This window comes from Zingiber officinale, chromosome 5B (genome assembly GCF_018446385.1).
Source record: "Zingiber officinale cultivar Zhangliang chromosome 5B, Zo_v1.1, whole genome shotgun sequence".
Taxonomy (NCBI): domain Eukaryota; kingdom Viridiplantae; phylum Streptophyta; class Magnoliopsida; order Zingiberales; family Zingiberaceae; genus Zingiber; species Zingiber officinale.
The window spans coordinates 125,770,209-125,914,387 of record NC_055995.1 but is presented as its reverse complement, the minus strand read 5'-3'; the positions used below and the strand labels follow the sequence as shown (position 1 = coordinate 125,914,387).

General features: G+C 39.0%; 10 protein-coding genes and 1 long non-coding RNA gene across 15 annotated transcripts in view; 3 read left to right on the top strand and 8 right to left on the bottom strand.

The window, feature by feature from the left end:
* LOC121985847 (probable protein S-acyltransferase 7) overlaps positions 1-3,307 on the bottom strand; it is a 9,127-nt gene extending 5,820 nt beyond the window's left edge. The window contains exons 1-2 of one of the 2 annotated variants that reach the window (XM_042539528.1): positions 2,900-3,307; positions 1,813-1,995 (exon numbers count right to left, since the gene is read on the bottom strand). In XM_042539528.1, the coding sequence (XP_042395462.1) occupies positions 1,813-1,995; positions 2,900-2,953 (237 nt within the window). In that variant the 5' untranslated portion in view covers positions 2,954-3,307. Of the gene's footprint in view, positions 1-1,812; positions 1,996-2,808 lie in introns of both variants that reach the window. The other variant, XM_042539529.1, reaches the window with a different exon arrangement.
* Positions 3,308-44,074: 40,767 nt separating this feature from the next.
* LOC121985846 (glycerophosphodiester phosphodiesterase GDPD2-like) lies at positions 44,075-46,815 on the top strand. The gene is made up of 7 exons (XM_042539527.1): positions 44,075-44,398; positions 44,893-44,952; positions 45,034-45,114; positions 45,195-45,395; positions 45,527-45,622; positions 45,858-46,054; positions 46,330-46,815. Exons 1-7 carry the CDS (start codon positions 44,150-44,152, stop codon positions 46,559-46,561), a joined length of 1,116 nt encoding a protein of 371 aa, XP_042395461.1. The 5' UTR covers positions 44,075-44,149; the 3' UTR covers positions 46,562-46,815.
* Positions 46,816-47,414: 599 nt separating this feature from the next.
* On the bottom strand, positions 47,415-52,015 carry LOC121985845 (ubiquitin-conjugating enzyme E2 27-like). Its single transcript, XM_042539526.1, has 5 exons — positions 51,700-52,015; positions 49,711-49,759; positions 48,743-48,902; positions 48,567-48,656; positions 47,415-47,771 (listed from the first exon to the last, which is right to left on the bottom strand). The coding sequence occupies exons 1-5, from the start codon at positions 51,881-51,883 to the stop codon at positions 47,667-47,669; spliced, it is 588 nt and encodes a 195-aa protein (XP_042395460.1). The 5' UTR covers positions 51,884-52,015; the 3' UTR covers positions 47,415-47,666.
* Positions 52,016-71,740: 19,725 nt separating this feature from the next.
* Positions 71,741-74,608, bottom strand: LOC121987023. Its single transcript, XM_042540936.1, has 3 exons — positions 74,543-74,608; positions 72,181-73,025; positions 71,741-71,937 (listed from the first exon to the last, which is right to left on the bottom strand). Exons 1-2 carry the CDS (start codon positions 74,606-74,608, stop codon positions 72,249-72,251), a joined length of 843 nt encoding a protein of 280 aa, XP_042396870.1. The 3' UTR covers positions 71,741-71,937; positions 72,181-72,248.
* A 1,239-nt stretch (positions 74,609-75,847) lies between these two features.
* LOC121985844 lies at positions 75,848-77,752 on the bottom strand. 2 transcript variants are annotated; one of them, XR_006113274.1, is made up of 3 exons: positions 77,332-77,752; positions 77,185-77,245; positions 75,848-77,059 (listed from the first exon to the last, which is right to left on the bottom strand). It is a non-coding gene; the product is annotated as an uncharacterized LOC121985844 (long non-coding RNA). The 2 variants fall into 2 exon arrangements; XR_006113275.1 differs by having other exon boundaries at positions 75,848-77,040.
* Positions 77,753-90,198: 12,446 nt separating this feature from the next.
* Positions 90,199-91,077, top strand: LOC121987022 (adenylate isopentenyltransferase 5, chloroplastic-like). Its single transcript, XM_042540935.1, has one exon. It carries the CDS (start codon positions 90,199-90,201, stop codon positions 91,075-91,077), a length of 879 nt encoding a protein of 292 aa, XP_042396869.1.
* A 265-nt stretch (positions 91,078-91,342) lies between these two features.
* On the bottom strand, positions 91,343-93,820 carry LOC121987020 (OVARIAN TUMOR DOMAIN-containing deubiquitinating enzyme 1-like). Its single transcript, XM_042540934.1, has 10 exons — positions 93,664-93,820; positions 93,538-93,593; positions 93,393-93,461; positions 92,836-92,886; positions 92,661-92,744; positions 92,432-92,551; positions 92,008-92,051; positions 91,851-91,900; positions 91,659-91,762; positions 91,343-91,588 (listed from the first exon to the last, which is right to left on the bottom strand). The coding sequence occupies exons 1-10, from the start codon at positions 93,818-93,820 to the stop codon at positions 91,343-91,345; spliced, it is 981 nt and encodes a 326-aa protein (XP_042396868.1).
* A 1,135-nt stretch (positions 93,821-94,955) lies between these two features.
* On the bottom strand, positions 94,956-103,082 carry LOC121985843 (putative serine/threonine-protein kinase). Of its 3 annotated transcripts, XM_042539524.1 has the most exons (9): positions 102,001-103,082; positions 101,501-101,925; positions 100,648-100,801; positions 100,329-100,534; positions 99,953-100,079; positions 99,807-99,878; positions 99,378-99,564; positions 99,078-99,192; positions 94,956-95,461 (listed from the first exon to the last, which is right to left on the bottom strand). In XM_042539524.1, exons 2-9 carry the CDS (start codon positions 101,549-101,551, stop codon positions 95,204-95,206), a joined length of 1,170 nt encoding a protein of 389 aa, XP_042395458.1. In that variant the 5' UTR covers positions 101,552-101,925; positions 102,001-103,082; the 3' UTR covers positions 94,956-95,203. The 3 variants fall into 3 exon arrangements, with proteins under 3 accessions (XP_042395458.1, XP_042395457.1, XP_042395459.1); XM_042539523.1 differs by having other exon boundaries at positions 101,501-103,082; XM_042539525.1 differs by having other exon boundaries at positions 100,648-100,869; positions 101,501-103,079.
* A 325-nt stretch (positions 103,083-103,407) lies between these two features.
* LOC121985842 (mitochondrial Rho GTPase 1-like) lies at positions 103,408-117,446 on the bottom strand. The gene is made up of 14 exons (XM_042539521.1): positions 117,129-117,446; positions 116,918-117,050; positions 116,680-116,829; positions 115,303-115,479; positions 114,922-115,173; positions 114,489-114,557; positions 113,350-113,405; positions 111,436-111,517; positions 109,723-109,934; positions 109,500-109,569; positions 108,199-108,311; positions 106,919-107,069; positions 106,467-106,650; positions 103,408-104,367 (listed from the first exon to the last, which is right to left on the bottom strand). Exons 1-14 carry the CDS (start codon positions 117,347-117,349, stop codon positions 104,294-104,296), a joined length of 1,944 nt encoding a protein of 647 aa, XP_042395455.1. The 5' UTR covers positions 117,350-117,446; the 3' UTR covers positions 103,408-104,293.
* Positions 117,447-120,167: 2,721 nt separating this feature from the next.
* Positions 120,168-121,431, bottom strand: LOC121985840 (adenylate isopentenyltransferase 5, chloroplastic-like). Its single transcript, XM_042539519.1, has one exon. The coding sequence runs from the start codon at positions 121,361-121,363 to the stop codon at positions 120,437-120,439; it is 927 nt and encodes a 308-aa protein (XP_042395453.1). The 5' UTR covers positions 121,364-121,431; the 3' UTR covers positions 120,168-120,436.
* Positions 121,432-130,903: 9,472 nt separating this feature from the next.
* Positions 130,904-133,703, top strand: LOC121985841 (calcium uniporter protein 5, mitochondrial-like). Its single transcript, XM_042539520.1, has 2 exons — positions 130,904-131,421; positions 133,107-133,703. Exons 1-2 carry the CDS (start codon positions 131,026-131,028, stop codon positions 133,563-133,565), a joined length of 855 nt encoding a protein of 284 aa, XP_042395454.1. The 5' UTR covers positions 130,904-131,025; the 3' UTR covers positions 133,566-133,703.
* Positions 133,704-144,179: the final 10,476 nt, after the last annotated feature.

Here is a 144,179-nt window from a genome sequence, read left to right as displayed (position 1 = left end):
TGCTTACAATTTATACTCAAATTTTCAATTTCTTATATTGCAACTTAATACTTAAAATGTTTTGCATACTTAAAAAGTTTTGCAAATTTATTTTTTCTGTTTGTTTTACCCTAACTTGAACTTGGGTTGATGCACATCAAAAGGGGGAGATTGTTGGATCCCGTGATTGTTTTGGTGTGATCAACAAAGTTAAAGTTAAGTTCTGTTTTGTTTTGATCCTGTGTGTAAGTGTGCAGGAGCTTAGGAGTACAGGAAGTCGAGCGGAAGACGCAGCTAGCGAGAAGGATGACACGGGAAGGGAGCCGACGGGCTCGGTGCATTCGAGGGACGAAGTGCTGTGGAAGAGTACACTGGTGGACGAGAAAAACGTATGCGACGTTCGAGCGACGAGAAGCCAGAGCGGAAGCCTGCTCAAGGAGAAGGCCGGAAATTGGGTTCAGGTGAGCCCTATTTCGGTTGGCCGCAATCACCTAGGCGATCGGAGCAGCAGCGGAGCAGAGAGAGGCTGTAAAGACTGCTGGAGGCGCCCTCATCAAGGGTTGAAGGCGCCTCCGAGGCGCGCCCGCGCCTCCGCCACCTTCAGGCGGAAGGCGCCCTCCATAAGCATGGAAGGCGCCCTCCATGCTTATGGGAGGCGCCCTCGACCAGATTTCTAGTCGTGTTTTATCCTTTGGCGCCTCGCTGGAGGCGCCCTCCAAGTCCTTGGGAGGCGCCCCCAAGCTACGAATAGGATTTCCAGGAGCTATAAAAAGACCCCTGGAGCTAGGAAATAATACAACAACTGCTGTAATCAATTTCCTAGTCTTTTCTGAGCTTTTCATAGATTGTAAGAGGCTTCTCTGCCTACACGAAAGAGATATTTCTAGTGGAGCTTTGCAACCGCCTTGGATTAACAACCACTTAGGTTGTAACTAAGTTAAACCTGTTAGCCTCTTTTAATTGTATTAGTTGTTCATTTGAGTTTATAATTATTGTGATAATGCTACTAATCTTAATTGGAAAAACAGAGAAAGGTGTTAGTTTGCTTTATTTTTTAACAGACGTTGCGCCCTCTTACCGGCCCCGCTGCACCAACAAAATCATCCCATGAAAAGTAAGAATAAATAATTTCCTCTGTTTTGAACCTTGACTTATAGAATTTTTAACTCAAAAGAATGAAACGAAGGGATGGCTTTTGTTCATTGTAAGCTATAATATACTTAATTGCATAATTATATCTAGGCTTCAAGGGTATTGGACATATGATTATATGAGATAGAGGTTTGCATATTAAAGACCAACGCATTTAACCAAATTTATAGTAAAAAATTTAATACTAAAAAGATAAATAAAAGTATGACACTGACGAACCATTTCAGAGTTACTTGTTTCTTATTACATGCAGTACCTAGAAGAAGGAAACTAAACCAGAAGCTTCCTTGCTAAGTTCTTTATCTATGGTAGTTATTTTCCCAGTACTTTGAACAAAAGAAACCTGCAAGCTTATATCTCAGAAAGCACCTAGAAGAAGGAAACTAAACCAGAAGCTTCTTGCTAAGTTCTTTATCTATTGTAGTTATTTTCCCAGTACGTTGAACAATAGAAACCTTTAAGCTTATATCTCAGATAAGGACTTCAAGACAAGGATAAAACCAGTGTCTAGTGCCTTATAGAACAATGATCAACCACCTATTTTGCCCAAGATACTATATAAAACAGTAGAGCAACATCTTTATAGCAGACAATTTTTTTAATATCTCATTAAAGCAGGAACGTTAGATACATGTTTTTTGAAAAACAGCAACTAGACTATATGGATGAAGAAATACTCACATATAGAGTGAAGACAATAGCTATTACCATTACAGGTATACCCAGAGAATTAGAAAAATCATCCGATAGTTTTTCAGCAACAAATGCACAGAAGATTGAAATAGGAGCAACAATCAGGAATATGGTGAGAAACAATGATCTCACATCAGGGCCAAATATAAACCTCCCTTGAAGAAAAAATATCTGCAGAAGATAAGCAAACATGTATAGGGGATTAACAAAATTATAGCAAAGTAGTGATACTTGAGCAAAATGGTTATACATGATAAAGTCAATGCAAAATGGTAGCTAATAGATATTAGGGTTTGCTTAGTTCCTTGATTGCTACAGTAGAGCTAAATAAGCTAGCACAATAGCTACAAGCTATGCAAAAATTGTCATATAATGTGACATATGAAGAACTTTTCTAATTAATTATGTTTCCGTCTGATAGCCTTGTACAAATCTAGAATAGTGGAATATTATATAAACAAAAGGTAATCTGTAATAATTTTCAATCATAAAATTAACAGCAACATTTCCACTCTATCAATCATTAATGACCTATATCAAGTATAGATGCCTTTTGCAGGTTAAATGAACTAGAAACTCTAAATATCACAGGAGTCATGTATGCAGATGACAAATACGCCATAGGTAGAGTGTGTTTTCCACTAGAGCTATAATATCTAAAGTAATATAAATATCTTAAATAGTTTTCTTGGTACTCTTAACTTTATTAGTCAGGCAGAATAAGGACCAAACCACTGAAATAAGAAGACTACAAAAATCCAATTTTGATTGAATAAAAAGGAAATCCAGTTGAAAATCAACTTATTCAGAGAACCGTGTACTCCAACATCCTAGTTTGGATTTGATTCTACATGGCAATCAAAAAAGGACCATTTGAGAGTGCAAACTATAATCAAAACAGCTTCCTGTTAACAAGAGTTCAAATATTAGAAGAGAAAGGCTATACTCTCATATTTGCAAGCCTCCTAAGCAACCAAAAAATACCTATTTTCCCACAGGCAGCAAGTGTAAAGATTCAGCTGATTTAGCTGGACATAAGGGTTGGTGAAGCTGGAATAAACAGATCAAAACTTACGTTGCTTCCCTTCCAAACCTGGTACACCCTCTGAGCATCCCCGTCCACCTCCATGCTCGAAGCAGCTAGATCCGGCCCGGAGGAAACGGGACAACACACATTTACGCTACACCAGCGCTTCTAAGACAGACAGACTCTCCGGAGAAATCCCGAGCCCTCACGAATCGACGACCGCGGATGCAGGATGGCAAAGATGGGGTCTTTCCTAGGTTCCGATCTGCTCACGGGAACGACACCTACAGAACAACGGGCCTCCCGGATTCCGGATGTCCCGTCGACGCCTCGACCGGTTGATTCCACGCCGCCGCCGCCTCTTGTGATTTGCCTTTAACCAGTCCGACGATGGAGATTGGTGTTCGAGGAAATTGAGAGAGAGCGAGAGATAGAGAGAGGGGGCCTTCGTCCTTCATTTTCGTAACCATTTATTCCTCAATTCATACTCTTCAGATCACCCGTCAAAGCAGCGACACGAAACACGTAGGGGTGCCACGTGTTGAATACCTGGTGGGTTCACGAGAAGAAATTTTGGATCCAATTGATCTTATATCACTAAGTTTGATTTAGTTTTTTAAGCTTAATTTAAACTCTTAATTTAAACTTATTTAATTTGATATTTAATTTTTTATATTTTTTAATTTATTTTTTTCTTTAATATTTTATTTTATCATCCAATATATGTGGCGAATAAAAACTAATGATCAAGTCGTTAACAGTCACAGATAAGAAAATAAATTTTCAAAAAAACTAACTTTTTTTTTTCTAGAACAGTATCCACCCATGCCGAAGAATCCTATTCGGATCAACATCTGATCGTTTGTTTGCTTTGACTTTAATTTGTCTAAGTCAGCCATCAATTTTAAAAGTCAAGATAATTAAAATTTATACTGTTTAATCAAAATCTTACGACTGTTTCTAGAGTATCTAGATTATTTTCTTTTATCCCATGTAGATAGATTTATTATAATAGAGTAATAATTAAATTTTGATGGAATGCATATGCTCAGGAAAAAAATTCGTATTAATTTTTTCCCTGAGTTATTTGATCCGGCTGGATCGAATAAAGTATTGAGCCGAGCAGACTGTTATAACTTTGTATAATTAAGTCAACGTTGACCTGCAACTGCCTTTGACTTGGCTTCTCCGGATCTGTACCTGGGAGTGGTTGGAAAAGTCAAAGAAATCCAACGCCGGTTATTTGTGCGTTGAATTATCATGCTAATACTTGTCCGTTTTATATTTCAGTAATTGGAACATTTTAAATTTTATTTTAAAAAATAATTTACTTCTATTTTTTCTCTTTGAAGAATTTTGCATTAAAATGTTACCAAATTTCTAATTAACAAAATTCCTGTGAGCCTTTTTAAAGAGAAATCCGCAAAATGCAAGGTCAATCGTGTAATTTTAATAATAATAATAACAAGAAATTAACATAAAATTTTTTTATTAAACCAGAAATGGGCCAGGCTAATTGGACCGAAAAGAAGGCTCAACATGCCCCCCTCCAAAAAAAAAATAATAAAATAAAAAATAAAAAAAAACCCCCGAATAATTATCTTTATTGATTTCCATATACCGTGAATAAAAATGGTCTTCGTTAGATGAAACAAATCTCATTTAAAAATACTATTTTTCTAAAAGAAAAATATATTTCTATTCATCAGGTCTAAAACAAGTGAAAGTTGGACCATTGACGAGATGACTTTAAAGTTGATCATAAGAAAATTTTTATGATGTGTTTAGTTGAGGATTATCCTTAATAATCTTGGTTATCTATCTAAGGTTATCAACGAAAATCCTGTTTAATTTAGGTAATCGATGATTCCCAAGTAATGTTCCATGTCTGACACGTCAGTAAAAGGGTCATACAACCTGAAATAAAAATATCTCGGAAAATTGAGATTTTTCTTGATTTCGGGATTAATGAAATTTTTTAACTTAAAATATTTTTGAATAAGAGAAAAATATGATAAAAAAGAGAAAGGTAAAGAAAAAAATAAAAATATAAAAAATAAAATTAAAAACATAAAAAAATTTAATAAAAAAGGAAAAACATAAAAAAAAATTTAATAAAAAAAGAAAAAACATAAAAAAATCTAAAAATAATTTTAAAAAATGGGAAAAAAGCATAAAAATAGAAAAAATTGTAAAAAAATTTAAAAAATGTGAAAAATATATATAAAAATAGAAAAAAAGAAAAACATAAAAAAATTAAAATAGAAAAAAAATATAAAAAACGTAAAAAAATAAAAAAAAACTTTAAAAAAACATATAAAAAATTAAAAAAATATAGAGTTTAAAAATAATAATAATAATAATAATAATAATAATAATAATAATAATAATATATTGTTGATTTTGTAACTAAGGATAATATAGCAAAATATTAAATTAGATTATTCATTAAAATCTTCAAACAAACAAACTTTTGTTACATTACCTTGGTTGAACGAAACAACATTTGGTTATGTTTTATTCCCCATAACCTTGGTTATATGATTACTTGATAATCACATAACCAAAGTTATATATGATAACTTGAACCAAACACACCCTTAAGGAGAAGAAAAAAGGGGGTCACCGACGAGAGATCTTGAGTTTGATCGCAAAAGGAACTGTAAGATCACAAGGTGAAAGGGGAAGAAGGAGTGTTAGCGATACGGTGCATAATGGTAGGGCTCGGTCGACGGAAGTTAAGGAGACGTGACAGTCAGAAGTCAAGGAGATGTGACAGTCAGAAGTCAAGGGGACATGACAGTCAACAGTCAGGAGGGCGTAGCAGTCAGCAGTCAGGAAAAGAAAAGGTAGGACCACCTGGTGTCATCATCCGCATGATGCCCGGTCGGGTGCTTACAGATCAGAATCCCATATCTGAATCAGGATGTACAATCGGGGTGATGCCTGACCCGCTCCTATTGGTCGGGTTTTCACAGTTCGGTTATATCCAGGCATGATTCTCTCAGTAGGCCAACTCTCGGTCAACCCTTGAGCGATCTCACCGCAGCTCTCCCTGCCCCTCAAGACTCAAGCTAAGCGTCATGCCTGACAGATCATCCCGAGTTGCCCCTCCCTAATCATACCCGGGTTGGACAGAAGGCGCTAGGCGACAACAAGGTCAGGGAATTGTAACTGCCTGACAGAGAATAACTACTGTATGTCAGGGAATATTCCAAGGGTCGACTATCATCTACGAGTGAAACCTTCTTCCGTCCCATAGAAGGGTGTCACGCATCTTCCATCACCCTACAAGGTTTGACACCCGACATTCTCTAACATCGGTCAAGCTCCAAAGGTACGCACAGTCATATAAAAAGGGAGGACTCCTTGGGCAGGTACGCGTACTTCTGCTTTCGTCCTCTACTATTCGTTTTCCTTCATGCACCTTTTCTTCTAAAGAAAAAGTACCTAACTTGAGCGTCGGATGGCCTGCTTCGGGGACTTTTTTCTTGGTTTCTGGCCTCTAACGTTCTATGTGCTTGTTTGAGTGCGCGTAGAGTTCAAGTACCGCCCGCTTAGTTACCGCTGTCCGTCAGCGCCACGTGGGGGTCCGTTCTCGGGGGCACATACGATAAGGGTGTTGGACCCCGCGGGTGTTTTGATGTGATCAACCAAGTTGGTTAGGTCCTACTTTGTGTTTGACCCCTATGTCTGAGTGTGCAGGAGCTTAGGAGCGCAGGAAGTCGAGCGGAAGACGCAGCTAGCTAGAAGGACGGCACGAAAAGGGAGCCGACGAGCTCGGTGCGTCCGAAAGACGAGAGAGCTGCGGAAGAGTATACCGGTGGGCGAGAAGAACGTGCGCAGCGTTCGAGGGACGTTAAGCCAGGAGGAAGGTTGCTCGAGGAGAAGGCCGAAAATTGGGTTCGGGTGAGCCCTATTTCGGTTGGCCGGAATCACCCAAAAGAACGGGACTTCGGAAGACGAAGCAAAGAAGCAAGCAAGTTGGAAAAAGCTGCTAGCCAGCTTGGAGGCGCCTCCATCAGGCTTGGAGGCGTCTCCAGCTTGAAGGCGCCTTCTGTTGGACCGTTGGGCCGGCTAGAAGGGTTGGTAAATAACCTGTCAATTAAGAACAAACAACCCTTCCTCGAACGATTAAGCTAACACTTGTAAAATGAATTAAGCAGATAAATAAAAGCATAAAAGTAAAGACGAGGCACCAGATGTTTACTTGGTTACAACCAAGGAGGTTGTTAATCCAAGGAAGATTAAGCTCAAAAACTCCTTCAGGCGGAGAAGCCTCTTACAGCGTTTAGGCACAGAAAACAGAAGCTTAACTACAACTAAAGCATACAAGTGTTTGGAAATAGAATGATCGTGATTGTTGAAAAGCTTCTGGACCAAGGCTATATTTATAGCCTTGGTCGGGGCGCCTGGATGGGGGGGGATAAAATTTATCCCCCAACGGTTGGATCGAGTCAAAGCTCGATCCTGTGAAAAAGTCCCTTCCGAGCGCCCCGGATGGTTCCGGGCGCCCCGGACAGTTCCGGGCGCCCCGGAGCCAAAAGTCAACCCAGTTGACTTTTGGTCCATGCTCTCTTCTCTGGTTCAGCTCGTCCGAGTCTTCCGCTCCGCTTGCTTGGGTGATCTCGACATCCGAATAGGGCTCACCCAACCCATCTTCCGGTCTTCTCGAGCGTGCTTCCTCCGGCTTCGTCCCTCGAATTACAGCGTGTCCTTCTCGTCCACCACAGGTACTCATCCGCAGACTTAGTCCCTCGGTCGCACCCCGCTAGCTGCGTCTCTTGCTCCCGAGCAATCTTCCGCTCCGGCCTTCGTGCCTCGGAACCACCGCGCGCACTTCTCAGCCGGTGTACTCTTCCGCACCTCGTCCCTCGGACCCCGTGTCATCCTTCTCACTAGCGTCTTCCGCTCGAGTACTGTGCTCCTAAGCTCCTGCACACTTAGACACAAGGTTAGAAACAAGACCTATCTTAACTTGTTGATCACACCAAAACAACCTTGGGGTTCCAACAATCTCCCCTTTTGGTGTGATCAACCCAAGTTAAGCTAGGTCAACAATAGATATGAAATTAAGCAGTTTATTGCAATAACATGCAACATGATAGAAAAATTAAATTTCAAACATTCCAAATTTTAATTTTCAATTTTTCTACCTCCCTAGACTTATACTTTCCTTCTCCCCTTTGATCACAAAAATGGGGTACAAACGAAATCTAAGGGTTGACATTAAAAAAATTTTGAAACTATATTTCAATAATTTTCAGGGAAATATTTCTAAGTCAAGACAAATTTCTAAGTCATTCGACATCAAAATTAAGAAGTTTCTAAACAGAAAGCTTTATGCAAGAAAATTTCAGAGAATTAATAACATAAAGAGAAATTTTCTATGCATTTATTTATTTATATATTTTATGCTTTAATCAGAAGGTTTAAATTTCCATTTTAATTTATCAGAAATTCTTAAGTCACACTTTTTCAGATTTAAAGCAAAAAATATTAAACATGCAACAATTTGTATCATGTTAATTTCTATTATTTTTTGAATTTCAAGTTCACAAAAATATTTCGATAGCATAGATTCTAACTTGATAAAAATTTTCGACGCTATAAAAAATTCTTTCGACAATGTGCAAAATTCGTTTGAAAGAATATTTTGTAATTTGCAAGAATTTTTTAATAAAAATTCTAATTTGCAGAAATTTATTAATAATAGATTTCTTAATCCGAAACACTTTTTAGATGACTCATTTTCTGAATTGCAAAACTCTTTCGAGAAAGTAATTTGTAATTCGAAAAAATATTCGAAGAAAGTTTTTGACATCATTTCTAATTTGCATAATTCTTTCGAAAAAATATTTTGCAATTTACAAAAGTTTTTCGACAAAATTTCTAACCTACAAAATTCTTTTAATAATAATTTGCAAGGCAAGTTTGACAATTGATTTTCTAATTCGAAAAATTCTTTCGATGATTCAATTTCTGATTCGAAAGACTCTTCAGGCAATTTTTCGATTGAATCATTTAATTGATCAGAGGTTCGAGTCCATACCTGACTTACCTTTTCGGTAGTTGATTCTACCCCTGTCGAGTTGCTTTTATCTGAAGATTCTCCCCCTTCATCACTCTCGGGATGTACTTCGGCTGTTGGGGCTGTCTCGGTAATTTCTTCCATCTCAGACTGTGCTTCAGTTGGTTCTTCATAGAGTTTTAAGAACTTTTCCCAAAGTTCTTTTGCGCTGTTGTATTCGCCAACTCTATCGAAATCTTCATTTGGTATTGCGGTTAGAATGTGAAACTCTGCCCGACCGTTTGCCATTGACTCGTCACGTTGCTTCTTGTTCCAGAGGCGTAGATCGAGTCTTTCTCCGTTCGTGTTCTTCGGTGCTTCATAACCTGTTTTCATTATTAGAGAAATACCAATATCAGAGTTAAGAAATACCGTCATTTGTTGCTTCCAAGAAGCAAGCTCCCCCTCGAATGCTGGTGGGTAGTCGCTAGCTCCGGCCATTGTTTTGTTGCTTCAGACGACGGTTAGTCCTTCTGAGGCGTACTCGGCTCTGATACCACTTGTTGGACCGTTGGGTCGGCTAGAAGGGTTGGTAAATAACCTGTCAATTAAGAACAAACAACCCTTCCTCGAACGATTAAGCTAACACTTGTAAAATGAATTAAGCAGATAAATAAAAGCATAAAAGTAAAGACGAGGCACCAGATGTTTACTTGGTTACAACCAAGGAGGTTGTTAATCCAAGGAAGATTAAGCTCAAAAACTCCTTCAGGCGGAGAAGCCTCTTACAGCGTTTAGGCACAGAAAACAGAAGCTTAACTACAACTAAAGCATACAAGTGTTTGGAAATAGAATGATCGTGATTGTTGAAAAGCTTCTGGACCAAGGCTATATTTATAGCCTTGGTCGGGGCGCCTGGATGAGTTCCGGGCGCCCTAGGGGGAATAAAATTTATCCCCCAACGGTTGGATCGAATCAAAGCTCGATCCTGTGAAAAAGTCCCTTCCGGGCGCCCCGGAGCTAAAAGTCAACCCAGTTGACTTTTGGTCCGTGCTCTCTTCTCTGGTTCAGCTCGCCTCTGGTCCGGGTCTTTCTGCTCCGGCTCCGCTTGCTTGGGTGATCTCTGACATCCGGAATAGGGCTCACCCGAACCCATCTTCCGGTCTTCTCGAGCGTGCTTCCCTCCGGCTTCTCGTCCCTCGGAATTACCGCGTGTCCCTTCTCGTCCACCAACGTACTCATCCGCAGACTTCGTCCCTCGGTCGTACCCCGTGCCGACCTTCGCGCTAGCTGCGTCTCTTGCTCCCCGAGCAATCTTCCGCTCCGGCTTTCGTACCTCAGAACCATCGCGCGCACTTCCTTCTCGTCCGCCGGTGTACTCTTCCGCAGCACCTCGTCCCTCGGACGCACAGCGTGCCGTCCTTCTCGCTAGCTGCGTCTTCCGCTCGAGTACCTGTGCTCCTAAGCTCCTGCACACTTAGACACAAGGTTAGAAACAACGCAGGACCTAACTTAACTTGTTGATCACACCAAAACAACCTTGGGGTTCCAACACCTTCAATGCCTGTTGGAGGCGCCTCGGACCTGGCAGAAGTGAACGTTGGCTTTTGGATAAAGTTTTATCCACTCTCTCGATGGAGGCACCTTGGACCTGTTGGTTGCTACTCGGAAAGCCTAGAGGTTCCACTGTACAAAAATTTTGTACAAAGGTCTGAACCTTTTCCTAGCTACCATGTGTTCTTTTAAATTAAATTTTGGATCGCCTGCGGAACTTAACACGTTTGATCCAAAACTTAATCTATTTGTTCTTTTATGTTTTGACTTGGATCTCCTGTGGAACTTAACACGTTCGACCCAAATCACCTTAAGTTATTAATTCCATTAAATATTAATTTCCATAATTGGTTTCCAGTACTGACGTGGCGAGGCACATGGCCTTCTTGGATATGGGAGCAACCACCACCGACTAGACAAAACCTTTTATGGAAATCTAATATTTAATTTCCTAAAATAACTTTAGGTTAACCGAAAAGAACAATCAAATCACAAGGAAAAATAAAAACAAAAGAACACAACTTCGAAAAACATATTCGAAATACTAGAATCGTAAGTCTCTTGTATTTGGTATTATTTCCATAAATAACTAGCATGATGCGGAAAGAAAAAATTACTAGTTATACCTTTTAGAAAGACCTCTTGATCTTCTACCGTATTCCTCTTCTAACCTCGGACGTTGTGTGGGCAACGATCTTCCGAGATGAGAAACCACCAAGCACCTTCTTCTCCTCCTAGCTAGGTTCGGCCAACACAAAGAAGCTTCACCAAGGACGAAGAACAAAATACCAACCAAGCTCCAAGGGATATAAGCTTTCTCTCCTTCTTCTTCTTCTTCTTCTCCAAGTAGTATCCGGCCACCACAAGAGCTCCAAGCCAATAGAGAAGGTTCGGCCACCACCAAGAGGAAGAGAGGAAGAGAGGTTGGCCGGCCACAACACCAAGGAAAAGAGGGAGAGAAATAATAGAGGTTGTTCACATGAAGCCTTCTCTACCCCCTCTTTTATAATCCTTGGTCTTGGCAAATAAGGAAATTTAATTAAAACTTCCTTAATTCTTTTGCCATGAAAAGGAAAAATTTATTTAATTAAAAACAATTTTCCTTTTCTCAATTTACATGGCCCACACTAAAGCTACAAACAAGGAGAGTTTTAATTAATTAAAACTTCCTAATTTGTCTCCAGAAATTTATAAAATTTCTTCAATAATTTAATCCCTTCATGATTGGTTTATAAAAGGAAATTTAATAAATTAAAATCTTTCTTTTAAACATGTGGATAAAAGAAAGTTATCTCTAAAATTAAAATCTCTTTTAATCTACAAATAAGGAAAGATATCAAATCTTTTCTCAATCTTTTGTAGAAACTAATAAAAGAGAATTATTAATTTTTAAACTTTCTTTTAAATCATGAACATGGTTAAAAAGGAAAGTTTTCTTAAAATTTAAAATCCTCCTTTAATCAACAAATAAGGAAAGATTTCAAATTTTAAACTCTCTTTTAAACATGTAGATGATTTACAAATAAGGAAAGTTTTTACCAAAAATTAAAACCATCCTTTTAATCTACAAATAAGGAAAGAGATTAATCTTTTCTCTTAATCTTTTGTAGAAAGTTATAAAAGGAAATTTTTAATTTTTAAACTCTCTTTTAAAATCATGATATCCACATAAGAAATAATTTTAATAAAAATCCTTTTAATATTCTAGTGGTCGGCCACCTAAGCTTGGGACCCAAGCTTTGGCCGGCCACCTACTCATCCACTTGGTCTTGGCCCTAGCTTGGGTTCCAAGCTAGCTTGGCCGGCCCCATTGGATGGGTAAGAAGGTGGGTATGTGGTGGGTATAAATCTCTATATACTAGAGGCTACGATAGGGACCGAGAGGAGGAATTGGTTTTGGTCTCCCGATGAAATTAAGCATCCCGTGTTCGCCCCGAACACACAACTTAATTTCATCAATAATAATTCATTCCACTAAAGAACTATTATTGAACTACCGCACCAATCCCAAATTACATTTTGGGCTCCTTCTTATTATGAGTGTGTTAGTCTCCCTGTGTTTAAGATAACAAATGTCCACTAATTAAGTAAGTTACTGACAACTCACTTAATTAATATCTAGCTCCAAGAGTAGTACCACTCAACTTCATCGTCATGTCGGACTAAGTCCACCTGCAGGGTTTAACATGACAATTCTTATGAGCTCCTCTTGAGGACATTCTCAACCTAGATCACTAGGACACAGTTTCCTTCTATAATCAACAACACACACTATAAGTGATATCATTTCCCAATTTATCGGGCTTATTGATTCATTGAACTAAATCTCACCCATTGATAAATTAAAGAAATAAATATCAAATATATGTGCTTGTTATTATATTAGGATTAAGAGCACACACTTCCATAACAACTGATGTCTTTGTTTCTTTATAAAATCAGTATAAAAGAAACGACCTCTAATGGTCCTACTCAATACACTCTAAGTGTACTAGTGTAATTATATAGTTAAGATAAACTAATACCTAATTACACTACGACCTTCCAATGGTTTGTTCCTTTCCATTATGGTCGTGAGCTACTGTTTATAATTTATAAGGTACTGATAACATGATCCTCTGTGTGTGACACCACACACCATGTTATCTATAATATAAATTAATTGAACAACTTCATTTATCATAAATGTAGACATTTGACCAATGTGATTCTTATTTCTAGATAAATGTTTATACCAAAAGCTAGGCTTTTAGTATACACTCTAACAATCTCCCACTTATACTAAAAGACTAAGTTGCCATATCTGCTGCCATACATCTGATTCCCAACCCTTCAACATGTCCATCAAAAGCTCTCGCCTTAAGGACCTTAGTGAAAAGATATATAGGTCATCATCTGATGCATTCTAGGCAGCAACAACTTCTCCTCGTTTATACGATTTCTCGTATTGGGTGGTACTTGCGCTCTATTGTGTTTACTTGCCTTTATAGACTTATGGTTTCTTCGAGTTTGCTACTGCACCAATATTATTACAATAAATTGTAATAATCTTTGGACAAACCAGAAATCATATCTAAGTCTATCTTGAGGTTATTGAGTCATACAGCTTTTAATGGCTACCTCAGAGGCTTGCCATATACTAAGCTTCTATGGTGGAGTCCAGAAAAACACCTATGCTTATCACTCTTCCATAGTTATGACTTTACCTCCTAAAATAAACACAAAACCTCGAGGTTGACTTATTATTGTCCCTATCCGATTGGAGGTCAAAATCCATGCAACCCACAAGGACCAAATTAACTGCCTTGTAAGCTAGCATATAATCTCTAGTGCCATTATGGTACTCCAATATATGCTTTACTGCAATCCACTGTCCTTGTCCAGGGTTACTTTGATATCTGCTAACTATGCCCTTGGCAAAAACAGATTTCTGATCTCGTGCATAGCATACATTAGGCTTCCGACAGCCGAAGCATAAAGAACTGCCTTTATTTCCTTTATCTCCTTTGATGTCTACAGAGACATATCTTTAGATAAAGTTACTCCATCTTGAAAAGGTAAGAAACCTTTCTTGGAGTTTTGCATGCTTAAAATGAGCAAGGATTTTTCTGATATATGAAGCTTGGGATAAGTAAAATATTCTTTTCTTGCGATCACTTATTACTTTGATCTTAAGAATATATACATTCTCCCAAGTCCTTTATATCGAATTGTTTGAACAACCATACCCTTACTTCTGACAACATTTTGATATTGTTTCCAACTACCAAAAATGTTATCTACGTATAGAACAAGAAATAACACCACGCTTCCATCACACCTTTTGTATACACAAGACTTATCCGGTTACTAAATCCATAGATCTGGATTACTTTGATAAACCGGATGTTCCAAAACCTTGAAGCTTTGCCTCAGTCCATAGACTGATTGAGCTTGCACACAAGATGCTCTTAGCCCTTTGTAATGAACCCTTCTGGTTGCTTTATATGGATGCTTTCTTTAAGACTTCCATTAAGGAATGCTGTCTTGACATCCACTTGCCAAATAGATAAAAGAATCCGGATAGACTTAAGCATGACTACCAGTGAAAAAGTTTCCTTTTTCATCAAGTCTTGCTTTGAAAGTTACTACCTTCCTGTCTGTCCCTCTTTTCCTATTATAGACCTTTTTACACCCAACGGCTTTTACACCATTTGGTGATTCTACAAGCTTCTAGATTTTATTAGAATACATATATTCTAATTCTATTATTCATTATTCTTTGCCAAGATGGTGCATCTTTATCTTGGAGTGCTTCATCATATGACCGGAGATCAGGTTCATGTCCTCCAGGGATCGAGTCCAAAAACTCTCCCAAAACATGAATCTTTTTAGGTTGCCTAACAACCCTCCCACTACGACAAGGCACTTACTGCAATTGTGTATCATTTGTGATACGTGTTGCAGTTTTCTTGTGGTATCTCATCTTGTACAGTTGGTACTAGGTTAGACATGTCCTTTATTATTTCCTTAAGAACAAATTTAGTTATGAGCACATGGTTCATTATATAGTCCTTTTCTAAAAAATCAGTCATTGATGCTAACAATGACCTTCTGATTTTTAAGACTATAAACCTACTTTTGTTTATCTAGGATAACTTACAAACAAGTGAACTCCTATCCAACTTATCATTGTCTCTCTTTAACATATGTGTTGGATTACCCGAATCCGAATATGCTTCAAAATAGGTTTTCACCTATTCAGCAATTCTATATTTGGAAGGTACTATGTTCACTTTCATTTTCAGAGTTTATCCTTAAAACAAATTTGGTAATTTTCTGAATAACTCATCATCTATCTAATTATTCCATAAGAGTTCTTTACCTTCTTTCTACTACACCATTCTGTTGGGGTGTACCAGATGCAGTTAGTTGGGATTGAAATCCAACTTCTGATAAGTGACTCCTAAAATCTCTCAAGAGGTACTTGCCACTACGATCTTCCATAGTGACTTTTTACTTTATTCCTCCGCATCAACCTTGTACTCTTTGAACTAATCAAAGTACTTAGTCTTACGGTACATTAAGTAAATTTATTTGTATCTTGAATAGTTGTCTATAAATTAGACAAAATATTCAATACTACCTCTTGTCTGGATAGTCATAGGATCACACAAATCAGAATGAACCGATTTCAACATATCTTTGACTCCATACCCCTTGGACTTAAAAGCTTCTTGGTTATTTTTCTTCCAAGTAAGACTCGCAGGTTGGAAAGATTTCCACTACCAATGAACCCAAAAGTTCATCAGCTACCAATGAAACCTACTCAAGTATAACCTAGCTTTAGATGCCAAAGATATAATTGGTTCATTTCCGAAGGTTGCTTTCTCTTAAAATTAGAAGATGTGTTACTAATTTCCATTTGTTGCATCGTGGGAGTTATTGGATTATAAATTGTCAACCATCATACCAGAATAGATAACTTTCCTATTTTTCTTGATAACAACTTTGTTATCAAAATAGACACAATATCTATAATAGTTTAGAAACTGAAATCAGGTTCTTTCTAAACTTGGTACGTAAAGACAATTACTTAAAATCCATATTTTATCAAAGGATAAACATCTCCCACTGCAACAGCTACCACTTTTACAGTAGTGCCCATGTGGACGGTGATTTATCTTTCATTTAGTTGTTGGGTTTCCTGGAACCCTGCAATGAATTGCAGACATGATTAATGGCATCTTGTATCTACACTCCAGGTTCTGGTAGATAACACCACTAGACATGTTTCAACTAATGAATTAAATACACCTAAATTGTTCTTAGTTCTTAGAAGACAGTCTACCTTAATGTCCAAGTCCTATTTACAATTGGGACTACTAAGTCTTTTCTATAGTATGACTACTAGGGAATTGACAAATATTTAAATCCTAAGAATCACAAAAATATTTGGTCAAGATCAACTCCTTAAAAATCCCCATGAATTTTGTATGCCACGTTAGTGTGGACGTATACAAAATCAAAGAGGAGATTTTATCCATTAATTTTATTATCTTGTCAACTTTACTTTATGACGAATAAAATTAATAGTTGATCTGTCTTTGATCAAATATTTGGTCAAAAACTTTTGAATTTTTTTTAAAATATTGATTCCTCAAACAATATTATTTAAATTCACCAACACCTCAAACACCGTGAATTTTGCATGCCACGTTAGTGTGGACGTATACAAATTCAACATTTGTAAAAGGAGGGTTTTAACCCATTAATTTTATTATCTTGTCATCCTAACTTTTGACAAATAAAATTAATAGTTGGTATTATTTGGTCACACAAATAATAGCAGTGACTCCGATGGGGAGGATACTATTAGATGTGTCTAAGTGTATACCATTACTTGACACTAAGTCCATTAATAAGATTATGCCCCTTCCGTTGGGGAAGATCACATGCTCTTAATTAACTTCCTATAGTCATCCAAAAATGGAAGTCTGTTCTAGTGATCCGCAAACAAGCTCATCCGTTATGGAGGAAGGCACTCAGAGCCAACGCGCAAGCTTGTTTGCATCACTTACAAACCAGTAATGGAGACCATGGGATTTATTTAAAAATCCCTCTCCCACTTAGTTATTTATAAATGAGGAATTTTAACTATGCTAGCCTACTAAATATGTAAACTAACATGCACACACAGCATAATATAAAAGCAATAAATAGAAAATCTAATTTTTAACTATTATGGCTTTTATCTCTAGTTGTCCTCCGTGTGTTGTCATCCCAAACTACTGTCATATTTGGCCACCGCCACCGGGTCTAGCTGTCGCATCCATCTTGCTCCTAGTTCCGTTGCGCCTCTGGTCCTTAGAAGGTTCCACGCTTTGCAAGATTCGATCCGCGACATAAATAGAATTTTATATTTTAATCCTATATTCCATAAAAGGAATGTACATGTATCTAGATCAAAAATAAAATCCTAATAAAACTAAATACAGCTCCTGCTGTATTTTATAATACAATCATGCACATACAATAAAATGCCCTTGACATGTCCAAGGGTCCAATCACACACATAATAACTATAAGCCAAAATAGTTGGATCCTGCATCCACAAAGTTAGCACATCCTACTATTATCCTGCCTAAATTATGTATGACATGTGCATGATTAAACTAATACCAAATACACAGAGGCAAAACCCTAGCTCTGATACCAATTGTTGATTGCTACTCGGAAAGCCTAGAGGTTCCACTGTACAAAAATTTTGTACAAAGGTCTGAACCTTTTCCTAGCTACCATGTGTTCTTTTAAATTAAATTTTGGATCGCCTGCGGAACTTAACACGTTTGATCCAAAACTTAATCTATTTGTTCTTTTAGGTTTTGACTTGGATCTCCTGTGGAACTTAACACGTTCGACCCAAATCACCTTAAGTTATTAATTCCATTAAATATTAATTTCCATAATTGGTTTCCAGTACTGACGTGGCGAGGCACATGGCCTTCTTGGATATGGGAGCAACCACCACCGACTAGACAAAACCTTTTATGGAAATCTAATATTTAATTTCCTAAAATAACTTTAGGTTAACCGAAAAGAACAATTAAATCACAAGGAAAAATAAAAACAAAAGAACACAACTTGAAAACATATTTGAAATACTAGAATCGTAAGCCTCTTGTATTTGGTATTATTTCCATAAATAACTAGCATGATGTGGAAAGAAAAATTACTAGTTATACCTTCTAGAAAGACCTCTTGATCTTCTACCGTATTCCTCTTCTAACCTCGGACGTTGTGTGGGCAACGATCTTCCGAGATGAGAAACCACGAACAACCTTCTTCTCCTCCTAGCTAGGTTCGGCCACAAAGAAAGAAGCTTCACCAAGGACGAAGAACAAAACACCAACCAAGCTCCAAGGGATATAAGCTTTCTCTCCTTCTTCTTCTTCTTCTCCAAGTAGTATCCGGCCACCACAAGAGCTCCAAGCCAATAGAGAAGGTTCAGCCACCACCAAGAGGAAGAGAGGAAGAGAGGTTGGCCGACCACAACACCAAGGAAAAGAGGGAGAGAAATAATAGAGGTTGTTCACATGAAGCCTTCTCTACCCCCTCTTTTATAATCCTTGGTCTTGGCAAATAAGGAAATTTAATTAAAAACTTCCTTAATTCTTTTGCCATGAAAAGGAAAAATTTATTTAATTAAAAACAATTTTCCTTTTCTCAATTTACATGGCCGGCCACACCAAAGCTACAAACAAGGAGAGTTTTAATTAATTAAAACTTCCTAATTTGTCTCCAGAAATTTATAAAATTTCTTCAATAATTTAATCCCTTCATGATTGGTTTATAAAAAGGAAATTTAATAAATTAAAATCTTTCTTTTAAACATGTGGATAAAAAGAAAGTTATCTCTAAAAATTAAAATCTCTTTTAATCTACAAATAAGGAAAGATATCAAATATTTTCTCAATCTTTTGTAGAAACTAATAAAAGAGAATTATTAATTTTTAAACTTTCTTTTAAATCATGAACATGGTTAAAAAGGAAAGTTTTCTTAAAATTTAAAATCCTCCTTTAATCAAAAAATAAGGAAAGATTTCAAATTTTAAACTCTCTTTTAAACATGTAGATGATTTACAAATAAGGAAAGTTTTTACCAAAAATTAAAACCATCCTTTTAATCTACAAATAAGGAAAGAGATTAATCTCTTCTCTTAATCTTTTATAGAAAGTTATAAAATGAAATTTTTAATTTTTAAACTCTCTTTTAAAATCATGATATCCACATAAGAAATAATTTTAATAAAAATCCTTTTAATATTCTAGTGGTCGGCCACCTAAGCTTGGGACCCAAGCTTTGGCCGGCCACCTACTTGACTCATCCACTTGGTCTTGGCCGGCCCTAGCTTGGGTTCCAAGCTAGCTTGGCCGGCCCCATTGGATGGGTAAGAAGGTGGGTATGCGGTGGGTCTAAATCTCTATATACTAGAGGCTACGATAGGGACCGAGAGGAGGAATTGGTTTTTGGTCTCCCGATGAAATTAAACATCCCGTGTTCGCCCCGAACACACAACTTAATTTCATGAATAATAATTCATTCCACTAAAGAACTATTATTGAACTACCGCACCAATCCCAAATTACATTTTGGGCTCCTTTTTATTATGAGTGTGTTAGTCTCCCTGTGTTTAAGATAACAAATGTCCACTAATTAAGTAAGTTACTGACAACTCACTTAATTAATATCTAGCTCCAAGAGTAGTACCACTCAACTTCATCGTCATGTCGGACTAAGTCCACCTGCAGGGTTTAACATGACAATTCTTATGAGCTCCTCTTGAGGACATTCTCAACCTAGATCACTAGGACACAGTTTCCTTCTATAATCAACAACACACACTATAAGTGATATCATTTTCCAATTTATCGAGCTTATTGATTCATTGAACTAAATCTCACCCATTGATAAATTAAAGAAATAAATATCAAATATATGTGCTTGTTATTATATTAGGATTAAGAGCACACACTTCCATAACAACTGAGGTCTTTGTTTCTTTATAAAGTCAGTATAAAAGAAACGACCTCTAATGGTCCTACTCAATACACTCTAAGTGTACTAGTGTAATTATATAGTTAAGATAAACTAATACCTAATTACACTACGACCTTCCAATGGTTTGTTCCTTTCCATTATGGTCGTGAGCTACTGTTTATAATTTATAAGGTACTGATAACATGATCCTCTGTGTGTGACACCACACACCATGTTATCTACAATATAAATTAATTGAACAACTTCATTTATCATAAATGTAGACATTTGACCAATGTGATTCTTATTTCTAGATAAATGTTTATACCAAAAGCTAGGCTTTTAGTATACACTCTAACAGGACCCCTATTGGAGGCGCCTCGGACATCCGAGATAGGATTTCCAGAGGCTATATAAAGGTCTCTGGAACTAGAAATTAGACATTCCATCAACTCTGTAATCAATTCCTAGCAATAGTTCTGAGCTGTAAGAGTGTAAAAGGCTTCTCCATCTTCAGAGAAGGAGATTTTTCTACTGCACGTTTTTTATCGCCCTGGATTAACAACCTTCTTGGCTGTAACCAGATTAACTCCCGAGTCTCTAGCTTTATTGTTTTAATTTTATTATTATTGCTATTACACTGTCGAGTTGAAAAATCCGAGGAGGGTAGTTTTAATTCGTGCAGGCAATTCACCCCCCTCTTGCCGGCCTCTGCTACACCAACAAGTGGTATCAGAGCCAGACCGCCTCAGAAGGACTAATCGCCGACTGAAGCACAACGATCAAGACGATGGTCGGAGCGAATATTCATCCCCTGAAGTTCGACGGAGACTTCGCGACGTGGAAACGCCGGATGGAGGTATTTTTCAAGACAGAATTTGACATTTGCTTAATTATGAAATATGGCTATGCAGTTCCAAAAGATAAAGAAGAAAGCACGTGGAGCAAGAAGGAGCAAGCCGACTTCGTCGCCAATGGAAAGGCTGAGTTTCACCTGCTCAGCGTGCTGCCACCACAAGAGGTAAGTCGAATCGGAAGATACGACTCCGTGAAAGATCTTTGGGAAAAATTCCTGGAGCTTCACGAAGGTACCTCGGAAGCAAAGCTAGCAAGGCGCGACATCCTCCGAACTCAACTTACGAACCTCCGGATGAACCAAGGCGAGAAGGTAGCGCAACTCCAAGCAAGGATCAAAGAGCTTATCATGCAACTAACCAATCTTGGAGAAGAATAAGTAACGAACCGGGACTCGATCCGGTACGTGCTCAACGCCTTCCACAGAACTCCAGAATGAGCGTCCTTAGTAGAGGCATATTACATCTCTAAGGACTTCAAGGTAATTACTTTAGAAAATCTGTTTTCTACATTTGAACTTCACGAATCTCGAGTTGCAGAGCCCAATGGAGTAGAGAAGACTAGTCAGAACATTGCCTTAAAGGAAAAAACAAACGCTGCTTACTCTTTCGCATCGATTGACGAAAACGAAGCTGCATTAATGGTAAGACGTTTTAATAAGTTTTTCAAATCTAACAAATTTATATCGCAGTCGAGTAAACGTCATCAAAAGACAAGGACAGTCCGTTGCTACAATTGCAACGAAGAAGAGCACATCAAGGATGACTGCCCAAAGTTAAAGAAAAAGGAGAAAGAGAAGGTAAAGACAAAGTACAAGAAACCAGAATCCTCTAAGCACAAGAACCTGAAGGTCACTTGGTCAGATTCGTCATCCTCCGAGTCCGACCTAGAAGAATTCTCGGGATTAGCGCTAATGGCAAGCTATCAGCTGGAAGAAGAGTCAACCTCAGAAATGAGCATAGATGAAGGGGGAGGAACATCAGAAGAGGAAAGCTACAATGAAAGGGGAGCATCACCAAATCAGGTAAGTAAGGTACGTGCTCTAACTCCTACTCAGTCGTTTAAATCTCTTTCTAAAGATTTGTTTAAATTAGAAAAAAAAAATACTGAATTGAAAATGAAATTAGCAAAAGCATGTCTACTTGAGATGTACGATAATCTAAAATCAGAAAATTAAAAATTAAAGTTGAAAAATTAAAAAATAATGCATGTTTAAATAAATTTCTAAAATCAAAAATTAGAATTTATGGAAAATTGAATTGGTACATTAGAAACCATTAGGGTCAATTTAGAAGAGTGCCCAAGAACTATGTACCCCCTAAATTCTTGAATAATCCTGTAGGAAGGAACCTTTAGTGGGTTCCGAAATCTGTGCTAAATTAATTTATTTAATTAAGGCTTTCAAGAGAGAAAATTAAGCAAAGAATTTCTTTATGAAGCTTTGTCTAAGGAAGTGGTTGTTGCTCCAAAAACCAAGAAGGCCTAGTGCCTCGCCACGACCTGGAAGCTGAAATATTGAAATAAAATGTTTAATTAACTTTCTGAAAAAGCATTAAACTAGAATTAAATAATGCTTTGAAAGTTTTTTTTAACATTTTTGAAAAAATTCTAAAAATTAAGTTTACTTAAATTTTTTTTAAAATTAATTTTGACTTAGAAATTATTTTAAAAAATTCCATTCTGTTTAGAAAATTTTGGAAAATTCATCTTACTCAAAATTCTTCTAAGTTAAAAATCTGCTAAACATTTTTAATATCAAACTCTTATCCCGTTTTGCTATGATCAAAGGGGGAGAGATTAGTACAAGTACAAGTCTAGGGGGAGATAATTTTTTCAAAAAAAAAATTTTCTTCTTAAACTTTTATTTAGTTACAATTTTACTTATTGCAAATTTATGCTTAAAATGTTAGTTTAGTAATTCTCTTTAAAATTACTATGTGTCTATTTTTTACCCTAACTTGAACTTGGATTGATGCACATCAAAAAGGGAGAGATTGTTGGACCCCGCGGGTGTTTTGATGTGATCAACCAAGTTGGTTAGGTTCTGCTTTGTGTTTGACCCCTGTGTCTGAGTGTGTAGGAGCTTAGGAGCGCAGGAAGTCTAGCGGAAGACGCAGCTAGCGAGAAGGACGACACGGGAAGGGAGCCGACGGGCTCGGTGCGTCCGAAGGACGAGAGAGCTGCGGAAGAGTACACCGGTGGGCGAGAAGAACGTGCGCGGCGTTCGATGAACGTTAAGCCGGGAGGAAGGCTGCTCGAGGAGAAGGCCGAAAATTGAGTTCGGGTGAGCCCTATTTCGGTTGGCTAGAATCACCCAAAAGAGCGGGACTTCGGAAGACGAAGCAAAGAAGCAAGCAAGTTGGAAAAAGCTGTCAGTCAGCTTGGAGGCGCCTCCATCAGGCTTGGAGGCGCCTCCATCAGGCTTGGAGGAGCTGTTGGAACCCCAAGGTTGTTTTGGTGTGATCAACAAGTTAAGTTAGGCCATGTTTGTCTCTAACCTAGTGTCTAAGTGTGCAGGAGCTTAGGAGCATAGGTAGTCGAGCGGAAGACGCAGCCAGCGAGAAGGACGGCACGCGATGCGTCCGAGGGACGAGGCGCTGCGGAAGAGTACACCGGCGGACAAGAAGGAAGCGTGCAGTGGTTCCAAGGGACGAAAGCCGGAGCGGAAGATTGCTCGGGGAGCAAGAGACGCAGCTAGCGAGAAGGACGGCACGCGGTGCATCCGAGGGACGAAGACTGCAGATGAGTACGCCGGCGGACGAGAAGGGAACACACGGCTATTTCGAGGGACGAGAAGCCGGAGGGAAGCCCGCTCGATAAGACCGGAAGTTGGGTTCGGGTGAGCCCTTTTCCGGATGGCAGAGATCACCAAAGCGAACATATCTGGAGTAGAAGACCCGGACCGAGGCGAACTGAACCGGAGCAGTGGTCCCCGGGTGAAAAAGTCAACATCGGTTGACTTTAGGCTCCGAGGCGCTCGGAGCAGCCCGGGGCGCTCGGAGCAGCTCGGGGCGCCCGGAGCAGCCCGGGGCGCCCGGACCTGGTTTGTTGACCAGATCACGTCAAACGTGATCTAAACGTTGGGGATAAAGTTTTATCCCCCCAGGGCGCCCGGAACCCCTTCCAGGTGCCCTAACCAAGGCTATAAATATAGTCTTGGTCCAGAAGCTTTTCATAAACTCAGTGCATTCCATTTCCAACACTTGTACGCTACTGTTCTAGATTAGCTTATCTATTTTACGCTTTCACTGCTGTAAAAGGTTTCTCCTCCTGAAGGAGATACTAGTGCTACTTTCCTTGGATTAACAACCTCCTTGGTTGTAACCAAGTAAAAACCTTCTGCCTCTTTCTTTCTGCTTTTTATTTACTACTTTAATTTTATACAAGTGTACTGTTGAGAGTTCGAGAAAGGGTTGTCTTATTTTTGCAGGCTATCCAACCCCTCCTTCTAGCCGGCCGCAACGATCCTACCAGTGGTATCAGAGCCGAGACGCTTCAGGAGGACTAACCGCCGAACAAAGCAACGAGATGGCCGGATCTAACATCCACCCGCCAAAATTCGAGGGGGACTTTGCAAGCTGGAAGAAGCACATGGAGGTATTTTTCGGTATCGATTTAGATTTATTACTAACAATGGAACTCGGTTTTGAAGCTCCCGAGGGCAAAGCGAAAAATCAATGGACAAAGAAAGAGCAGGCCGAGTACGTGGCAAACAAGAAAGCAGAATTCTATCTGCTAAGCGTACTTCCGCCACAAGAAGTCAACCGTGTCAGCACCTACAACTCGGCAAAGGAGCTTTGGGAGAAGTTCCTTGAACTACACGAAGGAACATCCGAAGTCAAGCTTGCGAGACGGGACTTACTTCGCAACCAGCTCACCAACCTCCATCTTGAAGAAGGTGAAACAATTGCACATCTACACTCGAGGATACAGGAGCTCATCACCGAACTTTCGAATCTCGGAGAAGAGGTAAGTAACCGAGATTCGCTCAGGTACGCTTTAAATTCCTTTCCTAGAAACTCAAAATGGGCATCACTAGTAGATGGCTTTTACATTTCGAAAGATCTAGAAAAAATTTCATTAGACGAATTCTTTTCAACATTTGAAGTGCATGAGTCAAGATGTGCAGGAATGAAGGAGCCTAAGAATAACGTCGCCCTCAAAGCTTTGAGAGACGAACCTGAGTCAGAATCTTCTCTCGACGATGAGGAAATGGTAATGATGATAAGACGATTTAAGAAGTTATACAATTCTAGAAAAACTAACTATCCACAGGGTAGAAAGAAAAGAACGATCCGCTGCTACCATTGTGATGAAGAAGGACACGTCAAGGACAACTGCCCCAAGCTAAAGAACAAGGATAAAGATAATGGTAAAAAGCCTGTTCAAAAGCGCAAGGCCCTAAAAGCGACGTGGGACGATACATCTTCCGAATCAGAAGTCGAAGCATTCTCCGGACTCGCACTGATGGCGAGTCATCAAGACAACGACTGCGATTCAAGTTCCTCCGAGATGAGCATCGATGAAAGGGGAGCTTCGTCGAAAGAAAGCAGCAGTTCAAGGGGAGACACAGACAACGAAATCAAGGTAAGTCAGGTACGTTCACTTCCTCCCGATAAACTTTTTAAATTTATTAAATTACTAACTAAAGACTGCTGCAAGTTAGAAAAAGAAATTAAAATTTTAAAAGGAATATTAGCTGAATCTTGCCCGTTAGAAATGTTAGACAAATCAAAACTAGAAAATGAAAATTTGAAGTTAGAAATTCAAAATTTGAAAATTCAAGTAGAAAACTTAAAAGACCATACATGTCAATCTAAAACCAATTTTAGAAGATCTAATAATTTAAATTGGCACTTTAAATATAACCTTGGACAAATTAGGAGCATTTCAAGAAAATATGTCCCTAAAAATTTTTAAATTAATTTAGTGGGTTGGAACCTATATTGGGTTCCTAAATCATGCTTAAACTAATTTTAAAATTAAAATTAGCGCTTTATCTGAGAAAATTAAACAAAGAATTTCTTTATGAGGCTTTGTCAAGGAAGTGATTGTTGCTCCAATAACCAAGAAGGCCTAGTGTCTCGCCATGACTTGGAAGCCAAAATATTGGAATAAATATTTAATTAACTTACTAATGAAGCATTAATACAAGAATTAATTAGTGCTCTAAAAAGGTTATTCAAAACATTTTATTTCAATTTAGAAATTTACTTACTTAGAAATTTTTTTTCCTAAGTCTTTTTTTAAAAATGTGCTTAAAAATTCTCAAAGATTTAAGTTAGAATTTAATTTCAAAATTTTGTTATTTAGTTTTTGTACTTAAAAAAAATTCTCAAAAATCATTTTCTCCTAAAAGTTAAAAACTTTTTTCTAAAACTAGAAATCTCAGCTTAAATTACTTAGAAAAATTTTCTAAATTTCTTAAAAACTTAGAACTTTTTTTAGAAATATTTTTTCTAAGTCTTTAACCCTTAGATTGTTTTTCTTGAAACCCCATTTTTTTATGATCAAATGGGGAGAAGGGAAACTATAAGTCTAGGGGGAGGTAGACAGATTTAAATTTTTTGTCTATCTTTTTGCACTTAAAGTGCAAATTAAGTTAATTTAATTAATTTTATTTAATGTCTATTTTAACCCTAGCTTAACTTGGGTTGATCACACCAAAAAGGGGAAGATTGTTGGAACCCCAAGGTTATTTTGGGGTGATCAACAAGTTAAGTTAGGTCCTGTTTGTCTCTAACCTAGTGCCTAAGTGTGCAGGAGCTTAGGAGCACAGGTAGTCGAGCGGAAGATGCAACCAGCGAGAAGGATGGTACGCGGTACGTCTGAGGAACGAGGCGCTGCGGAAGAGTACACTAGCGGACGAGAAGGAAGCGCGCAGTGGTTCCGAGGGACGAAAGCCGGAGCGGAAGATTGCTCGGCGAGCAAGAGACGCAGCTAGCGAGAAGGACGGCACGCGGTGCGTCCGAGGGACGAAGGCTACGGATGAGTACGCCGGCGGACTAGAAGGGAACACGCGGCGATTCTGAGGGACGAGAAGCCGGAGGGAAGCCCGCTCGAGAAGACCGGAAGTTGGGTTCAGGTGAGTCCTTTTCCGGATGGCAGAGATCACCCAAGCGAACAGATCCGGAGTAGAAGACCCGAACCGATGCGAACTGAACCGGAGCAGTGGTCCCCGGATGAAAAAGTCAACATCGGTTGACTTTAGGCTCCGGGGCACCCAGAGCAGTCCGAAGCGCCCGGAGTAGCCCGGGACGCCCGGACCTGGTTTGTTGACCAGATCGCGTCAAATGCGATCTGAACGTTGGGGATAAAGTTTTATCCCCCCAGGGCGCCCAGAACCCCTTCCAGGCGCCCCGACCAAGGCTATAAATATAGCCTTGGTCCAGAAGCTTTTCATAAACTCAGTGCATTCCATTTCCAACACTTGTACGCTACTGTTCTAGATTAGCTTCTCTATTTTACGCTTTCACTGCTGTAAGAGGTTTCTCCGCCTGAAGGAGATACTAGTGCTACATTCCTTGGATTAACAACCTCCTTGGTTGTAACCAAGTAAAAACCTTCTACCTCTTTCTTTCTACTTTTTATTTACTGCTTTAATTTTATACAAGTGTACTGTTGAGAGTTCAAGAAAGGGTTGTCTTATTTTTACAGGCTATCCAACCCCCCCTTCTAGCTGGCCGCAATGATCCTACAGGCGCCCCCATCTTGAAGGCGCCTTCAATGCCTATTGGAGGCGCCTCGGACCTGGCAGAAGTGAACGTTGGCTTTTGGATAAAGTTTTATCCACTCTCTCGATGGAGGCACCTTGGACCCCTATTGGAGGCGCCTCGGACATCCGAGATAGGATTTCCAGAGGCTATATAAAGGCCTCTGGAACTAGGAATTAGATATCAACTGTTTCATCAACTCTGTAATCAATTCCTAGCAATAGTTATGAGCTGTAAGAGTGTAAAAGGCTTCTCCGCCTTCAGAGAAGGAGATTTTTCTACTGCGCTACCAAGATTCATAAACTCTAGTACTTAAGTCTGGAGGTCTAGAGTTCGAATCCTGGGGAAGGCAAAAATCCACTGGCCAGGGGTGAAAAGACCTAGTGAGTAACGACACGGCCAAGGGTCGTTGGTCGACGACATTAGAGGTCGCCAAATGGGCCGACGACATAAGGGGCCACCAGTGGGCCACCACAAGGGACGCCCAAGAGGCCAAAAGACCGGGTCGTTATATAGGGGGAGGTATATAATTTTTTAATTGAAAAATATTTGGACTTATTTGCATATCAACTATTTTTTATTGCATCTATTTTACCCTAACTTAACTTGGGTTGCTCACATCAAAAAGGGGGAGATTGTTGGAATCTCAAGGTATTTTGATGTGATCACACAAGTTAAGTTAGGTCATGCTTTGTCTAACCCTTGTGTTTAAGTGTGCATGAGCTTAGGAACACAGGAAGTCGAGCGGAAGGCGCGGCTAGCGAGAAGGACGGCACGGGAGAGAGCCGACAGGCTCGGTGCGTCCGAGGGACGAGGTGACCGCGGAAGAGTACACCGGTTGACGAGAAGAACGTACGCGACGTTCGAGGGACGAGAAACCGGGAAGGAATGTTGCTCGAGGAGAAGGCCGGAACTTGGGTTCGGGTGAGCCCTATTCCGGATGGCCGAGATCACCCAAGCTAGCGGAGCTGAAGAGAAAGACCCGGACCGAAATGAGCTGAACCGGAGCAGAGGTCCCGGACCGAGAAAAGTCAACTCTGTTGACTTTCCTGGTCCGGGCGCCCGGAACCATTCCGGTTGCCCGAACCCGGATTTTGACCAGGATCGCGTCAAACGCGATATGATCGTTGGGGGATAAAATTTTATCCCCCCCAGGGCGCCCCGACCAATGCTATAAATATAGCACTGATCTGCACAGTTAAATGAACTCACTTGTAATCAGTTTTCTCTGTGCTTTCATTTCTTTTCTTTTTATTTGTGATGTCAACGCTGTAAAGAGGCTACTCCGCCCGAAGGAGATCATCAGATAGTGCGCTTACTTTCCTTGGATCAGTAATCCCCTGATTGCAAACCAAGTAAACCTCTGTGTCTGATTTGTATTTTATTAGTCTCTTTATTTTTGATTACGAGTTTTTTTAAATTAGTTGAATATCCGAGAAAGGTTTGTGATTTTTTTTGTAGGGCAATTCACCCCTCCCCTCTTGCCGGCCTCCAAAGGGACCAACACTTCATACCTGGTAAATTTGAATAGGGTCGTTACCATGGGCTGAAGCTTCTCTTGGTCTATCTGTAACTGGTCAAATACCTTCTTGAAGATGATGTTTACAGAACTCCCCGTATCCATAAAAACTCTGGGCACATTGTAGTTAGTGATAATGACCTTAATGATTAAGGCATCATCATGAGGTAATCTATCCCCTTGAGATCTTGTGGCTCGAAGCCAATCTTGGGGCCCTCCATTTGAGTCCAATGGGAGTCGACTTCTTGGATCTCCAGTTGGTGACCATGAGACTTTCATGCTCGATGGGAATCTCTATCAGTAGGACCTCCAGAGATTATGTTGAATTTCTCCAGGCGGCGTTTCTTCTATTTTCTTCTTGTCAAATCTAGGAGGGTTCTGTGCCTCCATTCGAGGAGTGAGTTTTGCTACCTTATTGTTACCAAGCATTAGGCTATCGATCGGTAAAGCTAGGGCCAAGTGTTGAAGGCCCACTCGACTGATGTGCAATTTAAGCGGGTTGTTGACCTTGATGGCTCTAATCAACTACTCGATGAAATTCCCATGCATATTGGTAACAGTCATTGATATTGTGAGTTTTGGATTTGTGATATATACAAAAGTGGGAATCCACTAATGAGGCTCAGTGAATGAGGTCCGAGTGACTTCCACATGTTGGATTACTCTCCTATCACGGACTAGAGGGTGACTTGGTCGGTGCTCTCTATGGCGTGGAGGGGTGGAGTGTCCTTGCACGATTAGCTTGAAAAGGGGGGTGGGAACAACAACATCCTTTTTTTCAAGCGACTTGGGCTTCTTCAACATTGACATATTTGATAGCTTGCCCTAACATATTGTTGAAATCCTTGGAAGGCTTACTCACTAGAAGACAAAAATAATCTCCATTAATGAGTCCTTGAGAGAAATTACTAACTAGTATTTCAATGGTAGATGAGGAGACATCCACAACGACTTGATTGAATCGCTTGATATATGCTTTCAAACATTTTTTGGGCCCCCCGCTTGAGGGCAAACAAGCTCAATGTAGTCTTGTTATATCTTCGGATGCTAGCAAAGTGATGGAGGAAGACCATCTTGAAGTCGTTGAAGCATGAGATGGAAATCGACGGGAGTTGATTGAATCACCTTTGTGTCAAGCGCGAGAGTGTTGTTAAAAACACTCAACACTTGACAACATCCACGTACTGATCTAGCAAAATGGTATTTTTGAACTTAAAGAGATGGTCTTTAGGATCGATCAGGCCACCATAGTCTTTGATCTATGAAGGTCAGAATTGTTTGGGCAGTTTATCTTCGAGGATCCCCTATGAGAAGGGAATACTTAGCTGCTTGGGTGAGTTTCTAGAAGTCAGTGCTTTGCCTCGCTTCAGATCTCAAAGAGGTGCATCTTTAACAAAGGATCCCTAAGACCATTTGGTTCTGATGAAATCTTCTGCGAGCATCTAGATCAGAGCTTTGGAGAACTTAGTTAACTTCACTAGATTAGTTCTTCGATCAACAATTGGTGGTTCTTTGGCTGATATTTCAAGTGCTTTTTGTTAGACCGCGTTGGTCGGCTAGAAAGGGGATTGAATAGACTGCACAAAAATAAAAGCACCCTTCTCAAACTTTCAAAAAAAACACTTGCATAAATAAAGTAAACAAATAAAACTGAAAGAAGAGGCAAAGGGATTTTTATTTGGTTACAACCGAGGAGGTTGTTAATCCAAGGAATGAGTCACACTAGAATCTCCTTCAGACGAAGAAACCTCTTACAGCAATGACGTACAAACAAATAGAAGCTAAACTACTAAAAGTAAGCGCACAAGTGTTGAGTACACAATTCTTGAATTGATTATTAGCTTCTGGACCAAGGCTGTATTTATAGCCTTGGTCGGGGCGCCTGGAAGAGTTCTAGGCGCCTGAGAGGAGATAAAATTGTATCCCCTTCGCAACGAATCACGTTTAACTGTGATCCGGTCAAGATTCAATTCCGGGCACCCGGACCACTAAAGTCAACAAAGTTGACTTTTGGTCTGGACCCTCTGCTCCGATGCTGCTCACCTCGGTCTGGGTCTTCCACTCCGGCTCCGCTCGCTTGGGTGATTTCAGCCAACTGAAATAAGGCTCACCCGAACCCAATTTCGGCCTTCTCGAGCAACCTTCCGCTCCGGCTTCTCGTCCTTCGGAAACGTCGTGCGCCTCCTTCTTGTCCGTCCGCGTACTCTTCCACGGCACCTCGTCCCTCGGACGCACCGAGCCGGTCGACTCTCTCCCGTACCGTCCTTCTCGTTAGCTGCGTCTTTTGCTCAACTCCTTGTGCTCCTAAGCTCCTGCACACTTAGACACAAGGTTAAAACACCATAGGACCTAACTGTAAGGAATTGGTGGCCGGCTTGAAGGGGGGTTGGATAGCTAGGTCACCCCCAAATTGATTGCTTCTCCTACAAAGTTAGTGCGCAAGCAGAAATACAACTAACTAATGAAAACAATAAAGAAAGAATACCAAATCGCTAACAAGCTCGATATAACGTGGTTCAGAGTTCAGAGATTGCTCGCTCCTACTCCACGACGTGTCCTTGAGGTGGACAAACCCTTGATCCTTTGATGGATCAATCCTCGACAATCTTCGGCTAAAGCTTTCTCCTTCTCGGTAGAGCAAACCTCTCACAAATGATCTCTTCCTCTTTACAATGATAAAGTTTAGGTTTGGGAGGAAGAGAGTAGACTTGGAAGCTTTGGGCAAAGACTAGGAGTTATTCAATAAGCATGAGTGACCTCCTTCAAGCCCCAAAGCTTCCCTTAAATAAGAGGAGAGAGTTGATCATCATATCAACTCATCTCAGCACCAATCGACTGGTAAAACCATCAATCGACTGGTGCTACCGTTGGAGGTAGCCAACGGCTACTTCACAGCACCAATTACTAACGGTCATTTACCAGTCGACTGCTAAAACTACCAGTCGACTGATAGCTGCTGGCTGAGCGAATAGAATGCTTCTGTTCGCTCCCAGACGACTGCACCAATCGACTGGTCCATACACACTCACACTCATCCTCTCCGGAGTCGCCCTTGAAGCCCTCTTCCTTTTGCCTTCGTCCCTCAGATGCACCCGAGCCCGCGGCTCCTCTCCGTGTCATCCTTCACGTTGCCTTGAAGTTCGCTTCCCTCGGCTCCACTCTGTTGCTCCTCGTCCGACGGTCCCTCGGATATCTTCTACATCATCCTTCACTAACTCAAGGATCCGAGCCCTAGGATGAGCTTCCCAAACTTAGCCGCACCAAGCTCCTCATGTGTATTTCACCAAGTCTTGCAAGACTCAAACACACATATCAAACACATATGAAAGTCTAACTTAAACTCTTTGACACACATATCAAAATCATGATCGTACCGATCAAATTTGGATCGATTGCATTAACACTAACTTAACTTATTGATCACATCAAAACAATCCTGGGGTTCCAACACTTTTGAGGGAGCAAGGTTTGTTACTTGCTGCTTATGTGCAAGTGCTTGCGTTTTGACCATCACTAGCTTAAATTAAAGTTTTCTTGTGATAAGGTAACAATTGTGAATTTCCTGGCATCGTCCATTTTCACATTTCAGATTAGGCGTGCGTTCCCATAAATGACGCCAAATTTGATCCTATTATAAATCGATGATAGCTAGACCACTGGCGAGATGGGTTCAAAGTTGACCGTAAGAAGACCTTTAAGGAGAAGAAAAAGGTGGGTCACCGATGAGTGGGCTTTGATTTTGACCATAAAAGGACCCGCAAGATCACAAGGTGGAAGGGGAAGGAGCGTTAGCAAGCAGGCCAGGGGGTCCCTGACGCAGCCACTTTGACACTCAAGTCAATGGAGTGAAGAAAAATTATAGAAGATAGACAATTGTAGAAGAATATGTTTGTGAAACAAAAGATATACCTGCGTCTGGGGGGGATTCTTTTATAATGCCTTTATAATCCCCACATTAATTAAATATCATATCAGCATAAAAGATATATCAAATCCATATATCTATGTTGTAGTGTGCAGTCTCATCACCCATACGCTACTAGTATCCTGTATTCTGTACAAAGATATGGTCTCAAGTGCCTCTAATAATTCCACGCGCAACATTAATTGTGGAATCAGCTCCTAACTTGAAAGACCTATTGGGGTTTATGGGTTTGACCCATATAGTGCGAAAATGGGTTAGAGAAGGAGGCCCAATATCTAGTCATGAGTTGATAAATCCATTTATATGCCTATCCATCTTATAGGTAGTTGAGGGGAACATAGCCCTATGAGTCGGAGATCCGATCGAGAGGATGTAGGAGAGCAGAGCCCTGGGTGGAGGAGATTCGATCGAAAGGATGTAGGGGAGCAGAGCCCCAGGTTCCTATGATCCGATCGGGAGGATGAAAGGGAGCAGAGGCTTGAGAGGCAAAGATCTGATAGGAATGATGTAGGGAAGCAGATCCCTGGATTCCTGTGATAAGATTGGGAGGAAGGAGGGAAGCAGAGTCGTAGGAGGCGAAGATCTGATCGGAAGGATGTAGGGGAATAAAGCCCAAGGTTCTTGTGATCTGATCGGGAGGACGTAGGGGAGCAGAGTCTTGGGTGGCGAAAATCTAATCGGAAGGATTTAGTGACACCGGACAGGAAAGCGATTATCCTGCAGGTTGATGAGAAGAGAAAAATTGAGAAGATAAAAAGGGAAACCTCCAAAATGGAAACTTTTTATTAAAATTTGAGAGTTGATCCCTCAACATCTAAATATGACTCTTATATAGACCACAACCTAAAACTCAAATAAGGAAAGAAATTATAATTAACATATCTTAATTTTAATTTTGTAAAGGAAAAAATAGATTTTTCCCGAAAAGGAAAGTAATTAACTTAACAATCTTAACTCAAATCAAGAAGTGGATCAAGACAAATGCTCTCTAAAAAAATATTAGAAATATGAAATTTACCCTAAATACCTAAAAAATAAAAATTACCAAAAATAGTAAAAAGACCATAAAAAGGTTCAAATGCCGGAATTTAGGACTAAAATTTGGCAGTTATGGTTTCACTGGTAACAAACGTAGATTTCTAATTCTACACGCGTGATGACAGATAGAACCTGATTCTGAGTTCTGAGTCAAAAATTATGTTTGTTTAAAATTTTAAGGCTCATATTGGGTTTTAACACGGGTTGTGCCTACATCAGTCTCCCCGGCTTGAAAAGAACTCGCCCTCGAGCTCAAATTAACTTCATTAGCAACCATCGAATAAGGAATTAGGTGCTTCACATTGAAGATATAAGAAGTCTTCAGATGACTAGAAAGACGCAACTTGTAGGTGTTGTAGTTAATCTTTTGCAATATCTCGCGTGGTCCAATTTTTTAATCATTTAGCTTATTATATTCTCCAAAAGGAAATGATTATGAATCAATATAGTCTAGACAAAGTCTCTAATCTCAAAAAGTACCTATCGATGATGATGATTGACCCGAGCCTTATACTTAGTATTGCTTTCCATAATTGCCAGTTTCACCTACTCATGAATACTTCGAAGATGCTCTATCATCTCATCTGCTTTAGGACTAATTCGCCCTACACGTGAAACTGGGGCTAAGTCTAGAACTCCTGATGGATTTTGTCCATAGACAATCTCAAAAGGAGTCAATCTCGTGGTTATGTTTTTCGATCTGTTGTAAGTAAACTCTGCTTGAGATAATGTTAAGTCTCACTGCTTTGGTTTAGTTCCAGTAATACCAAGTCCCACTACTTTCATACTCTGGTTCACCACCTCAGTTTGTCCATGTATCTGAGGGCCCAGATCAGAAAAAGTCAACAAAGTTGACTTTAGTGATCCGGGAGCCCGGACCCAATCCGGGCGCCCGAAACCCGAATTTGACTAGATCACGTTTGACCGTGATCCATTGAGAAGGGGATAAAGCTTTATCCCCTTTCAGACGCCTGAAACCCTCCAAGCACCCTGACCAAGGCTATAAATATAGCCTTGGTCCAAGAAGCTAATTAGACAAGCAACTTGATATTCAACACTTGTACGCTTCTCTTGTTTAGTTTAGCTTCTCATTTTCTGTGCTTGAATGTTGTAAGAGGCTTCTCCGCCTGAAGGAGATCTTTATTGCGCTTCAACTTCCTTGGATTAACAACCTACCTGGTTGTAACCAAGTAAATCTTGTGAGCCTCGTCTTGCTGTTTATTTAATTATTTATGCAAATGTTTGTTTAAGTTATAAGTCGAGAAAGATATTTTGTTTTTAATTTGTGCAGGGCTATTCAACCCCCCCCCTTCTAGCCGGCCCAACCACGGGGACCCACAAGTGGTATCAGAACAAGGACACCTCAGAAGGACTAACCGCCGACTAAAGCAACAAGATGGCTGGAGCTAACATCTATCCACCAATGTTCGAGGGGGAGTTCACGTTTTGGAAGCAACGAATGGAGGTATTTCTTAAAACATATTTCAGTATTTTACTAATAATGAAATATGGTTATGAAGCACCAAATAATGCGAACGGAGAAGAAATTGAAAAACACCTCTGGACCAAAAAGTAGCGCGATGATTTCATGTCAAACAGTAAAGATGAATATCATCTCATAAGTGTACTACCGGTGGAGGATCTCGACAGAATCAACAACTATCAAAGTGCAATAGAACTCTGGGAAAAGTTCTTGAAGCTCCACGAAGAACTGATTGAAGTCGAACCCGACTCCTTGATGGACACCAAGTCGTCGTCAGAAAAATCCGAGACCGAAGAAATTGCCAAGGCAACCCTTATAGCCGAATTCCTTCCCGAGGGCACAGAAAGCTCATCCTAGATGAGCATCGATGAAGGGGGAGAGTCTTCGGAGGAAAGCAGCTCTACAGGGGGAGGATTAGAGATCGACAAGGTAAGTCAGGTACGATCTCTACCACCTGACCAAATGTTTAAATTTGTTAAATTATTAACTAAAGATTGTTGCATGCTAGAAAAAGGAAATAAAAAGCTGAAATTAACTCTAGATAAATCTTGTATGTCGGAAGATCTTAAAAGATTAAAAGTAGAAAATGATAAATTAAAATTAGAATATGATAATTTGAAAATACAAGTAGATATTTTGAAAAATCATGCATGTTCAAATAATCAACATATTAGAAAATTTCATGGATTAAATTGGTACCTTAGATACCATAAGGGACAGATTAGAAATATTTTAAAGAAATATGTCCCTAAGAAATATCTAATTAATCTAGTTGGCTGAAACCTATATTGGGTTCCTAAGTCTTGTCTTACTTGAACCTTAATTTAGACTTAGCGCTTTCAGCGAGAAAATTAAACATTTAATTTCCTTATGAGACTTTGTCTAGAAGTGATTGATGATCCAATAACCAAGGAGGCCTAGTGCCTCGCCACAGCCTGGAAATCAAATATTGAAATAAAGTATTTAATTGACTAACTGATAAAACATTAAATTGAAATTAGATAATGCTTTAAAGGATTACTCAATTTTCTTTGAAAATTCTCAAAAATATTTTTGCTTACAATTTTTTTTTGTAAAGTTCTCTAAACTTAGAAATTTCTTTTTCAAAATTTTTAACTTAGAAATTTTCTTTCTGCTTGAATTTTACTTAAAAATTTTACAAAAATATTTTTTTCTTTAAATAATTATTCAAACATTTTTGGAAATTTCTCAAATTTTTTCCAAAGTTGTCTAACTTAGAATTTTTTATCTGCTTAAATTTTTTTTCAAAAATTATTACAATTTTTTTAGTGATATCAAAAATAATCTTCGAATTTTTCAAATTTTTCAAAGTTTTCAAAGTTATTACCCTTAGACTTGTTGTGATACCTCATTTTTATATGATCAAAGGGGGAGAAGGAAAATATTAAGTCTAGGCGAAGATAGATCAAATTTTTGCACTTTCATACAAAATTTATTACTCTTGATTTATGTTGGTTTACCCTACCTTAACTTGGGTTCTCACATTAAAAAGGGGGAGATTGTTGGAACCCCAGGTTATTTTGATGTGATCAAACAAGTTAAGTTAGGTCCTGTGGTCCTTTGACCCTGTGTCTAAGTGTGCAAGAACTTAGGAGCACAGGAAGTCGAGCGGAAGACGCAACTAGCGAGAAGGACGGCACGGGAGAAAACCGACGGGCTCGATGCGTCTGAGGGACGAGGCACTATGGAAGAGTACACCAACGGACAAGAAGGAAACGTGCGGTGTTTCCAAGGGACGAGAAGCCGGAGCGGAAGATTGCTCGGGGAGCAAGAGACGCAACTAGCGAGAAGGTCGGCACAAGAGAGAGCCGACAGGCTCGGTGCGTCCGAGGGACGAAGAGTTGTAGATAAGTACGCTGGCGGATGAGAATAAAGCACGCGACGATTCCAAGGGACGAGAAGCCGGAGCGGAAGCCTGCTCGAGAAGGCCGGAAGTTGGGTTCGGGTGAGCCCTATTCCGGATGGCCGAGATCATTCAAGTGAGCGGAGCTGAAGCGCAAGACCTGGACCAAGACGAGCAAAATTGGATCAAAGGGCCCAGATAAGAAAAAGTCAACAAAGTTGACTTTAGTGGTTCGGGCGCCCGGAACCCGACTTTGACCAGATCACGTTTGACCGTGATCCGTTACGAAGGGGATAAAGTTTTATCCCTTTCCAAGCACTTGGAACCCTCTAAGCGCCCCGACCAAGGCTATAAATATAGCCTTGGTCCAAGAAGCTAATTAGACAAGCAACTTAATATTCAACACTTGTACGCTTCTCTTGTTTAATTTAGCTTCTCATTTTCTGTGTTTAAATGTTGTAAGAGACTTCTCCGCCTAAAGGAGATCTTTATTGTGCTTCAACTTCCTTGGATTAACAACCTCTCCGGCTGTAACAAAGTAAATCCTGTGAGCCTCGTCTTTCTATTTATTTAATTATTTATGTAAATGTTTATTTAAATTAAAAGTCTGAGAAGGGTACTTTATTTTTAATGTGCAGGGTTATTCAACTCCCCTTCTAACTGGTCCAACCACAGGGACCCACAAGCTCAAGTCCAATCAAATGGAAAAATCTATAGAATTAGGAGTTGCGATTTCAATTAGTACATTTTATTACGAAAATACATAAGTTATACACTAGAGAATAATTTGAGCAAGAAATTATATAATATTATACATGATAAATTAGTGTTGAAAATTTTAAATAATTCTGATTATTTTAAACTTAATAAAAATTTAAACTCAATTAATTTAGAAAATTCAAATTCAGTTAACCCAGAAAATCCAAATTCAAATAAATTAATTAATAAAAATTTTGATTTAATTAATTCACCATATCTGAATTTGAATTTAAATAGATAAATTAATAAAAATCTTAAAAATTTAAATAATAACAAAATTTTAAAATTAAATAGAACTAAAAATTCAAATGATAGAAATGACGAAGATACTAGATAAAATTAATAAATTTCTTAATAAAATATTTGATAAAATTAAATTAAATTAAATTAAATTAAATTAAATTAAAATTAAATTAAATTAAATAATGTTAAATTGAATTAAAATAACTAAAACTTAAAAATTTAATTAAGCCTTAAAGATTAATTGAATTAAACCCTAAATATTAATACACTTAAGCTTTAAAATTAAGTAACTAAAATATATTCTTAATTGGTAATTTAGGATAGCCTTAGTGAAAACTCAAGTTAATATCTTAATTCAACTGAATTAAAACTTTGAACTAACATAATTCAAATTAAACAAATTACCAATCAATTAACTTAAATCTTAATTAAATATTATCAACCCAAACATAAACCTATTAAACACATTTACTTTGAACTTAACTTTAACTTAATATTAGGAAATTGGACATATTAGACTAGGATTTTTATTATAAATTTTCAAATATTTCATAAATTCTAGGAAAATTATTTACTTATGTTTTCTAAAAAAAAAAAAAAATCTCATTTCTCAAGTATTGTAAAATTGTTTTGGTCTTAGTCTAGATTGAACCCATAGAAAGCATAATCCTATAGAAATAGGGAACGAGTATCTCACAAACACATTAAATCTACCTTGATTGTGTATTCAAAAATATAGAATGACGTGAGATGCGTAGGCTTTTTGCTTGGACTTCAAATGCTTATATCAATACATCAATATAAGTCTGGGCGAAAAATATCAAAATATACTAGTGATCATATTAAGTAATCCTTTTTAATAAACAATAAGCTGGATTAAATTTTGCATAACTTGACTAACCAAGTCAACACTACTATCTTCTAATAGATAGTTAGTAACTAACGGTTAGACATGTATTAAGGATATTAGTAATTGAATGATTATTTTTCAATAAAGATATCAGGTTTAGGAGAAGGATTTGCTTGAACAACTTAAAAATATTTTAAAAAATACATAATTTTGAAAGTTTTTAAAAAAATCAGATATTTTTTTAAAAAATTGGAAAATTATTTTAAATCTACACTCTTAAAATTATTTTAAAAATTTATCTTACTTAACAAAATTTTAAAATATTTTTAAAAAAAAATTGGAAACGTTTCCCAAATAAAAAAACTTTTGAAAAAATTTTTCTTAAATTTTTTTTTTAAATTACTTTAAAAATATTTCTTAAAAAATTTCTCTTTGAAATTACTTTAAAAATCTCTACTTAGAAAATTTTACTGCTTACTTAGAGAAACTTTTTTAAAATATTTACTTAGAAAATTGTTAGAAAATATTTATTAAAAATATCTTTCCTTTGTAAATATTTACTTAGAATTTTTTTTCCTTACAAATATTTTTGGAAATCCTTACTTTAAAAATCTTTAAAAAAGATTACTCAGAAAACTTTGAAGAAGTTTACTTTGAAAATTCTTGGACAAAACCTTACTTAGAAAATAATTTTGAGAAAGATTTTCTTAGAACATACTCTTAAAAATATTTGTAACTTTTTGCTAAACTGAACTTCTATTCAAATCTCTCCCTAAGTCTGATATATATAAAGTGTTTATTTTTAGTTATATTTCTGCATTAATGTCTCGCATTACTTATCACAAACTATGCTTATCTTTCTTTTACCTTAGTTTTATTTATGAATGTCAAAGAAGAAGGATAAGGGTTAATGTAGAAAAAGAATAAATAAACTTAATCAAGTAAATCAAATTCAAAATTAACTTAGATCATTTGTTTGCATTTTACATATTGTCTTTAAATATTATTTTTTTCTAACTTTAATCCAGGTTGTCATTGCATCAAAAAGGGGGTGTTGGTGCAATTTACACTAATGATCTAACTCAACTTTTGATAAATGACAAGTGGATTAAAATTAGAGTGTTTGTGATTTAATTGCTTTACCAAGTGTGCAAGAGTTGACGGATCTGGAGGACCTGACACCAGACTGAAATCTAGCTAAGTTCGCGATACTTGATAGTTGGTATGAAATTCAGATAGGTTTGCGGGACCTAATATCTGGTTGGAAGTCTGGTTGGGTCCGCGGGACCTTAAAACCGGTCGACGTCTAGTTGGGGCTACAGACCTGACAACTGACGAGAAGACCTGGTGGGTCAAAGGTAAGTCAAACGATTGTAGTTGGTAAATAAAAGGTAAGCAACTGGAGGTGAGATCTAGTGAGAATGCCTTCTCAGTTGAGAGAATAGTAGACGTCGATCCAACTTAGGTATATTTGGGAAACATAAGTTGAGACCTTAGCTAAATCCTAATCTCGGGGAGACATAATCTAATTACTACTACTATCTTATTATGCTAATTTTGTTTCATAGGATAAACATATTTTTGTTGCCTGAACTAACTCTACTCTTTCTTTACAGAAAAGAGGAGGCTACAAAAGAGTAGTCCAGGCACCCAAAAGGGATCCGGGCATCCAGACTCCGACTGCCCGGAGTTGATTCGGGTGCCCGGACCAGTTTTGACCAGGAGGATGTCTGGCCAAGCACCCGAACGGTCCGAGCACCCTGAGTTGGTCCAGACGCTTGGACCAAAAAATTCATCCAGAAGTTGAGTTGAAGTGTGACGACTGGCAGAACTCATGTCAACGGTCCAGGAGCCCGGAGGTGGATAAACTTCGAGGATGAAGTTTCGACGAGAGCTCGCTACATTAGCATAGTCCAGGCACCTGGGAGAGGATCCAAGCGCCTGGCAAGACCTATAAAAGCAGCCTTCGACCAGCATCTTTAGTACAGCATTTGTTATTTCATATTCGCACGTTGCTCTGAAAAGGCTCCGACTACATTGAAAGACGGCTCCAAAGTTCGAAGAATGAAGACTTCTTTAAATCTTCTTTCTATTTGTCGGTAACATTTACATTACAACTATTGTACTTAACTTTGTAAATCCATTTCGAATTGATAGTGATTGTCCATCGAAAGTACTCTTAAAAATATTTGTAACTTTTTGCTAAACTGAACTTCTATTCAAATCTCTCCCTAAGTCTGATATATATAAAGTGTTTACTTTTAGTTATATTTCTGCATTAATGTCTCGCATTACTTATCACAAACTATGCTTATCTTTCTTTTACCTTAGTTTTATTTATGAATGTCAAAGAAGAAGGATAAGGGTTAATGTAGAAAAAGAATAAATAAACTTAATCAAGTAAATCAAATTCAAAATTAACTTAGATCATTTGTTTGCATTTTACATATTGTCTTTAAATATTATTTTTTTCTAACTTTAATCCAGGTTGTCATTGCATCAAAAAGGGGGTGTTGGTGCAATTTACACTAATGATCTAACTCAACTTTTGATAAATGACAAGTGGATTAAAATTAGAGTGTTTGTGATTTAATTGCTTTACCAAGTGTGCAAGAGTTGACGGATCTGGAGGACCTGACACCAGACTGAAATCTAGCTAAGTTCGCGATACTTGATAGTTGGTATGAAATTCAGATAGGTTTGCGGGACCTAATATCTGGTTGGAAGTCTGGTTGGGTCCGCGGGACCTTAAAACCGGTCGACGTCTAGTTGGGGCTACAGACCTGACAACTGACGAGAAGACCTGGTGGGTCAAAGGTAAGTCAAACGATTGTAGTTGGTAAATAAAAGGTAAGCAACTGGAGGTGAGATCTAGTGAGAATGTCTTCTCAGTTGAAAGAATAGTAGACGTCGATCCAACTTAGGTATATTTGGGAAACATAAGTTGAGACCTTAGCTAAATCCTAATCTCGGGGAGACATAATCTAATTACTACTACTATCTTATTATGCTAATTTTGTTTCATAGGATAAACATATTTTTGTTGCCTGAACTAACTCTACTCTTTCTTTACAGAAAAGAGAAGGCTACAAAAGAGTAGTCCAGGCACCCAAAAGGGATCCGGGCATCCAGACTCCGACTGCCCGGAGTTGATTCGGGTGCCCGGACCAGTTTTGACCAGGAGGATGTCTGGCCAAGCACCCGAACGGTCCGGGCACCCTGAGTTGGTCCAGACGCTTGGACCAAAAAATTCATCCAGAAGTTGAGTTGAAGTGTGACGACTGGCAGAACTCATGTCAACGGTCCAGGAGCCCGGAGGTGGATAAACTTCGAGGATGAAGTTTCGACGAGAGCTCGCTACATTAGCATAGTCCAGGCACCTGAGAGAGGATCCAAGCGCCTGGCAAGACCTATAAAAGCAGCCTTCGACCAGCATCTTTAGTACAGCATTTGTTATTTCATATTCGCACGTTGCTCTGAAAAGGCTCCGACTACATTGAAAGACGGCTCCAAAGTTCGAAGAATGAAGACTTCTTTAAATTTTCTTTCTATTTGTCGGTAACGTTTACATTACAACTATTGTACTTAACTTTGTAAATCCATTTCGAATTGATAGTGATTGTCCATCGAAAGTACTCTCATATGTGGCCTTAGAGTAGGAGTCATTGAAGGCTCCAAACCAAGTAAAAAATTACTTGTATTAGCGTTTGTGTTTTCGTGTTTCTTTTTCGCTACGTATTCTTGATTTCTGAAAAAGTGACGAATGCTTTCCCCCCCCCCCCCCCCTAGTGTCTTTACGATCCAACAATTACAATTAACAGATTTTAATTTTAATCTTGTAAAGAAAGAAAATAGATTTTTTTAAAAAAGAAAAGTAATTAATTTATCGATAAGACAAATCCTCTCTAAAAATACCATAAATACGAAAATTATCCTAAATATCTAAAAATAAAAATTATCAAAAATAAAAAAGGACCCTAAAAGAAGATTTAAATGATGAAATTTGAATCTAAAAATTTGACGGTTACCATTTCATCGATAACTAATGTAGAACGTAGAGGAGTAGAGCTTCGGATTCCTATGATTCGATCGGATGGTAGCCTCCGGTTTCCGGACCAATCTCCACAGATTTACTTACCTCAAACTTTAACTGTCACGTTAACTACTTTCTAATCCTACTTGTATTCCCTACCTATTCTCCACATAACTTATTAATAAAAAAAGACATTAAACATGATTTTACATCATATTTAATGCCAAAAGATTTAATAAGTTTCTCATCTCCTTTTCCTTGCATAATTTAGCGAAATAATTCATTGCCTCGTCATCTATGACGAGGTAGAAGATGACAACACACACCAACTTCAAATAATTAAATATAATTAACCATCTCAATCTTCCTTAAAAATTAATTTCTAAAAATTATTTTTTTAAAATAATAATAATAATAAATAAACAATGATTCTACCCTCACGTCTAGAATTAAATTAAAAATCCATTTCTCACGTGGCACCGAGTCATTCGACTTCCACTTTCGTGACCGACACGCGTTACTTGGATAGGAACAACAACGCATCCCCCCGACAGCGCTTCCTTATACTCCAGATTAAGCGGGCACTTCATCCGCCGTCCGATCTACCGGATCCTCCCAATCATCCGTCGACGCTACGTCGTCCCGCATATGATTCTGCGTTTCCGCACGATCCATAGTGTGGGCCGGAATATTCCGCGATATTCCGCTCAGCAAGTTGGGAGAACTTTTAGTGTCCGCTAACTCGTAACGTAAAGTAATACCCGCTCGTTTATAGAATCATATAGGCGGACAGGCATGGAGCCCACAAGGTTAATGGTTGAGTCAATTAGTAATTCTGTCACCTATAAAATTCCCTCGCCCATTCTTTTCCGCCGGGCACCGCCAACTTTGTTCGGAATCGAACCGCTTTCACTTAAGCTCAGTCGACGGCGATGGCTCTCAAGGCAGTGCTCGCATCCGGCGCCGTCCCGAATATCGACCAGGTCCACCTGCCAGCGGAGGCCGTGCGGCTGCCCAATAGGGCCGTGGCGTCGGGGTTCGTGGTGTTGGGGCACCGAGGCAAGGGGATGAATGCGCTCGCGTCGCCAGATCGGAGGATGAGTGCGGTCAAGGAGAACTCGATTCTCTCATTCAATCGAGCCGCTCGCTTCCCCATTGACTCAATCGAGTTCGACGTCCAGGTAATGCTCTAGTCTCCTACTACTACCTTTCCCTCGCCCTTGCCGGCTTCCGATTTGTCATTTTCTCCGCCGTCTGTGGTCGTGTGGTCTCGGATTTGAAGCATTGAGACTATTTTTAGGAAACTAGAAGGGCGGTTGAGTTGTTAATTGATCTCGTCATCTATTCCAGCCTACCGAACTGGATAGAGTTTTCGGCTAATTGCCGGCTCAATCAATTTTTATTCTACAGTCGATTCAAAATTTTGAATCGAGTTCTTTGACATTTTTTTTTTCCTTTGAGAGAAAAATTAAGAATATATTGGGATGCTGGCATACTTCTTGGAGAAGAAAGCAAATTAAAGTCGGATTTCACAACAAAGAGCATAATCCCCAAACTTAGCAACATAATTATGGAAAAATAAAATAATTTCTGAATTTGCAAGAACTGCAATCATAAGCAATTGTTTTTTTGAAGGATTCAAAGATTGGTTGAGCAAAGGTGTCATTTATTGTAGGTGACCAAGGACGATTGCCCTATCATCTTTCACGACGATGTCATCCTCACAGAACATGCTGTAAATTTCCTGCTCCCTTCTTGAATCTGAGTACCTGTTTATGTTTAAAATTCACGGTTACGGAATCGGACAAAAATGCAGGGTGAGATCATGGAGAAGCGTGTCACTGATCTTTGCTTGGAAGAGTTCCTTTCCTATGGGCTTCAAAGAGATCCTTCCAAGGTCCTATTTTACCATATGAAGATTATAAATTGGATGATCGACTATTGCATTCAAGTATTGATTCTGTTGATTTAATTCAGGTGGGTAAATTACTGCTAAGGAGGATTCATGATGGGAGAGTGTTGAATTGGAATGTAGAAGATGATGACTACCTCTGCACATTGCAAGAGGCTTTTGAGAAGGTGGACCCTCGTTTGGGATTCAACATTGAGCTTAAATTTGTGGACCATGTCGTTTATAGCGACGAAGAACTTGTGCATGCACTTGAAGCAGTCTTAAAGGTGTGATTTTTTATAATCGCCAATCTTACTCAAACTTCATTTCTCTCTCTTCTTAAATTTTCCATTAATTTGATAGCCACAGTTATTCAGTTAATGATTGAAACTTGACTCTATATATGTTTGTATTTTAGGTTGTTTACCAGTATGCAGGTGAAAGGGCAATCATCTTCTCAACATTCCAGCCGGATGCAGCGCGGCTAATAAGAAAACTTCAAAGTGCTTACTCGGTACATCTCTTTCTCATTTCACTCCTGACAACTAATCATATAGCAGCAACTTAGCGCATGTTTATTCAAAATTATTATTATTAATGCTATGAAACAGGACCAAGTTAATCAAATAAGTGTAAAGAAAGACTCTGTAATATGTTATGACAACTAGTCCATTTCTTTGTCAAGTGCAAAAGGCTAAACAAGCATTGTGTTCTACACATTGACATTGTCCATACTCTTGTGAGACCAGGTTTTCTTCCTCACAACTGCAGGCACCGAAATATACAATGACATCAGAAGAAATTCGTTAGATGAGGCTATCAATCTGTGTTTAGCTGGTGATTTGCAAGGCATTGTTTCAGAAGTTCGAGGAATCTTCAGGTATCCATCAGCAGTGTCCAGAATCAAGGAATCCAACCTTTCCCTGCTAACATATGGCAAGCTCAAGTATGTCTGTTGATGCATTCTTTGTTCATAAAGATATAAACGCAAGTTCCTTTAAGACAGTTTAAATTTTTAATCTTTAACACAATTTCAATAAAAAGTGCTATGGTCTGTTTAACTATGCTAGGAATGGTCCTATTTCTTGTATGATTGTTAACTAACCATTCAAATCATTAACCTTTTATTGGAGCTTCAGTCTTCTTCTGTAAATCTATTACAATTTCCTAATTCTTATCATACTTGTCTTTGCTGATCGGTAACATATGCCATTGTTGCAGCAATGTCCCTGAGGCTGTATACCTGCAGCATCTGATGGGCATCAATGGCGTTATCGTCGACCTCGTAGAAGAGATCACTGAGTCTGTTTCAGATATCATACAACCGACATCGGCTGCCAATTTCTGTGGTTCAGCACGGCCAATGCAGGCAAAGCAGGGCACGAGACCAGGCTTCTCTGAGCGAGAACTCTCGTTCCTGCTCAAGCTTATACCTGAGTTGGTGCAGCAATGATCTTGATAGAGTCGCATAGGAATTCATTGTAGCAATCTTACACATGAATGTTTCATCAATGGAGAAGAATGAAGTTTCAATAAGAGATTCTGGCTCTTTGCTAGTTTGCTTTGGGTCGTTTCAGGAATCAGCTGTCTGCAGCTACTTTTAGACAACATGATAGATACAACCATTGAAATGGATTTAAAGATTTGAAATTCTTTGTAACAACTTTGTAGGTCCAGCATGGATTAAAGACGATAGATTCTTCTTTAGCTCTCTTTGCTGGTTTGCTTGGTGTGGTTAGACCTTCTTTTATATATAATAATCCAGTTATTCCAATTAATCTTGAAAATAACCGGCCCTGTAAATAATTTTTATTCACTATCATCAGACTAAATCGGAAAGTGTTCACAAAATAAATATCTAATTAACCGTTTGAAAACCAACCATTGCTCCACGGTATGGTGTCAGACTTTTCAATATCATAGCAAGGTGGGTTTTATTAGATTAACATTTTTCATAAAAAAAATAATTTTTTTCCACGAAAATTACATACATATTTTTTCCTTGCTGAATTGTGTTTGGTGATGAAACTATCACTTTTTTTGTGACAGTAAATGGATTATTAGTTCTGTGAAACACAAATCTATCATTATTTTATTTTAAGAAATGTAATTTTGAGAAATTAAACATTAGACTGATTTATCTGATGAATTCAGGTTCTAAAAGTTAACCCGACCAGATTGTGGAACAAATACGGTCGAACCGGTTGGTTCGCCCTCACTTATCAGAAACATTTCAACGCAAAGAAATGTAATGCACATCTAGTCTGCAGTTTCTAAATTCAACTCGCAAAAATAAAAGCAAAGGGTAACGGGAAAAAAATGGGAAACTTTGTTAATGATTCAACCAAACCCTGTGTATTCAAGTTTCAAATGAACCGAAAACAGTTAGCATCCGCTTCAAAGCGCTCATACTACTATATCATCAGTCGATAAAAGAGGCATTCACCAATCTAATCACTTTCGTATCGTGCTCGTACAGACAATCTAAGATGAATAGAGTTGTGTCGAGTAAAAGGTTTACCCACTTTTGATGCATGGTTTGATAAGAACAGAGCCTTTCAAGAGCAGAGCTTCTCGAGAGCCAGGTTCTCGTCGTTGTTGACGCTCTTCAGCGTGCTCCTCACAAGGTCCTCCGGAAAACCCATGTCGACTAACTTCTGGACCTGGACGCAACAAATGATGCTATCAGATTCAAATCTCTTGCGCTCATAGGTCTATAGGTACGTATGTTGACGTGGCCATAATGATATCCAGAATTAAAACACCATTCTAGGCTTAATTCGATCGCAGCGTTTGAAACAAGTCGATAACTAATTTGAATGAGAATAGTCATTCCAAACTTTAGATCAGGAATGAATGTCCCACCTTTCACATAACTAAGTTTGCTTAACAGATGCATAAACAAAATGTGTGATTGTAAGTGATGTCATTCGTTCCATTTCATTCTTAGATCCATTTGGCCTTATTGGTTCACTTGTGTGGCGAAACAGAAGGGAAAGAGAAAAACTCGAGAAAAGAAGGTAAACCGGAATCCCATCCGGTCTAAACCAATTGCCATTAGGTTTGAATTATTTAGTTACTTCCTGTTGCTCCCCCTGAACCACAACATTGGTATCAATCAATCAGAAGGTTACAGCCTACACCCTAGGTGTCATGAAATATATAACACTCAAATTAAGTATTCTTGTGCAGTCATAATTAGCAGTGACAACCTGAGTAGACCTCAGGTTTAATGATCTTTTTCTTACACAGTCAGATTATTTTTTGTCCATTCAACAAATTCAATTTACAAAATCTTAGATGAATTCGCTAGTGACTTGGAACCCTATCGTTCTTATGTAATAGCATCAAATTCAACATTGTCTAGAATGGCACTGGTTGGGCATGCAAGTTGATTCATTCAAGGTATAAGGAAATTAGCTGAAATTGACCCTAAAGTTAATGATTATAATCTCTACCTTTTCTTCAATGCTGACAGATGACCCTTTAGCAAATGCCTCTGTCCAATACCGAGCTGTAGACACAAATGTGTGGTACTCATCCAGATACTGCACCAAGCAGAAATTTGTAAAATTGAAGCAATGGAACCAAGTGTTTGCAGTTATTAGATGAGAAAAAACTTGCTAAGATAGACCTGCTTGGCAACAACAGCATCTTGAGGGTCATCAGGAGCAGGCGCTGAGAGAAGAGCTTGCAATGATAGTAAGGCAGTCTTCAATGTGAGGGCGGGACTCCACTGATCCTTGAGAATGTCCAAGCATATGGCTCCATTTTGACTACTAATATTTGGGTGCCTTCATTGGAGATATGCAAGCAAATAATGTAGGCACAGTTGGCTAAAGCCAGAAAGTGGTTCATTGTGTAAAAATTTTGCGACAGAAAGCATGCAATAACTACAACTTTCCTGCTACAACTAATAAATGAAGCATAGTCTGTCACAAAACACAAAGATATGAACAAAATAGATAAATTGAACATCATGCCACCCGTCTCTTCATCCAATAAACCTAAAAGATCATTCAAAACTATAATTACCACAAAGGATTAGTAGCCACGCAATCAAAATAGTGATACAAACTGATGTAAACTAGCTGTAGCAGAAAAATCTTAAAAAGAACCCGTGATCAAGCATAATCCAATACCAACATTGATTTGTTTCTCAAACAAGATGAGAAAGGTGCAAATGTCGAAGTGAAATAGCCCTTTTCAGCCTAAAAATAAACCAGGTTGGTTACATCGAATTGCTAAAGTGGACTGAAACAGCACATCAGCAACAAGGAGAAGCGATAAGTCAGGATGTGAAGTACAAAAGTTGAATAAAGTTGAGGAATAACACACCAATTATGAATTATCCATCACCTAATAACTAAGTCAAAAAGTAATATAAAGTTTTCAGTTCCTCATGCCAGAATGCCAATTCCAAGGATTCAACAACTTTGTTTTCATAAACTGTTCTGTCAAATAGACAACTAAACTTACTAGACAACAAATTAGTAAAGTAAAATCCAAATAGCTTGTAAGTATTATGGATAAAGTTTGCTAGGTATTGGGGAAAAACATAGCAAACATGAAGGTACATGTCGATGAGTTAACTGCCCATACCAAACTTTTGTAATGAATTGCATTTTGGGAGGCTCAAAGGGATAGCCGCCTGCAAATATAAATTCTGAGATAAATATTTTACAAAATGAAGAAACAAAATATGAATCCAAAAAAAATTACCAAGGAAACAAGATGTCAATCAATATAATAAAATCTGAGCATAATGTTATGATAGTGTAGAAAAGAAGTATCTGACATGGTTCATAACTATGAAAATGATGACATACATGAATATTTAATGCACCAAAGGAACAAGGCATCACACAAAATCTCAAGGCAATGTTATAACAGAGTGCAGAAAGAAGTATCGAACATTGAACATCAATATGAAAAAAAAGGCATACATGAATACTTAGAGCATCCACAGTGGGAGCTCCTTCGGAGCTCCCACTGTGAAGTGTCATGAGGGAGAAACCTCCCTCCCATAGTGGGAGGGAGGTTTTTCACTCCACACGACGAAGCGGTCCGTAGTTACGGAGCCGCTTCGTTGTGCTTTTTAATTTTTTTTTATATTAATTTTTTTAATAATTATAAAAATTAAAAAATAATGGCCAGAATAATTTATTAGAGATGTTTTTTTAATTAGGAAAAATATATATATGGTTTGGAGGTTTAAAAAATATGGGATCATGAAGTTTCATGTTAGTAATTTATAAATTTAAATTTTATAAAAATTTAATGGTGTATAATATAAAATATGGAGGAGAAATAGGAATTATATATAGTGAAAAGTGTGGGACTCATGAAGGAGTTGTTGAGAGGTTTTTTGATAGTGGAAAGAGGTATGAGGTTTTTAACTTTTGATGTGGCGCAGACGTGGCAACGAAGGAGCTCTCAATGGGCTCTAACCATTGTGGATGCCCTTATGATCGTACTATGACAAATACAAGAATCCCAAACCCATAAAAAATACATGTGAACATAATATAGATAGAAGATACAGCATGTAAATTTCAGGGATTGTTAATTGCACCAATAAAAAATCTCAATAGACGGCATATAATCATAAACACATACGATTTTCCCAAGTACTAAGAGGAGAACAAAAAGTGAAAGTTAAAGATGCTATAGTTGAGGAGGGAAGCTGATTAGGGAGATAGTGGGAATTACAAAAAAGTTGTAAAGAAATGCCATGCCAATTGAATGTTAAAGCAATAAATCCATCGGCAGAAAGATTCATTGAATTGGATTATAAAAAAAGGATTGCTGTTGCACAAAGCAAATATTTTCATTCTCAGTGTATTTCTAAATAATTCTACTTTCTAGGCTCTTGAAACTTTAAGTTGACATCTCTGAAGATAATGAGAAATCCACAACTCATTCCATGCTCTTATCCTTTCAAATAGATGATAAAACAAAGGGTAAATAGCATATCTAGCAGAAACCAATGCTGCCTTCAGCACTTCCCTAGTTAGTTTATCTTACTTTTATCCAATTATATATGAATAAATCCAAATGGTGATTGGACAACAGACTCACCCACCTAAACACCATTTACATTTACTTTTACCCATGCAACATTTACATTCTTCCAAGATTCGACGCTCTAAAATGAACATGAAGGGTTATTAAAGTGATTAAACTACAACAACTCAATCTGATTTATAGAAATTGTCAAGGCCATCCCACCTTTATCACTAACGTGGGATTTACCCGTTGCTTTCTCTTACACGCGTTCATTCTCCAGAAAGAAAAAAAAAAGAGAGAGAGAGCGTTTTAGATTGCCTAGAGAGAGAATAAATACTGAATTCCTCTTTTCACTAACTAATTCATCTTTTAATCAGTTTTCAATTCTCCCAATTTCAAAACAATGAAAGAGAACCAAAACGCGCCACAAAAGTAAATAAATAATAAATATAGATAGACAAAAATAACGAGCAGAGCATCGCCAATCCCAAGTGTACCCGTTTCAACATTATACAGCCCCGCTTCAAGAGTGGGGTTTACCCCCGAAAAAAATAAGGAAGAAGAAAAGGAAGAAAATCGTACTGGTTAATCGGATATCGATGGCAAAGATGCCGCCCTCGTAGGGGGTGTCGACGGGGCCAAAGATGGTGCCACGGAGATGCGATAGGTCGGTGCCGCCGTCGGCGAGGGAGATGCAGACGCCGGAGATGGCCTTATCACGGTTGCACTCCACCAGCTCCTTCTGAACCCTAGAAACGTCCACCATCTTCTCAAATCCCCTCGAATCGCTCGCCAACAACAAGGCCGGAGACAAGACGGCTAGGGCGTCCCAATCCAAATTGGAACCGATTCCGATCCCTCGGCCCCTCCGCTTTCGCGGCCGGATAAGTATAAGCAGCAAGGACTAAGGAGTGTCTTTTAGAATTAAAAAAAATAAATTAAATTAATTATTCTCGATTATTTAAAATTGAAGCAGTTCAGTGTCATCATCGCTTGGTTCCAAGTTTGTTAATGACTGAGAAGTTTGTAAAATTAATAAAAGCTGACTTAAAAAAAGTCTATAATCATTATTATAAAGGTGCGGTTATTGATTCATAGTTTAAGAATAATAAGTAAAATTTTAAATTTAATTTTTTATTTCAAAATTGATGTAATTGGTATAAGATCATGTAATTTATGCGATGAATTTGATAAATAAATTTATTTAGAATTTTAATTATTGGAGATGTTTTAATAATTTTTATATGATTGATATGACATATTAACATAATAAAAAAAATTCATTTAGAATTCTAATTACTGAAAATACCCTTTGATCCTATCCGAAAGTATGAAGTTGGGAAGGTGACGGCTCTGCTGATCAGCTGTGGACCTCGCTCCACTCTGTAAAACAATTAACGCCAATGTCGAGTCAGGGAAGGGTCCCCGACATTGGCCCTCCGACGCTCAAGTCAGTCAGCGGAAAATGTGGAGAAGCAGATAACAGTAGCACTATATGCAAACAGTAGATAGCGCGTACCTCCGCCGGTGATGGACCCCCCTTTATATAGAGTCCTGGTAGGGCAGCGTGCACGCTTCTCGAGGCATGAGCACGCTCTCCCATGTGTCCAATGAAAGGGGATTGTCAGGAAAGTACCTCTGACACCTGGGCGTTGACCACCTTAACTTTAACCTCCACCCTAGCAGTTGACCTCGTGCCAGGTAGGCCTCCCTCCATTGCCACATCACAAGCCTCCCATTCAAGTCTAGTCGAAGGAGACTACAAGTCCGACTGACTAGACTAGTAGAGTCTTCGATGTCTTCCACACCTTTGTCGTTCGACTTCGCATTGCCAGACTACTGGGTATACCATCGCCGCTCGGCCCAATCTTTCAAAGCAACCTGTGCTTCAGCCGTTAGGCTGTATGATAATCGCTTATCCGTACCGCTCGGAAAATGGACGACAACACTTGGCGAAACAATTCCTTTTCCTTTTCTTGCGCTCCTCGGCCGAGCACCTTGACGTCATCCAGATTGCTCGAAGACTATGCAAATCTCTGATCATTATGGTCGAGCACGCACCATACCTTTTAATTAAGCCTCATTAATGTCGTCCGATGATTGAGCATCACATGTCCTCCTTTCTGCCGCACGTTTGACGTGATAGGCGAATATCCGCTGACGACGTAACAGGTGCCTTTTCAAATTCGACGGTCAAATCTCCGCCTAGTTTTTCTCAACCATGGACCGAACGGTCCAGGACGATCGGTCGTAAGGTTTATAAACCTCACGTGCTTCACCATCTTCCTCACATCGCGTTCCTTCGTCTTCGAGTTTCCCGAAGACGTTTCGCTTCGCCTGCTTCTCCGGCGATCCTTCCTGTAAGACTCCTCATCTTTTCACTCAAATCTCTTCGTTGTTCTTCGTCATCCTCTTTGTTTTCGATGGAAAGCTCTTCCAAGCCCCCCGCCTCTGTCCTTAGGCTCTGGTACACCTCCACCGAGTCCAGGTTCGACAAGGGTGACGCTGAGAGTTTGAAATCTGCTTATGAATTTTCCTCTTGCTATCGAATCGTTCTTCCTTCTGCTTCCGACCGGCCACATGAACCACCACCGTTTTTTTATGCTTCTTTAGGCATCAATTCACCGCCGGTCTGCGATTCCCGGTCCACCCCTTTTTCCCCGCAGTTTGTAAATATTTTCGCATTTATCTCCATCAATTAGTGTCGAACTCCTTTCTGCTGCTGTGTGAGGTCATTGTCCTATCCGCCTGCACGACATTCCTCTGACTCCTCGGCTATTCCATTATTTCTATTATCCAAAATTGTCCGAGCCGAGGAATTTTCTCTTCCAAACCCGAGTGAGCTTAGTCTTCTTTGATAAGATGTCGTCCTCCAACAAGCATTAGAGAGACTACTTTTTCTTCGTACATTTTCCTGAGCGGCCAAATTTCCCAACCAACTGGCAGCTAGAAGTGCCGAACCCTCTGGATCTCAAGAAGTACAAAAGTCGATCGGACTATCTCCACGCAGCTTCAAGCTTGGCCGGTCAAAAGTACCACATCCATAAGTTACTACCGGAGGGCATCCTCTATTGGTTGCTATACTTGGATTCCGTTCTGTTTCTCCTGTACAAAAATTTGTACAAGCACAGAACTTAACCTAGCTACCCATGTGCTCTAATGAAATTAAACTTGGATTGCAAACGATGCTTAACATTATTAATTCAAGTTGCTCTTCAGAAGTTAAACTTGGATTAGAAACGATACTTAACATTTTTACTCTAACTTTAACCGATGTAATCTTCCTAAGTTAAACCATATTACAGAAGTTGATTAAATATATATTTCAAAGATTAGCTTCCAGGTTAAACATGGTGAGACACTAGGCCTTCTTGGTTATAGGATCATCCACCACTTCCTAGACAAAGTCTTTCAAAGAAATTGGATATTTAACTTCTTACAGTAACCCTAGGTTTAACTATAGAGACCACAATAGAAACACAAGATCGAAACGTAAAATCAAAATACAAAATCGATAGCACGAAATTGAAACATAAAATTGCTAGCCTCTTGTGTTGGTGTTTCAGAATTCATGCAAAGAAAACTAACTAATTAATTCAAAGTGGAAACTATTTGATCCTGTCCGAACCAGGAGTCAACGGAAGCTGGGGGTGTGGCGCTTCTTGCTGGATCCTCGAGTGCTCCGGTGAACCTGCAACAAAACCGAGCCGGGAGGGGTGTCCCGGCGACGGCCCTCCGACGCTCAAGTCAGGCGAGGAATAACAAAAAGGTGGCCTCAGGATCAAGACTCGCGTACCTCCGGTGAAGAAATGGAGACCTTATATAGACCTCTCGAAGGAGCCTGGGCGCGCCAATCAAAGCAATCACTTGCTTTCGGCCATGCCCAGGTATGGGTCTGTCAGAAGGACCATGCCCAGGTATGGGTCTGTCAGAAAGACGTCCATAAGTCTATACCGCTACTGTACCAACCTCTCCATGATGTGACGGCGAGATCCTCCATCGTGCACTCTTGTGTACGGCGTAATCATCAGACATGCCTTTGCTGACATCCCATATCCTGAGCCGAACGAATAGGCCGCTCGGCTAACCTTTGTACCCTCGCCCTTATCCTGGCCGAACGGACCACCCGCTCGGCCCTTCTGTCCTAGCCGGGCAGACTCCCCGCTCGGCCATTCGGTTCTCTCGCCTTGGCGTCGGAAACCCAAGCCCATGACTGGGTTATCTTTGGTTCCGCTCGGACCTACTCAGTTGCTCGGCGCGGCCATTAACCGCTTAGTCAGCCCTCCATCTGTCCTCAAGCTGAGACCCTTCAGGAAGTGGGTCCCCCATTCTTACTGCCGGATCACTTGCCTTCCCTTCAAGTCTAGTCGAAGGAGGCAGTGAGTCCGACTGACTGGACTATGTGTCCGAGCGGGCGGTCGTCGCCTTACCGTCGCTTATAATATCCCTTGAGCCGTTCGGCCCTTATGCCAAATTCAGCCACTCGGCTCTTCGTTTTGGTTGTCTTGTCGCTCAACGTGGATGTTTGCTTGTCTAAATCTTCTTGAAAATCACGCAAATCCTCTTCATTAAGCCGAAGCATGCGCGGTGTGGGCGCATTAATTGCGCCTGGCGACAGAGCGCCACGTGGCTCTTCTTGCGTGGCGGTGATGATCCGTACGATGGGACGCTGATTACTTTAAAATGGACGGTTAGATGATGACCTCGTCTCTCGTGACCTGCATCCGACGGCGGAGGCCGACCGGCCTCGGCCGAATAAAGCCTTCGTCTTCTTCCTTCGCCGCATGTTTGCTTGCGCGTTGTCCTTCTGCCTCTTCTTCTGCTGCGGCCTCCGACGATCCAGTTCCTGTTTTTCGGCGGCTACCATCCCACCGGTGATTCTTTCCACCCGTTTCCTTCTCAGTGAGTCTTCTCCCTTCGTTTACAAGATCTTCCCAACTCGTTTTGCCTCTTTCGTTCCCATTCCTTCGGTTTCTTGCTATCTTTTTGCTTCTCCGAGATGGCCAGCTCCTCCGAACCCGCTGTTGATGTTCATGGCCCTTAGTATCTGACCATGGAGAGTCGATTTGATGAAGAGGGCGCTCGGCGCCTTGTTCGGACGTACGGGGTTCCTGATGACCATGAAATAGTTATAGCCGACCCGACTGACCGGTCCCATGACCCTCCGATCGGCACCGTTTATTTTTTTCTAGATCAATTCCAGGGCGGCCTTAGATTTCCTACCCATCCCTTTATTTTAGAGGTTTGTAATTATTTCCGCATCCCGCTCGGCCAACTTGTGCCAAATTCCTTTAGGCTGCTGAGCGGGGTGGTCGTCCTCTTTAAGCTGCACAGTATCCCACTCGACCCCAAGATATTCCACTACTTCTTCTACCCCAAACAATCCGAGTTGGGCACTTTTATTTTCCAAAGTAGAATAGGCTTCAAATTTTTTGATAATATGCCGACCTCCAACAAGTACTGGAAGGAGTTCTTCTTCTATATACGACTTCCCGAGCGGCCAGCATTTAGAACCAAATGGCAGACCGCTGTGCCGACCCAGCCAGAGCTCGGCAAGTTTAGAAGCAGTCCAGCCTACCTTCATGCGGCAAACTGGTTGTCCGGTCAACGGTACAAAATCGACCAGTTGCTTCTCAAGGGGGTGTTGTACATTTTTGGATTATCTCTCGTTCGGGCCAACCTCCCCCACCGCATGGGTAAGGACTCTTTACTTCTTTCACCTTTTTTGTCTAACTGATTTTAATTTCTTCTACTGCAGCTGAAGTCATGTGGCGCTCCAAGGCTACCGATCATCTGAAATTGAAGGCCGTGGAAATTGAGGCGGCCACCAAAAAAGAACTCGCCGAGTGGGGTCTCATCCCCAGCCGCCCGGCAGATGCAAGAGAGGGGGGGCGCAATCTGCCCCTGAAATAGAAGTTGCCCAAGCCGCTTTAACGGAGGTCGAGGCGGATCCTGTTTCTTCTGCTCCAGCCGAGCTGGGAATCCCCCAGACCGGGGATTCACCACCGGGAGTTCGGCGGAAACATCGAAGAGACTCCAGCCTTCCGCAGACCAAAGAGGGCGAACCACGGGCGTCGATCGAGATTGCCTCGCCCGATCGCACGGAGTCGCAGATCGGGACCCCCGTGGCCTCGCCCATCGCACAGCACTCTGGCTCTCCTCTGCGGACTCGTCATCGCTTACGACGGTTGGGCGAGACTTCAACCATAGGGGAGTCCTCGGGCCAGGCAACTGCGGCCGAGAAAGGGCCGGCCGGCCACCCGACCATCAAGACGACCCTCCGATTTCCTTTGGAGGAATATTTATTATCTGCCGATCGGCCATCAAGCCCCGTTCATGAAATAACCCTGACGGGTCCGCTCGCCATGCTCTTCGAGGACGCCCAGATTCAGGTGGCCCTCATGACGCCCAAGCAGCTCGGCGATAACAACATGCAGCAGGCTACTCAGGTACGTTCATTTTTCTTCCTGTGCCATGCTACCGTTTGGCTCCTGATTTTATTATTTCCTTTACAGCGTTGGGCTGAGCAAATCGCCACTAGCCATCGGCTAGCCGAGCTGGAGGATCTCCTGGAAAAACTCCAAGTGTCGGGAGGTTCATCGGCCGAGCGGGAGAAACAAGCCCTCGAGGCCGAACAGAAGAAGGCCGCCGACCTGGCTACAGAGGTGGCTCGACTCGACGACTTAGTGAAGAAGCGCGACGGGGACATTAAGCGTGCTAGCAGCCGGAAGAGGCGGGCGATTGCTGATCTGGATAAGATGAAAGTTGAAGTCTGAGCCCTAGATCAGCAATCTAAAAAGCTAGAGGCCCAACTGGCTGCCGAACGGGATGGGCGCTCTGCTGAACGCACCAAAGCGGAGGTGGACCAGAAAGTTCTTCAAGATTCACTGATTGCCTCCCGGACGGCGCTCAGACAATATAAGGAGGGAGAGTCGAGTCGCCTAGCAGCAGCGCGCCAAGAATACCTCCGCTCGGAGCGGTTCGGCGCAAAATTCGGCGGCAACGTCTCCTCAACTTTCGCCGAGGCGGTCAAGGTCACCATGGCGTACTTGAAGAAGGGTGGCCACCTTCCTGCGGGAATGCACATTCCCGCCTCCGACCTGGCGGCCATGATAGATGATATCCCGGACGCCTTTTTTAATTTTGAGGACCCGGAGTGAGGCGAGCTCTTCTAAGTACTTTCTGTATTTCATCCGCTTTGCGAATGTAAAACTTTTGTACGTGCCGTTCGGCATAATTGTGTTCCTTTACTTGTATTTTTGTTTGCCCTTCATTGCCCCTTTTTATTCTGTTTGATGCTCATTCGTAGAATCAATTAGGCTCCACGTGTGTCTCACTAGACGACCGATCAGGTTAATCGATTGGCTCGTTTTCCTCAAAATCGTTTAGCGCTTGGCTATACTGTTTGCGTTCAGCGAATGCGAAGTATTGGCAAACTGACGACCGATCGGCCTCAATCAATTTAGTACTTGCGAACGCTCGTTATTTGGCGTCCTTAGTTCCGTCCAAGAAGTTCACAGTCGCGGGTTCGGCACTCGATCTTTAACGACGGAGCTCGTCGGCACGGGTATTTATAGCCGATCGGCGCGGCTCCCGATCTTTAACGACGGAGCTCGTCGGCGCGGGTATTTATAGCCGATCGGCGCGGCTCCCGATCTTTAACGACGGGGCTCGTCGACCTTCCGCTCGGACGTTTATAGACGCCGGCTCGTCTCTCGATCTTTAACGTCGGAGCTCGACGACGCGGATATTTATAGCCGATCGGCGCATCTCTCGATCTTTAACGACGGGGCTCGTCGACCTTCCGCTCGGACGTTTATAGACGCCGGCTCGTCTCTCGATCTTTAACGTCGGAGCTCGACGGCGCGAATATTTATAGCCGATCGGCGCGGCTCTCGATCTTTAACGACGGGGCTCGTCGACCTTCCGCTCGGACGTTTATAGACGCCGGCTCGTCTCTCGATCTTTAACGTCGGAGCTCGACAGCGCGGATATTTATAGCCGGTCGGCGCGGCTCTCGATCTTTAACGACGGGGCTCGTCGACCTTCCGCTCGGACGTTTATAGACGCCGGCTCGTCTCTCGATCTTTAACGTCGGAGCTCGACGGCGCGGGTATTTATAGCCGGTCGGCGCGGCTCTCGATCTTTAACGAAGGGCTCGTCGACCTTCCGCTCGGACGTTTATAGACGCCGGCTCGTCTCTCGATCTTTAACGTCGGAGCTCGACGGCGCGGATATTTATAGCCGATCGACGCGGCTCTCGATCTTTAACGACGGGGCTTGTCGACCTTCCGCTCGGACGTTTATAGATGCCGGCTCGTCTCTCGATCTTTAACGACGGGGCTCGTCGACCTTCCGCTCGGACGTCTATAGACGCCGGCTCGTCTCTCGATCTTTAACGTCGGAGCTCGACGGCGCGAATATTTATAGCCGATCGGCGCGGCTCTCGATCTTTAATGACGGGGCTCGTCGACCTTCCTCTCGGACGTTTATAGACGCCGGCTCATCTCTCGATCTTTAACGTTGGAGCTCGACGGCGCGGATATTTATATCCGATCGGCGCGGCTCTCGATCTTTAACAACGGGGCTCATCGACCTTCCACTCGGACGTTTATAGACGCCGGCTCGTCTCTCGATCTTTAACGTCGGAGCTCGACGGCGCGGATATTTATAGCCGATCGGCGCGGCTCTCGATCTTTAACGACGGGGCTCGTCGACCTTCCGCTCGGACGTTTATAGACGCCGGCCCGTCTCTCGATTTTTAACGACGGTGCTCGTCGGCGCGGATATTTATAGCCGATCGGCGCGGCTCTCGATCTTTAACGACGGGGCTCGTCGACCTTCCGCTCGGACGTTTATAGACACCGGCTCGTCTCTCGATCTTTAACGTCAGAGCTCGACGGCGCGGATATTTATAGCCGATCGGCGCGGCTCTCGATCTTTAACGACGGGGCTCGTCGACCTTCCGCTCGGACGTTTATAGACGCCGGCTCGTCTCTCGATCTTTAACGTCGGAGCTCGACGGCGCGGATATTTATAGCCGATCGGCGCGGCTCTACGGTTTAACGTCTGGGCTAGACGGCCTAACCAGGCTAACTCCTTACCAGGTCAAGCGACCTTGGCCTTCATACCTTATCCCGTGCTTGAACAGTTTTTATGTCTATCCGAACGGCACGGGTCATTTGCTTACGAATCTAAATGCATACTCCCCCTGGCCGATCGGCTCGGGGGTCTTCGCTATTCGAGCACTTGGCTCGAATAATCCATATGCCCCTGCCGAACGGTACGTCGTTCAGCGGAGAATGCTCAATGTGTTTTCATCTTTTTGCTCCCTGCATCACAAGTATATAGGCGACCAAAAAGTATATAAATTTATATTTAGCGCACCTTTCACCTAGCTTGGAGAACGTACTCCTGGCTGAACGGCTCAGGGTCTGCTTCGTCGAGCATTTTGGCTCGGATAATTTACCTTCGTCCGAACGGTACGGGGCCTTCAATTCTTGTTGATGATGCCTGATATTTGTTCTCTTGATTCTTCCTTTCTGCATTTCAAGTATTCAGTCGAAAAAAGTACACAGGATGATTTACATTGATACACCTTTCACCCCGCCCGGTAAGGCTGGAGGTGGTTCGCGCTCCACGGTCTATCTAGCTGCCGACCGTCCTCGTCTTCCAAATAATATGCGCCCGAGCGGAGCTTTTCGATGATTTTGAAGGGACCTGCCCACGGAGCTTCAAGCTTACCGACGTCGCCGACCGGCTTGACTTTCTTCCAGACCAGGTCGCCGACCTGGAATGATCTGGGAATAACGCGCCGGTTGTAGTTTTGCTTCATCCGCTGACGGTATGCCATCTGCCGAACGGATGCCTTGGCTCGCTCCTCGTCAACCAAATCCAGCTCCATGTTCCTTTGCTCGGCGTTGCCTTCATCGTAACATTGGACCCGGACGGACTCGACACCGACTTCAACCGGGATGACCGCTTCGCCGCCGTACACCAGATGAAAAGGTGTGACGCCCGTTCCTTCTTTAGGAGTCGTTCGTATGGCCCATAAAACGCCCGGCACTTCATCCGGCCAGCTTCCTCCCACGTGGTCGAGCCGAGCGCGCAGCATACGGAGACGGCTTGACCGTTGCTTTGGGGGTAAGCCACGGACGTGAAGTGTTGCTCGATGCCGTACCTTTTGCACCAATCTTCTAGCACCTTCCCTGTGAATTGCCGCCCATTGTCGGAAACCAATCGGCGAGGGATACCGAACCTACAGATGATGTGTTACCAGATGAATTTTTTGACCATCTGCTCGGTGATCCTGGCTAGTGGTTCGTCCTCCACCCACTTGGAAAAATAATCGACCGCCACCAGCAAAAATTTCCTCTGCCCGGTCGCCATCGGAAATGGACCCACAATATTCATTCCCCATTGATCGAACGGACATGAAACGGTTGATACTTTCATCTCCTCTGCCGGTCGGTGGGAGAAGTTGTGATACTTCTGGCATGAAAGGCATGTAGATACTGTCCGAGCAGCGTCTATTTGTAAGGTCGGCCAGAAATATCCAGCTAGCAGGATCTTCTTAGCTAGTGATCGTCCGCCCGGATGTCCTCCACACGATCCTTGATGTACCTCTTGGAGGATGTAAGCTGAGTCCTCCGAGCTCACGCATTTCAACAGCGGGCGAGAGAAAGCCTTCTTATAGAGCTGATCGCCAATGAGTGTGAACCGACCGGCCCTCCTCCTGAGCAGCTGAGCTTCATCCCGATCGGCCGATGTGGCTCCCGAGCGGAGGAACTCTATGATGGGTTTCCTCCAGTCGCTTGGAAACGTGAGGCCTTCCATCCGGTCGACGTGCGCCACCAGCAGTACTTTTTCAATTGGTTGCTGAATAGCAACCGGCGTTATTGAGCTTGCGAGTTTGGCTAACTCGTCGGCTGCCTGGTTCTCCGTTCGGGGGATCTTCTGAATAAGAACCTCTCGGAAAGTAGCTTTGAGTTTTTCAAAGGCCTCAACGTAGAGTTTAAGCCGAATGCTGTTGATCTCAAAGGTGCCAGAAAGTTACTGAGCGGCCAACTGTGAATCCGAATAGAGAGTCACCTGACCGGCACCCACATGCCGTGCTGCCTGCAATCCGGCTATGAGGGCCTCATACTCTGCTTCATTGTTGGTAGCTTTGTAATCCAGCCGGACGGATAGGTACATCTTTTCTTCTTGAGGTGAGAGCAGCAATATTCCAATCCCACTTCCGAGCCGAGTGGAGGACCCATCCACATATATTCTCCACATAGCTTCTGGCTCTGGCCTTTGCGCTCCGGTCACAAAATCAGCCAAGGATTGCGCTTTGATCGTCGAGCGGGGCTGGTATTGGATGTCGAATTCACTTAGTTCTGTTGTCCACTTAATGAGCCGTCCGGACGATTTTGGATTCAGCAGCACTCTTCCTAGTGGACTGTTCGTCCGGACAATGATGGTGTGAGCCAAGAAATATGGTCGAAGGCGCCGAGCGGCTAGAACCAAAGCAAAGGCCAACTTCTCGAGCCCGGTGTAACGAGATTCAGCATCTTTTAAAATGTGGCTCAGAAAATACACCGGTTGTTCCTCGCCGCTGGACCTTACAAGTGCCGAGCCTACAGCATGCTCGGTTGAAGACAGATAAACATAAAGTGACTCACCCCCGATCGGCTTGGCTAGTACAGGCAGGGAATTAAGATATGTCTTCAATTCTTCGAATGCTCGGTCGCATTCCTCGTCCCAGTGAAATTTAGTGGCCTTGCGCAAAATTTTGAAGAATGGTAGGCTCCGATCGGCGGTTTTGGAGATGAATCTGGACAAAGCAGTTATCCGACCGGTCAACCGCTGCACTTCCCTTGTATTTCTGGGAGGCGGCATGTCTTGTAGGGCTTTCACCTTGCCAGGATTTGCCTCGATTCCCCGCTCGGTCACTATGTACCCCAAGAAACGCCCTCCTTTTGCTCCGAATAGGCACTTCTGGGGATTTAGCTTGACTCCATATTTGCGTAGCGTTCGGAAGGTTTCTTCCATGTCCTTGAAGAGATCGGCCGCTCGGACGGATTTGATAAGAATGTCGTCCACATAGACTTCCAGATTCCGCCCGATCTGCTCCCTGAACACCTTGTTCATCAAGCGTTGATAGGTGGCCCCGGCATTCTTCAATCCGAACGGCATTACATTATAGCAATATGTGCCGTCGGCAGTCACGAAGCTGACTTTTTCTTGATCTTCAAGGGCGAGCGGCACTTGATGATAGCCTTGGTAGGCGTCGAGCATACATATTAACTCGCAGCCGGCCGTAGAGTCCACCAGCTGATCTATCCGGGGCAGGGGATAAAAATCTTTGGGGCATGCTTTGTTTAAGTCCCTAAAGTCGATGCAGACTCTCCACTTGCCGCCCGGCTTGGAGACTAATACTACGTTAGCCAGCCAGCTCGGGAATTGCACCTCGCGTATGTGGCCGGCCTCCAGAAGTTTCTCTACTTCCGCCCGGATGATGGCATTCTGCTCGGCGCTGAAATCTCTTTTTCTCTGCTTTATCAGCCGAGCGTCCGATCGGACATGCAACTCATGCTGCGCTATGCTCGGCGAGATTCCGGGCAACTCATGTGTCGACCAGACGAAGACATCATGATTTCGTTGGAGGCATTGGATTAGCTCTGCCTTCTGCTCCTCCTCCAGATCAGAGGCGATAAAAGTCGTGGCCTCCGATCGGGTTGGATGGATTTGAACCTCCTCCTTTTCATCATAAATTAAAGCAGGAGGTTTCTCGGTTATGGCGTGTACCTCGATCCGGGGCGCCTTCCGAGCGGAACAGGCTTCTGCTCGGATCATCTCTATATAGCACCGCCGAGCTGCTAGCTGATCTCCCCGTACTTCTCCCACTTTGTCCTCCACGGGGAACTTGATCTTCTGATGGAAGGTTGAGACGACTGCTCGGAATTCGCTGAGCGCCGGTCGTCCCAAAATGACGTTGTAGGACGAAGGAGAGTCGACCACCACGAAGTTTATTGTCCTAGTCCTCCTGAGCGGCTCTTCTCCCAGCGAGGTAGCCAGTCGGATCTGTCCGACCGGCTGCACTTCGTTACCCGTAAACCCGTAGAGCGGCGTTGTCATGGGCAGCAGCTCGGCTCGATCAATTTGCAGCTGATCGAACGCCTTCTTGAATATAATGTTGACCGAGCTCCCTGTGTCAACAAATATGCGGTGAATAGTGTAATTTGCTATTACCGCTTTAACGAGCAGAGCGTCGTCGTGGGGCACTTCAACGCCCTCTAAGTCCCCAGGCCCGAAAGTGATTTCCGGTCCACTTGCCCGCTCTTGGCTGCAACCGACTGCGTGGATCTAGAGCTGCCGGACACCCGCTTTTCTGGCTCGGTTGGAGTCTCCGCCGGTCGGCCCACCAGCAATAACGTTGATCTCGCCCCGAGAAGTATTGCTCCTATTTTCCTCTTCCCGAGTGGACGGTCGGGACCGTTCTCTGGACGCTCGACGACTCTCCTGTCTTGGAGAGCGATGCCGATCGGGCGTCTGTTGATGTCGTCTCTCGGTGCGGGTCCGGTCGGCTTCATGGGTCCTTTATCTCCTGTCGATGGAAGGAGATCGTCGTTCGGCATTCCTGGGAACGGGATTAGCCACGAAGGGAAGACTTCGACAATCCCTCGTGTTGTGCGTATCCGTCCGGTGGAAGGAGCAGAACATAGGGGTCCATTTCTTCTTGGGCTTGCTCTGAGCGACAGCTACTTCTTGTACTTGGGACCTCATATGAGGGGAGCGGATTGCCTCAGCCCTTGGTCCCTTCGGCGGTTGATGAGCGGCGAAGGGTCTCCGCTCGGCAGGAGGAGCCCGTTCGGTCGGTATTTCTTTTTTCCTGGCCGCTTGCGCTTCCTCCACGTTGATGTATTCATTGGCTCGGTATAGCATATGATCATAATCTCGGGGCGGCTTCCGAATGAGTGATCGGAAAAAATCCCCATCCACTAGACCTTGTGTGAAGGCATTCATCATGGTCTCCGAGGTGGCTGTTGGAATGTCCATGGCCACAGTGTTGAATCGCTGAATGTAGGCTCGGAGAGATTCGCGGGCTTCCTGTTTGATGGCGAACAAGCTGACACTTGTCTTCTGATAACGCCGACTGCTGGCGAAGTGGTGGAGGAAGGCCGTTCGGAAGTCCTTGAAGCTAGTGATGGATCCGTCCGGCAGCCTCCGAAACCACCGTTGAGCCGATCCCGAGAGAGTGGTAAGGAAGACGCGGCACTTTACTCCATCTGTATATTGATGGAGCGTAGCTGTGTTATCGAATTTACCCAGATGATCATCCGGGTCTGTTGTTCCATTGTACTCGCCGATCGTCGGAGGCACGTAGTGCTTGGGCAGAGGGTCTCGTAGAATAGCCTCCGAAAATTGGCGATTGATCCGCTCGGGAGATGAGTCCACCCGGGGAGCTTTCCCCTTTGTGTCGTCTCGCCTAGGCATTTCGTCTGAAGAAGATCCTCTATCTCTTCGAGCCGGTACGGCTTGAGGGGTGCGAAATAAGGCCCGATGGAATGCAACGGTGGCTTGAGGTGCTTCTGCTCGGCCACCCGACGCAGATGTTGCTTGTTGCTCCGGCCGCTCGGCGGATGTTTTCTGTTTTTGCTCCACAAGTTTGGCGGCCCTTATCTCGACCAGAGCTTCGAGTTCTTCCGTCGAAAGCGCCACCGTGTGTGGTCGTCCAGCCTCATCCATTGTTTCCAGTCGGATGCAGGAGCGTTCCCACAGACGGTGCCAAATTGATCCTGTCCGAACCAGGAGTCAACGGAAGCTGGGGGTGTGGCGCTTCTTGCTGGATCCTCGAGTGCTCCGGTGAACCTGCAACAAAACCGAGCCGGGAGGGGTGTCCCGGCGACGACCCTCCGACGCTCAAGTCAGGCGAGGAATAACAAAAAGGTGGCCTCAGGATCAAGACTCGCGTACCTCCGGTGAATAAATGGAGACCTTATATAGACCTCTCGAAGGAGCCTGGGCGCGTCAATCAAAGCAATCACCTGCTTTCGGCCATGCCCAGGTATGGGTCTGTCAGAAGGACCATGCCCAGGTATGGGTCTGTCAGAAAGACGTCCATAAGGCTATACCGCTACTGTACCAACCTCTCCATGATGTGACGGCGAGATCCTCCATCGTGCACTCTTGTGTACGGCGTAATCATCAGACATGCCTTTGCTGACATCCCATATCCTAAGCCGAACGAATAAGCCGCTCGGCTAACCTTTGTACCCTCGCCCTTATCCTGGCCGAACGGACCACCCGCTCGGCCCTTCTGTCCTAGCCGGGCAGACTCCTCGCTCGGCCATTCGGTTCTCTCGCCTTGGCGTCGGAAACCCAAGCCCATGACTGGGTTATCTTTGGTTCCGCTCGGACCTACTCAGCTGCTCGGCGCGGCCATTAACCGCTTAGTCAGCCCTCCATCTGTCCTCAAGCTGAGACCCTTCAGGAAGTGGGTCCCCCATTCTTACTGCCGGATCACTATTAATTAGTTATATCTTTCTTTGTAGCTAAAGACCTCTTGATTTTCTGTTGTATTCCTCTCCTCCTCTTGGACGTTGTGTGGGCAATGATCTACCAAAATGGAATCCACCCGAACCACTTCTTCTCCTCCAAGACTCTCGAGCCACCAAGGGATGCCAAAATAGGAAACTACCTTCTCTTCTTCTCCTCCTCCAAGTAGTCGGCCACCAAGGAGATGGAACTTCTTTGATGTGCCACCGGCCTTGAGAGAAAGAAAACAAGGAGAAAGAAGAGAAGCAAAGGCCGGCCTCAAAGAAAAGAAGAGGAGACGGCCACAAGCGAGAGTTTCGGCCACAAGGAAAATAGAAGAGAAGGCAATGCTTAGGTTGTATATGAAGGCACCCTCTACCTCTCTTTTATAATCCTTGGTCATGGCAAAAAAAGGAAAGTTTTAAACATAATTAAAACTTCCTTATTTGTGGCCTCCCCTTTTAAAAAGGAAATTTTAACAACAATTAAAATCTCTCTCTTTTAAATTTCCTATTGTACATGACAACAAAAGGAAAGTTTTAAAATTAATCTCTCTCTTTTAAAACATGTAGACAACTACAAAAAAAAAGGAAAGATTAATTAAAACTTCTCTTTTTAAATCAGGGTTACAAAAAAAAAGTTTTATCAAAAATTAAAATTTCTCTTTTAAGCATTATAGATAACTACAAGTAAGGAAAGATTTTAACAAAATTAAAATCTTTCTTTAATCTTTTGTAGATAGCTATAAAAGATAAAATTTTAAAATTTTAAAACTCTCTTTTAAAACCATGAGGATAGCTATAAAAGGAAATTTTAAAATTAAAATTTCTCTTTTAAATCCTTTCATGAATAGCTACAAAAGGAAAGATTTTAACAAAAAATAAAATCTCCCTTTAGTTCTAATGGTGTGGTCGGCCCCATGCTTGGACACCAAGCATGGCTTGGCCGACCACCTCTTGAGCTCCAAGCTAATGCTTGGTCGGCCCCCTTTGCCGCAAGCAAGGATGTGGCCGACCCATTACTTGGGTAAGAAGTGGACTTTATGGATACAAGGATTTATAGAGGCTACAACAAGGACCGAGAGGAGAAATTGGTTTTGGTCTCCCGATAAGATTGAGCTTCCTGTGTTCGCCCCGAACATCCAACTTAAGTGCATCAATAATAACTCATATCACTAAAGAGTTATTATTGAACTACCGCATCAATCCCAAATTACATTATGGGCTCCTTCTTATCATGAGTGCATTAATCTCCCTGTGTTTAAGATATCAAATGTCCACTAATTAAATGAGTTACTGACAACTCACTTAATTAATATCTAGCTCCAAGAGTAGTACCACTCAACTTCATCGTCATGTAGGATTAAGTTCACTTGTAGGGTTTACATGACAATCCTTATGAGCTCCTCAAGGGGACATCATCAACCTAGATTACTATTACACAGTTTCCTTCTATAATCAACAACACACCATATAAATAATATCATTTCCCCACTTATCGGGCATATTGATTTAACGAGCTAAATCTCATCCATTGATAAATTAAAGAAATAAATACTAAGTATACGTGCTTATTATTGTATCGGGATTAAGAGTACGCACATCCATAATAACAGAGGTTTTGTTCTTTTATTTAGTCAGTATAAAAAGAAACAACCTCAAACGGTCCTGCTCAATACACTCATAGTGTACTAGTATAATTTTATAGTCAAGATAAACTAATACTAAATTACACTACAATCATTCCAATGGTTTGTCTCATTCCATCTTGGTTGTGAGCTACTATTTATAATTTATAAGGAACTGATAACATGATCTTCTGTGTGGCACCACACACCATGTTATCTACAATACAAATTAAATGGACAACTGCATTTAACATAAATGCAGACATTTGACCAATGTAATTTTTATTTCAAAATAAATGTTCATACAAAAAACTAGGCTTTTAGTATACATCCTAACATCCTCTACGTGTTCGGCTTGAGCCCGATCCGTACGAAGCTTCCATCCAGCCTAGGTATGCTCTTTCTTCTCCCAACCTTTGAATCTAACTAATTTTTCCTTCTTTTATGTAGCTCAAATCATGTTGCGAGTGTGTTTGGCCGTCAAGTGCAAGCTCACGGAGGCAGAGATCAATGTTGCGGCCATAGCCGAGCTGGAGAGCTTCGGCTTGCAGCCTGTTGACTCCCACGAGGATCAGCTTGGCAACGATGAGGGAACACAAGTGCTGGGGAGTAGAGGGGGAACTAGCCAGACAGCAGCTAGTGGAGCGGCAGCTACTACTGACCTCCCGCTCGAGCGGTCGTCGATGATTCCGATCGCGGTAGTTTCGGAGTCAACTACCTCCGCAGAACTCATACAACTACGAAAGAGACGCCGAGCAGAGGGGTCCTCCCGATTTGCAACCTCTGCCTTGCAGACCCCAACAACGGTCGTCTCTCGACCCTCCTCCGAGCGGGGTGCTCACTTCCGCCTCTCGAGCAAGGAATCATGGAACTCCTTGCGTCCATATCATCTGACCGGATACCATCGCTGTCCAGGCTGCCTCAAGGGACGATTTGCACGTCGTCGCTCACATTCATGCCATCGCCTTTGCCAGTGGCACAGGTGCCCCGCATCCGACCAGTTCCAACATCCCGATCTTTTGGCAAGGCGACTTCAAACCCCTTAGCTCGAGCAGCCAGAGGCAAATAACAGTAATCATCCATTTGCCGACGGACGATTACCGCAGTGCGGACGACCCAGCGTCCCTCACCCCCGAGCACCAAATAAGGATCCAAGGGCCGCTCACACAGATCTGGATCGATGCTTGAGCTCGTGCGGTGATTATCGCTTCTAAGGGAACTCACCAACAGTCACACCCAGATGTCCACTGGGGTAGATATGTTGTACCTTTCTTTTCTTCTTTACATCCGTTCGGCTCCTACATTTTTATTATCTTTGCAATAATGGGTAGAGAGTCTGGTCATATGTCATAGGCTCGCATATCTAGAACACGAAGTACAGCAGCTGCGCTCTCCGAGCGGCTAGGAGGCGGCTTCTCAGGCGCGTATGGAGCAGATGAGCGCCAAAATGGCCCAACTGAAGGCTGATATGAAGAAGAGCTCCGAGCTGCTGGAAGCAGAGAAGGGCAAAAGCGCCGAGCAGGCTACGCAATTGGTTCGGCTTAATAAACAGACCAGTTCCTTCGAGTCCAAGATCCACTCGGCCAACACCAGGAAGCTACGAGCTATCGAAGATTTGGAGATCAAAAATAAAGAGTTTCAGGTGTTGGCTCAAAATCTGAATGAGACAGAGGCCTCGCTAAATGTTGAGCGTGAAGACAAGTCGGCCGATCGGTTTGCAGTGAATGCCCAGCTCGACGCCAAAGATACAGAGCTGGCGATGTTGAAGGCAGACTTGGAAGCCTCCTGAGCGGCCCTGGAATCCTACCAGGGAACCGAGTCTAGTTGGTTCGAGCTGATGAAGAGGAACTGCCTCCGGTCGGACGCCTTCAATGATTGGCCCATCGATCGGGTGCTTCACCTTTTTAATCTCACGACTGACGGGACGCTCGATTAACTGAAGGACGATGATTATATTTCAACCGCGGTGACAAATAAGATTATCAACTAGGATGAGATAATCGAGTCGATGTTCGAATAAGTTGATGAAGTATTCAGGATCAGATTTTTTACGGAAAAGTATGTCAATTGCCCCTGTGACTATGACTTGACGGTATTGCATGATATATGTTTTAATAGGTGTTGGGATTATTTTTTAATAGGTTTAAAATATGTTATTGAAGTTTGCCGTTCGATCTGTGTATTATCATGGCTAACGATATTAACCACTCGAAATGAATGATAGCGTTTTACTTTAAAAATATGTCAAATCGTTCGATATCATAATTTATCTTTTTTCATCTATCTGTCCAACCTGTTCTTTATATGAAGTGTATCATCAATTGGTTCAACCTGTTCTTTTTATGAAGTGTATGCCGTCCGGATAAATAATAGTGATGGAAAGATATCTTAATTATCATCTGGAGGGCAGTTCAACCTCTTCTTTCTCTGAAGCTCTTGGTTTTAGTTGTACTCTTCTGGGTGGTTGCCAGCTCTACCTATTCGACGGTAAGATATGGAAAGGGATCAGGCGCGTGTAGTCTTCTACAGATAGCATGGTACTCCATATATATCTGAAATCTTTGGTTACAAGACATTTAATTTATCAGAGTTCAATAATTTTATTTGATTTTTATTCCATCTATATTTAATGGAACATGTAGATTTTAAATGAATTATCGACATTGTAAAAGAAAAATTAAGATATCATGAATACTATAAATTTGGTACAAAGTATATAAACACCAACTCTAAAGCATGGGAGATAATGATTGGGATTTATTTATTTTTTTCAAAAGGTTCGTTATTTTTATCGATAATATTATGTTGATATTCTCAAAATAAATAATATGTTGGGTTATATATAGAGAAATATATAACTAAGTCATCATATCACTATTAGAATTAAGGTCTTTAAGGACACACATAAATACCCTTATAGTATACTTTTAGTGACACTAAAGCTATGGTGACACCACTAAAAAATGTATTGATATGCGGTGTTAGCATAGACCCTCTAGCATTCCTGACATTTGTATAATGTCATTATATAATATTTATGCTAACTTCAAAAGTGTCTTAAATATAGGAATATAATGACAATCGAAAATGTCACGAAAACATATTTCATGGACATTTATGCATGCCTTTTTATTATGTAAATAAGGACAAATATAAATGTCACCTAAACTAATTTATATTGACAATTATAAATGTTTTAAATTTTTATATCAGGACAATAAATTATGTTAGTAATGATAATTTATAAGGATATTTTAAAGTGTGATCTTATATAATCTATAATGACATTATGAAATGTTAATTATAATATTTTATAAAAACATTAAATAAATACACCACAATAAATTAATAATATTTATTCAGAACACAAAACATTCATCACATAATAGAAAAAGTTACACATCATCATAATTTAACCATCATCACAATAAGAATAAAAATATTTTATATCCAAAATATCCAATCCATTCGTCATATCATCATATATAATTCATCCCATCATCACAAAAATACAAATGCATTACTAATGTAAAAAACATTGAATCCAATGTTAACTAAATACTAACAAATCATTGAGTTTTAAAACTAACAAAGTCTTATAAAATAAAAAATCAACTAATTTACTATCAACCATCTTCAACCATCATATGCAAAATCCAAGTACCTGTCACCTACAAATACAATCAATAAATTTGTATAAGTAAATTAAACAATGAAAATATAAACCTAATAAACATAATTTAAAAGATTGAAAATCATACCGAATGAGAAACATATAAAGTATTATTCTATATGCACTAATAGAAATCTTCGCACATTGTCAACTGCAAATACATTTCATATTTATTTAAAATTTTAATAACATGATAAATATAAAAAATTAATAATATTTCACTAAAATGTTTAAATCATACCTGATCCTGTCTAGAAGCTGAGAAGACGAACCTGCCGGTGTGACGTGTCTGGAAGGTTGACCGCATCCTCATGACCCAGTGGATGATCTGTCCGCTACATTGACCAGATCGTCAGAAGTCCTCCTCCGGTCAACTGTACCTGTATCCATCGACCGGGTCCCCCCGGTCTCTGGTACCTCGGTGCTCGAGGCGAATTCCACAAATGCATAAATATCCGAATAATAATAGAATATTGAAATAAATGCAAAGAAGGTACGAGAACGTACCCTGGCCCAGGAGGGCGCCCTCGGATGGATGAGTGAGCTGGTCGTGAAACTGACCGAGTCGTCGTGACCAGGAAGGGTGGATGCCTCTGAACCGACCGAAGAGGAGCTGGGTCCGGAGGTGACAACGCGGAGCCGAATGCGGCATGGGTCTGAAAGGTGACACACAATCGGAATACAACGGCGACACGACCGGCGTACGACATCGGTTCGCAGGCCGGAATGTGACAATGGCGCGTAGGCCGGAACACTAGGCAAAGTCGGCACCAGGACTGCCGATAAGTGCCGGAGGAGGGCTGCTGTGCGCGCGGAGGCTGCCGGCGAGGGGGGCGCTGTGCACGCGGAGGCTGCCGGCGAGGGGGGCGCTGTGCACGCGGAGGCTGCCGGCGAGGGGGGCGCTGTGCGCGCGGAGCCGGCGGCTTCGTCGGCGCCGGCGGAGAGCTGGAGAAGGAGAAAAAATCTCCTTGATGGTTGGCGGCGGCCCAAAATCACGAACCCCTTCCTCCTTTTCTCTCTCTGTCCACAGTGCTTAAAAGCACTCCAAACCCTTAATGAGCCCAAAAGACCAAAACGCCCTTTGACCTCCCATTAATTCCTCCCATGCCATTCTCATATCCGGAACACAAGCCTCCCCTTCAAGTCTAGTCGAAGGAGGCGTGAGTCCGACTGACTGGACAAGTCTATCGCCCAGGGCTGAACCGCTCATGATATCAAACTCAAATCGCTGAACCCAAAGTATACTGTCTCTAGCGACCAGTCGCTATAATAATGGTGTCGTATGAGATAGTACTCGTGCCGAGTGGATCAAATCTGTAACCGGACCAATGCCTAGTACGCAGCCACGAAGATACCGACCGGACGATCGAAGTGATGCCGATCTGGTGGATAGACGCCGGACGAATGCTGTCGTGCGAACGATCGTAATGCTGCCGATCGGATGTATAGATGCCGGACGGACGATGCCGCGCGTGCGACTGCGATGACGTCGATCGGTCAGATAGATACCGGGCGGACGATGCCGCGCGTGCGACTGCGGTGACGTCGATCGGTCAGATAGATGCCGCACGTGCGACCGTGGTGACGTCGATCGGTCAGATAGATGCCGGGCGGACGATGCCGCGCGTGCGACCGTGGTGACGTCGATCGGAAGAATAGATACCTGGCCGTGACGACTGCTCGACCCCGGACGGGGGAGATAGATGATCATGAATCTGGTCCGTGACCAGCGAAGGCCGCTCAACCCCGAACGGGGGAGATAGAATATCTGATAACTAGTCCATGCAGCGGTCTTCAAGGCGGGGTTTTATAGTCGCCGGTTCGACTCTCGATATTTAACGTCGGAGCTCGACGGTCTTCAAGCCGGGGTTTTTATAGTCGCCGGTTCGACTCTCGATATTTAACGTCGGAGCTCGACGGTCTTCAAGCCGGGGTTTTTATAGTCGCCGGTTCGACTCTCGATTTTTAACGACGGTGCTCGTCGGCGCGGATATTTATAGCCGGTCGACGCGGCTCTCGATTTTTAACGACGGTGCTCGTCGGCGCGGATATTTATAGCCGGTCGGCGCGGCTCTCGATTTTTAACGACGGTGCTCGTCGGCGCGGATATTTATAGCCGATCGGCGCGGCTATTTATAGCCGGTCGGCGCGGCTCTCGATTTTTAACGACGGTGCTCGTCGATCTTCAAGTGAGACTATATACCATATACCCGGCCGAACGGCTCAGGCCTTCACCTCGAGCGCTGGGCTCGGATACCATATACCCGGCCGAACGGCTCTGGCCTTCACATCGAGCGCTGGGCTCGGATACCATATACCCGGCCGAACGGCTCGGGGTCTTCGGGTTCGAGCCCCTGGCTCGGATATAAACCTCCCGGCCGATCGGCTCGGGGGCCTTCGGGTTCGAGCCCCTGGCTCGGATATAAACCTCCCGGCCGATCGGCTCGGGGGCCTTCGTCTTCGAGCCCCTGGCTCGGATATAAACCTCCCGGCCGATCGGCTCGGGGGCCTTCGGGTTCGAGCCCCTGGCTCGGATATAAACCTCCCGGCCGATCGGCTCGGGAGCTTTGACTCGAGGGACTAATACAGATCATATAACTAACCGAGGACAGATAACGGGAAAACTGACCTAGGTCATGAGAATAGTAGAACTCTCCGGCATCGTCCATCTTCACGTTCCAGATCAGGCGCGTTCCCACAGACGGCGCCAATTTGATCCTGTCTGGAAGCTGAGAAAACGAACCTGCCGGTATGACGTGTCTGGAAGGTTGACCGCATCCTCATGACCCAGTGGATGATCTGTCCGCTACATTGACCAGATCGTCAGAAGTCCTCCTCCGGTCAACTGTACCTGTATCCATCGACCGGGTCCCCCCGGTCTCTGGTACCTCGGTGCTCGAGGCGAATTCCACAAATGCATAAATATCCGAATAATAATAGAATATTGAAATAAATGCAAAGAAGGTACGAGAACGTACCCTGGCCCAGGGGGGCGCCCTCGGATGGATGAGTGAGCTGGTCGTGAAACTGACCGAGTCGTCGTGACCCGGAAGGGTGGATGCCTCTGAACCGACCGAAGAGGAGCTGGGTCCGGAGGTGACAACGCGGAGCCGAATGCGGCATGGGTCTGAAAGGTGACACACAATCGGAATACAACGGCGACACGACCGGCGTACGACATCGGTTCGCAGGCCGGAATGTGACAATGGCGCGTAGGCCGGAACACTAGGCAAAGTCGGCACCAGGACTGCCGATAAGTGCCGGAGGAGGGCTGCTGTGCGCGCGGAGGCTGCCGGCGAGGGGGGCGCTGTGCACGCGGAGGCTGCCGGCGAGGGGGCTGCTGTGCGCGCGGAGGCTGCCGGCGAGGGGGGAGAGGAGGAGAAGAAGGGAGCGCCGGCGGCTTCGTCGGCGCCGGCGGAGAGCTGGAGAAGGAGAAAAAATCTCCTTGATGGTTGGCGGCGGCCCAAAATCACGAACCCCTTCCTCCTTTTCTCTCTCTGTCCACAGTGCTTAAAAGCACTCCAAACCCTTAATGAGCCCAAAAGACCAAAACGCCCTTTGACCTCCCATTAATTCCTCCCATGCCATTCTCATATCCGGAACAATACCAAATGACAAGGCCAAGCTATCAGTCCTCCAAGTGCATCCTCAAACCTTTGTAAAAGATCATAAGGTATAAATTTAACACTTATAAATAAAGAACTGTATCACAAATAAAATTCACAAGTTAGAGAACTCAAGATATAGATAAATCTTTATAACACAAGGACTCAAGAGGCTACAACATAACAATCTATAGCATCTGCATAATTTATCTCACCTAATAAAAATCAACGGTACAAAAAAATAACTCAATATGGTATCTTTTTTTTATCATGTCCTAGGTGCAAATTGCTAGATATCTGATGTGGAATAAAATTATTCATTTTTCTTGGCTCTTAAACACATGCAACCATGCTTGGCTGTACATAGTTTGTGAAATACATAATCAAAGTTTTTAGGACAAAAGGATAAGGTATTGCATGAGAGGATCTCATTTCTACAACTCTCGAGTTGTTAAGTCAAATATAAGTGCAAACATAGCAATCAACAATCTATACTATGGTTTCAAATCTCCTGCTCTACAAGGTGGATCGATCAATCTCATTTATGCTTCTCTTAATTCTTTTCATTCTATTTTAGGTATTTTGCTCCAATCCATTACTGTGTGTGCTGGAATTCTGATGTGCTGGAATTGTCACCGTGCTGAGTAAAGCTGCTGTCCGTGTGAAGCTGAGTTTGGAATTGCTGTCCGGGTTTGATGTGTTCTTGATATGCTGGAATTGTCACCGTGCTGGATTTGCTTGAAGCTGCTATCTGTTTGATGAAGGCAAGATGGAGCTGGCCGTGATGTTGGTGAGGTGTAAGTGTGAAGACAAATCCGCATGTTGGAATTGTGTTTGCACCTTGGTTATTTTACTGTGATGATGGTTGGTATCTTGCATGCTCTCATGTTGCATGCAAGTGAGTGTGGAGTTTTACCTCAACTGTTGAGGAATCAACTCCCATGATTTTGTAAGTTTTGACGATTAGGATGAGTAGAAAACTTACTTAGTAAAAGTCTCCAACTCAGCCATAATAATAAGGTAATTTCATAGAACCAACACCTCTATATTATATTGAGAATAAACATGAGATGTAGAGGTGACCAAGTTCAAGAAATTAAGAATCTCTAAAAGTCTCACAAGATCAAACATTTGTACGCTTCTTGTGCAAAGCAACTAAATTATGATTACAACTACAAGGGATACAACCAGTCCATGGCTCTATTGTCGAACCTTTCAAAGGATGCCTTTAAGCTAGTTATGTTTTGTGCAAAGCACAAGATATAAGACATAGGAGATTTTGCTAATGAAGTACCTTTAGGTGATGAGCAATTTTAAAAGGGCACTAATCGGTACTAACAATATAGCTGTGTGAAATAGAGGATCTATGTTATAAAGGAAGGTCATACTTATAGACAAATTAAGTATATCAATTGTTATTGCTAATGAAGTACCTTTAGGTGATGAGCAAGGTCATAGCTGACATCATTAGCCAAGTGGAGCAAACTAAAGAATCCCTAGATCTCATAACACTCACTAAGATTAAAACGTTACATAAGAAAGAAACCTATTCATCAAAATTCAAAGAAAAAAGACCAAACGCATATACAAGTGAAGCTTGTTAGATAAGGACTGAAACTTAAAACTATTATTATATATACCTGTTTGATTCGATTAGGTAGAAAGGAGCAAGGTGACTATTAAATTCTTCCAATCCACAACCTAAAAAAACAAGAAATTAGCAAGAAATTAGTTAGGAGCATATACAATGCAAAACTTCCAATCCACAACATTAAAAAAAAAATTACAAATCACGGTGAGATCCGCAGATTAGGAGCAGCGACGACAAGAATGAGTTTGGGAGGAGAAAGGCAGAATCACAGCGTGTAGGCAGTGCTGTGGAGGAATCGTGGTGGAGGCCGGCGGCGGCACAGGTATGCGTGAGCGTGGGTGAAGATCCCAGCGACAGTGAGAGCACATTAAGGAGAGGAGCGGCAACGAACGAGAGCAGAGGGAGGATAAAGGGAGAGGAGCGCCGCTGAGAGTAGATTAGGGAGGAGCAAGGAGAAAAGCAGCGATGACGAGAGCAGCTAACGGAAGAGAAAGGGAGAGGATCGGAGCGGCGCTTAGGGTGGGGGAGCGGCGCTTAGGGTGGGGGAGCGGCGAGCGAGTACAGAGGAGAAAGAAATTCGGCGTGTGATGAGGGAAAGGGCCGGGTTAGCGTTAGGGCAGGGAAAAAAACAAAAAAACTTAATTATCAAGTGATTATTAGGTTACTAATTTGGTGACATTTGGTGAAATATGTCACTATATATTATCTAATATGATATTTTTATATTTAAAATAATCTTTTTTGATAAATGTCATTAAAAAATATTTATAGTGACATTTAAATTTAAATGTTATGAAGAAAATATCGTAATAGACTATATTTCTAGTAGTGTATAAAAGTTCGTAAATATTAAATATTCCAAAATAAGAATGGTTAGGTAGTTATTTTGTAGAATTTATAATTATAAGATTTTATTTTACTAATTATATATTATATTGTTGTCTATACTGAGTTAAGATACTAGCTTCGCTCCTGATTATGCTCATTTCATATGAGCCTCATAATTTGCCTCCAAATTATTAAAGGGAAATAAATTACGGTATCAATTTATAGTCAACCGCCAAATAGCTATAAGATGTTGGACCCCGTGGGTATTTTGATGTGATCAACCAAGTTAGATTATGTCATGCATGTTATTTGATCCATGTGTCTAAGTGTGCAGGAACTTAGGAGCGTAGAAAGTCGAGCGAAAGACACAGTTAGCGAGAATGACGGCACGGGAAGAGAGCCGACGGGCTCGGTGCGTCCGAAGGACGAAAGAGCTACGGAAGAGTACATCGGTGGACGAGAAGAACGTGCACGGCGTTCGAGAGACGAGAAGCCGGGTTGGAAGTCTGCTCGAGGAGAAGGCCGGAAATTGGGTTCGGGTGAGCCCTATTTCGATTGGCCGAAATCACCCAAGCGATCGAAGCTTCAGAAGAAGAGAAAAAAAAAAGCTGGAAGCTATTTATACCGTGCAGGTTGAAGGCGCCTCCATCACCTTAAAGGCACCTCAGACCAGTCCGAGGCGCCTTCAAGGGCATTGGAGGAGCCTCAGACCCAGTCTTCGTGACCGTTTGCAACCGGATAGAGCTTTATCTGGTCAAACTGCTTGGAGGCGCCCTCAACCCTCTTGGAGGCGCCTTCAACACTCGGGATAAAATTTCCATGAGCTATATAAAAACCTCTGGAGCTAGGAAATTAATCAATCAACTTTGTAACAACTTCCTAGCAACTTGTAAGAGCTTTTAGTGTGTAAAAAGCTTCTCCACCTTCAGAGAAGAAGACTTTTCTAGTGCGCTTTCCAACCGCCTTGCATTAACAACCTTCTTGGTTGTAACTAAATCAAAATCGCTGAGTCTTCTTTCTTTTCTGTTAGTCTGCTTTATTTAATTTTCTTATTATTGTTGCTATAATTTTAGAGTTGAAAGTTTGAGAAGGGTATTCTTATTTTGCAGGCAATTCACCCCTCCCCTCTTGTCGGCCCCGCTGCACCAACAAGTGGTATCAGAGTCAGACAGCCTCAGAAGGACTAACCGCCGACTGAAGCATAAAGATCAAGACGATGATCAGAACAAGAATTCAGCCCCTGAAATTCGACGGAGACTTCGCTATATGGAGAAGAAGAATGGAGGTATTTTTTTAAAACAAATTTTGGCATTCTTCTAACTATAAAATTTGGTTTTACAACTCCAAAAGACAAAGAAGAGTATCAATGGACGAAGAAGGAGCAAGCCGATTTCGTGGCCAACGGAAAGGTGGAATTCCACATGCTCAACGTTCTGTCGCCCCAAGAGGTAAGTCGGATCATAAGCTACGACTCTGCCAAAGACCTCTGGGAAAAATTCCTGGAGCTCCACGAAGGCACCTCAGAAGCGAAGTTAGCAAAGCGGGATATCCTTCGGACTCAGCTGACGAATCTCCGGATGAACAACGGCGAGAAGGTAGCGCAACTCCAAGCGAGAATTAAGGAGTTGATAACTCAACTAACCAATCTCGGAGAACCGGTAACAAATCGAGATTCTATCCGGTATGCGCTCAACGTCTTCCCAAGAACTCCAGAGTGGGCTTCCTTAGTAGATGCTTACTACATCTCTAAGGATTTTGAGGTAAGTACTTTAGAAAGTTTATTCTCTGCATTTGAACTTCACGAATCAAGAATTGCATAACCTAAAGAGAAGTCAAGTCTCAATGTTGCCCTACAAGCTAAGATGGATGATCCCGACTCTGAAGCGTCAATCGACGAAACTGAAGTGACATTATTAGTAAGGAAGTTGAATAAATTTATTAAAACTAATAAATTTAGATCGCAGTCGAAGAAGCATCAACGCAACAAAAGGACGGGCCGATGCTACAACTGCAATGAAGAAGGGCACATCAAGGATGACTGTCGCAAATTAAAGAAAAGGGACAAGGAGAAGTCTCAAAGACCAACGTCCTCCAAACGCAAGAGTCTGAAGGCTACATGGGATGAATCTTCATCCTCAGAATCTGAAGTCGAAGCCTTCTCGGGATTAGCACTGATGGCCAACCATCTTTTTGAAGCAACTAGCTCGGAGATGAGCATAAATGAAGGGAGAGGATTATTAGAAGAAGAAAGTGTTAGTTAGAGCCCTAGAGTCAATCATATGATGATTATTGTATGGACTCGTTGTATCATATTCCTATGTATATAAAGGCATTTCTTTTTAGTTATTATACTTACTTGTATTGATGTCAAATAACTAAGTATAATAATGTCCTTGAGTAGAAGGTTCTTATCTATATCAATCGATTGATTGAATCGATAGTGAGATGATATAGAGAACACTACTCTTAATCATTCATAGTCAAGTATTAACATTCAGGGACAATGTTAATGCGACGAGACTAGCATGTAGGTCAACTCGATGACTTGATCTCACAAGTCATGGATATAGAGATATCAAGTTGGCACATGGGTATGCATTGGAGAATGTATACTGAATGACCCGCCATGAGAAAATATCATGGATCGTTATATGAGTGTCATATACTTTCTTATGTGGCTATTAGTATGACTATTAGTCCTTGGACCTGAAGTCACCATGGTTCCCTACATAAGGAGTTACATACTTTGGCTTCGTCAAACGTCACCCATAACTGGGTGGATTATAAAGGCGATTACTGGGTATGTAACAAATTATGCGGAGGGATGTGAGTGATGTAGATGGGATATATCCCTCCTATATAATGGGAGTGACATCGTTATTCTTGATAGAGTGAGACCACTAAGTGCATGGTCATGTCCAAATGAGTCAATATGAGATATTGAGCTCATTTGATTATAGTGAGTCTACTTGGAGTTCAAGATTTAGATTGATCAGAGGATGACACCGTCTATGCCTCAAATTGATCAACCTAGATGTCAAAGATAGAAGGACACTTGTCATATATTGTGAAGAGTCACAATTAGTAGTCACAAGGTGATGTTGGATCTCAACATTCTTGTAACTTGGGTAGTAATGATGTGTTGCTAGATATCGCTCATTACTTATGCTTCTAAATGGGTTTAGGAGCATTGCCAACGTTACAAGAATCTATAGGGTCACACACAAAGGGCAATTAGATGGAGATTAGGTTCATTTGATGTACCTAGAGGATTAGGTTCATATGATGAACCAAATTAGATTAAGAGTAATCCAAATTAAACTAATTGAGTTGGACTCTATTTGATTCATATGTTCAATGGATCTAATTTAGATTATGTTTCATTGAATCAATTTAATCAATGAATAGAGATTCATTATATTAAATTGATTTGAATCAAATGGTTAGATTTGATCAACCATGGGAGAGAAGTGGTCGAGTTTGACTTGACTTGAGAGGAAAGATGAAAGGTCAAGTTTGACTTGACCATTGCCACCTCATTTGTGAGTTAGCATTAGGTGGGCCAATGATGATGTTCCACATCATCAAGGTTGGCTTATGTGTGTGCCACCTCATGAGGAAAATCAAGAGTTGTGACTCTTGGAATTCCATGGAGTTTAAAACTTCTCATGAAGTGGCCGGCCACTATTCAATGGTTGTGAGTTTCATTTTTGTTTTGTAACTCTCATCTTCTTCCTCCTTGTTTCTTCTTCTCTCCCTCTCCTCCACCTTGGACGAAACCTCAAAGAGTGCTAGCACACTCTAAGGTTTCTTCTCCACCTTTTGTTCGTGTGGATACACATAGAGGGGTGTTCATTTGACACCCTTGAGATCCGGCGAACCTTGGACAAGCGGATAAGCGAAGGGCTTCACATCAAAGGTATAAACTCCTAAACATGTAGATCTAAAGTAGATCTAGGGTTAAAAAACTTGTACATGAAAAATTTTAATATTCGCACGGATCCGGTGGTATGGGATTTCGAGATTTCCGCAACGCAAAAAGCGATTTTTGCGGCTCGAAAATCCCAACAGAAAGCTATGATGAAGGGGGAGCATCACCAAGTGACGTAAGTAAGGTACATGCTCTAACCCCTACTCAGTCCTTTCAATTTATCAAAGTGCTTACGAAAGATCTAGCAAAATTATAAAAAGAAAATGATGATTTAAAATTAAACTTAGCAAAAGTATGCCCTCTAGAAATATATGATAATTTGAAATTAGAATATGAAAAATTGAAAATTTGAAAAATGATCATGCATGCCTAAATAAATTTTCAAAATCAAAAATTAAAATTTATGAAAAATTGAATTAGTATACTAGAAAACACCAGGGTCAACTTAGAAAAGTTTCCAAAAGTATGTGCCCCCTAAGTTCTTAAAAAATCCAGTATAAAGGAACCTATACTGGGTTCCAAAATCTTTGCTAGTTTAATTTTTTTTTAAGTTAGAGCTTACAGCGAGAAAATTAAACGTTAAAATTTCTTTATGAGGTTTTGTCTAAGGAAGTGGTTGTTGCTCCAATAATCAAGAATGTCTAGTGCCTCGCCACGACCTGGAAGTCAAAATATCGAAATAAAATGTTTAATTAACTTTCTGGTAAAAGCATTAAAATTAGAATTAAATAATGCTTTAAAAAGTTTTTCAAACATCTTTTTTAAAATTCTTCAAACATATTTGTTTTCTCTTAAGAAAAATGTTTGTTACTTAAAAAAAAATCTCAAATAACTTTTTTTTAAAGTTAAAATTTCTTCTGAAGTTAGAAATGTGTATTTATCTTTTTCTCAAAAAATTGTCTTACCTAAGTTCTACTTAGAAAATTTTTAAAAAGATTTTTTTTCTTAGAAATCATTTTGAATATGCTGCACTTGGATTTTAAAAATCATTTTTTTTACTTGAATTTTTTTACTTGATATTTATTACCCCATTCTTTTTGTTGTGATCAAAGGGGGAGAAAGATAGGTACAAGTTTAGGGGGAATTTTTAATGTTTTTTACTTAAATTTTATTTTTAACTTGTGTTGCAAATTCTATTGCAATCCTTATGCTTGAACTGTTAGTTTAGTAATTTCTATAAATTACTGTTTGTCTATTTTGTTTCCCTAACTTGAACTTGGGTTGATGCACATCAAAAATGGGGAGATTGTTGGACCCCGTGGGTATTTTGATGTGATCAACCAAGTTATGTTAGGTTCTGCTTGTTCTTTGATCCCTGTGTCTAAGTGTGCAGGAACTTAGGAGCGCAGGAAGTCGAGCGGAAGACGCAGCTAGCGAGAAGGAGGGCACGGGAAGGGAGCCGACGGGCTCTGTGCGTTCGAAGGACGAAAGAACTGCGGAAGAGTACACCGGTGGATGAGAAGAACGTGCGCGGTGTTCGAGGGACGAGAAGCCGGGTCGGAAGACTGCTCGAGGAGAAGGCCGGAAATTGGATTCGGGTGAGCCCTATTTCGGTTGGCCAAAATCGCCCAAGAGATCGAAGCTTCGGAAGAAGAGGAAAAAGAGAAGCTGGAAGCTATTTATACCATGCAGGTTGAAGGCATTATTTATACCATGTAGGTTGAAGGCACCTCCATCACCTTGACCCTTCAAGGGCATTAGAGGCGCCTCAGACCCAATTTTCTTGACCGTTTGCAACCAGATAGAGCTTTATCCGGTCAAACTGCTTGGAGGCGCTCTCAACCCTCTTGGAGGCGCCTTCAACACTCGGGATAAGATTTCCAGGAGCTATATAAAGGCCCCTGGAGCTAAGAAATTAATCAATCAACTCTATAACAACTTCCTAGCAACTTGTAAGAGCTTTTAGTGTGTAAAGGGCTTCTTCGCCTTCAGAGAATGAGACTTTTCTAGTGCGCTTTCCAACCGCCTTGGATTAACAACCTTCTTGGTTGTAATAAAGTCAAAATCGCTGAGTCTTCTTTCTTTTCTGTTAGTCTGCTTTATTTAATTTTCTTATTATTGTTGCTATAATTTTAGAGTTGAAAGTTTGAGGAGAGTATTCTTATTTTGTAGGCAATTCACCTCTCCCCTCTTGCCGGCCCCGCTGCACCAACATAAGGTAGCAAAAAAATTTTGTCCGAGGACATGTGTCCGTCGAAAATTAATTTCTTACTCTATTGTAGCATATCTATCGCCCATACTCATACAAGAGAAATGATACGTAAAGAGAATGAGAAACACAAATTACTCAAGGAACCAATCAACATATCCTACGTGGAAATAAAAAAGAATATATATATATATATATATATATATATATATATAAATGATTATCACACGAACCTAACCTAAAGAGAATCATAGCTTCCCCTAACCTAATCTAAAGAGAATCGCCGCTTCTCCCTTCTCCTCCACCCACGGCCGCAGAACCTCCACAAGTGCACAAAGCAAAGATCCGCCAAAGCTTCTCCACGGTCGACCGAACCCTAAAGCCACGAAGGATTACCCCACCAACGAAGCGACGCCGCGAAGGTCCTCTAGTGAATCCACGAACAACGAGGAGTTCGTTGTTGTCGCCATGGAAGACGCGAACGTCGTAGCTCAGCTTCTCCCGCACCGTCTCCAGGTAGCTCTCTATCTTCTCCGTGCTCGCGTAGATGACGTTGTGCAACGTGTGCTAGGCTACATTGTGCATGTGGCACATGAACACGCGAAGCTCCTCCACGACCTAATCAAAGCTCCTCCACCAGCAAAGCTCCTCCACCACCCAACCTCCACTAGCAAAGCTCCTCCACCAGCGATACTCCGCCACCCAATTATATAGACCGCACAAAGGCCATTTACTCCACGGTCAAATCCTAAAGCATGAGAAGGGATCTGTACGGGTTTGTGTTTATTTAGATTTTCCCAATTTATATTTAAATGAGAATATGTGTTATGCTTGCTTGAATTATATAAAACTAAGGACAAATTGATAAGAAAAAAATTGCAAGACAAAAGAACAAATAGTCATGGCAACTAGCTCTTCATTAACAACATCTTTCACTTGTAGAAGGCGCATGAATGATGAACAAGGTAAAAATCCCTATATATAATGTTATTGTAGGTTAAGAGCTACTCTCTAGACATCATGCAAGAAATCAATCCAAGAAGGCAATGTTTTTCATTTCCAAAATTTAGAATAAGTTTTATTTATATAAAATTATTTTAAAAATCAACTGTATTTATATATTGAAATCTCTTATATGTTTTTTACTATTAGGTTTTCATTAAGTTTATTCAATATTCAAGAAAGGGGATGATGCTTCTTCTTATGGCATGACTCAGAATTGTTAGAGAGAACTAGGACAATTATTAATGATTTGAAGAGGGATAACAAAAAATTGCATATGGAGATTAGTGAATTGAAGAAATCTAATAGTTATAAGGGTGCAGTTGATTGCAATAATCTCCTAGAGAATGTGAACAACTCTGTTACTATTAAGTTGAGTGATGAAATATGTTCACTGAATAAGAAGTTTAGAATTGCTATTGCTATAGTTGTATTTACTTAGATTGTGGTGATTTTAAGGTGATTGATGTAATTTGCTATAAGCAAATAACCGTTGAAGTAATAAAAGATTTTTTGGATTTTTAATGTACCTTATCAGTGTTTTATGGTTTCATGTACCTTCTCAATTATTCTTTGTTGTTCACTCGCATATCCTTTCATGTCCCATGAGTTTGTTCCTAGTAGCTTTCAAAATGTAACGGAGAAATTGAATTTGCAAGGTTCTAGTGATGAGTTACATTTGATATCTAAATTGTGATTTCATAAATACATAAATCATCTTACAACATCATGTAAGAGATACTGTGATTGTTATTCCATGAATACATGAATCATTATAGAGTTTTATGCATCATGGCACCTTGCTTTACAAGGAGATGAATGATAAATACAAATTTGGATTCTACATTTATATGCTACTCTGTGTGTATAGTTATAAGTATTTGATGCTAAAAGACTTAATATGATTGAAGTTAGACGAACATAAGATTGAAGTGGTAGAGATAGACAATGTATGATATTGAATGACTTATGATCAAGGGTAAAGGATCACTCTTTAGAAATGAAGACTAGCTCAGAGTTGACGAATCAGTAAAAGTTGTTCATTTAAGGTAGGACAACTTCTATTCATTGCAAGATAACACATTCTAGTAACAAACTAATAGACAACAGAGTCAGTAGGGTAAAAGAATAAAGTGTTTGAAGTTCAGTAACAAGATAGCACATTCCAATAACACACAAAATTTAGAAGTTCAAACTAACACATTCTAGTAACACACAGAATTTAGAAGTTCAAACTAACACATTCCAGTAACACATTCCATTAACAAAATAACACATTTCAATAACACATACATCAGTCTATGATTTCCATAATTGCATCAACAAATTGCATAGTTACTATGAAGTTGAACAACTTTGTTACTCTAAACATAATTGCATTACAATCTTCTATAGTTTCTGTAGTAGCATTTTAACTCTTAACCGAATTGAGAATAGTTTCTACTCTAGTGGTTTGGGAGTATAGTGATTATTGGCACCTGATCATGGATAATCATTAATCTCAAAAATCATCCTTTCACTTTTACCTTCCTGGAACACTTCATCTCCATTCATAATCTACATTCCAGGCGAGAACATGAACTAAACTACATTTAGGGCTATAAATAAACCAAGCATTCGTGAACAAGTTTGGTGTTCGGCTTGGTAAGAGCTTGTTTATGTTCGTCAATATACACAAGATTAATTAAACAAATAAGCTTGAACAACTCGTTAAGCTAAACAAATAAGCATGAACACATATGTGTTCAGCTTATTAACGTTTGTGAACAATGTTCGTAAACAATATTCATGAAATATATTCATTAATAAAACTCTTATTAATATGCTAAATAAATAATAAAATAAAATAAATAAATTTAAATTATCAAGCTCAATAACCAATCAAACAACTAAAAGTTTCAAACAATCAAACAAGCTTGAATTGAGAGCTTGATAACTGTTTGGATCGATTTGTAGCTAGAGGGGGGTGAATAGCTCGTCGCGCTTCGTTTGCTTCCTTCGGTATGATGATATGCAGTGGAACAGTCTTGAAACAAGACTCACAACACTAACACGTGGATTTACTTGGTATCCACCTCGAGAAGAGGTGACTAATCCAAGGATTCACACACGACACGCTGTCCACTATGAAAAATATTCCTTCTCGGTAACTACAGGAGGTGGAGAAACTTCGTACAAACTCACACAACAAGATACAACTCTAAGCAAGAAGTAAATACAAAGGTGTACAAAGCAAAAACCTCTTCTTGCTTGATCTCTTGTTGATGAAGATGTCTCTGGACTGGTTGGAAAGTGCAATAGCACTTGTCTTCCACACTCGAAGTCTGGAGTACAGTAGCAAGGAGAAATCGTGTAAGCACTATTTCGAGAGCACTGAAGAAGAAGTTCGTCATGGCTTTATACTCTACGCTTCTAGGACTCCCAATCGATTGGAATTACCCCTAATCGATTGTCACGTCACATCGATGCAATCACAGTCGTCCATCACTCGCTTCCTGTGCAACGATCATATCCCAATCGATTGACCAATCGATTGGCGAGGCTTGAATCGATCGGATGATCAATTCAGAGTGCCTCTGTGCTCTGCTGGAAACGACTTGAATCAATCGACGGATCGATTCAGGCTTCCTCACGAGAAAACCAGCCCCCAATCGATCGATCGGCTGATCAATTGGCGGTGCCCAATCGATCGGCTGATCAATTGGGGATCGTTCTATGCTCTCAGCATCACTTCCCAATCGATCGGCTGATCGATTGGGTTGTTGTTTATCGCAGCACTATGCTCAATCGATCAGTTGATCGATTGGGCTGTTGTTTATCGCAGCACTGTGCCCAATCTATCAGCTGCAATTGGGCTTGGTATAATTTGATCACTTGATCAAATTGACCAACCCTAGCTCGCCCGAGTCAAGTCTAGGGCTCGCAAACCCAACATCCGATCAACCTTGACCTATTGGGACTCTTCGTGCCTAGCATACGATCAACCTTGACCTACTGGGACTTCTTTACCAAGTGTTTGGTCAATCCTTTGACCCACTTGGACTTTTCTCCTCGTGCCAAGTGTCCAGTCAACCTTGACCCACTTGGACTTATCATCTCGTGCCAAGTGTCCAATCCTCCATGACCCACTTGAACTTTCTTCCACTAGATGTCCAGTTACCCTTGATCCATCTAGATTTCCTTATACCAAGTACCCGATTACCCTTGACCTATCTGTAACCATGCATCTTCAGCTGTGCTACGCCATGGAGACCATACAATACAAGCGCATATCTATAGTGGTATAGTTTCCTACTTATTTTATAAGACATAAAATTAGCATGCATTAGGTGTTCATATATATTTATTTTTATAAAAAAATCTCAAATCAAATTAAATCATAATAATCAAATAATACTGAAATAATCAATATTAAAATTTAATAATTAAATATATAGCCTACCGAATAATTTTAGGTGAGTACATTCCAATTGTGAATTTAATAAATAAAATACGAGATACAGTAAAAACAATAAGTCCAACAATAATCAAATCTTATATCAATAGATAAGATTTACCATATGAATTTTTTTTATCATATTAGTTTCTATCCTTTATTATATTATATTTATATTTAAATAAATTTTATCTTAAATAAATCTTTTTTTTATTTCTCTTTCTCATTTGATGTATATCTATTATGATTTCAGATCGTCTAATTTAAATATTTATTAATCACCTAAGTATATATTCATACCATCTTAAATATATTTTTCAGAATTTCATAGTTTTTTCTCAATAAATATAATTTCGACTTTCTCTCTAATGCTTCATTTCTTATTCTATTCATCCTCATATATCCACACATCCACCTTAACATCCTAGCACATCTCTGTAACTCTTATCTTCTATTCATATGTTCGAGTCATAACCCAAACTAGGGGCGGAGCCACATTTTGCATTGGTGGGATAGTTGCCTCACCTTAATTTTTTGAAAGTAGTTTTAGTGATGTATAAAATTATAAAAATATTAGAATCTTACCCCACCAAAAAAAAAAAAAATAGAGACAATACTTAAAAATTGAAATAGTTAAAACAATAAGCAATAATCAAAAAGTTAAAACTATTAGAATCTTACCTCACTAAAAAAAGTTAAAACAAGAAGCAATCATCTTCACTCCCCATTTGCAGATTTCCTTGTGAGTACAAATACCATAGCTAATTTTCCATTCTTTGGGTGATAGACGATGGTAATATAGTATATCTAATTACGGTCCTTATTAAGATATTATTAGTTAGATCTTATAACACGTTATTTTTGGGATCAACCTAACATTAGCAAAAAAAAATTAAAAAAAAAAAAAACAAACAATGAGCAAGAATATATAATTATTAAACTCAATTCCTCATCGTATTTTTAATTATAGCTACTACGTGTGTAAAAAATAATTAATTTAAAAAATCGATATTATTTTTATTGATTTATGATTCAGTAATTCTAATTAGATTAAGTGTATAATTTTATTTTTTAATTAAATAAAATATATTATATTGATTAATTAAAAGTTAATTTGTTCCAGATTAATTTATTAAAATTTAATCTATCAAAATTATAGTAGAAAAAAATATATTGGACTAATATCATATTTGTATTATACACGATGATAAAATATTTGATAATGATAGTAAATAATTATTATTTTTTTAAAAAAATATTATAATATTCTAAATATGATATGATATTATTATATAGAATAATTATATTTAATCTAATAAGTCATAAAAGAACAAAAAAAAGAAAAACTTAAGAACGTTATCTTAATTCTTTTATATTTCATTATTCAATTTATATATAATACATAAATAATCAAAATCCTCTATGTTCGAATTATTAAAAAAATAATTTTTATAATTAATTTTTTTCATCTTGATCTAATGATTTTGATATTAAATTCTTTTATTAACTTTATTTAAATTATTTAAATTTAATCAAAAATTATTTTATAAAAAATTATAAATTATGAGGTTGAAATTAGGATAAATTCAGTATAAAAAAGACGCCCGATTAATCCTTACCCGTTATTAAATGAGTAGGAATATACATATTCGTCCATGAGTTTATAAATAATATAAATTCAAGGTGAACAGTGACAAAATGAAAAGTCGTCGGCTCAATGGCAAAGGCGAAGGTTGTGTTCGTGATGGGCGCGACGGGCACCGGAAAGTCTCGTCTCGCCATCGACCTCGCCCTCCGCTTCGGCGGTGAAGTCGTCAACTCCGACAAAATGCAAATCTATGACGGCCTCCACGTCATCACCAACAAGGTCACCGACGAGGAGCGCCAGGGAGTCCCCCACCACCTCCTCGGCGGCTTCCCGCCCGACGCCGACTTCACCGCCGGAGACTTCCGCGACGAGGCCACTCGCGCCGTCGAGTCCATCACCCTCCGCTGCCGCCTCCCCGTCGTCGCCGGCGGCTCCAACTCCTTCATCGAGGAGCTGGTCGAGGGCGCCGACCGCCAGTTCCTCCGCCGCTTCGAGTGCTGCTTCCTGTGGGTGGACGTCCACCCGCCGGTCCTGCACCGGTTCCTGGGGGAGCGGGTGGACCGCATGGTGGCTAGCGGGCTGGTCGACGAGGTGCGCGCGCTGTTCGACCCGGACGTCGTCGCGGACTACTCCCGCGGGGCCCGAAGGGCCATCGGCGTGCTGGAGATGGACCGGTTCCTCCGCGCTGAGGCGGAGAACGCCGAAGAGTCCGTCAAGGCGGCGCTGATGGAGGCGGCAATCGACGAGATCAAGGCGAAGACGTGCGAGCTAACGTGCTGTCAGCTTCAGAAAATAAACCGCCTGTGCGGCTCGTTCGGGCGGCGCGTGCGGAAGGTCGACGCCACCGACGTGTTGGTGAAGGGACGGGCGGCGGCGGACGCGGCATGGGAGGAGCTCGTTGTCGGCCCGAGCGTCGACTTTGTTGCCGATTTCTTGCAGCGCGAAGAGTCGCCGGAGGCCGAGAAGCAGCAGTTGGGCGCGACGTTAACTAATGAGCCCGTTGCATAAAATCTCCTCGATGCAAAATTGGAAAATAAGAAGAAAAAAAATTCTAACAAAAACAGTCTGTTAGTGCAATGGTGAAGAAGACTCAACCAATCCAAACGGAAATTAAATGAGCATTTTTATGGGGGGAAATTAACAAACAGTTGCAGAAAAGAGCTAATGCTCATATGTATCAAACTTTCATTGAAACTAAACCAGAAGTTTGGTCACTGACCAGTTGATTATATTCCTAAAGAATTTCTGCTATGATCTCAGAGACAAGCACCGTTTAGGGGTACAGAATGTAATAACGGCCACATCGATGCAGCAAGGTGATGGCAGGTGGGCGGTCCTCAGCTGCTGTGCCACAGCTTGCAGAGGGTTGGTAGTCATGGTGCTGCAGCTGTGGAATAATAGAGTGGTTCGAGCTCTGAACAACATGTTCAATCCGTAACTGAACTCCTAAAGCATCAGTTAGAGCTTTGACTCGCACTTGGTCGCATTCCCCCATCAGCTCCACTGAGCTCTTGCAGAACTGTGAGAAATTGACAATCAGTCTGAGCTTGTAAGAACCAACTGAGGAAGAAATAAGAGAAGTTGTGTACCACCTTTTCCAATTTTAAATTTTCAAATCCAGCAATAAATGGCTTGTAGAACTCTGCTTTGGAGAACAATTCAACAGATGCAACAATTTTGAGGAAGAAAACAACTGCCAAGAAAATGTATTTAGGAGAAAACAAAAGGTAAATGTGGCATCTATGATGATTGGACTAAATAGTCATGGTGAATTTTCTCACGATAATTTGAAACATATCTATAGTTGTTCTTCCATAGTAGCTCCTCATGACTAAAAAAGCAAAAGGAAAATGTTAGTTGAATTGCTTTATAGATCAAGAAAAACTGACAATTATGAATTCATGGCTCACACAATGCTATGTCACAGTCGAAACCCACCTTAGATTCCCTCTCTGAATACAGTCCAGCATGGTAATGAATACCTGAGTTAATTTTCACGACAGTGAGAAAAAAAATACAGCTCCATTGCAGCAGATTTTTAGTTTATTGTTAATGGATGTCTAGAAAGTTAAAAAAGAATTCTTACAATATTAAAATCTGTCGTGGAATAAAAATTTGTAAAAGCCCATCATTTGGAAATAGAAAGATCATTTGTGTTTAAACAATATAAACTATCCTAGACAAGTTAAGGCTCATGTGTTTGAAATTTTAGTCAGTTCTGGATCCATGTGATTATTAGCAAGGATGCAATTAATTTCTCCAATAAAAACAAGGTCTATTTTTTTTAAAACTTAAAGAATCAAAACAGGACAGACACCTTAAACATCAACAGCACAAGTAAATCTGGAGTAACACGGCTTACCGAAAAGTAGTCCTCAGCTATATAATCTGGATCTCCAAACTTCAATGTCTTCCTACAATGTTCAACCTTTTCGATAGCAGAATCAAACTGAGCTTTATCTTGAGTCTCCAGCAAATGCTCCTATTTTAACATAGATGTGCAAAATAACTAAGCGTCCTGACATCTTTTGCAGCAAACTCATTATTGTTAAGAACACAAATATCTTTCAACAAAAGTTTTTTCAGCTTACCAAGTAGGCGAACATAAAGGCGCGAAAAAAACAATTGTCATCTCCTTTTGCACGCCTAAATCTAGAATATTTGTCTTGAAGAAGCTGCTTGACACAGAAAAAATGTAAATCTAGCCCAATAGAATGAATGGTTAAGGTATCAATGCAGATAATGAATACACAAGTCGAATATAACCTCTATGATGTTGCCCGATTCATACTCTGCGGCCAAATAGGAAAGATATTCCTGTGCAGCACAAAGGGAACTACTTAAAGACGGTGTTGACTGATGAAAAATGTTATGTATATATAGGATCACTAGCTCAGGAGTGGGTTAGATAGACTTCAAATTTGGTCATGAATTCATAGAAAATAGCAAGTCTTCTTTCTTCCTCTAAACAAGATTCTTCTTCATCCCTACAGATGAAGCATCCACTCATAGAATTTGCACTCTCGATTGGCAAGAGTGGACTCCAGACTCTTCTGGTGTCAAGAAACAGCGAGCTAAATAAATGGAGAATTATCATTCCCTAAAACTACATTATTGTTGAATCTTCTGGTGTCAAATTCAAAGCATAAGCCGAGTCAGCAAGAATTCACATTCAAGATCTAAATGGAGAATCATCATCGTTACAGTGATGGCAAATGCACCCGCTACAATTATGATTGCAATAGAAAGGACATCGCAAATGATGAAACCCGAAAGACAGAAAAAGCAAGCGAATATCCAAAAGAATCGGGAAGCTTGCTCACCTTATCTCCCAGGTAGCCGGAATCATCGTCAGATTCGGCATACTCGCCGTTACCGAGGGAGGACAAACTCTGCAGGATGCCCGGCATCAGCAATTAGAACACTAGATCAGTAACTAAAAAAATCGAAGAACCAAGAACCTCTCACCGAATCTCCGCAGTCCGAGATCGAGGCGGCGTCGTCGTCGGACGGCTCCTGCGAGACTGCAAGAATTCGTCCATCGAGATCACCGATGCTATCGACTGAATCAGGGACGGAATCAGAGATCGTTACCGGAGGTCGAAGATGCAGCCGGCGCGGAGGGCTGCTCCTCCGGAGAGACGGAATCGGAGGCGTCGCCAGAGGTCGAGGATGCAGCAGAGGCAGTGACGGAATCGGAGTCGCTGGGGGAATTCCTCATCTTCGGCTCCCGTTCTGGTGGACTCGCCATGTCGCTGCAACGCTCCGGAGGTTCGAGAAGCAACAAAATGGAGGGAAACGGAAAGCGTTGAACGGCTGAATGCAACCCAAAGAAGTAGGTGGCGCCACACCTTTATATAGGCGTAAAAAAATATATTTATTTTTGAATTTTCTTTTATTTAAAACGGTAAAAATTAAAGGCATTTTTTTATTGGAATTGTCGACATCTTTTTTTTCATTTATTATTAAAAAGATATTCAATGTCTCCTCTACCAAAATTTTTTTTACAGTGTTGCAGGCTATTAGTTCACTATTATGTAATTATAACAACTATAATTTTATAACTGTTATATAATTATAATAATTCTGATTTTATAGGGGTTAGAGTTATATAATTATAACAGCTATAATCTAATAATTATTACAATATAATACTAACTAGTATTGTCTGGAAATAAATTATTTATGTTATAGTAATTATTTATAATTGTATTGTAGTAGTTACGATTAGAAATAAATTATTTTTGTTATAATAGATATTTATAATTGTAATAGCTATGATCTCATAATTATTATAATATAATACTAACTAGTATTGTTAAAAATAAATTATTTATGTTATAGTAAGTATGATTTATAACAATTATATTATAATATTGACATGTGTTGATCAATGTTCACGTATTAACAAAAAAAAAAATGAAACATCTATGTTATAAGAAAAAAAAATGATAATTCTAATTAATCTCATTGACTATCTCTGAGGGTGATCGACCCGGTCTCACGGAAGTTTCCCACCGGCCACCAGAGTAAATCGAGAAACGCACACGACGATTAACCCAGAAGTCCAGCATCCTTTAATTACAAGAGCTTTGAACTATAGTTACTGTACTTTAATATTATTAGTATTGATTAGTGTCAAAGTGGTGTTATAATATAATATTATATTGACTCATATTGATTAAAGATGAAGTAGTGATGTTATAACAGTTATAAATTATAGCTACTATAATACAATTTATTTATATGGATCAAAATTAAAATGTTCATTTCGTAATGCAAAAAAATAAGATCCATTTTGAAAAGTAAAATGTACTAATGCAGAATAAAACACCTTTTTTTGATAATAAATGAAATGAAGTGGCACCACACGACTAGTGAAGTAGTAGAGTGCGAAGGGTATTCATGTTATTGATTTTCTCCAAGTTCAACCACATCGATGAACACATAATATCACACAGTTTTATCCACAACAATGCTATACAAATATATATGGCAAGAACAAAAACAAAAAAGAAATAAATGAATATGCAGCTGATGGCTTATTCACAACTTGCAGCTGATACAGATACAATAGTTTCACAACAATGCTAAATGAACTGATGTACATTTGAAAGGAAGCCCCCCTTTGCCATTAGGTAGTAAATAACTGGCTTCCAAGGGTCACAGTAGTAGTTCCTTCGCCCATGACGGTAGTCAAGCTCATTTCTTTCTCATGAATCCGGCAAAGTTCCAGTTCAACGAATCTCATGGACGGGCGTTCCTCGCTCGGCGAGTTCAGACACCATGCAATTAGCCACATGAATGCCTTGATTCCTTCTGGGGAGAAGTTGCTGCCCATCCTGTCATCGACGAGTTTTAAGATATCGCTGCCATCCTGATAGTTTTGTGTCTATGAACAAGGAGAAGAGAAAAATTCTTAGAAACTTACAATGGCAACAAGAAACTAGTCTCTGGAAGGAAATCAACGAGCTAAAAAGCATAGGATTAATAAAAACTAGGACTGTGCAAGCCAGTGACTTACAAACTACAACTGTGAATTTGCACTGTCTATCTACAAAATATGGCAGCAAACTTGTAATACAAACAATTACAAGTAAATGCATTAAATCATAGCAAACTATTTTCTATGTTTCAAAAGGGTACATATTTCTTTTTTGGTTGCAAACTACATAGATGAACATAACTATTTAGTTTTGATCTCTCGATCAAATTTATATGACAAAAGTGGATGGACAAGCCAGTCTTACATAATAATATTCATTAAATTACTTTCCTGGATATCTCTCTTCCTAATCTTCTTCTTCTCACTTGCAAAGTCCCTCCCCCTGTTCTTCTCACTCCATCTTCCTCTCTTCCTCCCATTCATTTCCCTCATAAATTCCCCTCTTTGTCATCCTCATTTGATCTGTCCCTCTTCCTAAAGGACAAGGTTTTCTTGACCGGAATGGACTTTCTTTAGCGATTAACACGAAGGATTTGCAGGAGGTTTTACAAGCAATCTGTTGATTAATCACAAGGATCAGGATTCATGCCTCCTATCTTGGAAGAACTTTGATTGAGCAAATAATTTTACAAACTATTTGGACTTAAAATAAGTTGACCGGATCTCTCAATCAGCTGTCCATCCACTTTTATCACATTAATTTGATTCAAGAACCAAACTAAAGTGTTTGTATGTGATTGCAATAAATAAGTTTGTGTATCCAATAGGAACGAAGGACAGTGTTAGTTTTAATGTATTTTCCTAAAATTCACAAAGATAAACATCATGGTTAGAGCTAAGGTTCCATCCATTTAACATCATGAGAAGCTATGAAAGCCACTTGAGAGTGTGGTACAGTACAAATAATCATTTCTAATGACTTAAATCTACTTCTAAAACTGAATTTTACAATAATTTGTTTGAGATAGGCACTTTAATTTTCCAGTATGCAACAAGTTCTTTTGTGAACTCTATCAGAACTTCTGCAATCATTCGCACTTACTTATATGCATCTGAAAGAATGACTACTACATGTCTCTCATCCAAAGAAGGTAACCACTTCAGAACAGAACAATTTTAGGCCTATTACATTAATTGATTTCCAAGGTCATGGTCAACTGTATCAGATGGACAGTTCATAAATTTGCTGGGTACTTTCAAAAGCTTTATCTAAAAACATACAATGGTGGCATTTCCATTTTGGTTTGTTATCTGGGTCATGATCAACACTCAATGTAACTGTGATTCGCTAGAATTATTTGAAGCTCTTCAATTTAATCCTTGCTTATACAAATATCATGTATGTCATTTGTTATGCTAAGAGATCGTGTGAATGGATAGATAAGCATCTATCTGCTGGAAGAGCCTCTCTACTTTATATTCAATGACTCTTTCAAAGTGTCGTATATTCATTTCACTGTCTAGTTTAGTGGGAAAATTAAGTTTAATGCTTATTTGTTTAACTTGCCAACTTTTTAAACAATAGCTAAATTTTGAATAAAAAGATATGCTAATTTATGGGAGATAATCGAACCCCGCCTGTTTATGCTGATTTTTCAAGGAGAGACACAAAGAGGGCATTCCACCTCTTGGAGAGAGTAACTTAAAAGGAAGAAAATAAGTCAATTCTCAATTTCTCATGAAATCATAATGAGAAAGAAAATACATCACTCATTGGACAAGTCAACAAAGGGAAGAAGAACCTATACTTAATTAAGTTGGTGAAGCTATTGCTCCTTCCACTTGAAAATGGCAACTAAAGAAAGATGCTAATAAGTACTCCTTGGTTGGAGAGAATAATACAATAGATTAATTTTTAAAAGTTTTGTTATATTTATTTAGATAAATTAGGACCTTGTTTAAGGATAATTTGCAAGACTAGCTCCTTTAATTATTCTATAAAAGGGTCATAAACACCCACCGTAAATTATTTTTCAGTTTAATAAAAGGGTCGCCGAGAGTTTTTATCTCCTTATGTGAGTTTTAATTGTTTTGTCTGAGATAATTATTTCACATGTTGTATCAATTTGGTTTCAGAGCTTTGTGTGAGTTGGTTCAATTTTTGTTCTGCATTAGAAAGGAGGCTTAACCTTTATATTGATACAAATACCTAGCCAACCTCCCATAAGGATTGTATGACTAAGGCCTATAATCCATCCATCACATCATGACGAGATCATTTCTTAAACTAATTTAATCGCATAACATATTGGTTAGCACTTTGGTTCAACTTATCTTGCCTGATTTTAATTAAAACCAATTATCAATTATTTTGGCTCATAATGAAAGAAAAGTCCAAACAAGAAAGATCTCTTAGTTTAGCATAAAGATGAAAAAGATTTTTTTTATTCAAATAAATTGATTCATTTGGATTAAAACTGATTACGTGACACAAGAAAGATGTTATAGTTTTTGATGTTCACAAGTGAATATAAAAAAATAACTTGAATAAGACAAATTGTCGATCAGTCAATTTTATAATCATAGTGCAACTTGTTCATTAGTCAAGAGCCATGAGATAGCCAACCAGGAATGGACTGAATGCACCGAGCCTTGTAAACATAGTAGTTAAAATTGTAATCCTGATCTTAAGAACTTACAATTCAACGACCCAAATTGACCTTAATGATCTATATCCCAAGTAGGATCTGAATTGGACTAGGAGTTTACATAGCTACAATTTGATCCTATGATTGCTTAATGTCCCTACATACGATCTCTATCCCAACAAGCTTGATAGAATATATATAGCAAATAACCAACATGTAGTATAATAAATAACTTTTGCATGCCATATCATTTACAAAAGTTTTCAATTATGCAAGATTCTTTTTTAACTCTTATGTAAGAGAATCATGTCAAATTATTATCTAACTCAAGTTATTATTGTTTTCGTCAACTTAATTTATAATTATCACTCATCTTATAAAAATAAAATTGTTCTTGATATATAAAAATGGTATACTTTAAGAATTTATTTAATTTTAATATATTGATTACATATCGATAATTTTATTTATATGTGGCAAAAGGTGATAACGTTCACCCCAGCGGCCCAGCCCCCTAGCTAGATACAGGCAGGTAAATCACAGGAGGCTTTGCCCGCAACAACAGCACATGCAATGGGTGAGGTAACCCAGCAATCAATAATTTTATCTATGATTCATGATATTGGAGTGAGAGAGTTTAAAATATTCATATTCATATGATACATTGTAAGTTGATACATATGATAAATTAAAACTCTCAACTGCAATCATAAACATTTTTATTAGATTGTAGGTCTTATGATACTATACTTGGATACTATTAACAACCCTATCGACCACTTCCATTCCTAGGTAGGATCCCAATACTCACAACCTTGCTTATAAGGTGGTAGTGTGGTACTAAATATTTATTAAAAGACTGTTTCAACTTACCAACATTTCCAGTTCATTGTTTCTTCTTAATAACAGAAGCAAGAGAACTCATTATTTTGGGAATGAATGCCATAGACAAATTGCAAAGGACTGTTGCATACCTGATGAATGATGCTTCTATCAGATGCAACGTCTCTTCCAGTTACTAACTCAAGAAGAAACACACCGAAGCTATATACATCACTCTTTACGGAGAATCTTCCAGACGCGCACACACTGCATAATTAGCAAGAATTATTCGAAACAATCAACTAATTGCAAATTTTATGACTGTCATGTGTCTAGAAATTTGTGAGCAGGTAATAATATCATATATGAAGGACATTAAAGAGAGCTTTTTAAACTATCTAATATTAGACATCATTTTTCTGAAAGAGAGTACTTGAAGTTAGGAAAAGTACTCGGGATCAAGGAAAGGATCATCTTCAGACATCCTTGAAGATGAAGCAGCACCGTCAATGCGATTAAGTAAACCACGGATACCAGCATCTGCAACTTTAGGTGTCAAGTCCTCACCTAAAAGAACCTTCATTGTACTAAAGTTCGTGTGAATCAGAGGAGGATTCAGGGAATGCAGATGGACCATGCCTGCTAGAGGCAAACGAGTGATTAGCATCGTATCAGCATTATCTCAAGGTCCGGGCATTTAATAACAAATAAAATCTCGGTAAAATAAACAAAGAAAAGAAATTTCATGATAATGCCATGGAAGTCAATTACAATTATTCTTAAACTAAGAAATAGATAGAAGTAGTGAAAGGTTTTTTCGTCTGAATATTCAGTGATAACAAAAGGAAAACACAAATGCCAGTGATTCTGGAAATCATCACCTTTAGCTGCCCCAATGGCTATGGAAAGCCTGTGCTTGAATTCCAATTTTCCAGTCAATGATTGAACTGAACCTGAACAAGGAAACTAAAAGTAGAAACCACATTGCGAAACCAAACAGATCACTGGATCAGTAGAAAGAAATTACCATATAAGCGAGTTGAGACACTTCCATTTGGTATATACTCATAGATAAGCATCTGCAGATCATTTTCCTGACAGTAACCTAAAAGGCTCACAAGGTTTCTGTGGCGAATAGAAGAAAGATAGCGAACCTGCAAAAAGCAAGCTCAAATTACACCACTATTTTCCAATTTATAGCTAAAAAAGAATTTCACATAATTACTGCCCTCTGTCAATTGATAAAGATAATCAAAAGTCATCAGTTGATATAGAGAGCAAATGACATAATGAATAACTTGTATTATCATGCCCAATCATGTAGAGTTGGATAGCCTGCGTGTTTGCATGGAACAGTCCATATTGGCATTCAGGCATTCAGTTGTATTATAGCGAATACCTACCTCTTCAATAAATTGTGGGCTTGGGGAAGATGACCTTCTTTCTATAGCTACAAGAATACCATTTTGAAGCAAACCCTTGTGCACTTGTCCGAGCAATCCATAGCCAATCAGGTTGATGCTGTTGAAATTTTTTGTAGCCAAATTTAACTCCTCGAGTGTAAAACATTGAGTTCCATGCAATTCTGCTGTCTCAACGTTCTGTCCAGCTGAAAGGTTCAGTGTAGAGGGATGTTAATGAATTGTTTCGTATTCTCACCAGAAAAAATGTTGGAGTAGATAAGAAGCTTCAAGAAACATGACAGTAACATAAGGTGGTCACCTTGTAGGGATGGATCAGAAGAATTTGTCTCTGATGTTTTTGAGATGCTCCTATTACGCAGCAAACAATAGTATACAAATATAATAACCGTTATCCCCACAACAGTCACAGCTCCTGCAGCACCTCCTAGAGCTGCTGCAAGAGTCCTTGACATCTGGTAAGGGAATCCACTTCAGTGCAGAGGAATGAATTTTTGAAAATTAGCCTGTCTTGACATTTAGCCTATAATGTAATGAAAATCTTGAGCTATCAATGCCATAAAGGATCGTTCAAGGAAAAACAAGAAGCCTTATAAAACCATAAAAGAGTCATTTCTACAGTACATGCACATGCATCATAGGCCAACTATCTCAAAGGACAATAAAATGAAACGACAATCTACCAAATATATGTCCACATAATCAGGTAAAAAGAAAGTGATCATGACATGAAGTGTTCAAACAATAAACAAAGTGTAAAAGAGTAAACCAAAGATGAGGATTTGTCAGAGTAAAACAAGAAAGAAAGTATCAGAAGTGCACTAGAACCAAAGTCTTTTTGTCATCAACACATCAGTATCAGGATAATAAGAATCAACTACAGAATGCTTGATAATAAGAATCATGAGATAGCATCCAAGACCATAGTGCTTGATAATAGTATTAGCTGCGTCAAATAGGAAGAAATCATCTGAGTTGCACACATTTTTAACTCCGGAGCACCAGGGATCCAAAAAAAAGTCTACAGCATTCAAGATCCAGGACTAAAATGGAGGAGATTCAACTTGAAAAGAAAGGACTATAAGAAAAAAGAGAAAAAGCAAAACAAAGGACTCTGGAATTAAAGCACTGTACAAGGGAAAAGAACTGGTCACCTGCAATTTTTTCCAGAACGAGGACTTCAGCTCACGACGATGTCGCTTCATTCGCTCATCATCTACATTCCCTGCGTTGAGAAAAATGCCATGAACATGCCCGCTCAACCAGGCCAATCTAACGATTCAACAAGGCGCAGCCGGCTGCCCCAAAAGGCGTTGTCGATGACCCGCGTCCACCGTTCGCCTCTAGATCGGTGCCCTCCAGCATTCCCGATCTCGCGATGATCTAATTCAATGCTTTTCGATCAATCATCATCACCGACCCAGAATAAGAATGTTGGCTTCCCATATTGTCACCTCCTCTTCTCCCCTATTACGTAATTCCCTTCCCAAACAAGTCCAACCAGAGTCAAATCAAACAACCGAACGAGGCTCCTTTCTCTCCCAGAAGCATTAAAGATAGCAGCTTTTCAAAGAAAATCCTAAAAAAGGGTCAACGACAGATAAAACTCAAAGAAATTAATCAATGCGGAAGCAAAGTTCTCTTTTTTCGTTACTCTTTCTTCCGCCTCTCCCCTTCTCTCCCTTCCGGAACAACCCCAGGCAAATTCGACAGCAGATTTTGGAAGGAAATGCCGGAAAAGCTCGTTGGCAGAGGCGATTGACAAACTCGAAGAAATGAGATAGAGAGAGAGAGAGAAAGAGAGAGAGAAGGGGGGATGTCTGCTGTATGGGCTGTAAAGCAAATGAGAAGGCGGTGTCAGGTACCGCAAGTTGGAGGCTTCTTCTGTGGAATTGGACGGACACACACAGATTTCCCTTTTACTTTTTGATCTTTTAGCTTCTCGCTTCTCAATAACGCACGATCGATCAGATTGCTTCAAATCCTCTCTCTGATTCTCAATCACTCTTTCACTCATTTACAAGGTTTCAACAGGAAGATCGGAAGCTAGTGCAGTTTTTATTTTCTCTATTTTTTTTTTTTGGCAACGATATGCAAAATCCAAGAGCATGTAAATAGAAAATTTTCTGTTTTACACCCTTTACTTTCTTATATAATATTATAAAAGTTTATTAACCTTTTAATCCTCAACTTATTGAAATTCAATAAAGAGTAGGGCAAGGGATTAAAAATTCAATAAAAAGTTCAGCAAAGTAAACAGCGAGATGGAAATGGATCAATGGACCCACATTTTCTTCTTTGTTTTCTTCGTTATTAATGTTTCTTCCTTCTTGTGTGCTAGTCATATGCCAACGATAAGTATTTGACTAGCTGAATCATTGGGATGGAACACCAGATCAAATTTGCATCAAGGATCGGTATTTGAATTACAACACCGGATCACTGGTTTATCGATAAAAATTTATCTATGATTATCAAAGAGAATCGGAATTTGAATGGGATTAGATTTTATATCCTACGTGTCCATGTCTCCATTTATTATATTTATCCTCATCCCTATCTTCATCCTCATTCTCTTGGATTTTTAATTTTTATCTCCATAGCCATTTATTATATTTATCCTCATCCCTATCTTCATCCTCATTGGATTTTTAATTTTTATCTCCATCGTTATACCCATCGGAAATCAGATATTCAACCATATATTATCGGGGGATCAAATATTCATCCTCATACTCACATCTATCTGAGAATTGAATATCTTCTGTACTATTTTTTTTTTCATTCCATTCAACTACCATCATGTTAAAAAAAATATATTAAAATTAACATCATAACCAAAAAAATATATAATTAAAAAAATAGATTAAATATCTATAACATAATCATAATTTAATCATATTTAATAAAAATAGATTAATCATCAACAAAAAATAGTAATAAATGAATTTTGGAAAAAGAAAATTACATATATATTCAAATCGAATATGGATAGAATTGAACTAGACCTACCTATATACCTTATTATCTATATCCAATTATCCGATAATTTAATTAAATCTAAAAAAAGATTTTATATCCTTTTCCATTCGGATTGAATATCATATCATATTCGAAGAAAATTATCATCCTTATTTCTATCAAGATGTTTGTAGAGAGGGCACGATCTTCTTGAGGAGGTAAACTGATTGTGAGGAAAATGACAAGGGAAAAGAAAAGAGTATACGTAGAGCATGTGGTTGCAGTGGTATAGATATTGTGGCAAAGGACAAGATGCCCTGAAGAAGGACAAGGTTCTTCTTGGTTTATATGTTTGGAAGTTTAATCAGGGTTAACGTTGATACTTGTATGATTTTGAAACAAACTTTGGTTCAAAAGTTGACCGACAACGACACCAAAGTGAACAATTGAAAGCTAGTGTACTTTGAAAGTTAGTGGAGTGGGTCAAAAGGGAAGATATGTGAAAAAGAAGGAAAAGAGAGCAAAAAGAAGGAAAAGAGAGCATCAGATTCTTTAAGTAAAGAGCAGTTTGTTCTCTTGGAACATCTTCCTAATTAAAGGGATTTGTTAAACAGATGAAGACCGCAGTAAACAATAGAAGTATACAAACATGCTTCAGGAGTATAAACTACTCAATAATCAGAATATTGACATTTTAGCAACCCGAGCCATCCAAATGAGTCGAGCCAATTATATCTACAATGTTTTTGTTCAGTTGATCATATCTGAAACATTATTAGAGACTCCTCGAGGCGAGAAAAACATTACAAACTCAGGTATGAAGACTAACGAGGTGTACTGATCGATAACATGACTCGGGGTGCCATGTATAGTTGGGAGTGCTCTGTACAACTAGTCCAAAAATGATGAATTGAGAAAGATACAAAGAGAAGGAATAGTACCTTTCTCCATTGCGATAAATAATGAAGCGTTTATGATTAGTGCAATCAGCCTGAGGAGTCTTTTCTTGCTGCATAAATCCGAAAAGCAGCCAATCCTGCAACTGCTACTGCAGCTCCAACTGTATGGCAAAACAAACAGCAGGGAATACAAAATTAAAACAGCAGAATATCGTAAACACAAACAAATGGGGCACAAAATTACAGCGGCAGAACCATTAGTTTATCAATATCTTGATTAAGAATAAAAGGTCAGAAAAATCTTGCTGAGGATCCATACATAAACATCAATTTTGTGCTATGTACACCCACTCTTAATTGATTCAAGTTTTAACAAATGTCACCTGCTCCTATACAAGGTGTTTGAGATCCTAACTAAGCATGGTGAAGGATTCAGAGAAACAGAAAGTGTGATTGCACTAAACAAAAATAAATATAATTTACGACAATTGTATTAAACAGAAAGTATGATTATACAAAACAGAAAGTGCATGTGATTGTACTTTCAATATACTATTACAAACACTTAAATCTTGCACCATTCTAATTGATATAAATTTTGAGGTGTTTATTTTATGTAGATAGTGTGGACCTTAATAAGATGGAAGACAAGAAGAAATTGTGTTATTCACAAGGCTGAGTGCAAAATTGCTCCAAGACACAGGATAGAGAGAGAGATCGAAGAAGATAGGAAATACTTTTTAGTGAACTCTTTTAGGTAGGTCTGATTCCATGTAAGGTTTAGGAAAATAATATCTTCTCACATGTTATAAATGGATAGACAAATTGGTATACATTAGGCTAATGGCATAATCTTAAGCCTAAAATAAGAATGTGGGATTTAATCCACTGCACCAATCACCCTCCTGATACTCTAACATTGTCCATCCTCCCATCCATCGAAATACATGAAGGAAAAAAACTAATATCTCATCCATTCATTGAGTTACCAAATGCATCCAAGTAAATAACCCATAGGTATAATACCTTTTTGATTTCCCTGGATTTTTCAGTTCTCACCTCCACTTAGTTTCATGAGCAGAAATTTATTCTCCTCATGAAGATATCACTACCTAATCAAACACGGTCAAGGAGTCACTATGGAAGAAAATGGTCTGTACAAGGTGTTGTTCCTGGCGAACTTATATGATGCATGCTGCTGGAATGATGAATCCAATCACACATCAAAAAAGAGAAAGCTAAAAGAAAGCCTGGACCATGAATATGAAAATTAAATGAATTGATTTGTGTTCAACGTGGTCAAACCATTTGATACTGATAGCTCAATTCTTTGTAAGTAATATAATATTGAGCAAATTAGTAACAAGAAGTGTGCCCTCTTGGGAAGCTCCTCGTATTGAAGCCAATTGTCAACATTGGACAAAACTGTGAAACCAAAAGAACAGATTGGCATTTAAAGCAGATAATGTCACAATGCTGCTCTGCAGAAAATGTGTCATTTGGCATTACAGTGAGACCAATTCAGCAAGTGTGTCGTCTGGTATAAACCAAGGGTTGTAAAAGAACCTACAATGACCAAGTTGAATGAGGACAAGAAGTGATAGATGAAGCAAGTGATTTGGACAAGGTTATTTTTGGACAAAATGTACTTCTACGGTTCTACCTAGCTTCTTCAGTGGATGCAGTCTCAATGTTTGGGGACCATGAATGTGGCATACCTTAAATGGAGTTTGTACCTGCAGCAATTAGGCAATGTTTTGTGGTATTGACTCAGGTAGTCATAAAAATTCTAAACTTAAGCATGCTCAATGTGGTGCAGTAACAAAATGATAGACCTTAACAATTTTCAAAGCCTGAATTGGATATAGTTTTTTTCTTAGACTACAAAGGCTCAAAGGAGTCCTGAGATTCCAAATTTTAAGAGGTCGTGCAATTTTTCCAGCCTATACTGCATAAAAACCCACTTTCATCTTCAGTGTGAACGAGTACTGTGTTTCTTTCAACTACTTACGGAAACTCTTTATTTAAATGGGGAATTATTGAAAACTATGTGCCAACTTGCATATAGTAGCAAATAAATCAGAAGAAGCCAACCGAAAAACCCTAGCAAGATATCTAGGAACTAACTATAAAAAACCTTAAACGTCTTTAACAGGGTATGCTATAAATGACAGTGAACATGGGCACATATAAAGAAATGAAATTGGAATAAGAATAATAAAAAATGCAGACACTGCTTTTTAAAGATTCTTGAAGTTACCTGAGACAAACAAAAGAGACTGATTGATAAAACGAAGGTATTGTTTGCGGCTTTTGCAATCCTCAGTCTGAGGAATGCTTAGATGGGGCAGTTGTGCAGCATTCACTATTCTGTAGAAGACATTGTGATCTCTTAATTTCATGCTGACTGGTATAGGTGACTCAATTCCCATTTGAAAGGCTACCTTAAAAGCACAAAAACAGAAAGTCAAGATCAACAAATGTAGCAGAGCAACATAATTAACTCACATATAAAAAGTCAAAAAGGTAACCAATTAAAAATATTGGCATCCTAGTACCAATAATTAAAGGGATATACAGTACGGTGGCAGTAAGGATATGTATGCACAATCATCATCATGCTATATAACAAATTAAGGATTCTTAGAGAATTTAATTAATATATTAAAAGTGCAGTAAGGATGACAGTAAATAAAATAAATCAGAGAGTACCCTAGTTGAATCTTCTACAGACAAAGAATAGGGATCAAGGTCATCCTTTGCAGCAATGACAAGGCAAGGAACTTCAAAACCAGTGTTTTCTCCATGAGAAGCAACTTGTTCTAGCAGCTCTTTGGCTTTCTTCCAATTGTTTTCATCAGAACTACGAATGAAACAGTCATGTTTACATAAAAAGAATGCAAGAACCAATTGCAATTTAATTGTAGGAAGAATTCGAGAATAACTACAAAGTCGACCTGTGCACTAAAACATGCAAGAACCAATTGCAATTTAATTGCAAGAAAGAATTATTTCAATCATAGAAGAACCAACCAGAGATCATTCTGATTTCTTTCTCTAAGCAAATCAAATCAACAAGCTTTTACATGATGAAAATACCTACCCAAAAACTGAAGAAGTCTTTCCAAATACTACATGATGAAAAGATAAAACCAATAATATAGCAAGAAAATGAATGTTTAGGTTCAGAAACATGATAGAATAATAAGCAATCTGAATAAGTGGATGGAAGGACTTAAACAAACCTCTTTGACACCAATCGTGTAATAAATAAAATGAACAAATATGTAAAGATTGAAAGTAATTAACGACTACACGTTCTTGAAATGTTACCATACAAGTGTAAAAAAATTAATTGATTGAGTAATCCAATTGTATCGATGAGACATTTGAGGTATAGGAAATTCATACAAAAGAGTCGGACAAAGGAGATTATGTTCTATCAAATTTTGAAAATGAAATGCAAGTATTGATCAAATTGCACAGCTTCTATAGACTGACTTAAAAAGTAGCTTATGCAATTACAGGAGTATGTAACAATTACAGACCACATTGAAAATGCAGGTATAAGTATATGATTGTATTCACTGAGCTGCATCTATTGGCCAAAAATGTTAATTGGATAGAAGAACAAGTTTCGGCCAGAATAACAACACCTTAACTAATTTAAGTTTATAAATTCAACTATTATAGCAGAATATAGTTGACTTGTGGAGTTGTGGTGTGTTTTGAGGAGAGAGAAATATATATTAAATAAATCAGTGTGATAAAAAAAACAATATGAATAATATTGTCCTTTACTAGGGTAAAACTACTAAGAGCATTGATCTGAAGTATCAATTAGCATATGTAGGCATGCCAAGGCATCGTTGTTGGATTTAAATTATTCAATCTACTCCACAATGGTCCCAAATTGCTGTAAGCATATGGAAAATAACTGAATGCAAGACAAGAAGTTCAAATTAATTAAGACCAACGGTTGACTTCCATACCTGTCATACACAAATGCGGCTATATCACATGCTGCCAAAGACTCCTTATTGGAAAGCAGGTTTTTCACTTCCTGTTCAGGTACCTCTCGCATTACAAGTGTCTTCTTAGTGCCCTTCAGAAATATCAAGCATGGAATCAGAGGTGCCAAAAAAAACCAAACTCATTCTAGAAAACAAACAAGAAATCAATGTACATTTCACCTAATTATGCTATCCATTTGAAGCTCAAGCACAGGTAAGTTTGCAAAAATCATGTCCATAGATACATGGGTCAGTGATTGAATACATATGAGAGAAAGGTACCAACAAAAGTGCTGATATATGGTATTGGATGACAGCAATTTGTCTGATTTCTAAACTAACCACATTATTGTGTCTAAATTTCCTATATGTTCCATAAATAATTTATAATAAATTCCCTCTACCTTCAACAAAAGGCTTTTCATCTTCATTTTAATGCACCTAGATGTTTTGACCTGAAGTTTCAGAAAGAACTAATAAGGTAAGAACTTGTGATCACAATCTAGCCAACTGTAAGTTCTTCATTAGTCCAAAATTTAGTACAAGCAATGTCTATTACTTGCCTAATCAGCATTTTTTTATCACCTAATGAACATTCAAATCAAATTTATTAAATTCAACTTGCTAGAAATCAACCCAAAACCTATACAGCAATTAAACCTCAAAATCAAGGTTAAGTGCAATAATTTAGACGTTCATTAGGCATGCTAAATAAATGGTGTGACAGCTAAAAAAGAAAACTATTGCAAGTGCTAAATTCTTTATCAAATTGTAATTTCATCCTGATTTAATTGTTTTTGAAACTTAGGCTAGATTCACAAGTAGTCAGACTAGATTTTGGAATTAACCTTACATTTAATGACTAAAATCTTTTACATTTCCTTTTTGTAGCATATGAAATTCAATAAATATCGTTTTTCTCATTACTTGCCATAGATTTTATAATAGGCTACAAGCTTTACAATTTTTTGCCTCAGCTTTAGTTACTTTATGATATATATTCAAGTGTTCATAATTTTTACAATTTCAATGTAAAATCATACCTACACACTCAAAAACATGGCATAAGAGACCACTTGACAAAGGTAGAAGCAAAAGTGACCAGTAGCACAGTGTAAATGAGGACCAAAGAAAGAGAAGAGAAGGAAGCAAAGAGAATCAAAGAAGGAAAAAAATGGCATAATCATAAGGGCAACAATTGAATGAGGTTAACCAAAAACACCAGGAGAAATGGCGCTGGCAAAGCAACAATGAAAGATACTTCATTCATGTGCACTTACATTGCGAAGATCAACAACATTTGTTGCAAAGCGGAAAGATTTTGTGGGAGAATACTTCTCTGAGAACTTCCTGTACGGACAAACAAAAAAAAAGCATAACATAGAACCCTAACAAGCCATGAGAAACTTTAACAAGATTTCCGAAAACTTGTACTGAACCTAGTGCATAGATTGCAAATTAAGAATCAGTTAATTAATTATAAAAAATCAGCAAACAACACACCTTCCAATGAATGATTTTAGCAATGCAGTTTTCCCTGCATTTTTAGGACCAAAGACAAAACATTGAAAAACATTTCTCCGTGTTTGTTTCTTTTTCCGATCTAACCACCTTTTTCTTGTTATATGAAATGCAGAAGCAAAGTCACCAGTATAACCAAGGTACATTAGGTTAGCTAGACTAGCCTTCGGATCTTGAAGTGTCATGAAAGCCCACTGAAACAGAGAATTTATTTGGTTCAATAGCAGCATAACCAAAAGTGACGCGTCAAGGATCTTTCATACCCTTATTTAGGTATAAAAGAAGAAAAAAATTGAATAAGAAAATCATTATAATATACAAGGATCCATATAAATATCACAAGTTGAGTATAAAGGAAAGGTCACATTTATTATATGCAAACAAGAATTCAGGAATCTGTAGGCAAATCCATTAACCCGAATACAAAATTGTGATTATCAAAGTTGGACATGAAATACCATGAAACCTTGTCTTTGTCCAGAAAATTACACAAAATATAGATACTGCCCATAGATTCCAGAATCTTCATTCCTCTACTAATGCATCTATAAACTTGTCTTCTTGTGGCAAAAACAAAACTAGTTTATGTAGGAAGTGACCAGAAAAAAGACCATGATCCTGCTCAAATTTTAGAAGCATTGGAAAAAAAAATCTAACAAAAAAATTCTCACTCATCAAATATCAAGGATTTCAACTAGATATTTCTTGACACCAATATTAAACACACTGGGATACACCAAAGTCGCATTCTGAGATCTATTAGTGCCAACTTTTCTATACTCAATCTATATGCTTGTGTTGTCACATAGATGATCTAAAGGTGAAATAGACAAAAAGGTAAGGAGCCTGGTTGATCATCGAGACAGAAATTCAAAATAATAAGTGGTACAGGGTATTGACTACCTGGACCTCAGCACCTCTTGACAACACCCTTGTACCAGTAAAATGCAACTGAGTGCTAACTTAGCATAAAATAAATGACTATAGCATAAGTTTTAAGTTAGATGAGTTCTCTGGTAGGTCAAAGAACAATCCAGTGCCCTTATTCTCATCCAGACTTTTCAGCAGCCTTAACATTTTTTGGATGCAGAAATATCCTTGGTTAATCCCCATTTATATAGTAATAGTGTTGAGAATCACTAAGGTGTCGAACTGAGTGAGAATGAGTCTTAATATCTTGCAATTTCAGTGCATGCATAAGCAAAAAATGGTTTTCCATCTTCCAAATTCAGCAGCTGAAAGTTTCCTTGCCAAAGGAAGCAGGCCAATCAATGTTTATACAAAACAATTCTCAATGACCATCCACTACCCTCAACCAATGAATCTAAATATTAAATTCGAGATGCTTCATGCCACCACTACTAACAGAAGTGATCCCTCGATAGCTCCTTCAAAGCCTAAGCCATTTTTCATAATCATGAAGTAACAACCTTTCCTAGTTTCCTTTATTTCTTCTAGCATTACAAGCCCTTTCAACTTTGATAATCCTGAACAAAGTGAAGACGAATTTATTTGACTGGACTATGTTCCTCTACTTCCCTTGCAAATGCACTTGCATTTAAGTTCAATAGAAAGATAGAAAGACTAAGTGATTACCCCACCAAACAAAGGGAAAAGAGAAACAAACAGTACATGTTACAAAATCTTAAAGCAAAATAAAAAATATCATATCCTGAATGTCACAGAGATATTTACCTGAGAAATAAATCCTTCAAGCGAATATCCTTCAAAACCAATCTTTTCTGCAGTGTTCTTGTAAGGATGTTCAGACCAAGGGCTACAAAGAATGCATAGACTTAAAGAAAGAATTCAAAAGAAACTTAAACGGAAAGATGTTGCATTTCATAGACAAATGGAACTGTAATTTGTCTACTACAAGACTAAAGCAAATAATATACTATGAATCTGTGACTATGTAATAGATGCAGGAAGGGAATTTTCAAATGCACTAGGCGACTATGGCATGATATAGTTTTACAACCATGTCATAGTTACAATCAAAATGACAGTTTGTAAAAGAATGAAATGGCTAATTACACATTCTTAGTACAAAACAAACCACGTTTCCAACATTTTTCATTGTTCATTAACTTGAAACCAAAATTAAATTCATGGATGGATTAAATTCATAGAACCAAATTGAAATTTAATAAAGAGGAAGAGAATGAACGAAATCATTTTTATGATTGTGAATGAAGCAAAGATGCCAAGGAAAAGACCACTGACATAAAAAAACATGTATAGGATAGCCTGACTGAGAGAATTTGAACAAAATGTGGGAGATGGTAGATACGAAAGAAGATGAAACTGAAAGATATGGATAGAAATGGAAAAAAAAAAAAGGTACATATTCAGAAGGAAAAATTACAAGAAGGCAGAGAATGTTATCTTCATCCTCTCATAGTTCTATTTTCAATTATTACTCTGTCGAACATCAATTCAGGATATGGTCGAGGTCAATCTTGACAAAGGAAAATAAGAAAGATTAAGAAATGGGAAAATTTTGAAAAATGAAATTAAAAAGAAATAATGTTAAACATAATATACGAGAAAGGGTAGGACAGGCAGCTCTCTGCTGTATCTTACAGTTGATGTATTGCAAATGCGTCTAAAATTGATTCGGTATAAATTAGATCTTCAAGAAGTTTGGCCAGGTTCACCACTGTATAGCAATTCAACCAATCATGTCAACTTAATATTAGCATTCAGATAAAACTCTATCAGGATCTATAAGATCATGAAAGAAAATTTAGACCGTTTTTAGCAAGGTTAAATCTCATTTACAAGCTTACCCAGGCATCACAAACCTCTAATGTTAGGCTAGTTCATGTTAGCATGGTGTTAGGTTCAATCTGTACTCCATGAGTTAAGCTCGACATATCTAGTCAGGATGCTGGCACAGTGACAGCAGACTACAAAATCCAATAGTTGGCTAGATTTGTTGCCTTATTTTCCTTTAAACTTTGTAGTTCATCAAAAAGACCAAAATTCAGGTTAGGATTAGCAATTAATCCTTTTAAAATTATTATATTTAAAGTAGCTTGATACTTGACAACTATCTTGATTTGCAATAGATTTGTCTTTATTTTTTAGCTCAAAATTAGAACAAGTGATTTTACAACAGTTATGATATTCAACAAGCATTTAGTTCAATACTGATTATAGATCCTATCTTGATCATTATTACTTATCTTTGGCTATGAACTTATAAGATTTTTCAGTGACAAATAATCATAGATTTAAATATTGGGATGTTTCTCTACTGGCCAGTTACATGAGCAGAGAATCCTTTCATCTCCAATCAGTTGTAAAAGGCATGGTTTGAAATCTTGTATCGTACTGTATCAAGCGGCACGATTGAAATGTATCATTCTGTTAGGATTACCAAAAACTTGATATTGATCGGCATGGATAATCTCTTACGTGCCTCCTGTGCCAATCATTCTGATGAGTCTAGTTGTACCAACACTTGGCATGCCTTGCCACATTATAAAACACATCAAAATGAATTCAAGTAATGTTTGTTATTTCTTATAGTTTGATTCTCGTATATTTTAATTTAATTTATCTAATTCTTGTAATTATATTTCTATCTCTGCAGAAACTTACTTTTCAGGAGTAGTTGAAAAAAGTTCATCAATGTCATAGAGATCCAAAACCCCATCCTGCAAAACAGGATAAATGATTAACCAAATAGCAGTGAACAACACAACCACCTACAACAACAATCAAGCCATAAGAATAAACATTACAATGAAGATCAAGAGTCACAAATGATTATGCCCCACTACCATTGAGCAAATAACTGTTTAAGAATCTTAGTTAATAAGATCTTTTATGAAAATGTAAAAAGTTTAAAATCAAACAAATATTGAGACTCTAATTAAGAAATTCAATTTAAGGACAAAAGGAAAAACATTTGAAACGGATTGATCTCATCTCTTTTTTTTTAAGTTGGCACCAAGTATCCAACTTACACCGACTAATCCTAGGATGACTCACCAGCTTCATGGAAGGTCCCCACCGGCCACCAAGCTAAATAGGGAAGCATTCGCAGCGAACGGCCTATCAGTCCAGCTTTCTTAGGTTAACCGCCCATTAAGAGAAATTCATTTTTGAATTTGCCGAAGCTAGGACTCGATCCTTAGATGCCTAGAAACTAAGAAGACACCGACTACACCATTGCCCCAGGGTCAGATTGATCTCATCTTATTGCTGGGATATGTGGGCATGCAATTTACAAATAACTTGGGTAGTGTGTACGAGATAGTTCACACGAATTACAGATGCAGCATTGTAATGAATAAAATTAGCATTACATGACTGCATTTCATCAAAATCACTGACCAAATGAACATACATCAATATAAGTTACATGAGATGTAATAGAACCATACTTAAACAAGGAAGAATTGAACAAACCATCTAGTCAATTTCTTCATTTTGCATAAAAATATATTTAAAATTTTTAAAAACTCCAGCAGACTAAACACTGGGGAAATAGTGACTTTGAGAACATAATGAAAAGACAAGGCTTGTTTATCAAGGAAAATTCCCCCACTTATCCTCTTATGAATTCAGGAAAACAGGGTTATTAATCAATACCTTCTTAAAATGACAATAGGAGGAGCAAGAACAAAGATATAGACATGGTAAGCTTAATTTCTTTATATTTGTAGAATTGGGGATCAAAATTTTAAATAAAAACAGAATTTGATATCTTATAGAAAGAGGCATTAGTTACATACACTGTTGATGTCAAACATATGGAAGATTTCCTTCAAGAAATCCAGAGCTTCAACACTGAGCTCTACAGTCTACAAAAAAAACAAGGATTAACTCATATTGAATCAACTGACAAAGAAATGCAAATTCTACCAGGAACATCGACATTCACAATGAAATGCCTATTATACTAGATATTATGGAGAGAACCAAAGTTTTAAATAATCATCCCATATTGGAAGGAACGAGTCTGATGGCATATCGGCACAACTAATTTCATATAGCCCATGGGTTGACTGCATCCACCCACCTACAACTGCAACTTTGAGTATAGTTCAATATGGCAATTTTTTATTTCTTTTAGTTAATAGATAATTTATTTCAACCAAAGATGGTAAGAACTTACTTTCTAAGAGGAACAAAAAAAATTAACATGGTAATAACAAGCAAAAGTACCTGATCTGGAGTAAGGTTTAGCGTTGTTGAAAGGAGTTCATCTCTGAGCTTAAGATAATTATCATAACCAAACTTCCTCAAGACTGCCCAAATTGTTTCAAGGCTGCCCCTCTCTATGAAAAGGACATGTAGACAAATAAATCCAATTAATGTTAGCCCACAGTCATCAACTCCTTCAGGTATCTTATCTTGAATAACCCTCTTAACACTCATAATTTCAGATGACTGGAGAGCAGCATTAAAACATGTAACCTGGAAGATGTACCACAAGGTCAATATAATTCCAATAAATATATTAAAAAAAACATCCTGTTGTAAAATGTAATTAATGAACTTAATTTATCCTAAGAAAAAGCAATTACAGGTGAAACATTGAATAACCTGGAAGTTATTCAGTTCAGCATCATTTAGTACACCATCTCTATCATGATCAAAGAAGATGAATATCCTTTTCAAAGCCCTTGCACACCGAGGCTTCAATGTATCTGTCTCCTGATCAAATAGAGGAGCAGTTGGATGAAAAACTGCCTTCTGAGCATAATCAAGGACTTCTGGGATCTGAAAAAACAGAGAATAGTCAAACAAGAAATATGCTTCTGATACAATATCCAATAAGATTAGTTTGTTTAAGCGTTTAAAGTACATAAAAATGGTGTAAATCATTCATGGCAAAGCACAGTAATGTTCCAAACCATCTATACAACTGTACGTATAAACATTTATGTGTAAAAGATGTCCACCCATGATATGCTTGTGCAGTTTGCATGAGCATGAATACTTGGTTCTTCATCTGCAGATTCTAAGATTAAATAATGTGTTTAACATTTTTCATGTGACTCGTCACTCAGTTTAATGTCATGTATAAGACCAAAATAAGGCAAAAAAAAAAAAAATGTTTCTCCATATATTTCTGCCAAAATCAAGTAGAAACAATGGAAATGGAATTTTATGCGTTTCATAAGGACGAATAAGTGAGAGTATTTCTCTGCCTTCAATTCCATCCCTGAAAACAGGATATAATAAATAGATTAAAAATAAGCTAATATAATTCATTTATTTTTCTTTATCTCCACACAAACTACTTCATTTTCCTTCTATTCCTTTTCTTTCTTCCAAGTAAACAACATAACCAAATGATATTTGTTGATATGGAATATGCATGTATTGTCTAGTTTCATTTTTTATTGTATACATGTATCTTTGTGTTCTTATATAAATTACACAATAAGCATGAAATCTTGAGTACCAAGAAGATATGTAGCGACAGCTGAAGACATTCTAAAATGGTACCATACTATTTGGCAAATTATGTGACCAATTGCATAAATATCCCTTCGAGTTTTGTAAAGCTGATAACAGCGGTAAGTTTATTAGGTTGAGTAGCAAGTAATTATCAACCAGTAAGACACCAAGAGAATAACCTAGCATCTTCTAGGTGGTTGCACAAGGAACAATGATTTGCACAAAAGAGCAGGTAGAAATGGCAAGAAACACAACATTGTGGACTTGTGCTGCAATGAACCAAACAATACAGTTCCTTTCAATTGCATATCTAAACAGTCGACTGAAGACTGATTTAAGTAAGCCTATAATTTATTTGACAATTAGTTAAAGACAGATTTAACATATCCCAGTGCCCCATAGCTTGAACCGATTATGCAAAGATGTGGCCAAACAAAAGAAGATGAGCTTTTCAATAACCAAAGAGAAATTGTGGCGAAGAATAACACTATTAACAACATACAAGCAATATTGCACCTGAATCTGTCTGAGGGCAGAACACTCTATGCATGTCTGAATCTCCCGAAACTGGTGCATGATGGGCTCCATCACCTGGTCCAGAGGAACATGCAGCCGATCGTCCCGAAGGTCCAGCTTGCAACCGACCACAAGCATTGGCACCTTCACCTGCACAGCCCGCGCGGAGAATGAAAACAAATTAAAAACTACTAACTGTCAGAATAATCCGCGATGGAGAGAAACTTCATGAAAGGACCTCCAATCGGCGGAGTTCAGGGATCCAATAGGTACACAGGCGGTCAAGGGTGGGACGGCAATTGCAGGCATACGTCAAGATTATAATATCAGCGGCCTTGCATTCTGCGATCAGCTTTTCCTCGTACTCGGGCCTGAAACGGATAGGCATCGAAAGTAAGGAGAAATACCTGGAGGAAGAAAAAAAAAATCAAAAGTTTGTGCTTACAGACCTGGATGAAGTATCGACGACAGTGATGGGAACGCTATAGCGATAGGAGTTGGAAGGGAGATGGACGGGAGGTAGTAAATGGGGTACTTCTGCCACGAAAGACTCGGTGGCGATGGCTTCAATGAGAGTGGACTTTCCGGTGCCGGCATCCCCAATCACGACGACCTGGATGCTCGCCTGGCCAGTGCCACCACTGGCTGCCGCAGCTGCGTCGCTCGTCATTGAGATGGTTGATCTCACCGACGCCTGTTGGACCCCAACGAGGTTTTTTTGACTGTAGAGGCGGCGGGCAGAGGCGGCGCCCACATTAATCGGGAAGGGTTGGAAACGACGCGCAAGGAAGTTTCAGAGGATTTTAATTTGAAATAAAATCAAATTAATTGAAATAATAAACGTTACATATTTACATGTGTTTTTTTATCTAGAATTATACATTATATTAAAAATTAATCCTAAATTTGTATTTTAGTTGTCTTTCCCACTTTTTTAATTTTTTTTCTAGTAAATAATACAAAAATATAAAAAGTCTCAATTAAATCATTAAATGATTGGTTGTTTTGTTATATTTTATTATTCATAAAAAATTTAAAAGATAAATCATGTATAAGTAATATCAATCTTTTTAATACATTTTATTAAGAGAATAAAAAATCCTAATAAGATAATAATAATATATTAAATTTATACTTTAGAATTAAAAAGTGATATCGCGTATTTGGGTCGGATGTTGAGATTGATGATGGTTATTCACATCTTGGAATTGAGAAAACTTTAGAATCTAGAAAAACTTTGAATCAAACATAATTATCAAGGATAATCATTCATAGATAACTAAAATTATCCATAATAATCCTAAATTAAATACATCCTAAAAATGATAGATCAACATAGCACTCAAGTCACCAGTGATTCAAAGTTCAGCCGAAATCATCCAGCGTGAAATTCAATCCCCCATTGTATGTGAATTTTTTTTAGCTTTTAGGGTGCGCATTTGGTTGGTAGTTATTTTTGATAATCTTGATTATTCATCTAAAGTTATCAACAAAAATCCTATTTAATTTAGGTAATCGATGATTCTCGAGTAATGTTTCATGTCCGACACATTAGCAAAAGAGGTATGCAACCAGAATCAGAAAATTTCGAAAAACTGAGGTTTTTCTTGATTCCGAAATTAATAAATTTTTTTACCTAAAATACCTTCGGATAAGAGAAAAATGTGACAAAAAGAAAAAGTAAAAAAATGGAAAATATAAAAAATAAAATTTAAAAATAAAAAAAAAGAAATAAATACAAAAACCCCATAAAAAATAAAAAAATTGTAAACAAACTTTAAAAAAATAAAAAATGGGAAACAAAATAGAAAAAATGTTAAAAAACATTAAAAATAGAAAAAATGTAAAAAAAATAAACTTTAAAAATAAATAATAATAATAATAAAAATAATAAAAAAATGGGGAAAAAATAAAAAAACAAACAAACAAAAAAAAAGTAAAAATATGTATATAAAAAAATATAGAAAAACGTGAAAATATATAAAATATAATAGAGTTTAAATAATAATAATAATAATAATAATAATATTATTATTATTATTATTATTATTATTATTATGTATAGTTGGTTTTGTAACTAAAGGTAATATAGTAAAATATTAAACTAGGTTATTCATTAAAACCTTCAAACGAACAAGTTTTTGTTGCATTAACTAGATTGAACCAAACAACATTTGGTTATGTTTTATTCTCCATAACATTGGTTATGTGATTACTGATAATCACATAACAAAAAATATACATAATAACTTGACCCAAATGTACTCTTATAGTATAGCCTGAGGCAGGTGACGAAATATTCTTTTTCTTTATAACTCGGATTTTTATTTTTATGAACTAGTTAATCCTAGAGGACTGAGGCTATCGGTCTTGTCTCTATAAAAAATGTTCGTTATGATCATGTTTAACAGTGGAAACGATAATACATTAAATAGGTGGTTCTGATACTAATCGAGTGAAAATTCTTAACTAAAAAATAAATAATTCTAAACGGTCCTACATGTCAAAAGGAGCATCAGTAACCAAACCAAGGAGAAGGTCTCGGTGCAGACACTCTAACGTTCAAGTCAGTAATCGAATCGAATATAATGAATAGTAGAACGAATAATAGGACGAACAATGACTATGAGTACATGAAATTATATAGCATTGCATATCTGTATATGTAGATGAAGATCTCCTTTTATAATGTTACTGTTTGTTTATGTACTAATCTAAAAATATTTTTAAAAAAAATAGATCATAAAGATGCTCTGACACCTTTTTTCAAAATGGATCTACAATCTTTGTGTTTGGCAGGATGAAATTTCTAGTTATAATTTGCATATGAAATACTCTCTGTTATCCATGGCACAAAATGTCAAAATGGAATGTAAAGTCGTTGGGTTGAGGGACACTTAATATTATTAGTCGACAAATCGATCGAGTCCCTTCCGTAGTCTGATCGGCTATTGCTTGTAAGAGCAATCAGGTTAAATTTGAGAAATGTTGTCAAGGACTCAACTTTTCTGTTTAGCCAAAGAGTTCGGTCAGACTCGATGTCCAATTTGTCCGATCAAATCATAGATCCAATCGGCTGGATTACTCGGACAAACTAATTAACCGTGACATTTCTAAGTAACGAAGAGGACTTGACTCTGGAGGATACTGACTCAGCTCAGAATTTGGACTCAACATCTAACCATCCCAATAACCTCATCATCCCAATAACCTCATAACCTCTCGATCGGAACGATCGACCATGCTGACTTCGAGAACTGACTTCTTTTTAACTTTGGCATTATATAGCCGACCTTTTAAATTTTGACCTAATTTAAAAGCCCATCTTAACTGTCGTATCATATTCCAATGATAAATTCTGAAAGTGCCCTGTAAAATAGTTCGAAAAGAGTATTTGGGTAGTGAAGATAAACTATTTTTTTCCGCCAACGGTACTTTTCGCTCATTGCCACAGTTATTTTAACCAGTTCAACGTGGACATATCCGAATAAAAAATCAAACTGGGGTCCTCATAGAACCCAACGCCGTATCAAACACTTTATTTCACAGTAATTTGAGTGCAGAATTCATTCCAATCAAATCCCAAATATTAATTATTCCTTATTTCTCAGCCTTGGAATATTGCCGAACCCACGATTCTCGGCGTAGCCGTCGCGCCCACGTACTCAACTGATCAGCTCCACTCACTCTTCCGCTCCTCTTTCTACGTTATTATTCGATGCGTACCAGAGTGCTTCGTACCCGATTATTCTGCCCCTCACATTGTGGCACCCACGACGGCGACTGGAACCGTTAGTGACTCCTTGACCATCGCTGACTTAGACAAGACCACGCCGAATGGCGTCTGCTCGGCATCCGGCGATTCCCGGCGCCGCTGCAAGAATTCGGCCACGAAGTCGACGCTCGGCCCGACGACGAGCTCCTCCCAGGCCGCGTCCGCCTCCGCGCCGCTCTTCGCTAACACGTCGGTGGCGTCGACCTTCCGCACGTGCCAACCGAAGGAGCCGCACACGCGGTTTATCTTCTGCAGTTGGCAGCAGGTGAGCTTGGACGTGTTGGCTTTGATCTCGTCGACGGCCGCCATCATCAGCTCGGCCTTGGCGGCCTCCCCGGCGTCCTCCGCCTCGGCGCGGAGGAACCGGTCCATCTCCGGCAGGCCGATGGCTCGCCTGACGCCGCGCGAGTAGTCAGCGACGGCGTCCGGGTCGAACAGCGCGCGCGCCTCGTCGACCAGCCCGCGCGCCACCATACCGTCCACCCGCTCCGCCACGAACCGGTGGAGCACCTGCAGGTGGACGTCCACCCACAGGAAGCAGCACTCGAACCGGCGGCGGAACTCGCGGCCGGCGCCCTCGACCAGCTCCTCGATGAAGGAGTTGGATCCGCCGGCGACGATGGGGAGGCGGTCGCGGCGGGCGACGGATTCCACGGCGCGAGTAGCCTCGGTGCGGAAGTCCGCGGCGGTGAAGTCAGCGTCGGGAGGGAGGCCGCCGAGGAGGTGGTGGGGCACTCCCTGACGCTCCTCGTCGGTGACCTTGTTGGTGATGACGTGGAGGCCGTCGTAGATTTGCATCTTGTCGGAGTTGACGACTTCGCCGCCGAAGTGGAGGGCGAGGTCGATGGCGAGGCGAGACTTTCCGGTGCCCGTCGCGCCCATCACGAACACCACCTTCGCCTTCGCCATTGCGGAAGCCGCCGCCGCCTAGAGCTTCTTCTCCACAGAAAGCTCTGAAGTCAAAGCTTCTATTTATAGGTAGAAAAAGGCGGCTCCTAAATTTAGCATTTATAAGGGCCGAAAGGTCGAGGCCGTTTAAAACTTTAAATTGAGGGAGAATATAATTCACAGACCGCAGCCTTGCACTAAGAACACAGATATATATATATATATATTTTTGAATTTCGCCCTTTATTCCTTTTTTTCACATAATGGACTTTGAAATTATGCTTTTTTATGGAATATATATAGCATAGATTTGTCAACTCAGATCATTCTTTTTCCGTTGTCTTCCACTTCGAATTAGAGATGCCACTGATCCACCGACTCTCCTTCCCTACTGTGGTATTTTTTTTTTACTAGCGACTTTAAAACAAGAATAAGAATGCAAGACTGAGCCAACCACAATTCAATGCTCCATTACTAACGAATTTGGACTATTAGTACTTGACTTGACAGAAAATCAAAAGAATTTTTTTAAGAAATTGTCAAAACATATTTTTTATTTATTGTTGTTTCTGCATGAAATCATCGGACGAATGAGTCATGAGTTAGTTGTATTTGGTGTTGATTGAGTCGCCGAACTTCAAGAAAGAACAAGCAAGTACCGAAGCACTTGCGAAATCTGAGAAGGAAAAAAAGAAAATTAGAACGAACTCATTTTATATCACAGTTATATGTGTATTAATTGATTATGAATTATTTATTATCCTCTAGTAAAAAAAAGTGTCACATCATATTTAAAATCATGTCGCTCGTATTTTGTATTGTAAAAGACGATGTCTCGCGAGTTATTACATGTTGTGCATGTTAGCAATTCGAGCCATAAAAATCGCTTTTTGTGTTGCGGAAATCCCGAATCCTAACTACGGATCTGTGCGAAGATATATTTAAAATTAAATCATGTACATGCTTCTACCCTAGATCTATCTTAGATCTACATGAAAAGAGAGCTAGTATACCTTTGTAACGAAGCCCTTCACTTATCCCGTTCGTCCAAAAGTTGCTGGATCTCGTAGAGTGTCAAGTGAACACTCCTCTACAAGTATCCATACGGACAAAAGGTGGAGAAGAACCACTTAGAGTGTGCTAGCACTCTTGGGTGGCTCGGCAATAGAGGAGATCGAGAAGAGAAGAGAGGAGAAAGAAGATGACCTCTTGAATGAGTACACAAAATGTAACTCACATCACTGATGTGGGCGACCACATTTAGAGGTTCTTATACCTCCATGTAATACCAAAAGTCATGACTCTTGGTCTATCTCGTGAGGTGGTACTCAATGATGTAGCCATGATGATGTGGAACAACATCATTGGCCGACCCCCATGCCATGTCACAATGAAGTGGCATTTGGTCAAGTCAAACTTGACCCTTCATCTTCCCTCTCAAGTAAAGTCAAACTTGACCTCTTATCTCCCATGGTTGATCAAATATAACCATTTGATTCAAATCAATTTAATTTAATGAATCTCTATCCATTGAATTAAATTGACTCAATGAGTCATAATCTAAATTAGACTCATTCAACACATGAATCAAATTGAGTTCAACTCAATTAGTCTAATTTGGATTACTCTTAATCCAATTTGGTTCATCACAAGAACCTAATCCTCTTGGTTTATCATATGAACCTATTCTCTATCTAATTACCCTTTGTGTGTGACCCTATAGGTTCTTGTAATGTTGGCAATGCTCCTAAACTCATTTAGAAGCATAAGTAATGAGCGGTATCTAGCAGCACATCATTACTACCCAAGTTACAAGAATGTTGAGATCCAACATCACCTTTGTGACTACTAATTGTGACTCTCACAATATGTGACAATGTCCTTCTATCCTTGACATCTAAATTGATCAATTGAGGCATAGACCGTGTCATCCTCTAATCAATTTATGTCTTGAACTCCAAGTAGACTCACTCTAAATAAATAAGCTCGATATCTCATATTGACTCATTTGAGCATGACATGCACTTAGTGGTCTCACTCTATCAAGAATCATGATGTCACTCCCGTCATATAGGAGGGATAGATCTCATCTACATCACTCACATCCCTTCGCGTAATTTGTTACACACCCAGTAATCGCCTTTATAGTTCACCCAGTTATGGGTGACGTTTGACAAAGCCAAAATATGCAACTCCATATGTAGGGAATCATGTTGACTTCAGGTCCAAGGACTCATAGTCATACTAATAGTCACATGAAAAAGTATATGTCAGTCATATAATGATCCATGATACTTTCACATGACAGGTCATTCAGTATACATTCTCCAATGCATCCTCATGCGTCAACTTGATATCTCTATATCCATGACTTGTAAGATCAAGTCATCGAGTTGACCTACATGCTAGTCTCATCGCATTAACATTGTTCCTGAATGTTAATACTTGACTAGGAATGATTAAGAGTAGTGTTCTCTATATCATCTCACTATCAATTCAACCAATCGATTGATATAGATAAGAACCTTCTACTCAATAATGTTATTATACTTAGTTATTTGGCACCAATACAAGTACGTATAATAACCATAAAGAAATACCTTTATAAATATATAGGAATATGATACATCGATTCCATATAACAATCATCATATGATTGACTCTAGGGCTCTAACTAACAGTGCACGTCATGCTACCTCATAAGCTCTGACAACCCACATGAGACATTATATGTTATCAGTCGGTGAGGTCGGAGGACTTGAGCATATTAGGTCACAGAGCATCGGGCTAACAAAATCAAACTGGATAGGCCTGAGCGTCAAGTCGAACGGGATCATGAGAATCCTAATTATGCACAAAGACAACCATAATTCAATGCTCCATTACTAACGAATTTGGACCATTAGTACTTGAACTTGACAAAAAATCAAAAGAAATATTTTTAAAGAAATTGTCAAAAGATATTTTTTATTTATTATTGTTTCTGCATGAGATCGTCGGCGAATGAGTCATGAGTTAGTTGTATTTGGTGTTGATTGAGTCGCCGAACTTCAAGAAAAAGCAAGCAGGTGCCGAAGTGTTTGTGAAACTCGAGAAGGAAAAAAAGAGAATTAGAACATACTCATTTTATATCACAGTTATATACTCATATCACAATTATATGAGTATATTAATTGATGATGAATATTTGTTATACTCTAGTAAAGAAAAGTGTCACGTCGTATTTAAGGTCATGTCGCTCATATTTTGTATTGTAAAAGACGATGTCTCCCGAGTTATTACATGTTGTGCACATCATGCTACCTCATAAGCTCCGACAGCTCACGTGAGACATTATATGTTATTGGCCGGTGAGGTCGGAGGACTTGAGCATATTAGGTCACAGAGCATCAGGCTAACAAAATCGAGTCGGATAGGCTTGAACATCAAGTCAAATGGGATCATGAGAATCCTAATTATGCACAAAGGCAAGTACATAATGTCATATCGGCGGGACCGAATGAAGATGTGCAGAGTATCGGATCGAGTTGATAGAGACAAGTCGAATGGAATTGACCTATTAGAAATGTAGAGCTGAGCCGAAGGACGGAAGGAGTAGGGTGAGTCGAGCCAGAGGAGTCCAGCGAGTCAAGTCCCTACTGTCGGGGTAAACTGAGTCAAAGGAGTCAGATGATTTGAGTCCCTAGTGTTGGGGTAAACTAAATCGGGGGAGTCGAGCAAACCAAGTCCCTAGTGTTGGGGTAAACTAAACAAGAAGATTCGGGTACCAAGGGTCCACTTTGACTTCCACCTCTACTTAACTTTTGACTAGGTAGAGAGGGTGAACCTCACCATGACTTGGGCCTCCTTTGACTGGGAGTCACGTGATGGTGTATTTGAATCATGATTAGCCCATTGTGTCACTCATCAATGTTAACCCATCCAAGGTTAACATGTGGTGACGTCGTGCCGAGGATATCAACTAAAGGGGGGCTGCTAAGATTCTGTGGATTCGAGGGCTTGATCCGACGGCTCCGCGCAATAGTCTGCCTTTTTAGCTTCCATATCGAACGTTTGAGAATGACAAGCTCAGGCTTTATTAGAGTAAGTGAAGATTCTGTGGGACTTGATCCGACGACTCCGCACAATAGTTCGCCTTTTTAGCTTCTGGATCGGACGTTTGAGAACGATGGGCTCAGGCTTTATTAGAGTAAGTGAAGGGAGAATGTTGTCGCATTCTTCGTCATTGTCTACAAGCTCCAGTAGTAGCGACCCTTTGTGACTCCGTGGATTCCCTTATTGTTGTAAGTTTTCTTGCCACCCTGATTTTCCGAACCTCGCTGCTCCTTTCTTTCATCTTTTATTTGATACAAAGTCTATCAATGGAACCTAAGAGTGTTTTCACTCTTTGGTACACATCCATAGAGTCAGATTTTAACGGGGATGACTCTGACCAATTGCGGCACGCAGTTTGAAATTTTGGCCGACCACTAATTAGTAATCTCGAGTGCCATCGGCCAACCACATCTCCCTTCTCCCAGTTTTGTCACCTTTTTTAGGAGTCAACTATTAGGTGACATCTGATTCTCCGTCCTAAGTCAAATTTTAATGGGGATGACTAAGACCAATTGCGACATGCAATTTGAAATTTTGGTTGACCACCCAATATCTCTAGTTAATGAGAAAATAGATGCTTGGTGAACCAAGAAGTATAACTCGTGCTAGTCTTACAGAATTGATGATGCCCAAATGTATCAATTCAACAACTAGGGAAATTCCAATATGTTTATAATTGCACATGTAGAGATAATCACTAGTTGTGATCCAATCATAATTTCTCTTATGCTATGAATTGTATTGCAGACATTCAGTAAATTAGTTTAAGACAATCAAACATATAATATGCACTCAAATAGTGAATCTATATTTATTAAAAATCATAAGACGATTGTATCAGGATATCCCTCAAAATCTAACAAAGGTTTCCTTTGACTTCTGCTTAAGAGTAAACAAGTTAAGTGAAGTTTTGTAGTACCTTCTATTACTTACGAAATGATGTAAGCAAATAGTTTTGAAATATTCGAAAGACAGAATGGAAGCAGGGAGTTGGTTAAAGCATCTTTGAGTCGAGCCAGAGAGTGTTGTCAGGAAGACTCGACACTTGTTATTATTAGTGTACTCATGCAATAAGGTTGTGTTCTCGAACTTCAAGGTTTGATGCTCCCGTGTACTCTTCGAACTGTAGTGGTCAAAAATGGCGTGGTAACTCTTCTTTGAGGATGCTTTTGCAGAAAGGAGTGTCTCGGGGATCTTTCACTCTATCAATGGTAGACTCTTTTCCTTGTTAAGGGTCTCGCGGTAGTGTCTCTCTTGACAAAGATTCTAAGGACTGCTCGCACCTAATTGATGTTCTACCGGCAGTCGAGAATGCATGCAGTTTGAGGTGTTTCAGTCAGTCACAGTGCTTCAGGTGAGGCACCTCAACTAATTTGGAGTGTACATGGGAAGGTGAAGGGTTTGCCACTACCTACGCAGGCTGTGCTTGCAAAATTGCCTACACAATAGTTGCAATAAGCTTGTTGAAATCCTCCGTCGCCATGGCGATGGTCATTGATCTTCTGGTGTCATCCATCTTGATGTCTTGGTTCGGTATCTTAGTATTCCTGCAGATAATGTTAATTTGTTCTTGTCTGAGATCATCGACGAATGAGCCATCGATGAGCTATGTTCGACATTGATTGAGTCACTAAGCTTCAAGACAGAACAAGAAGGAGAGAGCTGAATCAACTAGTGTGTCTGCGAAGTATAAGATGAATAACGTGAGAGTTAGAATGGAGGACAGAGGATGCCTTGGCTTAGCCACTCCTATACTTTAAGTCAAATCTTTGGCATAAGAGGTAGAGAAGAAGAATACTGTATGAGGAGATGCAACCATTTGTGAGTAGTTATGTGCATGTACCTCCGTCCTTAGGAATGGATTTCTTTTATAACACAACAATCTTATACCTCTTTTCTCTGGGTATTAATTGATGATGAGATATTTGTCATACTACGGCAAGAAAAATGTGACATCATATTTAAGATCATGTCACCTACATTTTGTATTGTAGAAAACCATACCTCATGAGTTATCACATGTCATGTACATCATGCTACCACATAAGCTTTGACAACTCACGTGAGGCATTTCGTGTTTTCAGTTGGTGAGGTCGGAGGACTTGAGCATATTAGGCCGCAAGGCATCGAGCTAACAGAATTGAGTCGGATAGGCCTAAGCGTCGAGTCAGTAAGAGCTGAGCTTAATTAGTAGGCAATTTGTCGAGTCATCGAAGCTGATCCAGACGAAATCACCAGAATCCTAGTTATGCACAAGGACAAACATAGAATGTCATATTAGCAGGATCAAATGCAGATGTACAGAGTGTATTCGAGTTGAGTCAATAGAGATGAGTCGAATAACAATGGTATGTCGAAACAATAGAATCGAGCCGAAGGAGTCAGCTGAGTTAAGCTGGAGAAGTCGGGCGAGCGACTCCCTAGTATTAGGATAAACTGAGCCAAATGAGTCAGGTAAACTGAGTCTATGGAGGAGTCAGGGTAAACTAAGCTAAAGGAGTTGGGCAAGCCTAGTCCCTGGTGTCGGGGTAAACTGAGCAAGAAGAGTCAGAGTAAATTAAATTGGAGGAGTCAACCAAGCCTAGTTCTTGGTGCCGGGGTAAACTAAGTCAGAGGAGTTAGGTGCCAAGGGTCCACTTGATTTTCATCTTTATTCAATCTTTGACCAAGCAGTGAGGATGACCTCGCATATATAAGTCGTTGCTATTCCCCATATTAATTATCAAAATAATATTTTATTAATTCATCACATTTATTTTTATTTTAAAATTAATTTTAATTTTAATTTTAATTTTAATTTTATTATAATAGTTATAAGTCATAATTATTATAATATAAAAAAATTTAAATATAGTTATAAAAAATAATGATCAATGATGGTGGCTCATTGTAAACTATTATAATATAATATTTATTTGATAAAAAGAAATATATATTATAATAATTATGATTGATAATTATTATAATATAATATCATTAATGTTGGATATTTTTTATAGCCGTTATGAATTATAATTATTATAATACTATTAAAAAAATAAGAAAAAATCAAGAATAAAAATAAAGTATTCCCGAATGAGAGACTATTTTAATGATGAGCAATGATATGCTCAAGGAAAAAAACTCAAGGAAAAGCTCAAGGATAGACAAATAAAGTCATGGTCCACCATTTCACTTTTTGTGGGCCCCATCATTTTATGTGTCTATCCTTGAGTTTTTCCTTGAGTTTTTTCCTTGAGCATATCATTTTTCTTTAATGATAAATGGAAATAATATTTTTTTTCATGATTTCCAATTTTAAAAAGTCCTTTTGATTTTTTAGCTTGAACTTATTTATTACTTCGATTTTGAAATTTTTTTCCTTGATTTTGATATAATTTATAGGCTATCATATTTGGTTAAAATTTAATTGTGCAAATCTCATAACAAGCATTAAGGTTGTTTTATTCTGTATTATAAGGTTTTTTTAATTACTTGAATTTGTGATTATAAAATCACATGGTAATAATCGTCTTCAAATATATCAATGTTGAACACTTTAAATGAGTACCGAATTAAAAATGAAATTTAATTTCAACTTATTTGAATTTCAAACTGTCAAGCTGGCTCTGATATGGATAGGCTTCGAAGAACGGGTTCCATGCTTTGATTGACAACAAACAATGTTGGTTATAGCTGTTTGCTCATTATCTAATGACGTGGAGACACGGTGTCGGATCGCCACGTTCGGCAATATCTAGTCTTCTTTGATTACACACGGTGACATTATTTTTTTAAAACGATTAAGTAGTTAGAAAAAGCGAATAAAAGTTGGTTAAAAGTCAAAAGGCTACTTTTTTTATTATAATAGTTTAGAAAGCAATTTTTTTTATTTATTATTAAAATAATATACTATTCTGTCCCAATCCATTTTATTTTTAAAAAACACTTATAATTACTACTTAGTTATAATAGTTAAGATTATATAGTTAAACTGCATGTTCAGAGGGATTGAGTTAACTGCCATTCCGCCTAGTCCGGGAGGACTAAACTGTCTATTGTTAATGGGATTAAATTATTTATTATTAATAATTAAGATACAAGATTCGAGTCTTAGTTAGAAAGCATAATAAAAAAAATTAGTGAAAAGAGAGTCGAAAACCGGTTATTTGATCAATCTTTATTAATATTTTTCTATTTATTTTGATAACAGATAAATTTCTTTTATAGAATTAAATCAGTCATCTCTAAATTATTCAGTTCAAAAGTTAGACATCTTATTATTTTATTCAAAATCTAAATTATTTAATAATTACTTTTTTAAGCCTAAAATAAAATTAAGTTAATATTCTTTTTTATATAAAAATATGTATTATCGTAATTCTCTTTAGTTTCACATTTTAGAATTGATAACACCATGAAAAAAAAAATATTAGAAAATATATCTTTTTGAACTTAGATATAAAAAATTAAATTAATTTTTTATTAAGAAGGATTCTTACAATTCTTTATTGTTGGAGTTTTTGGATGTCGTTCTTGTATTGTATTACTATATGAATTTATCGTATTCTTATTAAGTCTAATTTATATATAGGGTATTAATTTATGAATATTAATATATATGTATTTATATATTATATTATATTATATTATATGTAATGTGTTCGTATGATGACTAGTCTCAATAACAAAAGTATATAGTATAGAGTTAAGGTATTTATGTTCTATCAATTAGGATGTGTTACAACAACATTGAAAATATTTTTTTTTCAGAAAACAATATATTATAAACTTGTGCTCTCTATTTTATTTACTTTACCTTATATAATTCAAAATATTATATAAAAAAATTCCCTTGCAACATTAATAAAATGTGTGACGATGGCAGTTCACATTATAAAAACGTTACCCATAAAAAAGAGTGATGATAATGCGCATGATAAAAATGCATAGAATTTAAAATGATAAAATTATTGAATAATTCTCATAGTTTAAGAGAAGTGTTTTATTTATTTATTTTTAAGAATAGTAAGTGACAGACGTCTGTAATTTCTAATGTATTTAAAAATTGAGTTTTAATTTTAACAAATTAATGATTAAATTTTTTTTTAATAGACCGTTCACTTATAAATTTTGTGGTGATTGATCATCAGCTATGAATATTTTTTTTAATTTATTTTAGTGGCTCATAAATTTTTTTTATGGAAGTTAGGATTGAATCAATCACTCCGAGAATTAATAGAATTAATCAGTATAAATTAGATAATAAATAATTTAGAGAAATAAAAGATAATATTTTAAACTATCAAGGGTAATGAGAAAAATACATAAAATACGGAGCAAAATGAAATTTTATCGTAACGAGAAGGAAAGTCAAATTTGTACAACAGAAGAAAATAATTGAACGGACTGTCATTTGACATCGATGCGAACGATGTCCCAATTAAATACCTTTCCCGGGGCGACGACATTATCCTCACCGAGAGTGCCCACAACTGATTCGGCCTATTAAACTCCTTCCCCACCCGCGATCCCCTCCTCCGCGTTTGGTCGCACCTGGATCTTTGGAATCAGCTCTCCAGCTCTCCCTCGTCTCACCGCCGAGATCGATGTGGCGTTCCTTCTCTTCCTCTTCCTCCCGCTCCCTCCTCCACAATCTGCTCACCTCCCGACCGGCGAAGCACCCGATTCCGCCTCGCTTACCTCTTCCCTGGCATTTCTGGTGCTCCTCCTCCTCCTCCGATTCGGGCGCCGGATCGGCGCCATCGGAGCAGATGACGATCGCGGAGGCGAAACGGGTGATGCGACTGGTGAACGTCGAGGCGCTGAAGCGGAAGCTGGAGAGGGAGGGGGAGGAGGTCATCGGGTACGGGCAGCTCCTGAAGGAGTGCGAGGGGATGGGGGTGGCGCGCTCCCGAGAGGAGGCCGCCGCCTTTGCCCGCGCGTTGGATGAGGCCGGCGTCGTCCTATTGTTCAGGGACAAAGTCTATCTCCACCCAGATAAGGTCATTCCTAGCGTTCCCTATTCTTCGATTGCTTGCGTTTTGGAGCACAAAAAAACAAAATAAAACTTTTTGGGTGCAAATTTTTTCAACTGCATTCTTTTGTTAATATCTATTTAGTTACGACGCCAAGAAAAATTTTGAAAGAAGAAGTGTCAATTAACATTAGGATGCAAAAAATTGCTGCTTTAACAATTTAATTTTGCTTTTAAACCTTAATGCGGTCCAAATATTTGAAAAGGGCATTATGTGAAAAACCTTGATCTTGTTTAATTCTGTGAAAAGGTCCAATTTAATTCTGTTAAACCTTTAGTGCATTCTTGTTTCAATCTAAATTGTTAAATGGGGAAAACAGCTGTTCACGGGTTAATGGGAGTGTCAGACATATTATTCAAAAGGAGAAGGTTAAGTCAAGCATTATTTAATATAGTTCTTTGCGTTATGGTGGTGGAGCTGTTCTATTTTTCTAAGATTAAATTGTTTAATTTCCAAACCAGGTGTCAATCAGACAAACAAAGATCTCCGGGGGTGATGATGAATTGACAAAATTTTCTCCATTGCATTGCAAAATTGTCTTTTCTTGTTTAGTTTAGAAACTGATAGGAAAAAATTATTTAGTCTTGTATTTGCCTAGACCTAGTTAATTTCCTTACTTTTAGATTAATTATTTTTTCTGAAATTTAAAAATACACGGGTTGTACTCTTATTTCTTACAAAAGTTTTTCATAACATGCAGCCCACAGATTATCTGAAGGCTCTTGTCTTTTTTTTCATCTGCTTGAATAATATAGCATTTTAATACTTCTTTATCTTGGAATGAACAAAACAATCCCAGGACAAATTGATGAAGTGCAAGTTCTTTACTTGTTTTTGTAGATTTTATTACTCAAGGATCGATGTTGACTAGAGTATTTATGATCATTTTTTTTCTGACAATTAATATTTTTATTCTGCTCGGTTTCTTTGAGTTTTCCCTGTGTGAAATATCTCTGTTCGTCTTTGATTTCTGTGTTTTAGTTCAAATTCAGAAAGAAGACACAACATTATGAACACAACCTTTTCTGTGTTTTAGTTCATTGTCTATCTGCCTAACTACCTGTCTATCTGTCTAAATTATAGCAATCCACACTGTATTATACAGTCGGCCACTTGATCTTTTATTTTGTTGTTTGTTTTCTGACTAAAAAAAACAGTTATTTCTTGGCTCTTTGCCAACCAGTTTAATATGCTAGCTTAGTTTGTTTTGAGAATGCATTTGCTTTTAGTAGGTAACATTAAGAAATTTATACTTTTGATCCTTCTTTTGAAACTGAAAGTAAGAACGATTCGGTGGTTGATTTGGAATTAAGTAAATAGTACTTCCAATGAAAGTGAGAAAGATACTATGCTTCAGAATTATGGTAGTGAGATAACATGGTTTAACAATGCATTACTATTTAGTTAGGGTTGGAATTCATGTTTTCGGCAAATTGAGTCAAACATGATAACATAGTGATGGCTTTTTTATGTTACCACTTGATGTTGGTTTCTTATAAGTGATATGTGTCATTTGACCTTCCATAAGTTCATTAAAGGAATCAGATCTGTGATGTCGACTCTAGATCATTTAAATTCATGGCATTGTACTATGCCAGTTGTATATGTTGATGCTTGCAGAATTGAACAATTCAAAACTTAAATTTCTTCAGATTGTGGAACTCGTTAGGAGAGCAGTTCCTCTTGCTCTCACACCTGAGGACGACCCGAGGAGAGAAGAGTTGGACCAACTGCAGAAAAAGAAAGAAGAAATCGATGCTCTTGCACACAAGCAGGTTCGGCGCATACTCTGGTCAGGGTTAGGTTTCCTAATCGCTCAAATCGGTCTGTTCTTTCGGCTCACCTTCTGGGAATTCTCATGGGATGTCATGGAGCCAATAGCCTTCTTCTCCACTACAGCTGGTCTCATCGCAGGGTATGGTTACTTTCTTATAACATCAAGAGATCCAACGTACCAAGATCTGTTGAAGAGGTTGTTCTTGTCAAGGCAAAGAAAACTAATTCAGAAGCAGTGTTTTGACATTGAGAGATACACGGAACTGCAGAAACATTGCAAGAACCCATGGGAGAAGATGACCATGACAGAAAATATACGGCTTCAACATTCCTAATCTGAACTAATTGTCATGCCCCTTGTTTTTGTATTCTTTGAGACTGCAATATCAAAACTTTTATGCAATATTGTCGTTTCTCAACCGAGCAGTGAAATACTGAGAAGTTAGAGATAAACATATCGAGTTCTTCGTGGATGTGTGGATGTGGAGTGTCATTTAAAAGTTCAAAAATGTTGCTCTATTCGTTCTATGAGACCATTAGAGTTTAACTATGCTACATGAATATAGCAGCTTTAACCTGCCAAACTTGTTTTGTTAGATCTATTAGTTTTGCAAAACTGTTGCTCAAATGTAGTTTGAGTAACAGAGTTGACTAGTTAAAATTTCTATATTTAATAATAAAACTATTATGCAGTTTTGATTAATAGCTTTAATCAAAACTCTTATATTTATGTAGTTTCTGATTAATCAAAACTGTTTTATGGTTATTTTAAGTTGCTGATCACTTTAAAGGACATGAAAATTTAATATTTTTTGCAGTGCGTATTATGTATTTATATATAAGTTTTAAATATAAAATATTTATATATACTGTTAAATAGTTTTTTTAATAATTTAATCCTTTAAATAAAAAAGTTAAATTTTAATGGCCTTTTAAAATATATCTATACTCAGATTCAAATTTTGAGTAAAAAACTTACTACTTTAGCTCTATTGTTAGACCCTACCTTATAACTATTTTTGTTATTTTTAAAAAATTATGTTTAATTTGGTTTAATTTACCATTCATGTATAGTTAAAAATTTATAGTAAAATTAATCACTATAGTTTATCTTATTTATATATTTTTATTTTTAAAAATTTATGAATTATGTAACAATTTATATGTGGCATTATAATAGATGATTGATTTGATTATTAATTGATATATAAATATATTCTTCTATTTATGTACCATTCTGTCTATAAGAGTGTACGATATAAAACAATTCTCTCTTTTCTACTAGAGAGTTATAACACGTTATTTATCATAAACTCATAAACAATTCTTAGTTTTTTGAAACTCTCCGAATAACACAAATTTTTAATTTTATGTTTTATATTAATGCTCCTAAGTAGTACAATATTTAGATTTAATATTAATGTTCATGAAGTAACATAAATTCTAAATTTATATTGATGCTTCTAAAAAAATATAATTTTTAATTCTATGTTGATGCTCCTGAAGTAGCACAACATGAACTTATGTCATATATTGACAAATCTATAATTTAAAATATAAAGATATAAGATTTATCAATATTCTTATTTGAGATATAAGTTATTTTATTAATGTTCTGAAAAAATATTGATTTATGATGAACACAAATCAATATTCTTAAAGAATTTTGATTATAGATAGAATATTTGTCGATATTTCTAATATTAAAATATATATTTGATTTGATCATATTATATTATGATATTTGTTTCCTTGTAATTTCTATTGTTATAATATTTTTGGAAGGACATAAATATTTTATTGCTTCAAATAGTAACACATTCTATTCTATAAATGATATTATTCTAATTATCTTTTTTTTTCAAATTTACTTTTTACCAGGGTTGTTATGACAAATATTATAAAACTTGAATTTGAAGTACTTGACTTAATTGGAAAAAATTATTTGTCATAGATTTTGAATACCGAGATTGACTATGTCGCTAAGAGCTTAGGAGATTATACACAATAAAAGAAGAAAACAACAATCCCTACAAGATAGTATAAAAGTACTTATTTTATTTCGTCACCATCTTCATGATGGATTGAAAGTTAGTATTTCACTTAAAAGAACCATAAGAACTTTGGAAGAGTTTGAAAGAAAAAATTGACCATCAAAGAACTATAGTTCTCCTAAGTTCCCGTTATGAATTGATGCATCTTTGCCGGTAAAATTTTAAATTTATAAGCAATTAATCAAGATTTATTAGAAAAAAATTTCTCTACTTTTCAAGCATCAAATGTGCTTACAACAGTAATATCATGAGTGTGGATTTTAAAAAATATTCTGAGTTTATCTCTTGTCTACTAGTTGCTGAATAAAATAATAAGCTACTAATGAAAAAAGCATTAATTGCACCCAACTAGATTTATATTATTTCCTAAAGCAAATGAAACATCATTCTTTTAAGTGAATGCTAACTCATCGCAAAATCATAATATTGGGATAAGGCACATGCGTGGCTAAAAAGAAAAAATATCAGGAACAAAATAGTAAAAGACTTAAAACAAGCAACCAATAGTGGAAATTTAACAATGGAAAAAGTAAAAAGAAAAAACTCAAAAGAATATGAAGATAAGTGTTTTAAATGTGGGATAGAAGGGCATTAGTCTTGTACATATCGTACAACAAGACATCTTGCAGATTTAGAGATGACCAAGGTTCAGAATCAATGGTATAATAATTAGAAACTGCAGTTCGACGATTCCTAATAGGTTAACCCTTAGTCTTGACCACCCAAGACAATTAAGGTTCATGGTTTAAAACTGCTGATTCACCACGATTCACCATAGTTCAAAATTATTATATTAAATATTTAAATTTTATTAAAAAAAAAAGTTTGCACTTATTTAAGTTGTCTATACCCCTTAAGGTATAGGAGAATCAAAACTCATGTAGTTCTTTTACATTTTACCCTTTTACATTAAGAAGTGACCTTGTTACTCACTTCCATTTTCTGTTCCAGTTGTATTTGTTTATTCGGTATTAAAATATTTGACTTCAATATCAGAAAGTTGTATTCCTTGGATTTTTTTCTTAGTTCTGGTTCAATCATCGAGCATTGCTTCCACTTCCAATGATGATGGCAAAAGGCGAATACGCTCGCCCCCAGCGCCCCCGCCAACCCGTCCCAGGGCCAACACGGAGGAGATAAATCACGGGCGGCTACTAGCCTATGGAATAGTGACTAACACATATAAGGGAGGTATTTGCCTCGGCTTTGCCGAGATTCAAACCCTAGACCTCATGATGGTAACACCTCATGCTTCCACTTCCAATGAGTTAGAAGACAAAGTTGATTGTTATTTATCTAATATGTTGCTGTCAGTGTTGAACGTCTGCTCTACAGTAACAGTTGACACTGGACAAGTTAAATTTTTTTTGACGATCGCGGAGATAATGGGAAAGATTTTAGCCATATGTGACCTCCACTTTAGGATATTGAAATTTCCGTTATCTGCTTCATTAAAATCAAAAGGAGTCATAAAATAATTCTCAAGTTCCTACGTAGAACTTGAGGATCCTCATGGACTTTTTATTCATTCTTTTAATAAAAGATTATGCTTTTGTAAGTTTTAAATTACTACGATTAGTTTATTGTGTTTCAAAAAAATTAGGTTATATTTCATATTTTACATAATATTGATTATAGATATCATATAAATAATTTCTAACATTATATATAATATTAATTGAATCAGAAGAAAAAGAACTTTTAATTGGAATTAAAGGGTCACAAAACAAAGTTAATATTTCTTGTAAAACTTCTAATTTAAATTTAGGATCAAACAAATACAATTAAATTTTTTTAGAAATAATATAAAAATATTTTTTTCATTTAATTTTCATAGCTAATATACAAGAAGATAAAGATTTATTATTAATATATTTATTTAAAACTAATACTATATTAGAATTTTTTTTCTAAAATTAAATGAGCAGTGAGATAATAAACACAGGTTGCATTGTTAAATATTTTTAAAATTTTATAAATATTACTACAAATATTTCATTGTTGTGAAAATAAATATATATTATTAAATTTTTTAGATCTCATTTAATTAATTTTACAAAACTTATCCCATTTTTTCACTATAGATGGATACAACCGTAAATAAGAAATTACAGTTCTAATTGATTTAATATGATTTTCTAAAATTTTTAATCCATAAAACATGACATATACAATGAATATGAAACAATAAATTACCAATAACAAGTTGACAAACACATTCTAATTCTTCTATTCTGGCGATATTGAACTGGTATTATCTAATGATATATAAAATATTTTATAAGTTAATCCATATTCTTCTAAAATTAAATATAATAATTGTGCGATGTTATGAGTAGTATGCGATTCATTAAAAACTTTATAATTAAGCTAACAATTTTTTTTGAAGGTTCTAAGAGTTATCGATCCAATAACAAGTTACACCATATGCGAATACATTTGTAATAATCACTCCAAATATCATAACATAAATAAACTTTATTATTTAATATACTAAATTCATCAATTAAATTCTTTTTTTGCTAATTTTTTAACTGTACGAGTAAGTAGAGTCCTAGGAACATGTTTAGCATATGGATTAAGAGATTCTTTACAGAAATCTTCAAAAATACATTTAGATCCAAAACTAAAAGAAAGATGTTTTTCAGAAATAAATTTAGCTAATGATTTTCTGAATTTATTATCAGAATATAAAAATAAATTGGAATCAGTACTACTACTAGTTGAAAAAAATCTAGATAATCATGTTTGAGAACGGTCGAGTCCATATTCCATTGGATGTTATTGGATCGTGAAAGTCGATAGGGGGGGTGAATATCAATCGGAAAGAATTATCGTAGAGTAAGCAGCGGAAAAATCAAGAATGAAAAAGTACAATGCTAACACGAACCTTTTGTTGGACTCCGTGGTTGTTTTGATGTGATCAACCAAGTTTAAGTTAGGTCCTGTTTGTCTGATCCCTGTGTTTAAGTGTACAGGAGCTTAGGAGCGCAGGAAGTCGAGCGGAAGACGCAGCTAGCGAGAAGGATAACACGGGAAGAGAGCCGACGGGCTCGGTGCGTCCGAAGGACGAGACAGTTACGGAAGAGTACACCGGTGGGCGTGAAGAATATGCTCAGCGTTCGAAGGATGTAAAGCCAGGATGGAAGACTGCTCTAGGAGAAGGCCGGGAATTGGGTTCGGGTGAGCCCTATTCCGGTAGGCGAAATTACCCAAGCAAACCGAACCTAAGCTCGATCCAGAGAGACTGCACCTAGACAGAAGACTGGGCAGGTACAGCAGGTTCGGTAGACCAAATATGGGGATCGGTCGACCGATCCCTCTCGAAGTCAAAACCTGATCCCAAAGATCAGGTGATCTGATAAGTCTTGGAACCCCTATATAAATGGGTCTCGAACAACTAAATAGAACAACTCTGTACTTTCATTCTTAGCAACTTCTGTGCTCTCAAAGTGTAAAAAGCTTCTCCGCCTTCAAAAAAGGAGACGTTTCTAGTGCGCTTTCCAACCGTCTTCGATTAGCAACCGTCTCGGTTGTAACCAAGTCAAATAGCTGAGTCGTCTCTCTTTTTGTTTCTGTCATTTAATTTATAATACTCTTGTTGCTTTCATTTTGAGTTAAAGTTCTTTGAGGAGGGTATACTTTTTGAGTGACAGACAATTCACCCCTCTTGTCTGTCCCGCTGCACCAACACCTTTTTACTTGGTTCGGAGCCTTGGTCGACTCCTACTCCAAGGCCCGCACTTGTTGAGTGCTTTCGTTGGGCAATCCACTAGCAATTTGAATAATTATTTTACAAATAGAAAGTACAGTTGCTTTAAAGAAAGAATACTGACAACAAAGAGAAATAAAAATGAAGCGCGTTGTTGGAGGAGCTTTCGTAGCGTCATAGGAGCGTAGCACGACAGAGCAAACGTTGGAAGATCTTGTTGTTCGTTGTACTTTGCTCTAGGGTGCATCCTCCTTATATAGGAGGCTCGGGGCGCCCGGATCCCTTCCAGGCGCTTGGAGTGTGACGTAGCCCGTCCAACTAGAGCGCTCCACGTTGCGACGTGCATTGAAGATAATTTTTTCACTCCGGGTGCCCGAACCACTTTTTCTCCAGGAAGTCCTTCTCTTGCAAAAATGGTTAGTCCGAGACAAAGTACAATTTATATTACCCTGCAAAAAAAGTGTTAGCATAGTTATAATTAACAAGCAGACTATTAATTAGATTCCGTCTCCTCGAGACCGGAATTTAGTCACGATCTCAACTTAGATTTCTGAAATGGATCTAATTTGGATCGACGCCTAATGTTCCCTTCCCAGGAACGCGTCCTCACAGTCACTCCCCTCCAGTGACTTACCTCAACTTACCTGCCAGACGTCAGGTCAGCTCGTCAACCAGTTTGGGCTTCGTGCTAGCTATCAGGTCAGCCCATCGACCTAGTTGGACTTCGTGCCAGATGTCAAGTCAGCTCGTCGACCAGTCTAGGCTTTGTGCCAGCTATCAGGTCAGCTCATCGACCTAGCTGGACTTCGTGTCAGACGTCAGGTCAGCCCGTCGACCCGTCTGAGTTTCTCCTGTACACTTCGTAGAAGTGTTAGATCAATATGAAACTAACTTATCGTACTTTGTCATTCATCAAAACTTGAGTTAGACCGTTAGTGCTAACTATACCAACAATCTCCCACTTTTTGATTTAATGACAGCTTAGGTTAAGTTAGTGAAAAATATGCAAGTTAAAACAAGGTTTTTAAGTTAGTTGTTTTCTATTTGGTATTTCGTTGGTTGGTTTGTTTTAACTAACTTAAACCACCTAATCCTCCCCCTTTGACGTTCATCAAAAAGTAACACAGGACATCCAAAAATAAGCGACCTAACCCTCCCCCTTTTAAAATGATTTTAAAAAAAATTTTAAAATGATTTTTAAAGAATTTTTAAAATAATTTTCAAAGAATTTTTATAATAATTTTTAAAGTTTTTTTCAAAAGAATTTTTAGAATATTTTTTTAAAGTTTTTAAAAATAAATTTTAAAATTTTGTAAAATAATTTTTAAAATAAATTTTCAAGTTTTTAAAAAAAAATTAAAAGAATTTTTAAAATAGTTTTTATAGTTTTTTAAAATAATTTTAAAAAGACTTTTTAAAATAATTTTTAAAGTTTTTAAAATAATTTTTAAAATGATTTTTAAAAGAATTTTAAAAGAATTTTTAAAATGATTTAAAAAAAAATAAAATGATTTTCAAAGAATTTTTTAAATTATTTTAAAAATAAATTTTAAATTATTTTTTAAAGAATTTTTAAAATGAGTTTTTAAAGAATTTTTAAAATGATTTTCAAATAATTTTTAAAATAAATTTTAAGTTAATTTAATTTAATTTTAATTTCTTAGTTATCTCACCCGATCTAAATTTTCAATCAAGGAATCTTATAATTTTGTGAGATGAATTAGATTCAATTTTAGGGTTTGGTTTAACTTTGTATTAGATTCAGGTTTAGCTTTAAGCTCAACAAATAGGCATTCTTTGGATAAATTTCTGGGCTATGGTGAGTCACTTGGATATCATTAGAGTAACCATGTCTTCGAGATTTTTCAAATAGTCTTATCCACCAAACTTAATACAAAACCTTGGTCTAACTAGTTAAGATTCGTAAAGGGTAGCTTCAGTTAGTTCCACTAAGCAATTTGTACCAGATCGAAGTCATATCTTCCTAGACATGTGATCCTGTCGGGAAGCTGAGAAGACAGACCTGCCGGTGTGACGTGTCTGGAAGGTTGACTGCATCCCCATGACCCGGTGGTGAGCTATCTGGAAGGTTGACCGCATCCCCATGACCCGGTGGTGAGCTGTCTGGAAGGTTGACCGCATCCCCATGACCCAGTGGTGAGTTGTCCTCTACGTTGACCAGGTCGACATAAGTCCTCTAGTCACCGCTACCTGCAACCGACGACCAGGTCGCCCCGGTCTCTGATACCCCGATGCTCGAGGTGGATCCCACGAATATATAAGCAGCCGAATAACAATAGCGGAACAATGAAATAAATATAAGATAGATACGGTGACGTACCCTGGCCCCGGGGGGCACCCTCGGATGGATGGGTGAGGTGATCGCGATGTTGGTCGAGTCGTCGTGGCTTTGACGAGTAGATGGAGGTGAGTCAGCCGGGGAGCCGGATATGAGGGTGACGACACAGAATCCGGTGTGGCATGAATCCAAAAGGCGGCACGTAGGCCGCAATACCACAACGGCTCACAAGCCAGAACACGACATGCAGGCCAAACACTATCTTAACTCGAAAGCCAAAGTAGACAAACTTGAGCATTCAGACAGCGGCTGCCCGGAGGGTGACGGCGGCTGTCACCGGAGGTGGCGCCCGCTAGGGGGCGATGTCGGCGGCTACAGGAGGTGTCGGTCGCTGTCGCCGGAGGCGGCACCCGCTAAGGGCGATCTCGGCGGCTGCAGGAGGTGTCGGCCGCTGTCGCCGGAGGCGGCACCCGTTAAGGGCGATATCGACGACTGTTGGAGGTGTCGGCTGCTGTTGCCGGAGGCGGCACCTGCTAAGGGCGATATCGGCGGCTGCTGGAGGTGTCGTGGTGGCGGCATCCGCAGCCGTTGGAGGTGGCAGTAGCAACGGGAAGCACCGATGGCCGCTGGAGGAAGCCTTGGCGCTCACCGGGGGCGGCTACGCTCACCGGACGCAGCGGCGGGAGGCGACAGTAGCGGCGGGAAGCGCTGGCAGCCTCTGGAGGAAGCCTTGGCGCTCGCCGGGGGCAGCTGCGCCCGCCGGACGCGAAGTCGGCGGCACCTGCTGGCTACGGCGTCCGCCGTAAGTAGCCGTAGCGTGTGGAGGTGGCGACAAGAGGCCCGCTGGCAGTGGAGGCAACAACACGTGGAGGTTGTGCGAGAGAGGGGAAGCGACGATCGAAGATCTCTGTTGGCGAGAGGAAAGGAGAAGAGGAGAAGCGGCCAGAACCCCCTTCTGTGGTTGACGGCGAAGAGAAAAACACTCTCCATCCCTTGTGCTCGGCGGCGACCAAAAACACAAGCCCGAAACCCCCCTCATTTTCCTCTCGTGAACAGTGCTTATAAGCACTAAAAACCCTAAAGTCTAACCCTCCAAAATGACGAAAATGCCCCCTTCCCTCTCCTTAATTCCTCTCATGCCCTAAACTATATCCGGATCAACATGCATTGACAAAGTTTCCCTAACGTACTATCATCCAAAACTTCACCAGTATCGTTGGTTAAGTTAAACTATTTTCCCTTTTAACTAGATCTAATTACCTTACCAGGTAGATTGGTTTTGGTTACCCTCATCCAAAACTTCACCAGTATCGTTGGTTAAGTTAAACTATTTTCCCTTTTAACTAGTTCTAATTACCTTACCAGGTAGATTGGTTTTGGTTACCCTGTCGGGTAGGTTAATTTTGGAGGTGTCAGCTATTCTTGAGTCTCCCCTGAATTATTGATCTGATTTAGGTTTTAGTTTTGGTTAAGATTTAATGTTTAATTTGTAACTTTAAATTTAAGTTTTTAATTTTGAATTAATTGAATTAGTCAAATTGTTCTTCTTTAAAAGAGTGTATTTAATGTTTAAGTTTTTATTGATTTTTAATTTTGAATTAATTGAATTATTTGAATTATATCTCTTTAAAGGTTTATCTTTTAACCTTTTATTAATTGTTAATTTTAAATTTTCTAGGCTATCTTTGTTTAACATATTATTTTTAACATTTAGTTTTGATTTTATCAAAATGTTTGATTTTATCTTTATATTTTCTTTGCCTTTTAAGTTGATATGATTAGTTGAATTTATTATATTAGTCTTGTCTTTAAAATTTAATTTTTTGTTAATTAAATTATCTTGGGTTTGGATAGGATTTTTTGGATTGTTATTGTCTAAATCATTAAATAATTTATTAATTTTATCTAGATCAATATTGACCTTGTCATCATTATCATTTGAATATTTAGATTTATTTAAGTTTAAATTTAAATTTATAATATTTAACTTTTCTGAATTTGTTAATTTATTTAAATTTTTGTGTACACTAATATTTTTAATATTATTAGTTGAATTTTTCTTAGAGGTAGAGTCATTCAAATTGATTTGATTATCATTTGTATTTTTAGAGTTATTAATTATTTTCAGGTTTTCTGAATTTTCTAAATTAATTAGATTTGTTTTATCAGATAATATCCTAAGGGTATTTTTGCATGTATTGTCGAATATACTATTTTCACGTATATTTTCATAAGTATTACTATGCATATCTTTTAAACTACTACTAGTAGGGGCATTTTGGTAAATATTACTAACCTTGAGCGCAACCTCTAATTCAGTAGGCTTTTCGATTGGATTTGACTCGAGTCCAGATTTGATTTTGACTTGATCTTCTAGTTCCATCGACTCGTGAAGCTTGATCAACTTGGTCCAAAGCTCATGTGCATTCTTGTACTTTTCTAGTCTGCATAAAACATTGTTAGGTAAAATATTACAAATAATTTTACTTACATTTTTATTTAGTTCTGAGTCCTGAGAAGGTTTTCTCAATATCAATCAGTAATCAAAATCTAGACTTCCTAAGAAACATTCCATTCTTCGCCTCCAGTAGTTGAAATCTTCTTGATCGTATGGTGGTGGTTCGTGGATAGACATTGGTATATGCAAAAAATAGACAAGAGACAATTTCTAAGACTTTGTCTTGGGGTAAGTAGTGTGGGAGATAAAGAAATATGCGTGAAAAAAATAATATTTTTTTTAATAATAAAAATATTATTACAAAATTTTTAAAAATGCGATATTTCGCTAATACTGACCAATGGTAAAAAGATGAAAATAAAGTTTTCAAAAACGGTTTTGGAGGGAAAAAATGAAAGGCGTAATATTTTTTAAACTCAAACGATA

Coding starts and splice junctions, on each gene's coding strand:
- LOC121985843 (XM_042539523.1), bottom strand. CDS start 101,551: ATGAAGCGACATCGTCGTGAGCTGAAGTCCTCGTTCTGGAAAAAATTG. Junction 99,879..99,952: donor TGTCTCAACTCGCTTATATG/GTAATTTCTTTC, acceptor TTCCTTGTTCAG/GTTCAGTTCAATCATTGACT. Junction 99,193..99,377: donor GATCCTTTCCTTGATCCCGA/GTACTTTTCCTA, acceptor CTAATTATGCAG/TGTGTGCGCGTCTGGAAGAT.
- LOC121987023 (XM_042540936.1), bottom strand. CDS start 74,608: ATGGACGATGCCGGAGAGTTCTACTATTCTCATGACCTAGGTCAGTTT. Junction 73,026..74,542: donor TTTCCCGTTATCTGTCCTCG/GTTAGTTATATG, acceptor AATTAATGGGAG/GTCAAAGGGCGTTTTGGTCT.
- LOC121985841 (XM_042539520.1), top strand. CDS start 131,026: ATGTGGCGTTCCTTCTCTTCCTCTTCCTCCCGCTCCCTCCTCCACAAT. Junction 131,422..133,106: donor TCTATCTCCACCCAGATAAG/GTCATTCCTAGC, acceptor AAATTTCTTCAG/ATTGTGGAACTCGTTAGGAG.
- LOC121985842 (XM_042539521.1), bottom strand. CDS start 117,349: ATGACGAGCGACGCAGCTGCGGCAGCCAGTGGTGGCACTGGCCAGGCG. Junction 116,830..116,917: donor CTGAACTCCGCCGATTGGAG/GTCCTTTCATGA, acceptor CGGGCTGTGCAG/GTGAAGGTGCCAATGCTTGT. Junction 111,518..113,349: donor TTTTCAACTACTCCTGAAAA/GTAAGTTTCTGC, acceptor CATTCTTTGTAG/CCCTTGGTCTGAACATCCTT.
- LOC121985840 (XM_042539519.1), bottom strand. CDS start 121,363: ATGGCGAAGGCGAAGGTGGTGTTCGTGATGGGCGCGACGGGCACCGGA.
- LOC121985845 (XM_042539526.1), bottom strand. CDS start 51,883: ATGGTGGACGTTTCTAGGGTTCAGAAGGAGCTGGTGGAGTGCAACCGT. Junction 49,760..51,699: donor CATCGATATCCGATTAACCA/GTACGATTTTCT, acceptor TTATATTTGCAG/GCGGCTATCCCTTTGAGCCT. Junction 48,657..48,742: donor ATGCTGTTGTTGCCAAGCAG/GTCTATCTTAGC, acceptor TGCTTGGTGCAG/TATCTGGATGAGTACCACAC.
- LOC121987022 (XM_042540935.1), top strand. CDS start 90,199: ATGGCAAAGGCGAAGGTTGTGTTCGTGATGGGCGCGACGGGCACCGGA.
- LOC121985846 (XM_042539527.1), top strand. CDS start 44,150: ATGGCTCTCAAGGCAGTGCTCGCATCCGGCGCCGTCCCGAATATCGAC. Junction 44,399..44,892: donor CAATCGAGTTCGACGTCCAG/GTAATGCTCTAG, acceptor CATTTATTGTAG/GTGACCAAGGACGATTGCCC. Junction 45,396..45,526: donor CACTTGAAGCAGTCTTAAAG/GTGTGATTTTTT, acceptor TTTGTATTTTAG/GTTGTTTACCAGTATGCAGG.
- LOC121987020 (XM_042540934.1), bottom strand. CDS start 93,820: ATGGCGAGTCCACCAGAACGGGAGCCGAAGATGAGGAATTCCCCCAGC. Junction 93,462..93,537: donor TCTCGGACTGCGGAGATTCG/GTGAGAGGTTCT, acceptor GGCATCCTGCAG/AGTTTGTCCTCCCTCGGTAA. Junction 91,901..92,007: donor ATTCAGAGAGGGAATCTAAG/GTGGGTTTCGAC, acceptor TTGCTTTTTTAG/TCATGAGGAGCTACTATGGA.